General features: G+C 38.8%; 1 protein-coding gene and 2 long non-coding RNA genes across 9 annotated transcripts; 2 read left to right on the top strand and 1 right to left on the bottom strand.

Moving 5' to 3' along the window:
- Window positions 1-41,047: 41,047 nt before the first annotated feature.
- On the top strand, window positions 41,048-106,471 carry LOC107818350 (uncharacterized). 7 transcript variants are annotated; one of them, XM_016644352.2, is made up of 33 exons: window positions 41,048-41,243; window positions 41,324-41,407; window positions 43,137-43,224; window positions 44,699-44,807; window positions 45,160-45,258; window positions 45,748-45,790; window positions 48,684-48,755; window positions 48,900-48,995; window positions 49,152-49,397; window positions 68,522-68,705; window positions 76,663-76,774; window positions 76,852-76,938; window positions 77,068-77,206; window positions 80,113-80,209; window positions 80,295-80,357; window positions 80,546-80,655; window positions 85,090-85,194; window positions 85,779-85,852; window positions 87,199-87,274; window positions 87,914-88,132; window positions 91,093-91,164; window positions 92,041-92,112; window positions 93,317-93,381; window positions 93,490-93,592; window positions 93,665-93,796; window positions 94,563-94,706; window positions 104,495-104,602; window positions 104,704-104,754; window positions 104,858-104,935; window positions 105,019-105,129; window positions 105,355-105,551; window positions 105,761-105,804; window positions 105,926-106,471. In XM_016644352.2, the coding sequence occupies exons 2-32, from the start codon at window positions 41,324-41,326 to the stop codon at window positions 105,786-105,788; spliced, it is 3,264 nt and encodes a 1,087-aa protein (XP_016499838.1). In that variant the 5' UTR covers window positions 41,048-41,243; the 3' UTR covers window positions 105,789-105,804; window positions 105,926-106,471. The 7 variants fall into 7 exon arrangements, with proteins under 7 accessions (XP_016499838.1, XP_016499833.1, XP_016499837.1 ...); XM_016644347.2 differs by having other exon boundaries at window positions 105,735-105,804; XM_016644353.2 differs by having other exon boundaries at window positions 41,065-41,243; window positions 45,753-45,790; window positions 105,735-105,804.
- LOC142168746 (uncharacterized) lies at window positions 97,733-104,295 on the top strand. The gene is made up of 3 exons (XR_012698693.1): window positions 97,733-97,871; window positions 104,059-104,167; window positions 104,266-104,295. It is a non-coding gene; the product is annotated as an uncharacterized LOC142168746 (long non-coding RNA).
- Window positions 106,472-110,274: 3,803 nt separating the features above from the next.
- On the bottom strand, window positions 110,275-135,145 carry LOC142169146 (uncharacterized). The gene is made up of 4 exons (XR_012698886.1): window positions 134,975-135,145; window positions 118,138-118,201; window positions 111,392-111,455; window positions 110,275-110,740 (listed from the first exon to the last, which is right to left on the bottom strand). It is a non-coding gene; the product is annotated as an uncharacterized LOC142169146 (long non-coding RNA).
- Between the last annotated feature and the right edge of the window lie 9,034 nt (window positions 135,146-144,179).

Here is a 144,179-nt window from a genome sequence, read left to right as displayed (position 1 = left end):
TCCAGGTACCAGAAGAGACAGATGCAGCAAAGTCCACAGTGGAAGAGCTCAAGCAAGTTGCATTGTTTGAAAAGTTCTTGGAGAGGCAATTTCACTTGGGGACAATACTGCACCCCGAGCTCAAGTCTGGCTTTATTAAATTTCTTAAGTATAATGTCAATTGTTTTGCGTGGTCGCATGCGGATATGACAGGTATCCCAACGGAAGTGGCCGTACACAAGCTAAGCTTGGATCCCAACATCCCTCCGGTAAGATAAAAGAAACGCCCTATTGCGGAGGCTAGGAATAAGTTCGTCAAAGAAGAGGTAACTCGCCTACTTGATAACGGTTCGATCCGAGAGGTAAAGTATCCAGATTGGCTAGCTAATGTAGTAATAGTTCCTAAGAAGTATAATATATTTCACATGTGTGTAGATTATAAGGACTTGAATAAGGCGTGCCCAAAAGACTCATTCACATTGATGCAACGGTCGGGCACGAGTTAATGAGTTTCCTCATTGCTTATTCCGGGTAAAACCAAATTAAGATGAACTTGGAAGATCAGGAAAAGACTTTGTTAATTATAAATTTCAGCACATATTGCTATAATGTGATGTCCTTTGGGCTAAAGAACGCCAGAGCCACTTATCAACGGCTCGTAAACGAGATGTTTGAAAAACATATAGGGAACACCATGGAAATTTATATAGACGATATGCTTGTTAAGTCTTTGAACGCAGGTGATCATCTTAAGCATTTGCAAGAAACTTTTGACATCCTAAGGAAGCATAACATGAAGCTTAACCTCGAGAAGTGTGCGTTCGGGGTCAGCTCCGGCAAGTTCCTAGCATTTCTGGTATCACAAAGGGGGATTAAGGTAAACCCCGATAAGATCAAAGCCATCGAAGATATCCCAGACCAGCTATCAAGCATGAAAGAAGTTCAAAGACTCACAGGGAAATTAGCCGCGTTGAGCAGGTTTATTTCCCGGTTATCAGAGAAATGCCACGATTTCTCTGCGCTGCTCAAAAAGAAAAACAACTTCGAATGGACCCCGGAATGCTAGCAGGCTTTGAAAGATTTGAAAGGGTACTTGTCAAGCCCTTCGTTACTATTAAAACCGAAGGAAGGTGAAAAATAGTTAATCTACCTAGCAGTCTCGGAGGTAGAGGTAAGCACTGTTTTAGTCCGTGAGTATGAAGGTACGCAATCTCCTATTTATTACATTAGTAGATTTTTAACGGGAACAGAAACTTGCTACCTGCATTTGGAGAAGTTGGCCTTAGCTCTCGTAGCCGTTGCTCGGAAGCTGAGGCCTTACTTCCAATGTCACCTAATAGTTGTGGTGACCACCTTTTCCCTACGGAATATCCTTCACAAACCCGAATTCTTGGGTAGATTGGCCAAATGGTCCGTCAAAATGAGTTAATTCGACAAAGAATATAAACCTAGGACTGCGATTAAATCACAAGTTCTGGCCGACTTTGTGGCGGATTTCAGTCCGGGATTGCTTCCTTTAGCAACCAAAGAAGCAGTGATGGTTTCAAAATCAACATCGGGGGTTTGGACCTTATTTACGGATGGAGCTTCCAGCGTAAAAGGGTCCGGCCTTAGTATAGTATTAACCACACCTTCGGGAAAAACCTTAAGGCAGGCCATAAGAACGGTCCCTTTAACTAACAACAAAGGATAGTATGAAGCTTTGATTACAGGACTCGAACTGTCCTAGGGATTAGATTCTGAGGTCATAGAAATTAAATGCGACTCCCAGCTGGTGGTAAATCAGGTCTACGGGATCTTCGAAACCAAAGAAGAGTGCACGCAACAATACGTAGTGAAGGTCCAGGCTCTGCTAGCTCGATTCCACGAGTGGTCGATTACTCATATCCTAAGGGAAGAAAATGCAGAAGCAGATACATTAGCTAACCTCGGTTCTTCAACGCAAATGAAGGGATCAGATTCCGAGATGGTAGTATAGCTCATGCACTTGTTTCTGGACGTAGATAGCTACTATGAGGTAAATACGACTAACTTGGTCTAGGACAGGAGGAATGAGATCATCGATTATCTCGAGCACGGGAAATTGCCTGAAGACTCCAAGGCGTCTCTAGCACTGCGTGCCAAATCAGCATGATAGAGCTTCAAAGGAGGCCAACTGTACAAGAAATCATTCCAAGGCCCGATGACCCGATGCTTGGGAGCATGCGAAGCTAATTATGTTATGCGAGAAGTCCACGAAGGGATATGTGGAAATCATTCGGGCGCAAATTCCTTGGTACTAAAACTGGTAAGGGCAGGATATTATTGGCCGCGAATGGAACAAGATGCCAAAGCTTTCATGCAAAAATGCGATAAATGCCAATGTTACGCCCCATTAGTACATCAACCAGCAGAGCCGTTACATTTAGTTCTATCTCCATGGCCGTTCAAGAAGTGGGGAATGGATATCATCAGACCACTACCTCTGGCCCCTCGTAAGGTAAGATATTTTTTAATTTTAACCCAAGTCTGAAATCATCATACAAACCTATTGGACCCTTCAGTTGTGTGTTGTAATCGTTCTGCTGAGATGTGTTGAGTGAAAGGGGTCCTAGATGATGAAGTGTTCATTCTATTAGTGGTTCAGGAGTTATGATGGAATTCTTGTACTCTCGCGTAGCGACATGATAGGTGCAGTGAGCAGCATGGGAATTGGAAGTTGAGGATCAAGGTTGCGGTTCGGCGTTGATAAGAATGTCACGAGCTCGGAGGAGCGGGGGAGGATTTCAGATATTCAGAGTATGCTGGCATTATTTTCGGACAGCCTGAGGATGGTCTATTTTTTGGTATGAGTGTTGGGTATTGAAATGCGGATGCTTGGCTAGTATTATAGAAATAGCATGTTCGATGGCTATTAATGTTCAGATTTTACTACCTGGTGCGGAAGGTTGTGGGAGTAGATTCCACGGGAAAATTGTATAACTGCGACATATTGGTCACTGAATTGTTAAAGATTGAAACCAAGTATGGAGATTATGGTACTATCGCTAATGTGAGAGTTGTGCCTGGAAGGCGCTCTATTCCTTTGAATGTGGACTGTGGAAGTTTGTTCCGTATTGGACGGCTACTCGTGTGTGTCATGAATAGGGACATTGTGGATCCTTGAAAGGTTGTTGGCCCAGTATGGTATGATCAGAATTGGTTTGAGGTTCGTTGGTGGGTCTAATGTAAATGTGTGCTCTACATTAGGTCGGATGTGTTCATTTGTCATAGCATTACTTACGGAGGAGTCTTCGGGCATTGGATGTTATTCCCGTCATCCGTTATTCTATGTAATACTCTATTGTGCCAGGTGGGTTGTGAGACGGCTTGATTATTCACATATGTGTTGTGATCCCGTGTAGTTTTTGGTGTTATATGAGCAAGATGGCTCTCAAGATGCAGGTCATTTATTGCACCTTAGTTGTGCTTGGGTTTTGTAGCGTATGGCGCTATCTATCTCTCCAGGGATTGTGTTGTGCACTTGGCATGCTTGTGGTCGATTTTTGAGCATTTTGTAGGTATAAGCATTCAGGCTCGGCATATATTTCCTTATAGATTGTTATGTGTGGATCAGGTGGCACGCCGCCATGGGTATGTTGTTTGGATCGGGTTGCGAGCTGCAATGGTATCATATGTGGATCGGGTTGCACGCCGCAACAGTGATGTTTAGTACAGTTCCCTATATCTATTCTTGTGCATTTTGTTTCTCATTCTCTGAGAAGGGTTCATAGCGTATGTTCGACCATTTTATTCGTTACGCGGGCTGGATAGTTCTTTTCCAGAGTTCGTTCTTCCTTATGTGTCATATTCAAGTTGTAGCTTACTGGCGCATTGATGGCGTCATATGAGATTTTGGTCATGTTTGAGATGGATCATTGCCGGAGCAGCTTGTACTGGGTGAGATGAGGTTATTGGATCTGAAATCGGAGCGATCGGGTTTATGTAAGGTATATTAAAGAGGGACTGTCACTACTCAGTTCAGAATGAGGTAACGGTTCTTGCCTAATGGAGAAACTCCGTGAGTTATTGATTTGACAGGTGATTATGAGTTCATGAGCATCTCTTTCATCGTTGCAGTATTGTGAGGGTTGAGATCGGGTTTATATGTGTTATGAGGTATACTGCATGCATCGGGTCAGTGAATTTGCAGTTGTTGCGCTTGGAGGAGGTGATTATGAGCAGACGGCTTATGCGGTGTATGGTGTGATTTCATATTAGGTGCATGATCAGGTTTTGGTACAGTATGTAGGGATTGATGCGGTGTTCGTATGTTAGAATCGGGTCTCGTGGAGAATTCCGATTGTTGGAATTTGGTTCTAAGGCTTGTTAGCTATGGTTATACGGAGGATCTTCCGTCTGGCTCGAACTAATGAGCTCTCATGGGTTGTGGTGGCACAGGCAGGTGCACGAGGTGTTGAATAGTGAGGTGTTGATTCGGATGGAAAATTCTAATTTCGCAAGCTTTAAGTTGGAAGAAGTGACTAAGGTTTGACTTTTCAGTAAATGACCTCGGAATCGGGATTTGAAGGGTCCAATAGGTTTGTATGATGATTTCACACTTATCAACGGCTCATAAACAAAATGTTTGAAAAACAGATAGGGAACACCATGGAAGTTTATATAGATGATATGCTTGTTAAGTCTTTGAATGCAGGTGATCATCTTGAGCATTTGCGAGAAACTTTTGACATCCTAAGGAAGCTTAACCCCGAGAAGTACTCGTTCTGGGTCAGCTCCGGCAAGTTCCTAGAATTTTTGGTATCACAAAGGGGGATTGAGGTAAACCACGATAAGATCAAAGCCATCGAAGACATCCCGAACCAGCTATCAAGCGTGAAAGAAGTTCAAAGGCTCACAGAGAGATTGGCCGCGTTGAGCATGTTTATTTCCCAGCCATCAGAGAAATGCCACTATTTCTTCGCGCTGCTCAAAAAGAAAAACAACTTCGAATGGACCCCGGAATGCTAGCAGGCTTTGAGGGATTTGAAAGGGTACTTGTCAAGCCCTCTGTTACTATCAAAACAAAAAAAAGGTGAAACAATGTTAATCTACCTAGTAGTCTCGGAGCTAGCGTAAGCGCTATTTTAGTCCGTGAGGACGAAGGTATGCATTCTCCTATTTATTACGTTAGTAGAATTTAACGGGAGTAGAAACTTGCTACCCACATTTGGAGAAGCTGGCCTTAGCTCTCGTAGTCGCCGCTCGAAAATTGAGGCCTTACTTCCAATGTCACCCGATAGTTGTGGTGACCACCTTTCCCCTGCAAAATATCCTTCACAAACCCGAACTCTCGGGTAGATTGGCCAAATGGGCCATCGAAATGAGTGAATTCGATAAAGAATATAAACCTAGGACTGTGATTAAGTCACAAGCTTTGGCCGACTTTGTGGCCGATTTCTGTCCGGGATTGCTGCCTTTAGCAACCAAAGAAGCAGTGATGGTGTCAAAATTGACATCGGGGGTTTGGAACTTATTTACGGATGGAGCATCCAACGTAAAAGGGTCCGAGCTTGGTATAGTATTAACCACGCCTTCGGGAGAAACCCTAAGGCTGACCATAAGAATGGTCCCTTTAACTAACAACGTAGCAGAGTATGAAGCTTTGATTACAGGACTCGAACTGGCCCGGAGATTATATTCCGAGGTCATAGAAATCAAATACGACTCCCATCTGGTGGTAAATCAGGTCTACGGGATCTTCAAAACCAAAGAAGAGCGCATGCAACAATTCATAGTGAAGGTCCAGGCTCTGCTAGCTCAATTCCGTGACTGGTCGATTACTCATAACCCGAGGGAAGAAAATACAAAAGCAGATGCATTAGCTAACCTCGGTTCATCAACGGAAATGAAAGGATCAGATTTCGGACGGTAGTACACCTTATGCACTCGGTTCTGGATGTAGATAGCTACTATGAGGTAAATACGACTAACTTGGTCTAGGACTGGAGGAATGAGATCATCTATTATCTCGAGCATGGGAAGTTTCTTGAAGACTCCAAGGCATCCCGGGGCTGCGCACCAAAGCAGTACGATATAGCTTCAAAGGAGGCCAACTGTATTGTCACGACCCAAACCGATGGGCCGCGACGGGCACCCGGTACCTTACTTAGCCGAGTATCAATGTAACGTATCTTTTCGTATCATACTATCATAGATAACTGAAATGGAGAGGCTGCCGTGAGATAAGTAGAAAATAACATGAAATATTAACTTATGCATAAGACATACGGGCCTATAAGACCAAAATAACTACTCGTACACTGAACATAGGACGACAAGGCCATACAATCTTTTAAGTACATGACATTTATATGCAAGCCTCTAAGAGTACATAAATGTCATAAATGTTGGGACAGGGCCCCGCCATACTAATCAATACATGTCCTAATCATACTGACCAAATAAGCAACTCCGGAGCAAATAGAGCGCACCAACACCTTCCGCTGAGCTGATAGCCTACTTGGAGGGCTCTCATCCTGTCTATCGGGACCTGCGGGCATGAAATGCAACGTCCCCAGGCAAAAGGGACATCAGTACAAATAGTGTACCAAGTATGTAAGGAATGAAAATCAGTAAACAATAGACATGAGAGAAACATGGAGTAAAAGACACAACATGTATATTTGAATAGCTCTGTGAATCATTTAATATTATAATGTCATGCATATGCGTATAAACGGCATACCATGCATGGGTATATACGTTCATAACATCATCAAGCCTCTGAGAGCATCCCATCATATCATTTCGGCCACTGTGGGCAAATCATCAACGTATACCAGCTGATCAGGTAGTGGTGCGTATATAACGCCGTAACCTTTTTCCATATCCCATATACATATAATATACATATATATGCATATATAACGCCATCTGTTCATGGGTCAATGTACATGTATAAATGAATGCAATGCATGAGAAGTACGTCAATAAAATTTCTCGGAACGTCATAAGACTATTATACCTCTGATTAATATCATGAAACAAACTTTATCAACTTACGTATTTTCTGGGACCCATGAACAGATGATAGAATAATAAGACATATGGGAATTCAAGAACATAGGCATCTCTAATACTTCTATGAATAGAGTAATTTATGGAAGTTGTGCATTTGCTCGTTTCGTTCGTGTCATATAGATCATGCCAAAAAGAAAGAAGGGATAGCCTTAACATATCTGAGTCGATTCTCTTGACAATCCCCCTAACATACGTCAACTGCGACAACACGTACGGTAGATCGAAGTAGGGAAAAATTCATATGATATTCTTGAGAAAGATTGCATTGGGCTCCCTTAGAATTGCAAATCCCGTTGCTATTACATTACGTTGTCTCGTATGAATTTTGTGGCTTTCATCCGATAGCTTAGCAAATATAAGCACCTCACTTTCTTACTGATATGGGAAAATCCGTATGTTGGCTCTTAAGAGCATCTCACTTCATAAGAGCTTTTTGTAATCCATTGTATTCTAAATATATCATTTCCCTTTAATGACTTGGTGTCTTTATCAAAGAGAGTGGGCCCCACTTTAGGATGACTATTATTTGGCCTTAAGGCCCCTACATGCCACATATTTTATTGACTAAGAGTAATCTTGGGCTGCCACATTTTTTCGTGGGTTAAGTCCTCCAAAATCTTTGATTATCCAAAAAATTTAATTAATCTCCCACTAAAAATCATTAATTACCCAATTATCCACATAATTTCCTAATTAATTAGGTAATATCCCATTACCCAATAATTAAGAATTATCTCAACTTACTTAAAATACTACTCACTTTTAACATACCTTGTACACCTTCCTATCATGGCCATGTGGTACCTTGTATGGTACTAGTCCACAAATATCGGGTATTTTAGCTCGGGCCGTATTTTATCCTACACCAACAACCTTCAACGAAATTCATTTTCTTTGATTCGTTTACCTTCTCACTTTCACGAATTTACTCATCACTTGTTTGAAATAGCATAATGCTTATAATCCCAAAAAAAATCTCATTCCCGAACTTATGTCGATTAACTTACGAATGAAACTTTAACGTACAAAAATGCGGGATGTAACATCTCCTTTCCGAGCTTTCATCAATTTATTTATGGCGTACTTTCACGTATGAAAATATGTGGTGTAACATCATTAACCCCTTTGGAACATTCGTACTCGAATGTTGACTAGTGCACTTATCATTATCATAACCTATAGCTCTTACGAATACTTTAGTACTCTCCTTGCCATCTAGGCAGTTGTTCTGTGAATAAATGCAAAGGCCAGGGCATTCCCCCCTTTTGGCCTCTTTCTCACACCACGACTCGTGGTCGGAATCATTCCAATCTTGTAATTGTTGCTATCTTTTATCATGCAGCTTGTACGACTCCGACTTTGTAAGTGCGCCTATGCGACTCTTCTCTCCTTTTTCCTCCAGCTTCTAGCCAATCCCTAGGCCTCATTTTGTGAACATATACAGAGCTTAATAAGATGTCCCTCCTGGGCATCTATAAGTACAATGAGGTTCTTCGCTCGGTACTTTGTTGAACTTACGAATATTGCTATATCTTGTTTCATAGATTCATTTTTCCATCTGTATGACTTTACTGCACCAAGGTAGGTCATAATATACCGTAACTCTTACTTCGATTTATCGTTACTGAGGTCTGCTACCAAACTCCAGGTTACTCTTGTTGCTCATCCTATATGTATAAATCTAAGTCCTTATAATGCTTCCTCATTATTGTTCATCTTAAGAATGATGGCCTAATTTCATCTCATACTTTGTGACTTTTGTTCATCCATTGTTGATTCACCTCAATATTGATCTACAATCTACCACTGGTAACTTGAAATCTCTTACGTAATCACTAGGGCTCACGTTGCATCGTGGAACATTTGAAGTAATTTTCCTGACCCACCTGGGGGAGATACGATACTATACTTCCATAATCGTATTTCATAGCATCCTAATGTGATTTACCTAACGTGGGTATTTTAATCATGTACAATTCATGAAATCATTACTCAATCAAGGCCCAAACATCATCCTTTATCTATCACAATTACACCCTTATTCTACTACCAAGCATCATTCTATCTCTTCTAAATGCTATTAGTCTTAGATTCCTTTGAGTTCATTCAGGCTACACTGAACTTTCTATAACTTAGAGAAACCATTAGCTCTCTTGTTTACATGTGCTTAATCCCGAGGACTTATCCATTCTCGTCACCTTCCCACTCGCCCTTTCTCATCCTTATTCCTGTCATAAAACCTTGTCGCTTTACTATACTTTAGCTTGCGACCTATACGTATCTATTTATACTATTCGCAACCCTTCAACTTACTTGCACCATAGATTTCCTTATGTCATTCTGGAACATCAAGCGAGACATCATATCGTCTCCAACTCTTCTTTATTCTTTTAACTAGACCTCTTGATACATAGAAACCATAGGCAGGAAAATATGCCACTGACGATGCCGTTATCATTCCTGGATACTGAGTCCCAGCATTTTTGGCCTTCTATCTGAAGTATGGACTATTCACAACCTTTTGCATTTGAGTATCTCGTACGTTGTTCACCTTTTACTTACTTACCTTAAAATCTCACCTCACATCTTCTATCTCTTTTATGATCTCCCTTCCACATAGGTATAATTCACATCCACAACTTGAAGCTCTATTATAACACTTGCACCTCTGGTGCATACACAATCCGGTGGGAGCTTCATACTGACTTCTTATAAGGCTGGTGCTCTTCTAATTGGCTTCATCAAAGAGTCCTTATAGAATATAGTTGTTGTACTATCTCTCTTGTACCTCTGATATTAAGAGTGATTCTGCTATGTTCTCAATCATGATGTCTAAAATTTTCTGGGTCCAATAATCAGACTTTTGATTTGCTTTGTTGATGTAACTCTTTAGTTTCCTCTTCTTTCTGATTAGCCTTTGTATAGGCTTAAGCTATCTTCCGATCTGGGGCTCCTGGTATTAGTTATTACTTTAGTCTTTCATAGCCGCTATGGAATATCCGTGATACCATCATCTAACAATTCAATCCCTTGTCTATGACCTGGACTCAATTCTTTCTTTTAACTTATACCAGAGTCTTCTACAGTTGTATGATTGTCAACACATATGCTACATGGATAATACTCCAAAATCTAAAGTGCATTCATAACGTAACTCACTCTGGATCACTAATCGAATAATTCTTTTTGTTCCTTCTCAGCTTTCTTTAAATGTAAGTTATTACTTTTCCTCGTCTTTCTGCCTCCTTGTTGCATGCTAGATTTTTTATGCAACTCATATGATCTCGAATATTACTTTTGGTTTTACTCCCCGTTCATTATCCACAATAGGGGTCACTTTCTTATAGAGTGCTTACAATGTTGTTGTGAGACTATTGTTACAAGACCATTTCCTCTTTCGGTTACTGCGCTTAGGTTGAAGCCTTCTTCCTTATTTCCTCAGCTAGTTTTTCATTGTAGTACTTAGGGAGGATCCTCTGATTCTTGTAAAGCTATGAGCTTATTACATTGTATACTCGACGGACCTTTTGATGTCCTTTCCTTGCCTATAATTATCTGTAGTTACTTACCTCCACGTCCTTGTGCTTGTAGGGTTGCTTCTGAACTTGATATTTTACTGTCTTCCCAGTGGCACTCTCTTTTATTTCCGTAACACTCATATGGTACCTTTAACTACCCCAACTCCTATCTGGATATTTCTCAAGTATTACAATATCATAACTGCAAGACTGAATTTACTATATCGGGTTTTACTATGTTCATCTTGCATGATCTACTGATCTGTCTGTAACCTCCCGTCTAGCCATAACTAGGCTCTTCTTGAATCAACTACTAACTACTCGTTGGCCCATTCTCATATCAATATTCCGCGTAATCTATCTTGGGTTATTTCCTTTGTCTTAACTTACGTCTCGCACTGGCTCCTTATCTATTAATAACATCTCGGGCAGGGACCCTTACTTCCTTTCCTTGACATCGTGTTTGCATAATATTCTGGAATCGTAGCATATCTGTAGGCTTTGAATAAGTGCAATCTCATCCCTTTTTCATTTTTTAATCGCATTCTTCCCTTACCATTCCATAATTACTAGAACTACTTAATTCTGACTTAATACCACATCACTCCATATTTCCCCCTTTAGTGGAGCACTAAAAGTTGGAGCTACGACGACCTAACTATAGATGTTTTACCTCTTCATCTTTGGCTTCCTTTCATATCATCGATGACCCTTACTCGCCTTGCGGTAATCCTTATGTACCAAGGATAACAAAATTCCTTACTCGAGAGGGTGACACTTAGTATAACTGGCACATACAGTCCCTTAAGCTTTACTTTGCACACATTGCTTGTTTTAGGAAAGAGTCTTCCTGAATTACCTTTAAAAGTTATTCTTTTGTCGTCCATTCTATTATCGCCAGAATGCAATATGAAATTCTCATGATGTCGGCTATTATCAGATCACTCAGTCTCTAATTCATATTTAGTTTATCTTGTTCACTAGCCCATACTGATTTCTGTTACTCTGGGGTCTAATATTTCCTTTTGGTAATCGCGTTGGAGTCACAAACTTATTTCTCTAAATGAGGATATGACTTTATGGCCTATACTCTTTTGTTGTCTCAAGGCCTGTCACCTCTCGTCTTCCTTCATTTGACTATAGACTCTGTAATACTGTTAAATTTTATTTTGATCTACCGTTGTCATCCATGTCTCACATCTTACTCATATTGTTTCATTATCTCTCTTCTTATTTCCTTGCTAATATTTATGTCTATCACTTTATTCTGAAAACTTCAACAAAATATGCTTTCGCTTTTAGCTCCCCTTGCTCCATCTAGTGGCTCTTCGGGTTGCTTAACGTTCTCGCTCTGCTAGGGATGGAAGCCACTCTAAGGTAATATTTATCCCTTCCAGGATTTCAGTGCCTATCTTCTAAATTTTATGAACATGCTAGTATTCACATCTAATTGTAATATTCTAGAGTGCACCATTTGGGTGTCTCACAAGGAGAACCATAACCATGTTTGCTATCTTTCGAAAATGTCAGCTAACGCTAACAATCCATCGACTATTTTGGGTTACTCTAACCCCAGTTAGATCCTGATATCCTGTCCTTCTCTTAAACTATATATGTTAGCCCCCATAGGGCATAAATGAGATGGGTGTGGCCTATTGTACATACCTCTGTTATTGTTGAAGGTAACTCAAAAGGCTTATATTCCTCTGCCTGAATTGTAAATACTAATAATCTTTATTAATTGGGTGCCTCGTACCCTTCTTCACCTTGCTTCTTTTACTCGTTGAAACTTGTATCTATCTTCTGAATCTCTCATTGCTTTTTACCATATGGGTGAATAGATATTCTTGCCTTAAGGTTTCTTATCAAGAAGCTTACACGTCTTAGTACCCACATGTTCTAAAGGAGACCTTAAATACGCATCATAAGCATGATGTAAAATCGAGTTCCTCTTACTCAATTCTTCCACAGCCACATTCAATCCCTTACCAAACATCTTTCTAGATGTAGGCATCGTCGTATTATGAATAAGATAGAGTTTAGGAAATTGAGTTCTTACAACTGAGCTCTCCGACACGATCTAGAGTAAGAAGAAAGAGTGACAGTCCTAAATGCCTTGTAGCCTCCTGCTTATAAGTGCGGTACACGACACACCAATAAATAAGACTCTACTAGATACGGCTTGTAGACTCCCTAGGACAGAACTGCTCTGATACCACTTTTGTCACGACCCAAACTGATGGGCTGCGACGGGCACCCGGTACCTTACTCAACCGAGTACCAACATAACGTATATTTTCGTATCATACTATCATAGATAATTGAGCCGGAGAGGCTGCCGTGAGATAAGTAGAATATTACATGAAATATCAACTTATGCATAAGACATACGGGCCTATAAGACCAAAATAACCACTCGTACACTGAACATAGGCCGACAAGGCCATACAATCTTTTACGTACATGATATCTGTCTACAAGCCTCTAATAGTACATAAATGTCATAAAGGTAGGGACAGGGCCCCACCATACTAATCAATACATGTCCTAATCATACTGACCAAATAAGCAACTTCGGAGCAAATGGAGCGCACCAACACCTTCTGCTGAACTGATAGCCTACTTGGAGGGCTCTCATCCTGTCTATCGGGACCTGCGGGCATGAAATGCAGCATCCCCAGGAAAAAGGGACGTCAGTACAAATGGTGTACCAAGTATGTAAGGAATGAAAATCAGTAAACAATAGACATGAGAGAAACATGGAGTAAAAGACTCAACATGTATATCTGAATAGCTCTGTGAATCATTTAATATTATAATGTCATGCATATACATATAAACGTCATACCATGCATGGGTATATGCGTTCATAACATCATCAAGCCTCTGAGGGCATCCCATCATATCATTTTGGCCACCGTGGGCAAATCATCAATGTATACCAGTTGATCAGGTGGTGGTGCGTATACAATGCCGTAACCTTTTTCTATATCCCATATACATATAATATACATATATATGTGTATATAACGCCGTCTGGTCATGGGTCAATGTACATGTATAAATGAATGCAATGCATGAGAAGTACGTCAATAAAATCTCTCGGAATGTCATAAGACCATTATACCTCTGATTAATATCATGAAACAAACTTGATCAACTACCGTATTTTCTGAGACCCATGAACAGATGATAGAATAATAAGACATATGGGAATTCAAGAACATAGGCATCTCTAATACTTCTATGAATAGAGTAATTTATGGAAGTTGTGCATTTGCTCGTTTCGTTTGTGTCGTGTAGATCAACCAAAAAGAAAGAAGGGATAGCCTTAACATACCTGAGCCGATTCTCTTGACAATCCCCCTAACACACGCCAACTGCGACAACACGTAACGGCAGATCGAAGTAGAAAAAAATTCGTATGATATTCTTGAGAAAGATTGCATTGGGCCCCCTTAGAATTGCAAATCCCGTTGCTATTACATTACGTAGTCTCGTATGAATTTTGTGGCTTTCATCCGATAGCTTAGCAAACATAAGCACCTCACTTTCTTACTGATATGGGAAAATTCGTATGTTGGCTCTTAAGAGCATCTCACTTCATAAGAGTTTTTTGTAATCCATTGCATTCTAAATATATCATTTCCCTTTAATGACTTGGTGTCTTTATCAAAGAGAGTGGGGCCCACTTTAAGATGACTAATTTTTGGCCTTAAGGCCCCTACATGCCACATATTTTATTGACTAAGAGTAATCTTGGGTTGCCACGTTTTTGGGGGGATAGGTCCTCCAAAATCTTTGATTATCCACAGATTTTAATTAATCTCCCACTAAAAATTATTAATTACCCAATTATCCACATAATTCCCTAATTAATTAGGTAATATCCCATTACCCAATAATTAAGAATTATCTCAACTTACTTAAAATACTACTCACTTTTAACATACCTTGTACACCTTGCTATCATGGCCATGTGATACCTTGTATGGTACTAGTCCATAAATATCGGGTATTTTAGCTCGGGCTGTATTTTATCCCTCACCAACAACCTTCAACGAAACTCATTTTCTTTGATTTGTTTACCCTATCACTTTCACGAATTTACTCATCACTTGTTTGAAATAGCATAATGCTTGTAATCCCAAAAAAAATCTTATTCCCGAACTTACGTCGATTAACTTACGACGAAACTTTAACGTACAAAAATGCGGGATGTAACATCTTCTTTCCGAGCTTTCATTAATTTATTTATGGCGTACTTTCATGTATGAAAATATATGGTGTAACATATACAGGAAATCTTTCCAAGGCCTACTGGCCCGATGCTTGGGAGAATGCGAAGCTAATTATGTTATGTGAGAAGTCCACGAAGGGATATGTGGAAATCATTCGGGCACAGATTCCTTGGTACTAAAACTGGTAAGGGCAGGATATTATTGGCCGCGAATAGAACAAGACACAAAAGCTTTTGTGCAAAAATGCGATAAATTCCAATGCTACGCCCCATTGGTACATCAACCGACAGAGCCGTTACATTCAGTTCTATCTCCATGGACGTTCATGAAGTAGGGAATGGATATAATCGGATCACTGCCTCCGGCCCCTGGTAAGGTAATATTTCTTTTAATTCTAACTGACTATTTTTCTAAGTGGGTTGAAGCAGGTCCTTATCAGAAGATCGGCGAACGTGAAGTGGTGAATTTCTTGTGGGAGAACATAATTTGCAGATTTGGAATACCAAAAGAGATAGCATGTGATAACGAGCCACAATTTATAGGCGCAAAGATCACAAAATTCCTTGAAGAATTGAAAATCAAAAGAATCACATCTTCGACCTATCATCCGAGCTCAAATGGTCAAATGGAATCAACGAACAAAGAGATTATACAAAATCTCAAAGAAGAGGTTGGAAGCGACTAAATGAAGATGGCATGAGAAATTGCCTGGAGTGTTATGGGCGTACCGAACAATGACCAAATCAAGCACAGGAGAAACTCCTTTCTCCCTTGTGTACGGAGCAGAAGCCATAATCTCGGTGGAAGTAGGAGAGCCTACCTTGATATATTTCCAGGCAAGTGAAGAGACAAACAGCGAAGCGATGCTAGTAAGCTTAAAGCCACTCGATAAGTGCAGGGACTTGGTGTAATGACCCGACCGATCATTTTGATCTCTAGCACGTCGTTCGACAGTTTGAGGCCTTAAGTAGATTCACTTCATGTATTATGACTTGTACGCATGGTCGGAGTTGAATTTCAGGAAGTTCAGAGTTGATTCGATAGAAAATTCTAATTTCGGAAGCTTTAAGTTGGAAGAAGTGACTAAGATTTGACTTTTGAGTAAACGATCCCGGAATTATAATTTGAAGGGTCTAATAGGTTCGTATGATGATTTCGGTCTTAGGCATGTGTTCGGATTGAGTATCGGGTGGTCCGGGAGCATTTCAGCGCTTAATTTGAAAAGTTGGCATTTTGAAGGTTTTAGGATTTTATAAGTTTGGTTTGAAGTGGATTTTGATGTAATCAACGTCCGTTAGAGGTTTCGAGCCTTGGAATAGGTTTGTATTGTGATTTATGACCTGTACGTAAAGTTTGGAATTATTCCGGGATGTTTAAGTGAAATTCGGCCGCGTTCGGCGAAGTTTGAAGGTTGGAAAGTTGAAAGAAAGGTTTTGGCCATTGATTCGTAATTTTGATGTTGTTTGACATGATTTGAGGCTTCGACTAAGTCCGTATCATATTTTGGGATGTGTTGGCACATTTGGATGGGGTCCCGGGTTTGGATCGGGTTTGATAACGGGTTAGGATTCGGATTTGAGGAGATGATGTTGCTGCTGAAGACTGGTGTAATCGCACTTGCGGAAGGAGTGACCGCAGGTGCGTAGGGGTCATCGTAGCTGTGATTTTTGTGGAAGAGGTCTGGGGGCGTAGGTGCGAGGGAAATTACGCACCTACGAAGTCACAGATGTGGAGAAGAGATCGCAGAAGCGGAGGTTGGCCAAGAAGGCCTGGGCTGCAGGAGCGGAGTTGATCACGCAAGTGTGTGAACGCAGAAGCACTTATGGTCCACATAAGCGGAAGCACAGATACGCTGCTTGGGGCAAAGAAGCGATGGCTGCTGACTTGAGCTGGAGCCGCACCTGTGATGGATTTTCTGCAGGTGCGGAGCCGCAGAAGCGGCTAGTTGACTGCAGGTGCGAAGGTCACTGGGCAGTGGGGTACTTTTAATCCGAACACTTAGCCCATTTCACTCACATTTTCATTTGGTTGGGCGATTTTTAGAGCTCTTGGAGGGAAGATTTTCATCATCCATGTCAAGGTAAGTAATTCCCGCATATTGTGAGTTAAATACATGGTTTACATATGGATTTAAACATGGAAATTAGTAAAAATTTGGAATTTTGGTAGAAAACCTAGAATTTGGTATTTTTGAATTTTTACCATGAAATTGGACATGGAATTTGGGATAAATCATATATTTGAGTTCGTAACTTTACGGGTAATGTCAATCTTCAAGAATTTTTGGAATCCGGGCACGTGGGCCCGAGGGTTTGAATTTGTTGACTTTTCGAGCGGAGTTGAGAATCATTATAAATTGTTAAATTGTATGCATTGGAGTACATTTTGATGGAGTTGTTCATTCTTTGACTAGTTTCGGAACGTTTGGCTTTGAGTTGAGGTGTTAGAGAGGCGTTTGAGCCGGTTATGGAATTTCGGAGCGAGGTAAGTCTCCCTCTTATCTAACCTTGTGAGGGGGAAACTACCCCCTAGGCGATGTAATTGTTATATGCTACTAGATGTCGGAGCTACGTACACACGAGGTGATGAGAGTCCGTACGTAGCTAAAGCATGTTTATGTCCGGATAGACTTAGGACTTTATCATGTAATATTTGAATTATTTGAACTCATCTTTCTAGCTTAATTAATTGAAATTATTATTGAACTGATTTAGAAATATATGTATATATATTAGGCCGAGCCTTATCACCTTGAGTTGTTGGAAAGTTATTTTAGAAAGGGTAAAGGTTATACTCACTTTGTGTTTATATACTGTATCGTAAGCACATGTCTCGTAATTCGATAATTCCTTTCCTTTCATGTGGAGCGGGCCGAACGCCTTGGCAGGATTATGTACTGCACTCTTATGGGCGCTGGTCGTTCGCCTCGGCAATATAATATATGCATTTATGGTTCGTGCTGTTCGACCCTCGGCAGTGCACACATTATTATGGGATCGGTCGTTCGCCTCGGCAGCATCATATTTCTTATAGGATCGGGCCATATGACCTCGGCATAATCGTGTGTTATGTCATGGGCGGATTTCCAACCATGCCCCATGACCCCTTGGGCATGCCCCGTGGCGTCCTGGCCAGCCTCCCAACGCCCGTCGCCATGGTCGGCCCCGTGGTCTCGGCAGCTCCAAGTGACAAGCGCGCATGTGCCTCTGTCGCCCCACTGATAGCCATCGCCAACGCCCATCCACATGCAGATGCCAATAGCGCCGCGCGCGTAGACAATGCCGCGCGCGCAGACCCTGATGCTAAAGACAAAGTTGCTGCCAACGGACTTGTTGCTGCTTTGTAGAAGACTAAGTCCTTTTCATTGTAAATATAGAGTAGTTTTGCTGCATTTTCTTTAAGTGTGATTTTCCAGCTTTCATAGATCTAGTCATGTAACTTTGGTTTATTTTTTTAAGCATTATTAAGGGGGACCAAGCAATCAAAACTTTCAAGCAAGCAAACAATTCTCTGTACTGGTATCTCTCCCTCCCCTCTCCCCCCCGACACCGTCTTGTTTTCTGTAATAGCTTTCATTCAATGCAATCAAGCTTTCTTTCATTCTCAATTCTCTTTTCTGCTCTCTTTCAATTGCTCATGACATTGGTTTTCCTGTACGGCACTGACAATCTAGTCTAGCGTACGGAGGGGACCTCAGTTGGCGGACAGCAACCGTACTGACAACGGTTGCTTAGCCTTACGTCGCCCTTCCAAGGAACTTCAGGAAGGCGCCGCATAACAGTTGGTATCAGAGCCTAGGCTCGACATCGGACGAGGGATTACATTGCAATCACCACCATTTCTGACCATGGTGAATTATGGGGATCGCATCGCGACCCTTGAGGGAACGGTTGACGCATTACGGCCCATCATGGAAATGGTGCCCGATCTAAAGACCAGCCTAGTGCAAAGGTTGGACGACCTGGATCGCAGACTCATCCAGGCCGAAGTTGACATAGAAAACATCAGTCGCGACTCTGAAGGAGACCGGCAAACAGCATCCACAGAGGCAGCTGAAATTTTGGGTAAATTTGAGGTCCTCCAGCAGGAGCGTGCCGAGGATTTAGCCAACAGGGAACAAGAGGCAGATAGGGTGACTGCCATGCAACAAACTATAGACAACTTGACAAGCCAGCTCAATGTTGTCAATGCTACTTTACAAGGCCTATTTCGAGGAGGCTGAAACCAATTTGGGGGTGGTGTGAACCTCGCCCCTATGGTACAAAAGCTGAAAATTCCTGAGCCAAAGCCATACAGTGGAGCTTGGAATGCCAAAAAAGTGGAAAATTTCATTTTTGACATCGAGCAATACTTCGATGCCGGGGGAGGCCTAGAAGAAGCTAAGAAGGTAGCAACTGCTGCCATGTATCTTCAAGGTGATGCAAAACTCTGGTGGCGGGTGAAGTACGAAGCCATCAGGGCTGGTGAAGATGCCCTCGAGACATGGGCGGAACTGAAGGCAGCCATACGCCTACAGTTCTTCCCCGAAAATGTTGAGTACAATGCTAGGAGAAAGTTGCGGGAGCTCCGCCAGACCAAATCAGTGCGAGATTACGTGCGGGAATTCTCTGCGCTCCTGCTGAACATCCGTGACATGGGGGACAAAGAAAAACTCTTCACCTTCCTGGAAGGGTTAAAACCTTATGCCTGGATGGAGTTGCAGAGACAAAGGGTAGACACGTTGCCTAAGGCAATCCAAGCAGCAGAGTGCCTTGGGGATTACCAAGTGGAAGCCCGGAAGGATAGGCCTCAACAGCCTGTCCGAGGAGGATACAAAGGGGGCCAACCAAACACTGGTGGCCCTAGCATAAGTGGAGGAGACCGGAGTGCACCCAAATCCAAGGCTCCCTCTCCCGGCAGTACTAGTGCTGCATCTAACAACAATGATCGGGGGAGGAAGCCCCCTTCAGGATGTCGTCATTGCGGCGGACCACATTGGAATAATGAATGCCCACATGCACAGATGAACGCCCATCAAGCTTTTGAGGATGGGACGGATGACGACGCCGATGATGCGGACCAGACCGAGCCAGTAGGTGCATTCAATGCAATTGTTGGCTCCATTTCTGAGCCTTTAGTGGGAACCAATACCGGTATCCGCAAGAAGAAGGACCCCTGTCCAATTACCAGTAAAGGAAATAAGAAGGCGAATTTGAGGACTCCTCCTCATCAAGAGAGGACCTTAATGTTCGTTAACATGAAGGTAAATGGCAAGCCCATTCGGGCAATGATAGACACGGGTGCCACCCACAACTACTTAGCCTCGACTCAGGTGGAGCGTCTTGGACTAGTTGTAGGAAAGGGCAAAGGTCGTGTGAAGGCTATCAACTCACCACCTCAACCAGTGGGTGGAATAGCCAAAGAAGTACCAGTGAAGCTTGGCCCTTATGAAGGAAAGTTCAACCTGCGCGTAGTGATCATAGATGACTTTGAGTTAATAGTGGGGTTGGAATTCCTGAGACAGACCAATACCATGCGCGCACCGTATGCAGACATGCTACTGATGATGGGAGCAAATGGGGCCAAGCCCTGCATTATTCCATGCATTCCCATGAAGATGGCAGCCGAGAACATCTCGGACTTGCAGTTGAAGAAGGGGGTAAAAAGGCATGAACCCACGTTCCTGGCTACCCTCTGCATGGAAGATATAGAACGCTTCTCGGGTCCCATTCCTGCACCCGTGAAGGAGTTGCTTCTGGAATTTGAAGACATCATGGAGCTGCCGAGACCACGGGGACGACCGTGGCGATGGGCGTTGGGAGGCTGGCCAGGACGCCACGGGGTGCGTCCAAGGGGTCATGGGGCATGGTTGGAAAGCCGCCCATGACATTCTCCCCCACCTGAGTTGGCGACGTCCTCGGCGCCTTCCTTGCAAGGTAATCATCAATCAGGCTCTTGTAGGCTTTGAGGTTTGTTCCCCTCTCCCAAGTATTCTCCTCTGCATCACATCCCTACCATTTCACCAAGAACTCCTGGTGATCTTTTCTTGAGGCGTGAATCACTCGATCATCAAGAATAGCTTCAGCACGTCTTTTCCCGGTTGAATTGGGGCCTCGAATACTTGGTATTTTAAGTTGGCTTCGTGAAGGATCCTCCATATCTTCCCAAAAAGGCTTCAGGAGACTGACATGGAAAACAGGATGGATTTTCCACCAAGCTGGGGTATCCACCCGGTATGCAACTTTCCCAATGCGCCTTTCAATGGACAAGGGTCCAATATATTTTTGCAATAGGCGAGGGTCATGGACCCCTACAAACACGTACCGCTTTGGGATTTTGACCATCACTTTGTCTCCCACCTGGCATTCAACAAAGCGGCGATTCTGATCAGCATGCCTCTTCATCCGCTTTTGGGCTTTGATAAGACAGCTCCGCACTATCTCCAAATTTTGCTTCCATTCTTTTGAGAAGCTAGCAGCCCGAGGAGATTTTGACATGTTTGGTGCATTCACTGTGTGTGGAAGTAGCGGTTGCTGTCCAGTAACAATTTCAAAAGCGCTTTTGTTGGTACTTGAGCTCTTTTGTGAATTGAAACACAGTTGAGCAGCATCCAGAAGCTTCACCCAATTCTTCTGCGATCCGGTCACAAAGTGCCGGAGATATTCCTCTAGCATGCCATTGAATCGCTCCATCTGGCCATCAGATTGCAGATGAAAACTTGAGCTATGACTCAATTTTGACTCGAGGCACTTAAAGAGTTGGGTCCAAAAATTGCTAGTGAAGCGTGAGTCGCGATCACTAACAATGTCTTTAGGTAAGCCCCAATATTTGATGACATGAGAGAAGAATAGTCGAGCTGTATCTTCTGCTGATATATATTGTGGGGCTGCTATAAAGGTAGCATACTTGGAAAACCGATCCACCACAACCAAGATAGTTGTGAGATCTCCGACCTTAGGCAATCCGGTGATGAAGTCCAGGGAAACGCTTTCCCAAGGTCTTTTTGGGACAGCTAGTGGTTCCAAGAGCCCTGCCTGCGTCAAGCAGTCTGACTTGTCTTTCTGGCATACTAGACAAGTCTTCACATACTGAGCGACGTCATCAACCATTTGAGGCCAATAATATGCACGGCGAAGTAATGCCATGGTGCGTTCCTTGCCGGGATGACCGGCCCACAAAGTATCGTGGCATTCTGCAAGAAGAGCCCGTCGTAGATCTCCTCCTTTAGGAACATAAAGTCAGTTCCCTTTCACCTTCAGGAAACCATCTTCGGTGTAGAACTGGCGAGTCTTGCCCTGTCCTACCAAATCAACCAAATACTATGCAGCAGGATCCTTGATGAGTAGATCCTGTATCTGGTCTTTTATGGTGGTGGTTACTTCGCTTCCCTTTAGGGCGGCGAGTACACACATCGATGCTAGATCAGCTCTCCGACTGAGTGCATCGGCAACATGATTGGTCTTTCCACTTCGGTACTCCAGGTTGAAGTGAAATTCCGCTAGGAGTTCTTGCCACCTAGCTTGTCGACCGTTCAGCTTTAGCTGGGTCATGAAATGGCTAACGGCTGTGTTGTCTGCCTTAACCACGAATGGGGCTCCCAGTAGATAATGCCTCCAAAGGCATAAGCAATGAACGACAGCCAATAATTCTTTCTCATGGGCGGCATAGCGCTGCTCTGCATCCTTCAGTTTTCGGCTCTCGTACGCTACGGGATGCCCTTCTTGTAGCAATAATCCACCAAGTGCATAGTCGGAGGCATCCGTTTGCACTTCGAATGGCTAGGCCAAGTCAGGGAGGGCTAAGACTGGGCTACTAGACATAGCCATCTTCAATAGGTCGAAGGCCTCTGCCCGCTTGGGGCCCCAATCCCACGGGGTGGCCTTCTTGAGAAGTTCTGTCAGCGGCACTGCAATGAGGGAGTAACTTTTCACAAAATGCCGATAGAAGTTGCATAGACCAAGGAACGACCTCAAGGCATGTATATCCTTAGGAGGCGGCCATTCTGTAATGGCCTGAATCTTCTGCTGGTCCATCTTGATCCTCCCTTCCTCGATGACATGTCCGAGGAAGTCAATTTGTTTCTGAGCAAAGGAGCACTTGGATAGCTTCGCATATAATTCGTGCTCCCCTAATTGGGCTAGGACCTTACGCAAATGCTCCAGGTGTTCTTCCAGTGTCTAGCTATATACCACAATGTCATCCAAATAAACCACGACGAATTCATCAATGTATTCTCGGAAGACTTGGTTCATCAAGGTGCAAAATGTTGCTGGCGCGTTAGTCAAGCCAAAGGGCATAACCAGGAAGTCGTACGACCCATATCTTGTCACACAGGTCGTCTTGTGCTCATCACCATTTGCAATCCGAACTTGCCAATAACCTGTCCTCAGGTCTATTTTGGTGAATACCGTCGCACCACCCAGTCTATCAAACAAGTCTGCCATTAGCGGAATAGGGTACTTATTTTTCACGGTGATTTTGTTTAGAGCCCGGTAATCCACGCAGAGTCGTAAACTACCATCATGTTTCTTTTGGAATAGCACAGGGGACCCGTATGGGCACTTAGAGGGCACAATGATCCCTGTGTCTAGCATTTCCGTCAATTGTCTCCGAAGCTCGACGAGTTCGGGTTGTGACATTCTGTACGGCGCCCGGGCAGGTGGCTTCGCACCCGGCACCAACTCAATCTCATGGTCCACAGTTCGCCTAGGCGGAAGGCGCATTAGGAAAGTTGCATACCGGGTGGATACCCCAGCTTGGTGGAAAATCCATCCTGTTTTCCATGTCAGTCTCCTGAAACCTTTTCGGGAAGAAGGATCCTTCACGAAGCCAACTTACAATACCAAGTATTCGAGGCCCCAATTCAACCGGGAAAAGGCTTGCTGAAGCTATTCTTGATGATCGAGTGATTCACGCCTCAAGAAAAGATCATCAGGAGTTCTTGGTGAAATGGCAGGGATGTGATGCAGAGGAGAATACTTGGGAGAGGGGAACAAACCTCAAAGCCTACAAGAGCCTGATTGATGATTACCTTGCAAGGAAGGCGCCGAGGACGTCGCCAACTCAGGTGGGGGAGAATGTCATGGGCGGCTTTCCAACCATGCCCCATGACCCCTTGGACGGACCCCGTGGCGTCCTGGCCAGCCTCCCAACGCCCGTCGCCACGGTCGGCCCCGTGGTCTCGGCAGCTCCAAGTGACAAGCGCGCATGTGCCTCTGTCGCCCCACCGATAGCCATCGCCAGCGCCCATCCACATGCAGATGCCAATAGCGCCGCGTGCGTAGACAATGCCGCACACGCAGACCCTGATGTTAAAGACAAAGTTGCTGCCAACGGACTTGTTGCTGCTTTGTAGAAGACTAAGTCCTTTTCATTGTAAATATAGAGTAGTTTTGCTGCATTTTCTTTAAGTGTGATTTTCCAGCTTTCATAGATCTAGTCATGTAACTTTGGTTTATTTTTTTTAAGCATTATTAAGGGGGACCAAGCAATCAAAACTTTCAAGCAAGCAAACAATTCTCTGTACTGGTGTCTCTCCCCCCCGACACCGTCACCGTTTTGTTTTTCTGTAATAGCTTTCATTCAATGCAATCAAGCTTTCTTTCATTCTCAATTCTCTTTTTTGCTCTCTTTCAATTGCTCATGACATTGGTTTTCCCGTACGGCACTGACAATCTAGTCTAGCGTACGGAGGGGACCTCAGTTGGCGGACAGCAACCGTACTGACATCGGTTGCTTAGCCTTACGTCGCCCTTCCAAGGAACTTCAGGAAGGCGCTGCGTAACAATTATATCGCTAGTAGTCCGAATACTCACGAGATTTTTCTTCCACTGATGCCTTGCACTTTATATGGTATTTCTTATTCATTTGATATTGGCACTTGGAATTTTCCGAGCTACTGTGATAGGATACGAGATTGAGAAGTTTATATCGTTAAAGAAATTTTGAAAGATTATGCTGGTTATCGTTTTATACCACTATTACTGTTGTGCTTCATATCTGTTTAGGATTTAGCATACTGCATTTTTGGACCTCTAGTAAGTGTCGATGTCGACCCCTCGTCACTACTTCTCTGGGGTTAGACTAGATACTTACTGGGTACGCGTTGATTTACGTACTCATGCTACACTTCTACACTAAATGTGCAGAATCAGACATGTTCATTTGGTGGTCATCCGGGCGAGTAGGCACAGCTGCTGGGGAGACTTTATGGTGAGATACATTCAAGGCTATGTATCGCAGCCCACAGAGTCTCCATTGTACTATTTACTTTATCCTATCTTATTTACATTCCGGACAGATGTTGTATTATTATTGCACTTCTTAGTAAATGCACATGCACTTGTGACACCGGGTTTGGGGATATTCTAGGATTTGTTTATGGTCTGCTTAACATCGATACACTTTTACTTGTTTAATATTTAAATTATATTGACCTACGACTTTAACGCATTTATGTCTCCACCTAACAAGTTTCATGATTTAAAAAAAATGAATAACTAAGTTGTTAGTTCATCGTTGGCTTGCCTAACGGCGACGTTGGGCGCCATCACGACCTATAGTGGGTTTTGAGTTGTGACACTTGGCACATATAAGAATGGCAGCCTAAAAGCAGAGAATGGAAAGATATTATAGTCGAAGAGCCAACCTCCGTTATTTCAAAGTGGGAGACTTGGTTCTAAGGAAAGAAACTCAAAACACCCAGGAACTCAACGCAGGGAAGCTAGGTCCAACCTGGGAATGCCTCTAGAATTTCCCAGCAGCAGCAATAAGACATTTAATAACAAGGCACACAAGCGAAGAACCACTTCGGAGCGGTTATATAATCTTTGGCTCGATAGCAAAATTTCCACCGGGAAATTGGGTTTGCTATCAAGCAAAGGTTACCTGACTGTTCACAAGTGCAAACCACTAGAGGATTGTTAGATAGTCTTTGGCTCGATATCATAAATTCCTAAGGGGGAGCGAAGTTTGTTACCGAACTGAAGATTATCTAGCAATTCATTAGTGGGAACCTCGAAGGTGCAAAACCTCCAGTGTTCCAATTCACATTCTTCACATTCGAACACTGGGGGGAATGATATGAGGATACGGCAATAATGACTGCCACGTCGACCGGAATACGAAAACTAGAAATATAGTTATGTCATCGAGACCGAGGACTGTGCAGCCAGCCCTGTAGAAATAAGTTGTATAAGTTAGCCACAAGAAATGGCAATTTCTTTTTAGCATAACAAATACTTATGTACTTCTTGAAAATGGAAGGAATAAAATAAAATCCTTTTATTTATATCTTGTTTCTTGTCTGAACGATGAATTGATTTTATCATTTGAAAGTTAAACAAGTACTTCAAATGCTAGTGCTGTAATGAACAGGAGACGTCCTTTTCAAGAGCACCGTAAACATAAGAGGGTCCTCTCTTATAAAAACCCTCATGATAAAGGGTTGATTTCGGAAGAACTTATGCCCAAAATCTAAATGCTTTTGAGAGGAAATACACCCAAGGCCTTACATAATTAGACGCAAATAGTAAAACTTGCGCAAAACACTTAAGCAAGAAAGAATGCAAAGATTAAAACTTGCATAAATGTTCAGACAAAAGAACGCAGAAAGACTCATGTAATATTTGAAGCAAAAGATGTTTTTATTCACAATAAATGTGCCAAAAATGGCACAGGTACAAAAGTTGGGAAGAGAAAGGAAAAGCTAAATTGTTGCATCTCCGGAACCCGGAAGAAGAGAAGTGCATGTGCCCCCAAGGGAAGTGGGTAGATCCGCCGATGGCTCAACATCATGGCCCTTATCAGTTTGGCCTTCAACATCTCCACCTTCCAGTTCCTCTTCAGTTCCCAAAGTTTGGGAACTGGAACCAGAAGAACCGAAAGCATCAGGCCCTGCCGGGAGACCCCTTTTAGCGTCCGACTCTAGCTCACGTGCTTTAGCGATTTCGACATCAAAGTCAATGATACCCGCTTTAGCCTCTTCCAAGGTTTTTCTCCTCATGCTGTACATAACATAAGTTTTCTCAATAATGAGGGAAGCCGCTCGGTGCTTGAGTTCTTCTTTGAGTTGGTTAAGCTCGGTAGAAAGGTTTTCCCAGGCAGATCTAATGGACTTGAGGCTAACGTCAAGTTCGCCGACAGTATAGCTAAAAATTCTATTTTGCTCAATGGTCTTTTTATACTTCTCCTCCAATTGGGCATATTTCACCCTTGCAATAGTAAGCTCTTCAGTTTTGGAGTTCAAGGCTACCTCTAAGTTGGTCAATCTCTCAGTGGAGGCAGCCTCGCAATCGGATGCAGTAAGAATGGCACTATCGACTTCAGCCCATTTGGCCTTGGCCTCTTCAAATTGAACCCTTGGGGGGGCAATCTCCTGACTAAGAGTTTCCACTTCTTGCTCGCTTTGCTGCAAATGAGTCTCCAACATAATGGCCGCAGCAGCTTTGGCTTCCAATTCTGAGAGGCGAGCAGCAATTTAGTCTCGCTTGACCAAAAGTTAATCCCGTTCGGAGGTAAGTTCTTCTTTTTCCTGAATCAACCTTTGGAGGCCCTCGGAAGCAAGGAAATTGGCCAGGAAAATAAGGAAGGCAAACTCGGGATATTTATTCAGTCAAAAATAGGAGAAATGATAAAAGAAATGAAGAATGTACCTCTGTGGCATTGTGCATGTCGTTGTTCAACAAGCACTCTCCTGAGAGAGTATGTATATTTTCCCAATCTTTTTCTGAAGCCAAAGGCTTCAGATAGTTAGCAAGTTCCATCAGCCGGGATCGCAAGTTGCATCCGGTGGAGACTGAGAGAGTAACGCTCCTCCTTCTTTGCGGATCTTCTGAGGGGGCAGCATAATTTTGCCCCAAATTCCCATGAACTGGAGACTGGGAGAGAGGAACATCCTCTTCTCGGACAGATGCGGCCGATGGAGATGATGTAGCAGTTGCTGGTGGAAGAGTTGGTGAAGATGGAGACGAAGTTGATGGTGTTGAAGGGTGAGAAGCAGCTGCAGCAAACGCAGTGCTGGTTGTTGGTTGCTCATCAACCGGAGACGGTAGGAACCCGGTACTCAGTCCCACAGTATCGGGCGTAGTGATTGGGATCCAGAATTAGGAGTTGGCATTTTCCACCATTTCATACTCCTCTCAGAGCGTCGAGACATCGTCCTCGGTTGGTGTAACTAACTCAACAGATTGAGCAGTTTGTTTAGTTGAGGAAGGTCGTCGTCTTCTATGTAGAGAAGCTTCCTCCTCGCTAGCTTCTCCATCATCATCAATCATCACGGTATCTATGGTCGGACCAGGCGGAGGGCTCATCACCATGACTTCCAGAGATGACTTAGGGCACCATTCTTCGCCTTCTTTTTCTTTCCCCCGGTGGCGGAGGAACGCCTTCTTTTTGGTTGCTTGTTCTCCGACCGGGGACTCCGAGAAGAAGCACTTGCAACAGAAGCAAGCCCGGAGACGCTGGTCTGTGAAAAAGCTTCCTGCATCAACCTCGCCGCATCAGCATGATCAGTTAAAATGTCCTCCTTGGGGATGACAACTGAACCCTGGGTAGACCTATATTCAACAGGAGAGAAGAATCAAACAACTTTTTCATAAGAAAAGGAAAGGACAAGATGAGTTCGACTTACCATGAGTTTTAGCCTTCTACCCATATTTCAGGGACAACTCTTTCCACGAGCGGGTTTCGGGCGTAATAACGTCCAAAATTTTCTGAACCCATTGGTTCAAGCCCTCAACCCTAGGGGGAGTCCATCGAGTCGTTAAGGCAGGTAAAGGAAGCAAAGTTAATAATGATGAGGAAAGGATCTTTAACAAGAGTAGAATTATCATCATCCATGCTGGATAGCAGTCCAGGATGATGTCACTAGTGGCAACTGAAACAAACTGTTCTATCCTCCCACGATCGTTATCGTCATCCATGTTGGGTAGCAGTGCATGGTGGCCTCGCTTGCTAAAGTTAATCATCCCCCCACGGAAGATCTTGGGGAATAAACGTTCATCACGTGGGCTAGGGATAGCTCCTCCTACGTTTCTTAGCACAGGCGCCAAAGGCAAGCAATTGTCCTCCACACAGAGGGACTCACCCGGGCCAAACATACTTCGTAGCTGTCACGCCCCAACTTGGGGAGGCGTGGCTGGCACCCGGTGGCGTACTGGCCTGAGTGAACAACTCTGTAACTCATTTTTTTTATTCTTCTAACTATCATGGGCCAACATGGCCACAACTTGTAATGTATAACTATATAAGTGGGCAAGCGTTGTATCAATAAACCATCATTCTTAAAACATGAATATATATGGGCCGTCAAGGCCTCTAACATACTGTACAAAATGAACCTCTGTCTACAAAGCCTCTAAGATTATTCGACATCAAATGGGACAGGGTACCAGCCTACCCATAAGTTTGTAGCAAAACTCTGACACGATGACTTATAGACTCGGCTGCACTCCAAATGAGGTTGAGTCTTACCGATACTTCGCTGAATGCTGACCTCATCTACTATGAGGGCTTGTCAAACTGATTATCTATACCTACAGGCATGAATGCAGCATCCCCAATAAAAGGACGTCAGTACGAATAATGTACTGAGTATGTAAGGCAGAACTGAAATATAACAATAAGTCAACATTAATTAAAGACATATAAGAATCAACCTGAATCTCTGAAGTTCCACCGTATATGCATACTTATTATACTTATATATATAATGCTTCTCTTTGAGACTCTTATCCATATCGTATGATGCATGACTGCCCAAATGATTAGTGGTAACTACCCGATCGGTCATAGCACGGTGGTAAATGCATGACTGCCCGACCGACCGTAGCCTAATGGTAAATATGTAACTGTCTAATCGGTCGTAGCTCGGTGGTAAATGGATGACTGCCCGACATGCCATAGCCCGGTGGTAAATGAATATGCATGTCTACCCAACCGACCGTAGCACGATAGTAAATGAATATGCATGACTGCCCAACCGGCCGTAGAGACTTATGAACGTATTTAGACATACTTGAATATAACTTTGCAGGAATAAATAACATAGACATCCTTAACTGCTAAGAGTAGAACCATTTATCGAATAACATTATATTTACGTATCGTTACTTGGATCATGCCAAAAGAAAAGAAGTGATAGCCTTAACATACCTGAACTAATTCTTTTAGAATTTGTAATTCACGCTTTACAGAATCAACAACCAACGTTATCTATATTTGGTATGGAATTGTTTTGCTTTCTGAAGGACTCACGATCTTTACATAAGAGATTCAATTGGATTTGTAAGGAACACATGAATTCACATTTGCAGAAACATGAAGCAAACTTGATGGCATGTAACATCTTACTAATTTGTAGGAAACCCTTTAGTGGGTGTGGCCCACTTAATGGGTGACTAAGTCACCCTAATTCCTCAAAATATGCCATATATGCAAGACTTAAGAGTCACTTAAATGTGATAGGGGGTGCTGCCACGTTGGGGTTCTTTAACTTATCCAAAGATAAAAGATTGCTTCTTCATAAATAGAAGTCACGTTATATCTCCTCCAAAGATGGAAATATATGATTGCTCATATACTTTTGTTGTTGCTATTCATTGAGCTTAAGGGTATCTCTACTATACTTGTTGTATATATCCTTAGTGTTCTGCCTAGAAAGCCACTTAAATAAAGGATCCCCAACTAATATTTCTTGGTGGATCGTGGGGTTCACCCAACTTATAACTTCCATGCTTAGCAAGCATTCCTATCCCAAAATGTGACACAACCGTATCATTTACCCATATTAGTCACACTTTACTTTTATTTTCATGGTTCCACGTGGACAAAATAATTCATACACTTATCCACTTAAATCAATAATTAACCCATTACCAACATAATTAAGAATTATCTCAAATTGCTTAAAATACTACTCATTTTTAACATACTTTATACATCTTACTATCATGGTCATGTGGTACCTTGTAAAATCAATACATACACTATTATTTCATTAAAACATCCATGTAAAAATACATATATTTTTTCAACTTCTAATTTTCCTAATCTCATATAAAGAGTATAAATTTTCATACGTTTAATTCTAAAAATGGTAAAAGATAACCTTCTTTTCTTGTGAGAAAATAATTTCTATCTTTACAATAAAGAAAATCTCATAAACTTTCTCATATTATGTGCATAATTTAAAGCATGTTCGAAAGTAGTAATATTAATAACTATATAAAATCATATTTTTCAAACTTTTTTTGAAAAAATATTCCACTTAAAATACCATATCTAATGTATATAACGGTATTAAGGTTGTTAAACTTATGGGGTCTTACAATAACATAGTCATAAATCCTCTATAATCTCATAAATGGCCTTTATCCCTTCAAGCTAATATGGATTACTATGACTCATCCTAATATTAAAGTACATGATGTAACATCCTTCCCCCCTTTAGAAACATTCGTCCTCGAATGTTAACTCTTAGAGATTTACAAAATATTTGCTAGGGTCTCCTCTGTAAACTAATCTAAAACCCAACCTCTATCTGAAGTCTGGACTATTCACAACCTTTTGTACTTGAGTATCTCGTATCTTCTTCACCTTTACCTTACTTGCCTTTCAATATTGCAACGTATCTTCTGTCGCTTTCATAACCTCCCTTCCACACAGGTAGAAATTACATCTACGCCTTAAAGCTCTATTGTGATAGCAACTCTGGTGCATACAAAATTCGGTGGAAGCTTTATACTGAATTCTTACGACTTAGCTCTATGGCACGATCTGGAAACAAAAGAAGGGTAACATTTTCTAAATGCCCTAAAGCCTCTCAATTATAAATGTGGCATGCAACACACCCATAAGTGAGACTCTACTAGACACGGCTTTGTAGACTCCCTAAGACAGGACCCGCTCTAATACTACTTTGTCACGCCCCAACCTGGGGAGGCGTGGCTGGCACCCGATGCCGTACTGGCCAGCGAACCACTCTATAACTCATTTTTTTTATTCTTCTAACTATCATGGGCGAACATTGCCACAAACTTGTAATGTATAACTATATAAGTGGGCAAGCGTTGTATCAATAAACCATCGTTCTTAAAACATGAATACATATGGGCCGTCAAGGCCTCTGACATACTGTACAAAATGAACCTCTGTCTATAAAGCCTCTAAGATTATTCGACATCAAATGAGACAGGGTACAGGCCTACCTATAAGTCTGTAGCAAAACTCTGACACGATGACTTATAGACTCGGTTGCACTCCGAATGAGGTAGAGTCTTACCGATACATCGCTGAATGCTGACCTCGTCCACTATGAGGGCTTGTCAAACTGATTATCTATACCTGCATGTATGAATTCAACGTCCCCAACAAAAGGATGTCAGTACGAATAATGTGCTGAGTATGTAAGGCAGAACTGAAATATAACAATAAGTCAACATTAATTAAAGACATATAAGAATCAACCTGAATATCTGAAGTACCACCGTATATGCATACTTATTATACTTATATATATAATGCTTCTCTTTGAGACTCTTATCCATATCGTATGATGCATGACTGACCAACTGATCAGTGGCAACTGCCCGACCGGCCGTAGCGTGGTGGTAAATGCATGATTGCCCGATCGACCGTAGCCCGGTGGTAAATGTGTAATTGTCCAACTGGCCGTAGCTCGGTGGTAAATACATGACTGCCCGACCGGTCTTAGCCCGGTGGTAAATGAATATGCATGTCTGCCCAACCGGACGTAGTACGGTGGTAAATGAATATGCATAAAAGCCCAACCGGTCGTAGCATGGTGGTAAATGAATGAAGATGCATGTATCACTATATTATAAACATTAACATCTTTATCATATACCTCAATAGAGACTTATGAACGTATTTAGACATACTTAAATATAACTTTGCAAGAATAAATAACATAGACATCCTTAACTGCTAAGAGTAGAACCATTTATGGAATAACATTATGTTTACGTATCGTTACTTGGATCATGCCAAAAGAAAAGAAGTGATAGCCTTAACATACCTGAACCGATTCTTTTAGAATTTGCAATTCACGCTTTACAGAATCAACAACCAGCGTTATCTATATTTGGTATGGAATTATTTTGCTTTCCGAAGGACTCACGATCTTTACATAAGAGATTCAATTAGATTTGTAAGGCACACATGATTTCACATTTGCAGAAACGTGAAGCAAACTTGATGGCATGTAACATCTTACTAATTTGTAGGAAAGCCTTTAGTGAGTGTGGCCCACTTAGTTGATGACTAAGCCACCCTAATTCCTCAAAATATGCCATATATGCAAGACTTAAGAGTCACTTAAATGTGATAGGGGGTGCTGCCACGTTGGGGTTCTTTAACTTATCCAAAAATAAAAGATTGCTTCTTCATAAATAGAAGTCACGTTATATCTCCTCCAAAGATGGAAATATATGATTGTTCATATACTTTTGTTGTTGCTATTCATTGAGCTTAAGGGTATCTCTATTATACTTGTTGTATATATCCTTAGTGTTCTGCCTAGAAAGCCACTTAAATAAAGGATCCCCAACTAATATTTCTTGGTGGATCGTGGGGTTCACCCAACTTATAACTTCCATGCTTAGCAAACATTCCTATCCCAAAATGTGACACAACCGTATCATTTACCCATATTAGTCACACTTTACTTTTATTTTCATGGTTCCACGTGGACAAAACAATTCATACACTTATCCACTTAAATCAATAATTAACCCATTACCAACATAATTAAGAATTATCTCGAATTGCTTAAAATACTATTCATTTTTAACATACTTTATACATCTTACTATCATGGTCATGTGGTACCTTGTAAATTACATACACTATTATTTCATTAAAACATCCATGTAAAAATACATATATTTTTTCAACTTCTAATTTTCCTAATCTCATATAAAGAGTATAAATTTTCGTACGTTTAATTCTAAAAATGGTAAAAGATAACCTTCTTTTCTTGTGAGAAAATAATTTCTATCTTTACAATAAAGAAAATCTCATAAACTTTCTCATATTATGTGCATAATTTAAAGCATGTTCGAAAGTAGTAATATTAATAACTATATAAAATCATATTTTTCAAACTTTTTTTGAAAAAAATGTTCCATTCAAAATACCATATCTAATGTATATAACGGTATTAAGGTTGTTAAACTTACGGGGTCTTACAATAACATAGTCACAAATCCTCTATAATCTCATAAATGGCCTTAATCCTTTCAAGCTAATATGGATTACTATGACTCATCCTAATATTAAAGTACATGATGTAACATCCTTTCCCCCTTTAGAAACATTCGTCCTCTAATGTTAACTCTTAGAGATTTACAAAATATTTGCTAGGGTCTCCTCTGTAAACTAATCTAAAACCCAACCTCTATCTGAAGTCTGGACTATTCACAACCTTTTGTACTTGAGTATCTCGTATCTTCTTCACCTTTACCTTACTTGCCTTTCAATATTGCAACGTATCTTCTGTCGCTTTCATAACCTCCCTTCCACACAGGTAGAAATTACATCTACGCCTTAAAGCTCTATTGTGATAGCAACTCTGGTGCATACAAAATTCGGTGGAAGCTTTATACTGAATTCTTACGACTTAGCTCTATGGCACGATCTGGAAACAAAAGAAGGGTAACATTTTCTAAATGCCCTAAAGCCTCTCAATTATAAATGTGGCGCGCAACACACCCATAAGTGAGACTCTACTAGACACGGCTTTGTAGACTCCCTAAGACACGACCCGCTCTAATACTACTTTGTCATGCCCCAACCTGGGGAGGCGTGGCTGGCACCCGATGCCGTACTGGCCAGCAAACCACTCTGTAACTCATTTTTTTTTATTCTTCTAACTATCATGGGCGAACATTGCCACAAACTTGTAATGTATAACTATATAAGTGGGCAAGCGTTGTATCAATAAACCATCATTCTTAAAACATGAATACATATGGGCCGTCAAGGCCTCTGACATACTGTACAAAATAAACCTCTGTCTATAAAGTCTCTAAAATTATTCGACATTAAATGGGACAGGGTACAGGCCTACCTATAAGTCTGTAGCAAAACTCTGACACGATGACTTATAGACTCGATTGCACTCCGAATGAGGTAGAGTCTTACCGATACATCGCTGAATGCTGACCTCGTCCACTATGAGGGCTTGTCAAACTGATTATCTAGCATAAATTCAACGTCCCCAACAAAAGGACGTTAGTACGAATAATGTGCTGAGTATGTAAGGCAGAACTGAAATATAACAATAAGTCAACATTAATTAAAGACATATAAGAATCAACCTGAATCTCGGAAGTGCCACCGTATATGCATACTTATTATACTTATATATATAATGCTTCTCTTTGAGACTCTTATCTATATCGTATGATGCATGACTGACCAACTGATCAGTGGTAACTGCCCGACCGGCCGTAGCGCGGTGGTAAATGCATGATTGCCCGATCGACCGTAGCCCGGTGGTAAATGTGTAATTGTCCAACTGGCCGTAGCTTGGTGGTAAATGCATGACTGCCCGACTGGTCTTAGCCCGGTGGTAAATGAATATGCATGTCTGCCCAACCGGACGTAGTACGGTGGTAAATGAATATGCATAAAAGCCCAACCGGTCGTAGCATGGTGGTAAATGAATGAAGATGCATGTATCACTATATTATAAACATTAACATCTTTATCATATACCTCAATAGAGACTTATGAACGTATTTAGACATACTTAAATATAACTTTGCAAGAATAAATAACATAGACATCCTTAACTGCTAAGAGTAGAACCATTTATGGAATAACATTATGTTTACGTATCGTTACTTGGATCATGCCAAAAGAAAAGAAGTGATAGCCTTAACATACCTGAACCGATTCTTTTAGAATTTGCAATTCACGCTTTACAGAATCAACAACCAACGTTATCTATATTTGGTATGGAATTATTTTGCTTTCCGAAGGACTCACGATCTTTACATAAGAGATTCAATTAAATTTGTAAGGCACACATGAATTCACATTTGGAGAAACGTGAAGCAAACTTGATGGCATGTAACATCTTACTAATTTGTAGGAAAACCTTTAGTGAGTGTGGCCCACTTAGTGGATGACTAAGCCACCCTAATTCCTCAAAATATGCCATATATGCAAGACTTAAGAGTCACTTAAATGTGATAAGGGGGTGCTGCCACGTTGGGGTTCTTTAACTTATCCAAAGATAAAAGATTGCTTCTTCATAAATAGAAGTCACGTTATATCTCCTCCAAAGATGGAAATATATGATTGCTCATATACTTTTGTTGTTGCTATTCATTGAGCTTAAGGGTATCTCTATTATACTTGCTGTATATATCCTTAGTGTTTTGCCTAGAAAGCCACTTAAATAAAGGATCCCCAACAAATATTTCTTGGTGGATCGTGGGGTCCACCCAACTTATAACTTCCATGCTTAGCAAGCATTCCTATCCCAAAATGTGACACAACCGTATCATTTACCCATATTAGTCACACTTTACTTTTGTTTTCATGGTCCCACATGGACAAAACAATCCATACACTTATCCACTTAAATAAATAATTAACCAATTACCAACATAATTAAGAATTATCTCAAATTACTTAAAATACCACTCACTGTTAACATATTTTATACACCTTACCATCATGGTCATGTGGTACCTTGTAAAATCAATACATACACTATTATTTCATTAAAACATCCATGTAAAAATACATATATTTTTTCAACTTCTAATTTTCCTAATCCCATATAAAGAGTACACATTTTCGTACGCTTAATTCTAAAAATGGTAAAAGATAACCTTCTTTTCTTGTGAGAAAATAATTTCTATCTTTACAAGAAAGAAAATCTCATAAACTTTCTCATATTGTGTGTATAATTTAAAGCATGTTTTAAAGTAGTAATATTAATAACTATATAAAATCATATTTTTTAAAACTTTTTTGAAAAACTATTCTACTCAAAATATCATATCAAATGTATATAACGGTATTAAGGTTGTTAAACTTACAGGGTCTTACAATAACATAGTCACAAATCCTCTATAGTCTCATGAATGGCCTTAATCCCTTCAAGCTCATATGGATTACTACGACTCATCCTAATATTAAAGTACGGGATGTAACAGTAGCGGAGGCAAAACTCCGCAATAACAGAGTCAAGCTCTCCGCTCAGAGAAAATATCCCCGAAGTGAAGGGATACATATAGAAGTACGTAAAACCCTTCTTGGGTAAGGTTACCCGCTCCACTAGGTCAGGAGCAATAATGTCTAAATTCTGGCAACGACAATATTCCTTCACAGCAGTAATGCAGGAAGGACGGATGGAAGGAGGATATCTACTAACAGCCCATGTACGGGGGCTAACAGAAAGAAATTTCTCTTCGAAGTCTTTAGTTGTGACAAAACTTCTAGGGATGATGGTGCTCATTGTAGGAGGAGCGGCTTCATCGACTTTATTTTTGTTCTTCGAAGAACTGGTGTTTTTTGATGAAGAAGCCATTATATGTTATAAAAAAAGGAAAAACTTTTCTCGTATAATGAGAGTTAAAGAAAGGTTGAAGAACAAAGTACAAATTGAATGAAGAGAGTTTGAGAGAATTTGGAGAATTATGTGGTGTGAATAAAGAAGATTGATGCGTATAAGTAAAGATTTAGGCGACTAAATTCGTGGCCATAATTACCTCGATAGCCGACAAAAGTTATGTTAAATCGTGGGATGACGCGTGTTCGGGGCATTAAATGCGGAAGACGTGCGTCTAATCAACCGTCAGAAACTTTTCAGAGGGGGTCAGAAAAATTTCCGCCAAAAAGAATATTTCTACCAACTTCCCGGTAACACAAAGTTATGTCACCAGAAAGCAGGACTATTTGTATAGGGTAAAAATATGTTATGCTAAGTAATTGCATAAGAGAGTGACACGTGGAGCCGAAGGCAGAGGATAGCTAAAACTGAAGACAATTATTCCATTTGTTACCGAAAAGAATGACACTCATAAAGATGCAGTAAATGACAACTACCCGGTAGTATTTAATGGGGAATATTCTACAGAATTTAATACACTGCCTGTTACAAAGAATTTGTCATTTATGCTCACCGTTACACATTCTTCAATGGCCCTCATAATTGATATTAAAGAAGGGCATGATCATAGGACCTTGTTCCCAAGGTGCAGCTATAAATAGTGAGCTATATTATCATTGTAAAGGGACGAGTTTTCTGTCTAACTTACGTTATAATCAATTCAAGGCTCTATACAATTTTATCTTCTTACCTTTTGATTTCATTACTGTTGTGCCCGGAAGCTTCGCTCTCGGAATTAATGTTTCTACTATTCCATCCGCATTTCAAGGCTAATTAGTACATATTTCTTCAATTCTTTTATTATTTTAGGATCGAATTAATTCACTTGTCTATAAACCACGCATAAATTCAATTGTACCATTTTACGGTAAACAAATATGACCAATATTCTATTTTTAAGAACTTATATATTTTTAAAATTTAGTGCTATAACTCAATCACATAGTTTGATAATATTTGTATAATTTTAAAATTTTTATAGCGCATATAAAACTAGTATTTCTGAAATACATAAACAAAATTAATGGAGAGGAGAAAGAAATAAGAAGACAATAAATCTATATTATATTAAAAGCACGAAGGCCTTTAGCGAAATGGCGTTCGCCTTTTTTACCCTTTTAAAATATAGTTCACACTAGACAAAAAAGTCATTTAATTATTTTCCTAAAATTGAGTTGTTTAAAATCAACTAAAATTATGGCTATTAAATCTTTTCTTATTTGAATAATGTAGGAAATCCTAATATTTAGAAACTTAAAATTATTGAGTAAAATTATACTTATAAAAATACTTTCCTTAACAATAATTTTGCGAAGTAAACTATGTTAAAAGTTGAACTTTTAAGTTAATTATTTAAAACACATAATATTAACCATGTTTGAAGTTATATTAGGTAGGAAACTCTTTGCATTATACGAAACTTCTTAGATCAAACTAATATTGTTATTTGTGATTTTTTATACGTGAGTATTTTTTGATGAAGATTTAACACAAGATAGCCATCCACCTAATCTCTTCAATTAAAATAGCCCACAGATGTATAATATATGTATAATTCACATATAATAATATGTGCATAACTATATATAATAAATGTATAATTTATGTATCGACTAGAAAAAGTAAACAATAAATTTGAATGACTATTTGTGAAACAATACCTTTTTTTTATTATAAAGCCAAATGATATTTTAATCATTACTTACTTTATTATAAAGTGAAATGATATTTTAGTCATTACTTAGATAAGTTTAGAGTTCTCATCAACTATTTTATTGGAATTTTTTATTAGATGTGTCTAATATCAAATTATTTGGTATAATGTTGATTCATAATTAATAATTTTAGGCTTCATTTTTGTAGGAGTTGTAGGACCAACCTTCACTTTCAAATTTCTAAAAGAACAAAATTATCGATTTCTTTATTTTTATTGTTTGACAAATCTTTGAATATTTGCGATAAAAGTATGTCACACAAAATAATTTAACTAAATATAGTTTTTCAAAAAAACAAGTTCAAACAAAATGCGATAGTTTTGAATTCAGAATTAGATTACTTAAACAACAATAAATTTTTAAAGATATTTCAAAGATGTTCTTGCTGAAACTAAAAGGGAAGCATGATTACTTGTGAAGTTGAGCGGATAAAATTATAGAAGTGAAACTTAGTTTAAGTTGAATATAAGGAATGATGATTGAGGACTTATATATGGCAAAATTTCATAATTTATTGAGTTACCTATATAGGATCAATGTTCATTAATGTCAGAAGCTTAAATAATTATTTTATGAGTCAATCATATTTTTTAATAAAATATTTATGAAAAAATTTAAAAATTTATCCATCGAGATATGTACACGCGCGACGCGCGCACTTTAGAATTAGGAGTCTCTTCTACCTATAAAATAATAATTATTTCACAGATTTATTATCATGTCTTTGCTATAATACTATGCAAGTTCTAAGTCTTCTCTATCCATGGTGTCTTGATATATCTATATTAGACCAGGTCTGGCATTATATCTTACTACTTATAAAACTTAAGTGCATATTTATTTTTAATAATTGCATTGATATCAACATCATATATAGAGTTATTGTTCATGAGGATTGTTATAGTTTTAGAACTTCCAAGACACGTCGGACATGTGCATTTAAATAACTGAAGGAATTGAAATTTAAAGTCCACGCAAATTTCTTTTTTCTCTAGTTTAGTGGGTTTTTTCATCAAAATAATTGCAAAGACGAAAAAAAGGAAGAAACAAAAATTACAAAGAGAAAAAGGAAAGGAAAGACTAATTAAAAATGGAAAGTTTCATATCGATATCAAGCATTGGAAATTTACTTTCAAACACTTTGCACTTAGGAGTTCTTTTTGTTAATAAAATTTTGAGAGAGTAAATAAATATATTAGGTAAAAAAGCACTTTGAACTAATTTTAGTTTTATGATTCTTTATTCTCCAGCTTATGGGGTTTTCCACAGAAAAAAATTACGGGAGGTCATAACTATACAAGCTTAAAAATCATTAAAAATTCACACTAGGAAAGTTTCTAATATTTTGTATTCTTTTTAGGTTTAGAAGTCCTTTTTGTTAATAAATTTGTATTCATTGTTTGACTTCTTATAATTAGCTAATGAAATTCATCGTATACTTGTATGGTTACAATTGGAATAGATAACTTTTAATTAACAAAAACACTTCATTATTTTCTTATATGATGTCATAAGAAAAGCATTAAACCTCCTTCTAAGGTTTTTAAAAATGTATTCCAATTTTTGAAATTGGCATTCGATATGAGAAACATTTTAAACCACACATGTCCTTGTTTTTTAAAATCTTAATATCAATTTGTATAAGATGAATTTAATAAAAAATACGGGTTAAGTGACACTTCTGAATTGAAAGACTTAGAATATTAGGACAAAGGAGTACGCTAACAAAAATTAAAATTACTCTTAAATTTTAAGGTACATAATTATTATTATTTTATAAATTAGATGCAATTTAACTAATTAGTGATTGCACCATCTTCCGGTCCCTTGATGGACCTTCAACTATATCTAATACAAATGTGATATTTATTTTAGTATCAAGTGCTATATATCAATAATTTATTCTTCTTGTATTTAATTTTTATTAATAGACGCGAGGAGGTAGGAGAATTGCAATAAGAAACTCATCTTTTATATCACCCCTTTCCAAATAGTAGTATCCTTCATTTTGAATATCCTGGGGAAGAAGTGTTGTTGAAGCGAAGGCTTTGTGAAAACCAAAACCCTCTCCGCTAGAAGACTCGCGGACCTACTCACTGTTTCCGGCGATTACCCTATCACGGTACGCCCAAATTTCAGTATCTCTATGTTCTGCTTACACACACTCTCTCATCTCGATATCCGTTTGTTTGTTTGATTCAGATGCATCAGAATAGTGGAGCCGCCGATTTGGCTCAGCTTCAAGCCACCATGCAAGCAATCGAATTCGCTTGCACTTCTATTCAGGTCATTTTGTCAACTAGTTTTGTCATATCTGAAATCAATTCAACTGCTAAACCATATTTGCCATGTTCCGTTGCAATCAAGATGTATAGGTGCTGTAACTGTTGTTGGTTTGGTATGTACTGCTTTTAGCAGCCATGTTTTCTCGAGTAACTTCTCTTTACCAAACCAAATGATCTAAAGCACAACCTATGCGGTGAAATTAAGTGATGGCAAGTTCTAAGTGAGTGCTAAACATTTTGGTTTATGCCTTCTTTAGTTGAGAATTGTGAAATTAAGTTAGTCTAGTCGTATTTATCTGAAGAATTTATTCTTGTGGTATTGGATGTTGTATAATTCTAAAGGCCTTATAAAATTGAAATAGGTCCCCTTTCCATTCTTTTCCCTTTTGCTGCTGATGGGTTCCAGAGACGAGCTTCAGTGCCACACAATTTACTTGATGATTGTTCTCCATGATTTATTAATCCTCATAACCATATCCATACTACAAATTCTACAATCAAATCACAAATGTGGACATCTGGACTATGTTTGAGCATCGGCAAGTATTTGACCTTAATGAATTACAAGTTGAAAAAATTGATTTCATACTATCCATTGATGTAGCTCGCAAAGTTCATATTGCTGTTTCCTAATTATATTTTATAAGCTGGTATTCTTTATTGGAAAGTAAAGATGTGTAGAAAGTGGCGGAGTTAGCAGTTGAACTCTCTCATAAGGAAGCTTCTTAATGAACTGGTTTTTGTTACTTCTTACTCTATTGTTTTTCTAGGTTCGCTAGCACATTTCAACTTTTTTGCTACTGCGTGCTGTTAACTCTTTCCCAACCATTCTTCACGTGTTAGTGACTATTAGGAATTTTTTCATTTTTCTAGTAAGAAAGAGCATTGAGCTTATTCTCTATTATCTTGCATAAAGAAATGCGTTTCCTCCTTCCTTTAACATATATTCTTGTTCACGTTAATACCTTTAAGGACCTTAAAAATGAAGTGACACTCAACAGAAAAATTTCTTTACTCTCTTACTCATCATGAGTTGTTGAGCTTTTGTTCTGAAAAGTTTCCAGGGCAATTATGTAATTAATACTCTTTCTCCCAGTTTAGATGGCAGTCTTTCCATTTTCTGGGCGTCCAACACTGGTTTAATGATATATATATATATATATATATATATATATATATATATATATATATATAACTTTCACCACTTTCAAGAATACAGATTCAATTGACTATTCAGGTTTTAAACTGCAATATTGATGTGATATTTTCTCTATTTATTAGCTTTCAACTTTACTTAATAGTTTTTTCCACTACCATTAATTTGATGGATAAGTCAAGTTAATACCTTAAAGTAGTCAAGCAACAATTTGTAAAGTAGGACGAATGGGATAACTCTTTTTGTCCCCTTATTTAATCGTAGTGGTTTTTATTCCATATACTACATTACAGGTTTCCCTTTACATATGCACAAAATAGCCTTTAGCCTTCCATTGGAAGTGTTAATTATTAGGAATATTTAAGCGTGGACGATATAGGGAGTTTGGTTCCTCAAAATATTATAGACCTGTAGAGGTTATCTAGCTCATGAAAATTAACTAGAAAACTTGACTGTGCTAACGATTTTCCTTTGGATACATGCTTTTTACATTTTTTCTGTAACTTCTTTTAGTGCCATTTCTCTTGGATTGTAAGTTCTAAAGAACTTGTAGAACTCTCTTTTGTTTTAGCAGATGCATATGAATCCAGCAGCAGCTGAGGGAACCATTTTGTCACTAAGCCAGTCTCCTCGGCCATACCAGGCATGCAAATATATTCTGGGTAGGTCTTTATAATCACCCTCTTCATAGCTGTCTAAAAGTTTCAAAGTTCAGGCTCACTCTATCAACATTGCATTGCTTCAAGAAACAAGAAAAGGCAAGCATATGAAATGAAAATCATTTTTCTAGAGGAATAAAAGATGGCGATAATATCCTTTCTTTTAGAGTCGTGTTGTTGGATGAGGATGTTTGCTCTCGTTGTGTCTATCAGAAATAAATTTGCTAAATTAGATGAGCTTTCACTTCTATAGAGTTGGCTAGATGATTTCATAAGGTTAGTTACGTCTTAGTTGTAGTGTGGTTGAGTGACTTGTTTACTAGTTAATGGCTTGTTAATGATAATAGGGATGTCAAAAAATATTGTCATTTAAATGCATCTTGATGGGATGAGCAACAAACTTTTTGACTTAGTGAGTACAGTAAGTTTCCATAACTAACGATAGTATTAATGTCACATAGCGCTTCTTTGTCTAATGTGGAATCATGACGTGAGGCAAAACCACAGTGCTTTTGTTTCCTCCTAACAAGCCGTTGTGTTGCAATCACATGCAATGCTTTAAAGCCGCAAGGAAATTGTGAAATACGAATTCATTTCACTAAGAAATGAATGTTGATTGATTGAGTAAAATAGTACAATGTAAAAGTAGACATGTGGTGTAGGGGGATTGCCCTTGCAAAAGATTCTCTTTGCTTGATGACTTTGACTACTCATATGTCTTAGACAAAAAACCAAAGCTATAGTAGTAGACTAAAAGAATGTTACAAATACACAATAGGAAAATGAAGATATATACAACGAAAATGGCCCTAAGACCTATGCAAGTACTCCGAGTAACTTGTACGGGCAAGATAGAATTTCATTTGGTTAATTTGGTCTAGGCGGCTCTTGGTAGGGCTGCGCCCTTACTATGGGGCATCTAGACTACATCTGGCATTGGCTGCGGCCTACGCTGTTTGCGTGTGGGCATTATGGGCTCTGCCTGCGCACGACTGGTGGGCTGATGTTAGCACAAGGCACTAAGAGACTTCAGAAGACACGCCATGGGATGAGACCAACAGGTAATTGGGCACTGGTGGAAAGTAGTCCATGACATAAATCTTGACATCCAAGAAGGGAATGCGGAAGGAGAACATTAGGATATTTTTTATCCCGACAATGATTTGTTAAATATGTACAGTCCTCCATTCACGCCGTATGTTCTTTTTCTTTTATTTACCAGTATACGATGGTCTAAATGTTCAAAAATTTCAAAAATACCCCTTGCTCTTGTCTATTTTTATATTACTGTTTTGCTGTTGTAGGATCTGCAACTCCTCTAACCACACACGCTACTATACAATCTATTTTTCTTTCTTAAAGAAAGAAAGATTTCTAGATACATGATTTTCAGAAGTTGATTAGAAACTGCCTCGATAGCTAAAAATGCTGGTGCCGAGTTCTTCTATTTATCGATTAATCTGCTTTTATTTACCAGAAAATTCTCAGTTGGCAAATGCAAGGTTTCAGGCTGCTGGAGCAATTCGAGATGCAGCTTTAAGAGAATGGGTATCCCTTGAGATTGATGACAAGAGGGGGTTGATAAGGTATGCTGTTGTTTAAATGAATCGAGCATTGTAGCTGCTTTGGCTCTATATAAGTTCCATTTTTCTATTATTTTGAGATGTGTACAAATGAGAAACAATTTGAAATATTATCTCCTTAAATACAGAACTCTCGTGCTGATGAGCTTAGGCTTTCTGTTATTTCTGTAGACCTTTCTCATCAATGGTGTCTGCATCTGTACAATATAAAACTTACCCCATCCTTTTAAAGAATTGTTTTTTCCTCCCCCCCTACCCCCAACCAAAAAAAAAAAGGGAAAGGAAAAGGAAAGCAAAAGGATTCGACACATCCTTCTTTTCTGGCGGTGTTCTCAAATTTAGTCATTTACTGCAGCTTTTGCTTCCACTCTGCTATACAATATGCTAGTTCACCTGAGGGCTATGTTCAAGCAAAAGTTGCATCTGTAGCTGCCCAGTTGATAAAAAGGGGCTGGTAAGTGGCTCTATATTGGAAGTTTGCAGTCATGCACATCATAATTCACGCGTTATATATTTGCCCTGCTAATGCTAGCAGTTATGTGATCACAAAAGTAGCTCTTTTATGCGCTTGAACTTGCTCAATTCTGTATACACATATCCAACGGAGGGAATCTCTGTAAACTGGAGATTGTGCAAGATAAGTTAAAATTTACAAGGAAACCATGATTTCATATGAAGCTTTCATATTTAAGCGTGTAAAGGATATTTCTATTTCTTGAAAATGAATGAGTTTATTTTATGGCATCTTTGATCTTTTAATTTTAAGGTGCGCTTGAGTGCTATTATCATTTCCTTTGGTTAGTATTCATGTGCTTAGCCAACACAGATATTATCTTTGATATGTGCAGTTCCTCAATTTGGATTTTGTGTACATGATATCATAAATTTCCCAGCAATAGGGATTTAAAAGCTGTTCATGACTGGTGCTTGTGTCTCTGTGTAGGATAGAATTCAGTGCTGCTCAGAAGGAGACATTTTTCCTTGAGGTCTGTCTTTCAAGTTCATAATTTTGGCATTGTATGAATATCTCTTTCTTGTTTATACCCTGTTCCAGGTACATGCTTTTCTTAGATTATCCATCACTATTGTCTGAATACTTATTTTCTTCGATAATATATTAACACATGGATTGTTATTGTTTCCTTTAACTGAGAAGTCTAGATGGTTTCATGATTTGGGTATCATAAGTGATGTGCTTTCACGAAGTGAATTAACTAGACGGGACAGACTTATCATAGCACTCAAATTCCACCTAAACTCAGAAACTTGTCCTCCACTTGAAATATAAATTGACTCTACTAGAATCACCCACAAGGTATCGTAAAAGTGCTCTCTTATACCTCATCATAAAATGTGATTATGAAGCAATCCCTTGTTTCCACCACAGATTTCTTCTCAACTTGAGATGACAAGTGGTTAAGTTGTCAGTTGTGTGTTGATACTGTCATGTTATATGAACTGTCTCAGGGACACAGTACAAAAGCAGCTCATGAGCTGGTTGGACCAACTTGAGCTGCCTGACAACTCTCAGAAAGCTTGACTGATCTCAGACCTCCCTTGCCTTTTAGACAGGAGGGGCTGGAATCTTTCGTGGATCCTAACTCTTGGTGATTCTTTTATTGCAATAACTGGACCTCCCTCCCATGGACATGGTGTGAGGAAATGTCCATCATAATTAGCATTTCCTCTGAAATTTTGCAAATGAGAAAATGCTCGATCATCCTGACTTGGGTTTGATGTTCTCTGGAGTCTAGACATATGGGTTTAAGCTCCAATGATCAGCACACATTCCAGCAGCATAGGCCTTCTTGCTTTTAAAAGATACCAGAGAGAGCCTTATGCCTTGGGTTGCAGCTGAGGCATACATGGGCAATAGGGCCTTAAGGGTCATTTTTGACAGTTATGATTTTTGACATTTATGTGCAAGAAAACGAAAATCTCAGATTTATTTTGGGGGCACATAGAGCTCTCTTGAAATGGATTAAATAAAAGATACCTAAAAAAGGTTAAAATCTGGCTCTACCTTATCCAAATGAGCATAATGCCAGTTCTATAGAACGGTTATTAATCTAAAAATATTAGCATGTGAAAGTGAGTGTTGGACCTCTAAGGTCAAATACTCTTCAAGAGGAATGTTGTAGAAATGCATAGATGTACTTTCATACAAGAAAATACAATTTTGGAATCGATGTGAATTTAGGTAAAAAGTAAAAACAGAACATGATGGAATCAAAGGATTCCTACAGGCAAAACTAGCTAGCTGGATTAGGGCTTAGCTTTTAGTACACTTACATATGCTATGATACTTGCCAAGAGTCTTTTTATTCTGATTAGGGGCTTGTATGTCTATGTTGAGATAAGTGTGATACTCAGAGACCATTAGAGAACTCGTGTGTTGTCTTGAAAGACAAATTAATAATTATTGGAATGTAATAGGAGTTAATAGATAGGATTGAGTACAAATGATTCATATATCAGAATCCTAATAGTTTGAAATTGAGGCGTAGTTACTAGTTAATTGATCAATTGATATTGCATATATCATCATGTCATCGGCAGCCCAGTTATGAAAAATTGGGCTATTGGATATTTAATTAACGTTTTTAGCATGTACTTTTTTTTAAAATTTTAACAGTCCTATTTAAATTCGAAGCCAATTTATTGAAGTCTTTTCATAGTTGAGTATTAATTTAATGAGAAGCTTCAGCTTAGCTACCTGTGCCTGTCCTTTCTCTCTATGCTTGGGGAAGCTTTTGTTTCTTTAATATCCTTTATGTAGTTTTATGATAACTAATTATTTAATTCTTCCTTAAATATTGGAATTTTTACCCTCCATTATGGTAAGCCTCAAGCACTGCCGTTTTCTCTCAAAACACATTCAGGCGCAAAAAGGTACCAGTGTTGCAGAGCGACTCAAAATGCCAGCATATTTGATAGAGCATGACTCGTTTTACATATGCAAAATCAAGATGAAATGTCAGAGTTACTTGGGTCGTCACAGCTGTGGAATAAGAAAGGTTTAGGATTTCTTTCCAGCCTAGAGTCTCATTGGAGCACTCATGTTGGGAAAATGGATCTTGGACCTAACTCCACCATAAATCTAGCTCATGAGCTGAGTATTTTAGGGACCATATAAGAAACTACACCGCAATACCCTCAACTATTATGAGGCTTACAATTAGAAATACAAGCTTTAAAAATGGTAAGTCACCTAATCAGAAGACAGAAGACATTTGTTAGTCTCGGAAGGTAAAACATAGAATGCTAAGAGGCAGTTGATAGTGTTACATTTTCAAATAGAGGCTAGATGAGAATAACGTGATCCACTGTGCCATAAAAGTTCCAGCTACTAATTCCTAAGTATAAAAGCCACTTAACAGGGGAACAAGAAACTGCCAGCTGGCCACTGTTTCCCCCTTTCACACAGTCCCATGAAACAGAAGTTTCCTCTTAAGTCGTTTCTCTTTTAGTGAAAATTATGTAAACCATCAAAGATGGAAGCTTTCCCTAAAGATTATTTGTGTGTCATATCAGCATCAAAGTTCTCAATTTTTCCAGAAGTACATTAAGAAATATCTCCCAGAATGAGGCCTATAGCCTTATGCCATGAAGAGTATAGGATAGCCCCTCTTCCCCATTATTCTTGCACTCTTAGATATTTAGACTACTTTTAGTCACAGCTGTGTCTTTTGATGATACAGTAGATGCGACAGTAGAACAAGTGATAAAATTTTATTAAGTTGAATGTGCTAAATTTCTTTCTGCATTTTTGCAACAGTGACATACTCGATTATTATTTTTGAGAAGGATTAAAATGGCACACTCGATTACGGTTATCCTTTTTCAATGCATGCGATCTTTATTCTTGTGTTATGACAGGTGAGACAGGCGGTAGTTGGCAGCCATGGTCTTGATGTGCAGTTCATTGGATTGAACTTTCTGGAATCCTTGGTACATCACACATACAATATCTTGTAACTTTAACATGAAAGCCATTACCAACTGTTTTACATTTCCCGTCTTTCATGTGGGTAAAATCGAATCAGTATTTAGTCATAATATTTTCAGTTGAAATTTGTTCTGCGTCTTTTTCAGGTATCTGAATTCTCACCTTCTACTTCAACTGCTATGGCCCTTCCCAGTGAGTTTCATGAGCAGTGCCGAGTCTCTTTTGAGTTAGAATATCTAAAGGTTAGTCAGTTGCCATTGGCGCTGATATTTTTTCCTGACTTGGATACAGCTTCCATCAGGCCCCTCAGTTCAGTTTGCAGTTTCTTATTTTTCACTAAATTAATATGGTTCACATGGGTTCTTTTTTCCCCTTTTTGGTGTATTTCCAATGTGCAGATGTTTTACTGCTGGGCACAAGATGCTGCTGTTAGTATTTCCAATAAAATAATTGAATCTGATTCTGCAATTCCCGAAGTTAAAGTTTGTACAGCAGCATTGCGTCTGATGCTTCAGATCCTCAACTGGGACTTCAAATATGATGCAAACATGCCAGACAATGCAAAACGAGCCATTGATGTTTTCTCTGGTGGAGTAAGGGATGATGTAAGCTCTTCTAAGAGGACCGAATGTAACCTAGTGCAGGTAATAAACTAGTGATGCACCCGTGATCTCTTTTTTTAATCGGAAAAGGGTCAAAATTACCCTTATCTTTTGGTAAATAGTTTAAAATTACCCTCCGTCCACCTATAGGTCCAAAAATACCCCCACCGTGTTATTTCTATGGCAACTTGTTTCCCTTTAGCTTGTCTAGATGATCCTTCCCCTTGCTTACGCTTTTTGGGAGGCAGAGCAGTGGTGGAGGACTTCCCTACTCCCTTGCCCTTGTTTGCATTATCACGAGCCATAACAACCTACAACACAAATAAGCATGAATGTGAGAAAAAATCAAGAAATCCGCCTAAGGTTATCGTGAGAGTTATAGATGACCCCACACTTAAAACCGAATGCTCAATGTACTAGACTCACAATTGCGATTTAAAAATACTAGACTCACAATTTTGATTTAAAACGCACAAGTGTTGCACCACAAGTCAATGGGTACTCAAGACTTCCCCATGCTGCACAATTATAACTCACGAACTATGCCACACAAAACAAATGGTTGATAATGGAGAAGTGATTTAGCCTTAATGCAAGTAAGTGGCACATGATCTGTAACCTCTACAACCAGTACACGCATTAGCTAATTATACAAAGTGCTACAACATAATATAAGATACATGGTGTGGGCGACATGTGCACATTAAAACCAAGCTTCTAATTATGTAAAATCACCTCTACACACCCCACACTTAGCCCGATATAACATACAACTACACTCGGTTACTCAGACTTCACCAGTGCACAAAGTACTCATTCAAACATTTTATTAAACACATTGTGGGCATGAAGTGTGTGCAACTTAGTTTAGCAATGGTGGAACATGGTGGCCCTCCCAAATTTCAATGAAGTAGAGGGAATTCTAGTTTACTACTCCGTATACAATACAAAAATCAAGTGTTGTCAACCAATTTCATTCTCATTAGGCCCACCCACCATAGAAAAGAGTTCAAAAGAAGCACTAATGGGAACTTGGGAGGGGGAATGGGTTACTTACTTACTAAATAAGAAAAATAGTGGAGAAAAGGGAACATACCTGCTAAAAATACCCCTCGATTTAACGGCATGCAGGTCATAATTTTAATGTGTTGGCAGCGTTTTATTGGGCCATGTTACTCCTGGTTTTAGTCCATACGTATGGGTATCATAAACCTGGCGCTTTTTCTAACCCGCCCCATTTATTTTATAACCCGGTTGAAAAAAAAGGATGCCACCTTCTTCTTCCACCGCAACAATCGACAATCGACACCGACGACATTGGTAAAATAGGTAAATCAAAACAAGTATTTTCCCGCTTCTTTGCACTAAAATGAAATGATGAAGACCCTTTAACTTCAGCTTCGACTCCCCCTTGTACCTTACCTCCCAAAATTGCTGCTACCGTCACCTTTTCACCTGCAAAATGCCTTAGAACTTGCCAACTCACTTATCCTCAGAACAAACTTTCTTCTTCGTATGATGACTATCCCCAAAATCCAAACCTGCTTCTCTCTCTCGCTCTATCTTTCTCTCTCTCTCCCTCCCTCCTTTCTCTTTCTCATCTCTCGCCCTCCTTACACATTGTTTTGCCTTTTCTGCAATTTCTACTCTATCATCGGCGGTGACCATTGCTTCGTCTAGCCACCTTTCTTTTTGTCCACCAGAAAATGGCGAATGCTAAGAGTCTACTTTGGTTAACTGCAGATTTACGGGATCTCTTCGATTAAATTCTCTCTTATGAATGGGAAAGATATATAAGATGGTGAATGGAGTTTTAACCTAAGTTACTCGGACTCGGCAATTTGGGCACAGTACCCGTGTCGACACGACACTGACATGGGTAAGGGTGTGGGATCTGTGTCGGATCCGGTCAGACGAGATCGGGTGTGTTGACCAAACTTTTTAGGAAAATTTTGAGAATTGATTTCCCTAAATAAAGGCAAGTGGTACAAATCTCTTTATATTTGTTATTGTACTATCCCATGAAAAGTGGCGTACTGAACTTTCTTGTCAGAAAAATGGGGTACAGAGTGAGCTTTCTTGTCAAAAAGGTGGGGTAGTGAGCTTTCTTGTCAAATAGGTGGGGGGTGGGGTAGTGAACTTTCTTGTCTAAAAAGTGAGGTTGTGAACTTTCTTGTCTAAAAAGAGGGGTACAAAGTGAACTTTCTTGACAGCAAAATACATCCTTCCTATCTTTTCTCTACCTACTTTCCCTCCAAAAGGCCAAGAAAATGGACAAAGAAGCCATTCTCTGTCTCTCTTGCTTCATCTCGACTTTCTGTGACCAAAGCCAAAAAAATTCAAATTTTTTTCTTCATCCAATTTATAGCTATATTTTTAGATTTTTAATTTATTTTTTGCCGAATTCCCGTACCCGTACGATCCGTATCCTCGAATCCTAAAATTTAGATCATGAAGGATCCGACCTTTGATCCGTACCCGTGTCGGATACCCGTACCCGAGTCTGAGTAACTTAGGTTTTAACAAAGGAGCGAGTAAATGGACTGTGCAAGGGGGCGACAAAAATGGAGGAGTGATGGAGGAGATGGTAAAAAAAGGTGTGATCGATTGGGTAAAGGTTATTTTTAACCCGGGTAATAAAAGAATTGGGGTGTGTTCGGATAATGAGGCGGGTATTATACCCATATATATTGTCTGACCCAAAGAGCCACATGGCACAATAAAACACTGCCAACATATTAAAATTGTGGCCCACATCTGCTGCCATTAAATCGAGGGGTATTTTTAGCAATAGAAATAACGGGGTGGGGGTGGGGGGTGGGGGGGTGTTTTTGGACCAATAGGTGAACAGAGGGTAATCTTAGGCCATTTACCAAGCGATAGGGGTAATTTTGACCCTTTTGTTTTTTATTTAACGAAATAGAAAGAACAAATAATAATTTATTTTATTTTTTGTTTCCGATAGCCGAGGGTCTATTGAAAACAACCTTTCTACCTTAACAAGGTAGGGGTAAGGTGTGCGTAAACACTACCTTCCCCAGACCCACTTGTGGGATTACGCTGGGTTTGTTGTTGTTTCCACAAGCTACAAGTTTGTTGATGTTATATTTGAGAGTGAACAAACTCTTTCAGTAGCGTAAAAACAAAAGGACAATAGGCAAAGGAAAAAAAACGTGTACTGTGATGTAGGTAGTCAAGGGGTAGCCTGGTTAACTTGGATCCCTCCAAACCTTCACTTGTAAACCTTTGATCTTATACCTTGTTTGATTCTCAGCCTGCAAGAAGCTTCTATCCAGCACCTTCTATCTGCCAAGCAAAAGTTCCATTGAAATTAGTGTCTTTACTCTGTCCTTGTTACATGAGAGGCTTCCATTGAAAATAACAGATGTACTTGGTCCTAGTTACATGGGAGGCTTAGTACGACTACATTCTACAATTGAGAAGATGTTATGAATCCATGAATTTTGTATAGGAAGAAGTTAGAACGATGGAACTCACTTATTTGTTTCCTTGTTATCTTTTGTAAGAGTCTTGTGGCAGAGATGTTCAAAACTTTGAATTTTTGTGGAAACATTTTTAGCTCCCTCTTTGTTTGGTTAGTCTAGCCATAAATGATGCGGAAACCCAAGATCAAAACTTGAAACCCCCAAAAGGAGTATAATGAGTTCAAGAACACAAGAACAAGAATAAGAATCAAGAACTAGACCAAGGAGGCAATAAAGGGTAGGAATTGTACACAAATCGAAGTACATGAAACTTGGACCCTTCCCTAAACAAGAAAACATTGATTAGATCATGGGTTTGGAAAGAAACGAATAACTGGTTAGTCACACAGAATGGAGATTAAACCCTAAGTTTAGAATTAAGGATTCAAAACAATTAACTTTATCTAACTGTTAACAAATACAACAAGGAAAAAATGAATTTGGTTGGAACTTTGCAAGTTCCAAGAACTCGAGAAAATAGTCCTCTTAAAGAGAATAGCAATTTGAATGCTATTTACACCTAAGTAAGTGTATTTATACTAGAAAATGAACTCCAAGGTCTTTCCGAATCAGCCTTTGGTAACTGAGAAATCCGCGAGGGCCTATGATACACGGTCCGAAATTCAGTGGATAAATACGTAAAACTAGCATGGGCTGGCCAGTGTTCGGACTGTTAATTGAAAAATAACAGTGTTTCTCTAAGACTAGGTAAGCCTAACAAATTTGCGGAATAACATAATAATAAATTGAACTCCAATCTAAACACATGAAATAAATATAAAACTGCAAATCAATAATTACAACTCCCAAAACCCGGTGGAAATAAGTCACAAGCTTCTAAGAGCAAATACTAAGTGTCTCTATACATCAGAGTCTAAAGAGAATAAGGAAAACAACATAGTAAGGATAGAAGGGGACTTCGAGGTCTGCGGACGCTGGCAGATCTACCTTGAAGTCTCCACGTGCGGTCCAACTCACTGGTATCTGGTCTGGTGGGAAGAGCCTGGATCTGCACAAAAAGATGTGCAGAGTGTAGTATGAGTACGCCACAACGGTACCCAGTAAGTGCCAAGCCTAACCTCGGTAGAGTAGTGACGAGGTCAGTTCAGGGCCCTACTGGTTTAAAAGAAAAGTAAGGCAAAAGATATAATAATATTTTGAAATGACTCCAAATTTAAAATGAGAAGTTTCAGAAATTAACAGCTCAACAATTAGAGGTAACAACAGGGGCACTCCCGAGATACCGCCTCGTAGTCCCAAATGTAAATATACACGGCAGGGGGATCTCCCAAGGTACCGCCTCGTAGTCCCAAAGTAAATATACAGTACATGGGGATCTCCCGAGTAAACGCCTCGTAGTCCCAAAGTAAATATGCAGATAGGGGAATCTCCCGAGTGAACGCCTCGTAGTCCCAAAGTAAATATGCAGTACAAGGGAATCTCCCGAGTAAACGCCTCGTGGTCCCAAAGTAAATATGCAGCTGATAACCGAAGGAACAACGAATTTACAGCAAGGGATCTTACAGTTAAAGATTTAATTCAAATCAAGGGAAGCAGGTAATTCAACTAAGCATGTTGTACAAATTGCAAGTAAGAGTTAAGACACGTAGACATGCGATACTAGGCTAAACATGATCACTACATATGCTAAGGAAACTCAATTAAGGAATTTAAAAGAAAACAACTCAGCAAGAACCGATATTTCCACAATTAGCCCGTGTACGCACTCGTCACCTCGCGTACACGGCGCTCATATATCACACAGTGTTACCACAATACCAAATCCTAAGGGGATTTCCCTCACACAAAGTTAGACAAATCACTTACCTCAAACTCGCTCAAGCAATCGATAAGGATGCCTTTCCCTCGATTTTTCGACTCCGAATGGCCCAAATCTAGCCAAAAGCAATTACATATCATGAATACAACTACAAGAAACTAATTTAAATACTGAAACTACGACTTAAGCAAAGAATCGAAAAATCGCCCCAAAAAGTCGACCCGAGCCCATGTCTCGGAATCGGGTAAAAATCACAAAATACGAACACCCATTCGATATCGAGTTCACCCATACCAAGATTACCAAAATCCGACACCAAGTCGCCACTCAAATCCTCAAATTAAACTCTCCAAATCCCTAGCCTTAAACTCCCACATTCCACCTTAAACACACACAATCTAGGTGCGAAAATCAATGGGGAAACAAGGTTATTGATAAAAAATAAGCACAAGAGACTTACCTCAAGAAATCACTCGAAAATGCTCTCAAAAATCGCCCTAGACCGAGGTTGCAAAGTTCAAAATGAGAGAAATCACGAAACCCTTCGGTTTTAAGCATTGTCGGCCAATTCCACCGCACCTGCGGAATCGCTTTTGCGCTAAATTCCTCCGCTTCTGCGGAAATCACTTAAGACCCTCAAGGCCCGCACCTACGCTCCAGGTTCCGCACCTGCGGATGCGCTTCTGCGGCCCGAGATACGCTTCTGCGGAAATGGCTCCTGGCACAGATTCCGCTTCTGCGGTCCAAATCCCGCTTCTGCAGGTGCGCATCTGCGCAACCACGTCCGTTTTTGCGGACATGCCTTCCCACACTTGGTTCGCTTCCGCAGAAGCGACTCCGCTTCTGCGGCCTTCACACCGCACCTGCGACCACTGGCCATCCTCCTCGCCTCCGCATCTGCGACTCCCAACTCGCATATGCGAGACCGCACCTGCGGCCAACCCACAGCAGGTGCGATGACACCAGAACCAACCCAACACCAGAAATCTTGTAAGTCCAAAAATGATCCGTTAACCATCCGAAACTCACCCGACGCCCCCGGGATCTCAACCAAACATACCAACAAGTCCTCAAACATCATACGGACTTAGTCGAGCCTTTAAATTACATCTAACAACGCTAAAAACACGAATTGCACATCGATTCAAGCCTAATGAACTTTAAGACTTCAAACTTCTACATCCGACGCCGAAACCTATCAAATCAAGTCCGATTGACCTCAAATTTTGCACACAAGTCATAATTGACATTACGGACCTATTCCAACTTCCGGAATCGGAATCCGACCCCGATATAAAAAATTCCACTCTCGATCAAACTTCCCAAAAATCATCCCATTTCCAACTTTCGCCAATTGACGCTAAAATGACCTACGGACCTTCGATTCAACATCCGAACACGCTCCTAAGACCAAAATCACTCTACGGAGTTATAGGAATCGTCAAAACTCCATTTCGGAGTCGTCTTCACACAATTCAACCTACGATCAATTCCTACGACTTAAACTTCCAATTTTGGGACTGTGTCCCATTTCACTACGAAACCAAAAACAAATCCTCCCGGCAAGTCACGTAACCACAAAAATGAAATAGAGGGAGCAATAAATAGGGGTTCGGGGCTAATTCTCTCAAAACGACCTGCTGGCTCGTTACACATAAACAATCCAGCATAATATGTGTTTGAAACTTTTACAAGTGAATCTCCAGCATATCATGCTGGTGTAGAAAACTCTGCAATTGTGAAATTCCAGCACAATATGTTGGAGTTTAGAACTTTATAAGTGAAAATTTCACTATATTATACTGGATCCGAGTTTAAGAGAATTTTAAAAGAAATGCCAAAAATATTCCATTAAAAGCCCCCATCTGGTGTTAGTTAAAATAGGTCTTTGAAAGGCCAAGGTATCATTTGCAAGACTATAAGTTTATTACTAGAAATAATTTTGGTGCAACACTCGATGTCGAAGGTGTTTAAAGTTGCGTCTGACTTCGCCGGTGATGGTAGTGGCGATGATTGCTGATGAAGTTATCAAATTCATTATATGAAAAAGTTTATCTTTTAGTGGAGCAGCCTGACGAAATTATAATCGAAACATCGGGTAATGATTAAATTCTTTGTAAATGGATAGAATACGATCTTAACCCAGAAGTGTAAGATATTGCATCTTCACTAAATATTCATGCTGGACTCAAAAATAACATTAAATGGAGTGAAGTTAAGTTGTGTTGCTGGAGATATTTTCTCTCAGATCTGTGTGTAATCGGAGTCCAGTACAAGTACTCCTCTCATCTTCACCATTTCCTCTTCATTCTTTGTTCAACTCCAGGATATTGTTCCGGAGTTTTAAGTAGTATAAGTTGAACTCCAGGACAATATCACAGAGTTTTACTTGTAGAAATTATTAATTTCTAGTATGATATCTTGGAGTTTCAGACTTCTATAAGTGAAACTCCAGGATAATATCATGGAGTTTGAAAAAATGAAAAAGATGAGTCCACATCTCTGGGCTATTTTTGTTCAGATTTTATTTTTGTATTAAAAACGGCTATTTTTCAATACATTTGGATCAATGACTATTTTTCAAATACAGGTAAAAAAATAGTTATTTGTGATTTCCCACCTTAAATACCATGTCTAACCCATAATTAAGCTAATAAAGACCTCAAAAATATTTAATAAAGACTATATAACATGTGACAAGCATGGGCATGTATCACTTATTATGATAAGTTCATAGGGTTTAACTAATATAACTTGACTCAATTTAACTCAAGTCAGCAAGTGTTGGACATTTCTTGTGCACAAGCCTAAAGCAAATTGACCAATCGTAAGTCGTCTTCCAAAAGGAACTTTTTGACCTCTCCATTCATGGATTCTTATATAATTATAACAAAGAAATTTTTGGCTTCTTGATCTTCTTGGCTCTAGCTTCTAACTTTTGCCATAGAAGCAGAGTCATCATCGACTTCTACTGTTCTACACACCTAGAACGCACTTTAAAACCTAGAAAAACAATTCAATCCAAAGAAAATGAGCACTTTTTAAGATTCACATACAACTTTTCTACTTTGAGTGATTCCAAAAACATTTCTCAAATGTATCAAGTGCTGATCTTATGATTGGCTATACACAATTATATCATTGAACTAAACTAACACAAACTTGCTAATGAAAGCACGTAAAACATGGTTCATGAGCCACACCAAGGGTGTGACCTAGTGGTGAATGAAGTGAGTACAAACATTGAAGACTTGATTTCACATTCCGATAGAGACAAAAAATAATAGGTTATTTCTTCCCATTTGCTAAATCCTTGATAGGGTGAGGTTGAGTTATCCTATACCTGTGCTATTGGGAGATGGTGAGTATTTGGTGGAATAGTCGAAGTGTGCAACAAGTTTGCTTGGATACTACCGTTATTAAAAAAAATGGTACATAAGCTTCAGAGAGTTGCTTGTGGCGTTGGTATACTCGAAGAGCATGTCCATCTTCACATAAAAGACCAACTTTAATCCTAAAGGCGGTCTTCCATTCATCTCTATTTCTCATCCGGATTTTTCGGTATCCACTTTCCAAGACAATTTTGATAAAGAATTTTGACCCACTTAACTCATCTAACAAATCATCGAGTGGGGGATAAGTCGTCGATATTTTACCGCTATCTTGTTGACCGCATGACAATCAACACACATCCGTCATGATCCATTCCTTCTTGGGGCTAGTCTCATCGAATCAACAGATTTTCTCATACTTTCACGAACATGGCCATTCTTCCTTCCTAACATGAATCACACTAGATATTAAGTTTCCTTATAAAGATCAAAGAATCAGTTAGCAATATGAAGCTAATTAATTTGAATCTCAAGAGATATTTAGTATTTTTGATAGAGATCAAGTAAAAAAAAACAATAATATAAAATCGCAACGACAAGAGCAATTCAAGATTAAACCAAACTTTTTTTTCTTCTTTCTCGATGCTTCCTAGATTTTCCCCCCACGTTTTTGGCCTTTTCTTTAATCAAAAGGTGATACGGGAAGAACACACCAACCTTGCTCTGATACCAATAATGCTGAAACCTAAGGTCAAGTCTTGAAACCCCAAAATCAAGTAGAGTCGGTTCAAGAACACACGAATAAGGAAACAATTAAGGGTAGGAGTTGAACACACATCCAAGTATTTGAAACTTATTTGACCCTTTCCCAAATAAATAAAACACATTAAATCTAATGTTTGGAAAGAACGAAACAAGATGATAGCATTTTAGACCTCCAAGATGTTTGATAGAAACTTTAGTTTTACTCGTAGAATTAGGCCGACAGAGGTAAAGGATGCCATGAAAAATATGAAGATTCGAAAAGCTTGTGGCCCAGATAGTATCCTTATAGAGGTTTGGAAGTGTCTTGGAGAGGTTGGAGTAGTATAGCTCACCGAGTTATTTAATGCTATACTAGGAAGTGGTAGGATGCTTGAAGAGTGGAGGAAGAGCATCCTGATTCCAATCTATAAGAACATAGGATATATTCAAAGTTGTGCGAACTATCGTGGCATTAAACTCACGAATCATAGATCTACAGTTGAGGCTATATTCTTGCTAAGAAGTTTGGTCGAAATTTATCGCGAAAGGACGAAAGATCTACATATGATGTTCATTGACCTAGAGAAAGCATATGATAGAGTAACACAGAAGGTGGGTGATGGAGAAGAAAGGAATTCATATCAAATATATAAATGTCTATAAAAGTCCTATGTGATAAAAATGTGTCACAGAGACTTGTAAGTTCTATAGATCGGTTGTTAGACCAGCTATGCTGTACGGAGCAGAGTGTTGGCCAATTAAGAATTCACATGCTCAGAACATTAATGTAGCGAAAATGAGGATGCGTAGATGGATGTGTGGGCATACTAGGAGAGATAAGATCAGGAACGAAGATATACGGGGCAAGGTGGAAGTTGCCTCAGTGGTGGACAAAATGTGGGAAGCAAGGCTGTGATGGTTCGGGCTTGTGAAAAGAGGAGCACAAATGCTCCAGTGAGGAGGTGGGAGAGGTTGACACTGATAGACCGAAGGAGTGGTAAAGGTAGACCGAGGAGGAATTGGAGAGGTGATTAGGCATGACATAACCCATCTTCAGCTCACCAAGGACATGACTCTATATAGGAAAGCATGGAGACTGGGGATTAGGGTAGAGGCTTAGTAGGTAGTCGAGCGTTTATTCCTGCTTATTTACCCTAGTTATAAATGAGCTAACCAACGCACTACAAATAAGGTCCACTGGGTTATGCTATTTGCTAATGATATTGTGCTAATTAACGAAACTAGTGAGGGTGTCAACCAAAAGCTTGAGAGTTAGGGTTTTAGGATAAGCACTGCAAGTTTAGTTAGCATGAAAAGAGCGAAGTTTAGTTAGCATGAGAAGAGCATGGTTGAAATATCAAAGCTTAGTTATGTTTATATAGTAGTGTTGCAGAAATGCAGATGCTTGGATGGATGTGCGGTGACCCAAGATTAGATAAGATTAATATGAGAATGCACTGGAGAAAAATCTATTTTATAACAATGATACAATGAGCCCAATATATAATATATATTCTATTCCTACAACATATGGGACTAGAACATATTCTACTCCTACTACATATGGGATTAGGATTATTTACATATAACTATCTAACACTCCCCTTCAAGCCGGTGCCTATAAATCATATGTACCTAGCTTGTTACACATGTAACGAATACGAGGACCAGTGAGGGACTTGGTGAAAATATCTGCAAGCTTATCATTCGACTTCACCATGAGTCATGCCAAACTCTTGGATAACTTTGTTGAACTTACCATACCAGACTCGAGGAGACTGCTCTAGACCATAAAGTGACCGGCGTAAGCAACATACAAGGCCCCTGAGCAACAAAACCAGGTGGTTGATGATAAACAGAGGTTAAGTCACCGGAGACATTTGAAAATAGTGAGACTAAGTCGAATTTCACACTACAAAATACGTTCTAAAACACCACCAGAAAACATTAACTTTTTCGGAAATTACTGTTCACGCCGGAAAAAATAAAAGTTGTCAGAATTTGATGTAACTTATATGGGTAGGCTCGGAATCACTGGACAAGTAATTATCCTAAAGAAGTTTTGTCAAAAAGTGCTTGGAATGGCTCACACACGCCGGAAAAGCTACTATACGCCGGAAAATTCCAAAATTCCCGGAATCTGTAGGAAATTATACTGGTGTACTCGGAATCACCGGACGAAACAACTGTCCTAAACAATTTTTTGAAAATTTTGGTTGGAAAGTGCTCTACGCCAGTGTTGTCAAAGGCGCGCTTAAGCGCACAAGCGAGGTTCCAAATCAGTTCGCCGCTTAGCCACACCTCAAGCGAAGCCCAAATAGTGAAGCGCTTAAGCGCAGTTTCGGCAAAAGCGCAAGGCTCTTGAAGCGTGAACTTTTTCCAAGATTTTATAAACATTTGAAAATTGGTAACTTTTTAAGAATAGAGAATCAGAATTCTAATTTAAAAAGGAAACGAAATCAAAACCCAACCCAAAAAGATTAGAAATAGGAAGAGGAAACTCAGAATCTTAAAGAAAAAGGAAGAGAAATCAGAAATCAAAACCCAATCCCCGAATAAAAGGAAACACCAATGTCTTATAAATAGAAATGGAATCCACTAGAAAAAGATGCAAGAACTGAGAAGAATCTATATTCAAGTTTTACTGTTACGTTGCTTCTTCTCTTCTTCTTTCTGCTTCTTTCTTCTTCTTCCTCCTACTCTGTTTTTTCCTTTTCTTTTGGCAAATCAGAAAATCTTAGCTAAATTCAGAAACTTTGCTTGAAATATTTGTGCTCTATGTTTTTGTCTCTGTTTAAGAGATGAAGTACTCTTTATCTGAAGCATGTAATATTTTATTATTCTTTAAAGGGAAAAGGGCCAAATATACCCCTTCTACTTTGGTATATTGTTCATATCTACCCTCCGTTATACTATGAGGCCATATTTACCCTTACCGTTAGTCAAACTAATTAAAAATATCCCCCACCTAACGGAAAGCCACCAGATTAATAAAATAATCATTTTTAAAAAAATTTCATTAACCCAAACCCGTTAAACCCATTATTTAAAAATACGAAACCTAGATTTCTGAGACGTCTTAACATATTTTATTCAGTTAGAGAGAGATCAGGAATGATGGTGGAAGTAGGATTAGTAAGAACTTATATTTTTGGTTATTAGTTGTTCATGGTGGCATTAGGATGTCAGGTTATCACTTTCGGTTATTTTTTGTGTGGTTATAATATGGCATCCCTTTGTCTAATGTAATACACACTTGACAGTTAGTTTGTATGTTGGTAACAACTGATATATACTTTAATAATACTTGTGTTTGGTTAATACATTAAGTTAGTGTACTTAGGTTGTTAAGTTGCTTTCCAACTTGTTGGTATACTTTCTTTTATTCTTGATGAATTCCTCGGACTGTAGCTTGATATTAAATTGAATCTCCTCTAATTATTTTCTAATTTTTGTTCATTATAAGTTAAGTTGTTACTAAGAATTATGAGTATCCCATCCTATATCTTGGAATCTAACTTTGGTTCTTAATGGGTGATTTGGCGATAACTACTTATTGCCCAAATGCTTAAAGTAGAATAAGAAAATTATGGCGCGTGAATACTCATCAATAAAGGCTCACTGTTGGAGGAAGAAATACTTCGGTAGCTGCCTTAAGACTTCAGAACTGCCAACCTAATAAGATGCTATAAACATTCAAGTCATGGTGGAAAGAAAATCATGATGAATACTTGGTACAGTTCGACATGGTGGAAAAAAACAAAGAGAGAAGCTAGAAGAAAAAAAAGAAATTGGAAAAGGTAGAATATAATAAACATACAATAAGGATATTAAAAGAATTGGGACTCAATGTATAAATGAATATATGGTTGTCGGTATTTTTATGTCTTTCACTTCTTGAGTTCAACAAGTGACTACGAAGGAGATGACTAATATGTAAGGAAGAAGTGCAGTAAATAAAAGGGATTTAACGAGTTATTAATGGGTTTTTTTTAAAAAAAGGTATTTTTTTTAATTTGGTGGCTTTCCGTTAGGTGGAGAGCATTTTAAAAAAGTTTGGCTAACGGTAAGGGTAGATATGTCCCGATAGTATAACGGAGGGTAGATATGAACAATATACCAAAGTAAAGGAGTATATTTGACCCTTTCCCTTCTTTAAATAGATCAGTTTTGTTTTAATAGTATTGGCAAAGGTTTTGTAATGATCACATGGCCCACTTGTGCTTTTGTCATAATTGAATAATGTAGTGTATATGTCATCTTCTCTTTAAAATATTCAACTTAATGACTTAGTGCGAGGCAACATTGGAAAAATAAAAAGTTGTCAGAGAGTAATAAGTATACTTGACTACTTGCATGCCTATCTACTTTACTGCTTATTATCTTGAGTTACATTAAAGTTTCTTTTCCTTTTGCTTTAGGGATATACGAATAGTACATTAAAGAAAATTTTAAGGCAACATACATATTTAAAACAAAAATACAAAGTATAAATTATAGATTACAATTTACAGAATTATAGATTGAAACAACTGTTTACTATTTACATAGAAAATATAATTAGCATATTTCCAAAGCTGATTATGCTATAACAATTAACTTAACTTTATATCTTTGATTTATATTAGAAACAAAATGGCAGAGGATTTATCCCGTGGTAATCGAAAGGATCTCGGTTGGAAATATAATCACTTGATCGATCCCAATGATACCACGAGAATTACTTGTAATTTTTGCGGGAAAACAACTACAGGTAGAATAAATTGGGCAAAACAACATCTAGTTGGGAATTTCAGAAATACAACAAAGTGTACCAAATGTCCTCATGAAGTTCGAGAAGAATTGAAAGCTTACATGGAGGAAAAGAAAGTAAGGAAAGATATTTATGCTAGAGAGTATCCTGAACATATGAGTTTGATTATCAGGATGTTGGTGAAGAGGATGAAATTCAGGAAATCATTCCTAAAAGAAAAGGTTGGGGGGGGGGGGAAGCCTTCCTGGTGGCCTTAATAAGAAATTAGCTAAGGGTAAAGGAAAAGGCCCTATGGATGTATATTTGCAAAGTCAAGGGCAACTTAGGCACACTGGTATCAAAGATTCATATGACAAAGAAGCAAGAGCAATGGCTATTCAAAAAGTTGCTCGTTTCTTATACGATGCTGGCATACCATTCAATGTTGCTCGTTTGAAAAGCTTTAAGGAGGCAGTTGATGCTATTGAAAGGTATGGACTAAATTTGAAGCCTCCAAGTTATCATGAATTAAGGGTTCCATTACTAAATTAGGAGGTAGAGTTGACTAATGAACTTTTAAATAGACATAGAGAAGAATGGGTAAAGCATGGATGTTCCATTATGGCAGATGGATGGACAGATAGGAAGCAAAGAACATTAATAAACTTTTTGGTGAATTCTCCATGTGGTACAGTGTTTATGGAGTCCATTGATGCATCTTCATTTGTCAAAACTGGAGAGAAACTATGTGAGCTACTTGATAGATATGTGGAGCGTGTTGGAGAGCAAAACATAGTTCAAGTTGTAAGTGATAATGGCAATAACTTTATATTGGCGGGTAAAGTATTTACTTTAAGAATGCTCAAGTTTTGATCTCTCATAGATTATAGTATATAATACATTTAAGTATTTTCTTTTTATTTTAGACCAACTCCTACAAACAAAGAGAAAACACATATACTGGACGCCTTGTGCAGCTCATTGTATAGATCTTATTCTAGAAGACATAGGCAAGCTTCCAACTATTACGAGAACCCTCAAAAAAGCAATTGCAGTTGTTGGTTTCATCTATGGTCATACAAGAGTCATTAATATGATGAGAGACTTCACAAAAAAAAAAAATTGGTGAAATGTGGAATTACTCGATTTGCTATAAGTTTTCTAACTTTGCAGAGGTTGTATAATCAAAAGACTAACTTGCGAACCATGATTACATCTGAGCGTTGGTTGAATAGTGAAAAGTTACAACTCATACTATATTGATGCCTGCATTTTGGAATCAAGTTGTTTATATACTGAAGATAATGGGACCTCTTTTTAAAGTCTTACAATTAGTCGACAATGAGAAATAGCCTGTTATGGGATATATTTATGAAGTTATGGATAGAGCTAAAGAAGCCATCGCAAAATCATTTGAGGGGAAGTCTGCGAAGTACAAAGATGTTTTAGAGATCATTGATCAAAGATGGGAATGCCAATTGCATCAACCGTTACATGCCGCTGGACATTATTTGAATCTCGAGTATTTCTATCAAAATCCAGCTATTGAGAATTGTAGAGAAGTAACGAATGGACTATATTGGTTCCAAATATTGAAGTTCAAGATACAATCGAGTTACCATTAAATACAAGAGCTGAGGGACAATTTGGACTTCCCATGGCAAAAAGATCAAGAGCAACGAGATCTCCAGGTATATGAAAATTCAATGTTTACAATTAATACTTCAAGGCTTCACGTTCAATATTTACTTACCACTAAGTTATATCTTTTTCACCTGAATGGTGGAATCTATATGGAAATTCAGCCCCTCATCTCCAAAAATTAGCCATTAGAATCTTGAGCTTAACCGCTAGTTCAGCTGGTTGCAAGCGTAATTGGAGTGTGTTTGAACATGTGAGTTCTTATTAGACATTAGTTACATATAACTATTTGTTATTTTATTTTATTTTATTTGGTTAATTAATACAAACTTACAATGTTACTAACAATGAGATAAATTAATTCATGTGCAGATCCATAGCAAGAAGAGGAATAGATTAGAGCATAAAAGATTAAATGATATAGTGTATGTCAAGTATAATCGTGCTCTAAGAACTCGCTTTGACTTGCGGAATATCATTGATCCAATCTCATTAGATCATATTGATTATTGTAATGAGTGGTTGGTTGGAAAAATGGGGGTAAATTTTGAAGCAGAAAATGAATTGATGTTTGGGGGAGATGTGGCTAGAGCATCAGGAAGTGAAGATGCACAAACATACTCATACTCAATGAGACAAAGGAGACCATCAAAAACTTTGGCAACCGGTGCTTCAAGCTCTCAAGTTCGGCGTATTAATATAGATATAGATGATGATGTTGATTCTGAGGAATCAGAGGAAGAAGATATTGAAGGCTATAATTCTAGTGATACCAGTGAGAGTAATCCTATTGAAGAAGAAGATGACAATTTAGATGCATATGATAATGCTAGTGATTAGAATTTAGAAGTAGAATAGTTGGTTTTGTTTAGTTGATAGTTTATCATATTTTTCACCATAATTATGCTACATTGATAAAAATAATATTACATTGCTCTAATTTTGAATATATTTGTCACTTATGTTATTATTACGTGATCTGTAAATATATTTTACACTATTTGTTATATTGCGCTTTTTTGCACTAAAGCCCGCGCTTTGAGTGCGCTTTGCGCTTTAAGCCCCAACGGCCCTTGTTGCTTTTTTGTGCTTTTCGCCTTTGACAACACTGCTCTACGCGCCGGCTCGTGCGTCAAATGCGCTCGTCGGAACCCTAGTTTCGGTGGCGTGTGGAGGCGCGTCAGCGACTTTCTGCCAGAGCGATTGACTGGGGTTTTATTGTTTGACTTTTTCGAACAAGATGGTAGTGGCTGTTTTCACACAACACTTATCGATGAAGGGCAAGGGCAACCCGGTTCACTAAGCGCCCGCTATGCGCGGGGTCCGGGGAAGAGATAACACAAATCAATCTTGAGTCGTCAAACGGATAGACGCACAGTGACTGACTTTTCTGTTTCGATGCGACTAGGATTTCTGCAGTTTGGTCGCACAAGGGTTTTGGATCTGATGGTGGTACTGGTATATGCACAGTACCACTGTAGCAGTGATGTACCCCAGGAAAAAGACGAAGTTGTCGGAAAATTGCACGGCGACGAGATCTTTCTTCGCGGATGTCGCTGGAGTGACGCACATCAATATTTTTCTCATTGAAGCTCTGATAGCATGTGAGAATGCACTGGAGAAAAATCTATTTTATTAACAATGATACAATGAGCCCAATACATATGGGACTATATTCTATTCCTAATACATATGGGATTAGGACATATTCTACTCCTACTACATATGGGACTAGGATTATTTACACGTAACTATCTAACAATTAAAAATGACCACATTAGCCAGAAGGAGCAAGTAACATACATTGAAGATAAAATGAAAGAAGGTCGCTTAAGATGGTTTGGTCATATCCAGCGTTGACCTACAGATGTATCGATCAGTAAGTGTGAAACTATGGTCAGGGAAGGTGTTAAGAGGGTTCGGGGTAAATCTAAAATCGCATGGAAGAAAGTTGTCTCTAAAGACCTACAAATCCTCGGAATCATGCAGACTTAGTTAAAGATAAAGCACGATGAAAGAGAAAGATCCATATAGCTGATACCTACCGGTTGGGAATAGGTTTAGACTTGATAGAAAACTTCTATTATTATCATTATTAAATTATTACTATTTTATATATTTATATATATAATCGTACTTTTTTTATTTTTATTTTTAGTTTCATTTTTATTTTATATTGGTAATGATGATGATATGAGTTGAGCTTAAAACAGGGTTCATATCTCATACCCCGACTTGTTTGGGACTGAGGCTTAGCTGTTATTATTGTTTGGAAAGAACGAACTTAAATCTATCACAAACACAAAGATTAAACCCAAAGTTTGGAATCAAGGAATCAAAAAAAAAAAAAAAAACTTAACCTATCAAATAGCAAGCATGACAAGGAAACACACCTTGATGAATTCAGCTGCAAGTTCTAAGAAGAATTCCAGGAAAATAGTCATTCCTTATAGAGAATAGCAATCTATTGCTAATGATGATAAGCTAAAAGTTTTTTTTCTTTTCCTCACATAAGGAAGAGTAATTGTGCTAGAAAAGTAATTCTTAACGCCGTCCCATATTAGCCCACCCGCCCAGGCCCATTATTAAGCTAATAATAAAGACCTAAAGATCCACTTGTAAAGACTAGTTAATTAACACGTGGCAAGCATATCTCACTATTATTATAAGTTCCTAACTTCCTATGATTTTAACTAATAGAATGTATCCCGATTCAGCTCAGATCAGCAAGTGATGGGAGTGTTATGCTGACAAGACAAAGCGATTGACCAATCTTGATTCTTCTTACACATCTCCTTCCCTTGAAGCCCATATCTAGTCCAAGGAATTTCTTGACCAATGCATTCATGGCCTTTTGGATCTTCTTGGCTCTAGCTCTTGTAATTGGCCCACTTGGCACATGGATCTCTTTGCTTGCAACTTGATCTAGCTGGCTCATGTCAATCAAATAGTGGGGTTGTGGATGTACAGGCGATGGAAAGATCTTTGCAGAGGGCTTAGCTGGCTGAGCTATTGTGTCTTTGGTTAGGAGTGCAATGTGTTGCGAGATCAGTCTGCTTTAACACCATATGTGGGATGGAGGAGTTGGCCTATATATGCTGCAAATCCATTGAGCTACCTCATGATAGCTGCTAGACTGATCTTCACCACCACTGGAGAGCTCTATGTACTTAATTATTTTGTTTTCCTCTAGGATACCAGGTTTTCTTCTTCATAGTGATAAAATTTTCATTCTTTTAAAGTACGTACAAATTCTATTTTCCTGTCAGTTACTGGTGCTTGCTTGAACTATTAAAGAAATGGAATATGTTGCGATGTAGTTTCTTTTGTTGTAACAGTTAATAATTTTTTGCTCATACATTGTGCATTTACTATTGTTGGATTGTTTCTACTAGAGATTCTAGCTACTAATCTTTTTAGCAATTTATGTTTCTTGTCTTCATTGTTTATAGCCTGGATCCTCTTGGCGGGGTATACTTGTGTCAAGTGGTCACATTGGGTGGCTTTTGAGTTTTTATGGGGCACTGAGGCAGAAGTTTTCATGTGAAGAATACTGGCTTGATTGTCCTCTTGCAGTCTTTGCGCGAAAGCTTATAGTGCAATTCTGCTCCTTGTCCGGGACAATATTTCCATCTGGTACTCATACTAGTTCACCATCAAGTTTGTGGTTACTTTTTTTTTTTTGGCTACATTATTCCCGACTCCTGTGATAGATGTGGTACATCTCTTATTGAAGTTGAGGATATTTGCTCTTCATGATTGTCAAACTCATGTTCATTAATGAGAATCGAGATTAATCATATCGATAGTTTGAGAAATTAAGACAAGAAAGGAATAATCGAGTGAAAACTTAGCTTGATTATTCCCTCAAGATGTCGGATTTAAATAGTGAATGTACAAGATCTAAATTAGGAAAGAATCAATCTAATTAATTCGAACTAATTCTAGTTGATATACTATATCATGTACAATCTTCTTAACATCCCCCTCAAGCTAGCGCATACAAGTCGTACATATCAATCTTTTAACAAATGTAACTAAACGAGGACCAATAAGGAACTTGATAAAAATATCCATAAGTTGATCATTGGAATTCACAAACATCGTAACAATGTCTTCGGAGAATATCCTTTCTCAGAGAATATCGTATTCGGTACAATATGAAGAGCTACTTGATTATCGCACACAAGTTTCATCTCACTAATATTTCCAATTCCAATTCCGTGAGCAACTGTTTGATCCACACAAGCTCGCAAGTTGCCATAATAATTGCTCGATATTCTACTTTGGCACTAGATCGAGTAACCACATTTTGTTTCTTATTCTTCCAAGAGATCAAATTACCTCCTACCAAAACACAGTATCCAGGCGTAAACTGTCTATTAGAAGGTGATCCTTCCCAATCAATGTCTATGTATCCAACGATCTGCTAATGGCTTCGATCCCCAAAAAGTAGTCCTTTGAGTAGGGCTTTGATCCTCAAAAAGTAGTTCTTTTGACTGGGAGTAATTTTATATAACGAAGAATATCGTCCCCATGATTATTACATGTCAACAACAACAACAACAATATACCCGGTATTATCCCTCACCATGGGGTCCGGGGAGGGTAGTGTGTACGCAGACCTTACCCCTACCTTGTGAAAGTACCCATGACTATTACATGGAGTCTATAAACTGGATTACAACACTAAGTAATACAATGTCAGATTGAGTCATTGTGGGGTAGTTCAACTTATTGACTAGTTGCCTATATCTTGCAGGGTCATTAAGGGACTCCTCCCCCTGTCCTGACATAAGCTTAGCATTAGATTCACAGGGGAGCCATTAGGTCTAAACCTATGTGTGAGAAGTAGCACGCGAAATATTATTAATGATACTTAGAATTACATTGAGCGCTACTTATATAAAGACATTACATAACACTAATACCTATTGTCCAATGTGGGACACTAGTATATTACTATATACACTACTATCTAACACTCCCTCCTTGAGCCGGTGCATATAAATCATATGTACCGAGCTTGTTACAAATATAATTAATACGAGGATCCGTGATGGACTTGGTGGAAATATCGGCAAGCTGATCATTTGACTTCACGAACTTTGTAAGAACATCTCGTGAGAGTATCTTCTCTCTAACGAAGTGACAGTCAACCTCAATGTGTTTAGTCCTCTAATGGAACACCGGATTTGATGTGATATAAAGGGCAACTTAATTATCACACATAAGTTCCATCTAACTAATCTCTCCAAACTTCAGTAGCAACTGTTTGATCCAAAACAGCTAACACGTTGCCATAGCCATTGCTCGATATTCTGCTTCTGCACTAGAGCAAGCAATCACATTCTGTTTCTTGCTCTTCCAAGATGACCAAGTTACCTCCTACTAAAACAAAATATCCAGACGTAGAATGTCTATCAGAAGGTGATCCTGCCTAATCGGCATCTGTGTATCCAACAATCTGCTCATGTCCTCGATCCTCGAATATCAGTCCTTTGCTTGGGCTGATTTTATATATCGAAGAATTTGGACAATTGACTCACTACGCTCAAAAGAAAGAAAATGTCAGGTCTAATCACTCTGACGTAATCAACTTACCAACCATCCACCTATATCTTGCAGGATCGCTTAGAGGCTCTCCTTGTCCTGGTAGAAGTTTAGCATTCGGATCTATAGGAGTGTCAATGGGTCTACAACCCGTCTTTTCCTTCTCCTCACGAATGTCTAAGGCATACTTTTGCTGTGAAATAACAATACCCGAGTTAGTTTGAGCAACCTCAATACCTAGAAAATATTTCAGTCTCCCTAGATCCTTATTCTGGAAGTGCTGAAAGAGATTGCTTTAATATTGATACCATTCTGATAATTGCCGGTAAAAACAATATCTTCAACATAAACCACCAAATAAATATACCGATTTGGAGCAGAATACCTATAAAACACAAAGTGATCAGCTTCACTATGAGTCATGCCAAACTCCTGAATAACTGTGCTGAACTTACCAAACGAGGTTGAGAAAACTATTTCAGACCATAGAGTGACTAGCGCAACCAACATACGAGGCCACTAGACTCCTCTTGAGCAACAAAACCAGGTGGTTGCTCCATATAAACTTCATCCTCAAGGTCACTATGAAGAAAAAACATTCTTAATGTCCAACTGGAGGCCAATGGCACATTCATAGTAAAAGACGGACATATGCTATTTTAGCCACGCGAGAGAAAATGTCATTGTAATCAAGCCCAAATATCTGAGTATAGCAACGAAAGGACATTAAGCCGATCAATCTGGCCATTCAGACCAACTCTGACTGCATAAAACCAATGACAATCAACTGTAGATTTACTTGGAGGAAGAGGAACAAGCTCCCAAGTACCACTTGCATATAACGCAGATATCTCGTGAATCATAGCCTGTTGCCATCCTAGATGAGATTGTGCTTCACCGGTAGACTTCGGGATGGAAACAAAAGACAAAAATGATACAAAAGTGTATTGGGGTGATGACAGGTGGGGATAACTTAAACCGACATAATGGGGATTAGGATTAAGTGTGGATTGTATATCTTTTTGAAGTGCAATTGATGGACTAGGAGGAGACAAAAGAATAGTAGGTGCAATGTCCGGTCCGCAGTACCTTTCCGAAGTGCAATCAGTGAATCAGCTGGGCCTGATGCTGGATGCGGACGATGACCATAAGTCAAGAGTGGTGTTCATGTGGTAGGGGATGTAGGATGTGCAATATTAGACTCCTCAAAAGCCGACATAGGTAAGACTTTTGTGGTTGGGGATGTAGGAAGAGCAATTGTAGATTCCTCAAACGTCGGTATAGGTAAGACCTTAGATGCATCAAGATGGTCAGAAGAGGTAAAGTAAGACTGGGTCTCAAAAAATGTGACATCGGCCGACTTAAGATACCTACGAAGATATCAGGTGAGAAACAACGATATTTCTTTTGAATCTGAAAATAACCAAGGAAGACACACTTGAGAGCAGGAGGAGCTAACTTATCTTTTTGAGGGACTAAGTTATGAACGAAACATGTACTCTCAAAAACACGAGGGGGAATAGAGTATAAGGGTGATTTAGGAAAAGTTACTAAATGTGGAATCTGATTCTGGATGAAAGATGAAGGCATCCTATCAATCAAATAACAAGCTGTGAGAATTGCATCGCCCAAAAAATGCAGCGGAACATGGGACTCATTGGGACTGAATGAGAAGTGTTCGAGTAGTCTCAATTAGGTGTTTATTCTTTCTTTCTGATACTCCATGTTGCTGAGGAGTATACAAATAAGATGCTTGATGAATAATTCCTTGAGAAGTCATAAACTGCTCAAACTAAGAGGAACACGTAAGGCATTATCTCTATGAAAGTGCGGATAGAAACACCAAACTGATTTTTTTGTTTCAGCACAAAAACTCTGGAATATTAGAAAACATCTCAGAACGATATTTCATAAAGAAAAGCCAAGTACATCTTGATAATCATCAATGAGACTAACAAAATAAAGATATCCCAAGATTGAACTCTATATATCAGAATGAACTAAAGAAAAACTAGACTCTACATGACTCTCAGTGTTACTAGTAAAGTGGCTCGGGTATGTTTCCTAAGCTGACACGATCACAATATAATGTAGACAAACTAGATAAACTAGGCACCATCTTCTGAAGTTTGGATAAACTCATATGTCCCAAATATCTGTGAATGAAGTCCGGAGAATCTATAACTAGACATGTTGTGGAGGAATTAGGAGAGTTAAGGTAGTAAAGGCCTTGTGATTCATGCCCTATGCCAATCGTCTGTCCCGTACTGCAGTCCTGCATAGCAAAAGAATCATAAAGAAATAGTATACCACAATTGAGGGCACGAGTTAAACGACTAACAAATGCAAGACTTAAAGGACAACCAAGGACATAAAGAACAAACTCAAGAGTGATACAGGAAAAGGGGGGTTAGCTTGTCCAACTCTTTTTGCTAATGTTTGGAACCCATTGGCTAAAGTAATATAGGGAAGAGACCGTGAATAACAAAATTTGACAAAAGAGATTTATTACCAGAAATATGATCATAAGCACCTGAGTCCATGAGCCATGGTCCAAGAGTATTAGACTATGAAACATAAGCAAAAGAAGTACCAGCGACAGAGAGACTACTTGTAGAGATGTCTGCTTACTTTCTCGATACTAAAGGAACTCATTATATTCCTCTTCGGATAAAGAAAACCCTTGATTACCTGCAACATCGGTTTGAGCAACATGAGCATTTCTGGGTGGCAGACCATGCAAAGAGTAGCATACTTCACGAGTGTGTCCAAGCTTATTACAATGACTACACCTGGGTCGAGATCTTTTAAACTGACCTCTTCCTCGTCGATTCTCTATCTGAGATGTTCGATTTTCTATTTTCTGTGATGCGAGAACAAATGAGTCAACTGTTTATGATGAGATCATTGGGTGGTGCAACAAGGTGAAGTAATTGAGAGAATAATTCATCGACGGTAGGAATGGTAGGGCTAGCCAAAATCTTGTCACGAGTTGAATCTAAGGTCAGTAGGAAGTCCATCAAGTGTAAGAACTATAAACATCTTTAGTCGTTGCTACTGTTGTTTTTCAAAACTAGCATACTGGCATCAACTTCTCAAATTCCTCCGTCGTGGTCTTCCAAACTTTACCGAGAGTAATGACTGGCTGTACCTGTCCCAAATAAGTGGACATATCCAATTTTTATTTCTTTAAGTTTGTCATCCGAGATGTCACATCATAAAAACGAGATATGTCATTAGTTTATAAAGTGCGAGCCTTTACTAAACTAAATAACATATCTGGGATGGACGAAACAAGGGCTTCAACTTGGAATCAATAGATCGCCACAGAATACTACACAATTGAGCATCAACCTTCTCCCAATATTCTTTGGCCTTTTCATCTCCATCACTAGCCTTTTTGGATAAGTGATCTTGTGCTTGACCTTTGTACCACAACTCAACCGAGGAAGCCCCAGCTAAATAGTTTGAACTTCTCATTGAGGGTTCCAAAGTAATCATCAAACTTGAATTTTCAGACACCGTGTTTTTAGACTAAAAAATTAAATACCAAAGACATTGTTGGATTGAAGAGAGTTCTGCCAAAAAATTCCTCTAGAAGTAGTTAAGAACCCTAGTATATCTGGGAACTTACGCCTTACCACAGCGTTATTCTACCACTGAGTTTAAAGGGTCTTTTTTATTTAATTCTGGAATTATCCACTATGTGGATAAAATATCTATATGTACATATATTATAGAAATAAGTATATATGCATAAGTACGTGTAATACATATATTAGATTAGTATTAGTTAGTGATCCCGACTTAGTGAGTATGATGAATTGTTGGCACCAGTCTTACATTTTGTCTCTGTGGACCTAGGAGAAAAGGGGCTCGGCGGGAAGAGGAGTGTATCATGAGAGAAGTAAGGAAGTCAGCCTCATTCAAATATACAACATGGATTCTGACAATGTAGTTGGACTCTCACAGTAAAATTTGACTGAAACTGGCCTGAAATTTGACTGAAATTGGCTGGAAAGCTGAGTGGTATGCCGAAAATTGAGTCTGTTCATTCTTCTGGTCGCCAAAAATCTCGTCGAAATCTGGGCGGAAAACATAGCGAGTGGATCAGACGCGCTCGCCGGATCGCAAGTTCTATCGGAGCGTGAAGGCAAAAAGTTTTCTAGGGTTTTCTTGCCGGAGCTTCCCCAACCTTGTGGTGGTATCAGTTTTCACAGAAAACCCACAGAAGAAGAAGTGACGCAAACAGCCTGAAATAGTCAACGAAAGAAGGCGTAGTGATTATCCTGAACTCGTCCGTTACTTCACAACGAAGATTTCTCTCCGCTCTCATACCATATGAGAAATAACGAGAGAAATATTGTTAATGATACTAAAAGTTACACTAAGCGCTATTTATATATAGACATTACATAATACTAATACCTATTCTCCAATGTGAGACACTTGTATATTAACATATATGCTACTATCTAACATTGTTATTCCAGTTTGAGCATACTGCCATTGTGAAATAACAATACCTGACTTAGATTGCGCGACCTCAATATCCAGAAGAAACTTTCAACTTCCATCTGGCTAGATCCTTAGTCTGGAAATAATAAAAGAGATGCTACTTCAATTTGGTGATACCACTTGTATCGTTGCTAGTGACAACTATATCGTCAACATAAACCACCAAGTAAATGCACAGGTTTGGAGCAAAATGCTAGACGCAGAACGATCAACATCACTACGAGTCATCTTAAACTACCAGTCACATCTCAAACTCCTGAATAACCGTGTTGAACTTACCAAACTGGTCTCAAGGAGAATGTTTCAGACCATAGAGTGAACGATGGAATCGTCAAACAAGACCACTATACTCCCCCTGAGCAACAAATCCAGGTGGTTGATCCATATAAACTTCATCCTCGAGATCTCCATAGAGAAAAGCATTCTTAATGTCCTTTTGATAAAGAGGCCAACGGCGAACAACAACCATGGATAGAAATTAGTGGACATATGCTATTTAACCATGGAAGAGGAAGTATCACTATAACCTTTGGCAACAAGGTAGACCTAAGTCAATCAATCTGTCCATCCGGACCAACTTTGACCTTGTGTTATCAAAGACGCGCTTAACAAAGCGAGGATCAAAACATGTTGACCGCTTCACCTCGCTTAGCGGGCGCTTCAGTGTTGTCATCAAGGCTCTAAGGCATACTTTTCCTTGCCAATGAGCGTAGTACTGAAGAGGCGACGCTAAACATTGGTATTTCACTTTATCGTAAATTTTCTTCAATTTCTTTGTACATATATTTGATATTCATGCTTATAGATATTAGTCTTGGACTACACATACATATTTGTAGTTTTTCTCCATTTGCGTTTTTCTTCATTAAATCTCACGCTTTATTTGCGCTTTGCGCTTAAAGCCCCAACAAACCTTAAGAGATTTTTTGCGCTTTTCTCCTTTGATAACATTGCTTTGACCGCATAAATCCACCACCAACCAGCGGTAGATTTAGCTTGAAAACTTGTAACTTTATGCTTCTTTCTGTTCGATAGATAAAGCTCAACTTTATATAAGTTTTGCTTTGATAATCTCATAGCAAAAGTTGGAAACTTGTAATAATTTGCTGGAAGCTTTTTGAAACCCCAATCAAATTCTTTTCTTGTGTTAAAAAGACAAAACTCTCAAAGGTTTTGGTAAAAAGGTTAGAACTTTTAATCATGCTTATAGCTTTCTATCTCTTACTCCACCTCATATACTTATCACGAGGAAGGTAGTACCTCACTAGGTAATCAATCATGAACCTTTTCTTCTCTTTTGCTCCTCTTACTGTACTCTGATTTTGACTTCTGGAAAAGCGTGAGAACTTGCTATACGAACTTATGTAAGAAAATAATTCATCTTGCTGCTCTTACATTAACAGTAAGTTGCAGCTCTGTCCTGATTGTTACTTCAGTCCTTTTCTCATATATGCTAACTTTTCAAGTATTTTTTGTGGGATCATTGGGTGCTCACTGAGTATACCTCTTTACATGGATGCAGATGATGGGAATTCTCAAAAGCAGCATCTTCTGCATCTCTTATCTGGAATTATACCATGGATAGATCCCCCTGGTGCCGTTTCAAAATCAATGGAGAATGGAAAAAGTGAAAGGTTAGTATTAGCACCATGCCCGCCTATTGTCTATTAATGTGTAAGATGATGCCTGACCTATTTTTCAATTTGTCCAGTGAATTGCTTGACGGATGCCGAGTGCTACTATACATGGCTACTGTAACCACCCTGCTAGTATTTGATGAACTGCTGAAGTCTATAAGGTCATTTATATATCATTGTTACCATTAAGCCTCATGCTTTATTTTTGCAGTTTAGTGGTTAACCATCAGTTTTTCTCTGGTGAGAATATTTGATTATGTCAATCACATTTACTATACTTTAATGCTCAGGCCGTATGGCACTCTTAGTTTGTTGTCCGCGCTGATGTGTGAAGTCATTAAAGACCTTATGGTAAACCACACTGAAGAGGAGACGTGGAGCTGGGTTGCACGTGATATCTTGTTGGACACTTGGACTACACTTCTAATGGTATTTCTTTACACATCTTTCACTGATGTTACTGGAAAAATTATGGGCTTATGATGTTATTCAAGGTTAAGCACTGAAGTTATGTGCAGCATAGATTGGGTGCTTCGTCTCGCTTATTTAACGTTTCAGTGCTAGTACCAAAACACTAGAGTGTGTGTGCCCATGCGATCAGGGGCTCCCTCTTGAAGAGAGTGGCACTAAACATTAAATGTTGCTCGTGAAGCGGTATTTTAATCCATAAGATGTATAGATGAATATGTTAGTGATTAGACATAAAAATTTTAAATTAAGTATAAGAAACTAATTGCTAAAAGTAAAAGTTAGAGCTGCATCTTTACATTTTAATAAAAATTTTAAAATGGTGTTAAAATTTGAATCACATATCTCAGTTCATTGCAGTTTTTCCAATTATGTTGTCCATATAGTTGGTGTTTGTTTTGCTGATGTGTTTTCATATGTTACACATGTACCATCCCCCCCCCCCCCCCCACATCTTTTACTAAATACCTTCCTTTACCAAAGCTTGTGTAACACTATAAGCCCCAACAGACATGCCACTTTTCTAGGCTTTCTAAATTTCTCTGCTAGACTTATCCTAGTACACCTATTTGTTATAGTGGAAGAGGGAACATTATGCTGTGGCAAACAAGGACCTAAGAAGTCTGCATGGGGGCAATATATGTAAAGTATTTTTGAGCAGAGTTCTTTCTATTGGAGTCTGGCAATCAATATTGCTGTTTGAACTATCTAAAGGTTTGGAGAATTAGTTTCTTTGCTCCCAAATACCAATTTTCCAAGAACACCATTTGATCTTGGAGTGGCTGTCCGATTTCTTATTTTTGTTTTTTCCCAAACTCATGCTTTAGGAGCATTTTCTTGTTGGTCTTCTTTAAAGTAGCTGAAATGAGGGTGCTGAGAAGGATGTGCGGGCTACCAAGTTAGATAAGATTAGGAATGAAGTTATTCGGAAAAAGCTAGGAGTGACCCTTGTGGAGGATAAGATGCGGGAGGTGAGGTTGAGATGTTTCGGGCAACTGAAGAGGAGAAGCACATATGCCCCAGTTAGGAGGTGTGAGAGGATGACATTGGTGGGTATGAGGAGGGGTAGAGGTAGGCCAAAGAAGTATTGGGGAGAGGTGATTAGGAAGGACATGCCGCAACTAGAGCTTACCGAGGACGTGACCCTTGATAGGAGGGTGTGGAGGTCGAGAATTAGGGTGGAAGGTTCGTAGGCAGTCGAGCGTTTCCCTTTTTCTTTCTCAGATAGGTAACATTAGTGTTAGCATGGTATCTCTCTATTTTTGGGCTGCTGGTACTATTTACTGTTTGATTGCATTCTTTCGCTTCGGTTTTCTTAATATCTTCTTGTTGTTGTTACCACCTGTTGCCTCTTTAGTCAAGGGAACTTCTTCACCCTCCCAGGGTAGGGGTAAGGTCTGCGTACACACTACCCTCCCTAGACCCCACTTGTGGGAACTCACTGGATTTGTTGTTGTTGTTGTCGTTATTGTTGTATGCTTTAGGAGCATTTTCCATTTTAAGTACATGTCATGATGGAGAAGGATAAAGTTCTTTTATGCTGTCCCCATTGTTTGTGTTGAGTTATATTGTTGTTCCACATGGGTTGTGTAAAGACTTCAAAAGGGTTTTATGAAGGTAGTGGTCACCTCACCCATTGCCTTAAGGTTCGGATTGAACGCCAAGATTCTTTCGCGATTGAATTGCTAGGACAATTGCTTTTTGTTTCCCTTCTCAGCTAGAGAAACTTACATTAACAACAGGAGCTAGTACTGCCATGCATGTATGAAAACTTTAATGATACAAAAATGCGCAAGCCATGCTGAAGTCAACAGTGTTGTGCTTCTTGTAGATTTACAATACAAAAGAGAAAGGAAAAAAAAAGAAAACGAATTAACAAGAGAGGGATAGTAAGGGCCCTGGCCCTCCACCTCCAACCATGGGGATTGGGGTTTCAGTCACTAAGGTAACAAAGAGGGAAAAAACATGTTAGGCTCCTGCATAAGGTCCTTTTTTTGCAGAAATAAGGTTGCCATATTAAAATAAAAGGAAAAGTAAATTCCTGAGTCTTTAGAACATTTCAACAAGCACCTGATAAAGAAAAAACCAAGAAAGTGAAGTATTGACTTGTAAATTAACAATTCATAAATCCAATCCCATTGTGGATTGCATTTCATTTTGACAGTTACTGAAGTGGTTTAGTCTCTCTCTCTCTCTCTCTCTCTGTTTCTCCTTATTATTATTATTGTTATTATTTTTTTAATAAATATTTTGGAAGGGGTTGGAAGGAAAAGGGCTGTTTTAGCAGTTTTAGGTGTACAGAGATCTGGTTGTGTGCGGGTTTTACCTTCACAATTGATTTAGTTTCCTTGAGTTGCTGAATTTGATGAATCTGAAACCTTTAAAGGTATTGCTTCAGGCTTCACAGTGCCTGAGCCTGTTTTAGAATTTCTTTGCCACAGGATGCAAGTATGTTGGTGGTGCACTCTCTCTCTCTCTCTCTCTCTCTCTCTCACTGATTTCTCAGAGACTTTCTTATTTCCGGAGTATATAATTGTCTTTCTTTTTTAAAAAAGCCTCACTGTTTTCTAAACTTTAGAAGATTAAAAGTTTATAGTACTAATTATCGCATAGGACAATCATGGCCTAGTATGGTTATGTTGATGAAATTTCGTAGTCAATATGTAAAATGCAACTTTTCAGATGGAGAGCATGATATATACGTACATGCACTAGACATGCACATACAAATATATGCATGTATATAACGTACGTACAAGTGTATATGTGTGTGTGCATGTGGTGCATATATACACACACATGCACACGTATAGTCTTTCACATATCCGGACTCTTATGTTTATGTATATTATGTACAACATTTTCAGCCTTTGGATGGTTCTATTAGTCATGCGTTTATTCCTTCAGAAGGGATTAGTGCTGCATCTCATCTCTTTGCCCTGATAGTAGAGTCTGAGTTAAGAGGTAATTCTAGATCTAATACGAATATAAATTTTTGATTTAAAGTTTTTCTTGTCTTGGTCATTCTGTAACATGATCTCTTGTGTAGCTGCTTCTGCATCAGCTTTCAGTGATGAGAATGAGGCTGATTATCTTCAGGCTTCTGTTGCTGGTAGTTAAATATACTTTATTCATTAATTTATTTAAGACTCTTTCTTCTTTTCCTCTTTCTTGATGTCTATTTTGATGTTTCAGTTATGTCTTCTTACTTTGTTATCCTTCGTCGTTGTAGTTATTTCCTTTTTTCTTTTCTTCCATTTATAGCACTTATTTCTTGTTCTGTCTTATTGTTGTTTCTAGCCATGGATGAAAGATTAAGTTCTTATGCACTTATTGCTCGAGCAGCTATTAATGTTACCGTTCCCTTACTGACAAGACTCTTCTCTGAGAAATTGGCCCGTCTACATCAGGTACTGTCACCTTAAACCTTTTTTTTAGCCTGGGAGCTGTAAGGTCACTCAGGCTGTACATTCGCATAGCAACTTATTCCCTTTCAGAATCTATCTTTCAACTTATTACCTTTTTATATTTCTGAGAATCATCTAGTTCTCAGTATTTTAGTTATTAATTCAAATATTTGAGTTCCTAACAGAAAATTGGTATTTTTGAAATATCGTTACATGTGAAATTCAATTGACCTGCTGCCTTTTTCTATTTTTGGGAAGTGATATTATCATCTAGGAGTTTAATTGTTGTTCCACTAATATTGTCTAGAATTTCTGATCTCCAAGCTCCTCCCTTGGTGATCGCTACTCCTTTTCCCTTTTTCTGGGGTTTGGTGTTGTCTTTTCTCTTCTTCTTTACCTTCCTATGAAGTCCCTTTTTTTCATGTTAGAAGAGTCAATCTTGTTAAATCAAATGCATGTCCAGTAATCATAGCTTGCTTCCATTTACGATCTGCAAAAGCTTCCCCCCAATTTTGGGGAATAGACACAGAAGAAATAGACAAGGCAAAGGCTCTATAGGAGGGAGACAAAGAATTATAGGAGACAAAATTAGATAAAGGGTGTTTGGTGGTGCAAGATCTGACTCCTTTTCTGTGAGCAATAGGTTCATCTAACTCATTAGGAAATGTAGATAACTCACAAGTAGAAGAAGGTTCAGCTTCGGTAGATTTCATGATGGCTTCTTCTGCTCTATTTTTCCTTTGTGTAAGTTTTCAAATCAGGCCTATCCAAACGCCCAATAGTCTCCCCCTGAATTCTTTCTCCAATTTCACTTTCCCCCTGTGACAATGTCATCAAGAGGTCCAGTAATAGAAGTAGGTAGAATCAACTCTTCCTCCTTACTGCTCTCCCTTTGAAGAGGTGATGAGGTAATACTGAAATAGGGCTCAGATTCTCGAAAGGTAACATCCACGCTAACAAAAGATCTTCTAGAGGGAAGATGATAACATTTGTAACCTTTCTTTGTCGAAGAATACCCAATGAAAACACACTTTATAGCTCTAGGATCAAGTTTCCCAGAATTTCTAGTGTGGACAAAGCAAACACACCTAGACACCTTTGGAGGAACAACATATTCATTCTTACCCTTTAAAGTTTCCAGAGGACTTTGAAAATTGAGGGATTTAAGTGGCATTCTGTTGATAAGATAGGCAACCGCTAGAATAACATCCCCAGTAAGGTTTTGGTAGATGCATGATGAACATAAGAGATCTTGCTACTTCTAACAGATGCCTATTTTTTCTTTCAGCGACCCCATTTTGTGCACTAGTGTAAGGACAACTAGTCTGATGGACTATCCCATTGGACTCTAAATAAGCACCAAATCTTTTATCCATGTATTCACTGCCATTGTCAATTCTCAAGATTTTTATTTTGGCATCAAACTGAGCACAAATCATTTTATGAAATGACTGAAAACAAGAGAAAACTTCACTTTTGTCTTTTAACAAATATACCCAAGTCATTCTAGTGCAGCGATCAATGAAAGTAACAAACCATCGACTACCAGACAAAGAAGCAGTTTGGGTAGGGCCCAATACATTAGAATGAATAGTCATAAACATAGTTGTGCTTCTATCATCACTCACATGATAAGAGTTTCTAGTATGCTTGGCATATTCACACGCATCACAGAACAAAGATTCAAATCGAGTCCTTGAAAATAAATCGGGATATAGATTCTTCAAAACAAAGAATGATGGATGTCCTAACCGTCTATGCCGCTGTATTATTTCTTGGTTGACATCCTTACGCTGTATTATTTCTTGGTTGACATTCTTACTCCCATCTAATATATACAAGTCATCACGCAATCTACCACTGTCAATCTTTTTCCCTGTTTGAAGATCTTGAAAAATACAATGATCGGGAAAGAACTCGATTTTACAGTTTAGAGCTTTGGTGATGGCACTAACAGATAAAAGATTGACAGGGAACTCAGGGACATGGAGCACTGATGATAGTTTAATATTCGGAGCACAAATGACAGAACATGTTCTAGAGATATGTGTTAAAGAACCATTGGCTATTTTAACATTATCTCCTTTGGGACACGGAGAATAATTTTGAATGCCTTTAGAAGAGCCTGTCATGTGTCTATTTGCACCAGAATCGACAATCCAAGAATTAAGGTGAGCAGCAAAGGCAGTACCTGATTGCATATGATTGGATGTGGCAACATTAGCGGAGTCAAGTTTGGCTAGGAGGCGACGAACAATGTTTTAAAATGCGTTTTCGGGGTGAGCCCTGGGGCGAGGCGCACCAAAAATGCCCCGAGGCGATGGTGTGGGGCGAAAGTCTCAAGAGGCGTACGCCCAGCAATTCGGGGCGTACGCCCGGGCGTTTGAAGCGCGTTTTTGTAGTGAGGCGTAAGCCCCAGAGACTTTTTCAAATCAAAACAAAATTTGTTGAATAAGTCCTTCATATAATACCCAAATTCTCAAAAGTCAGCTTGTAATTACTCAAAAGTTTTAAAAAGGAACTGAAATGTATTAAATTTAAAAGTCAAAGGCATTTTTTATTGATTGAAGCCCTAATTTATGGTCTTTCCCAATTCTTTATCTTGTCCGCTAGTCTGCTAATACCTCCCAAAAGTAATGAATATTCAATTTTTTTTTACAAATACAAAGAGAACTTCATTCTCCTTCATAGCATCAAGTTCAAAGTTTAAATTGCAGGTTAGTTATCCTTTTTGTTCCTTCATGCAGAAAATTTTATTCTTTTTGACTCAAGTTACTTGTGCATGTAAGTAGCGTATAATAGATTATTTTGACTAGTTTTTTGTGGGGATGGAGCACATCTATATATATATATTTTTCACATATTTATAGTTTTCTTCAATTTTTATGCAATTTTACCCGTTTTTAAATATTTACTGTAATTATATTATTTTATAAAATATTAAAAATTAATATCCACGGGGCTTACGCCTCGTTGAGGCATATGTAAAACGCCTCGCCTTACGCCCACGCCTTTTAAAACACGCCGACGGAGAAGCTGAATTTCATCCGTAGACATGATTTCTCCAGAAACCGTCTCCTTGAATGTCTCCATATTTTAGCCCAATCAGAAGGAAATCAGAAGGAGTTTGTATTGTGGACGACCAACAAGAGAGAGAAAACTCATCCTCTTTGATAAAAATGGAACCCTAATGCTGCGAGGGAGATAACTCACCTCAAAAAGGCAGGGAATATTGTGGGTTATGCCAAGAAGAACACCTGAAGTTTTAACATGTTGGAACAGAGAAGGCAACCTATTCAATAATAAAGAGAGATGGGATATGCCAAGAAGAATACCTGAAATTTTAACATGTTGGAACAGAGAAGGCAACCTATCCAGTAATAAAGAGAGATGGAAGATTGTCCCATCTTGCATCTGGTGGACAATCTGGGAAGAAAGAAATCAAAGATGCTTTGAAGATAGATACGGTAACATTCAAAAGATGAAAATGAAATGTTTAGTTCTTTTTTACTTTTGGTGTAAAGGAGAATATTTAGAAGATCATGAATCTATTTTTGATGTTTTAGAATCCTTATGAGAAGACAAATGATTAGGAGTGTTTTTTCTTATTAGGCCTCCTTGTAATTATGGGTGACTTCACAGCTTTTGTGTAGTCTTATTTATATATAAATATGTTACCTTTTCAAAAAAAAAAGGCAGCAATGGCTCTGATACCATGTAGATTTTGAGAAGAAGAAAAGGCTTCTTGTATTTCTGTGTATGCTTACATCTCATGAGCAAGAGAATTTATACAAAGCTCCTAATGCTAATTAAGGAAATAAAAAAAATCTATACAATCAATAAAACTATCAAATAAAATCATAATAAAATCAGATCTCCTATATATAATCAAATCTCCTGAAATCATGATGGTTAATCAACACTCCTAAATCAAGTCTCCTTGAATCATGCTAATCAACAACTTGTCGGCAATATTTCCATAATTTATTGAGCACCTAATCAGCAATTTTCCCATTTCTTTCTGTAATCACTTGTTTTTCTACCATAGCGATCTTGAAATCCCTTCACTTGCAGTCTTACACTTCTGCTGATTATATGTACACGTGTATATGTTGCTGAGGCATAAGCAACATTCTCCCACCTCAAGGGAGGCCGTTGAGGTGGAACAGAGACTGAGTTACTGCCGCTTTTTACTTCTCTTTCATTACTTCAAACGTCCTCGTCTCTTTCTGTGGTGATTTATGTATGCCTCTAAGCCATAAGGCTAAGGTGATCTATTCTTCTATACGGAGGTGGATTTCTCATTCTTAATCTCTTCTTAGCAGTGTGTGACAATGCTAATCTATAACATTATGTTCATATTCAGCAGTCAACAATGGATTACAAGTTGACTGGTCTTTTCGGCTTTCTTTCTAACATTCTTCTTGCCATGTGTAGGGCAGAGGCTTTAGTGATCCAACTCAAACTTTGGAAGAGCTCTACTCACTTTTGTTAATAACCGGGCATGTTCTAGCTGATGAAGTACAGGGTGAAACACCTTTGGTAATGAAAATCCTTTTTTATGCTGGTGATCTTTTTTCCGAGAGATTTTTCTGCCGGACAATGTTGTTTCTGGAAATCCTTTTGAGACAGCATTACCAATTGCATTAGTGAAATACAGGATTAATAATTTACGTGCTTTATCATTCTTGTTCTCAATGTCATTGTGTGATCAGAAGTTTCTTAGATAGCTCTTAGTAGCTGTTTTTCTTGCTTCGATGTGTATTAGTGTGATAGCTTGTCTAAACTATTAGCTTGAATATAATGGACAATAATTTACCTTTGAAACCATTTGATGATTTTAAGATCTGGTCCTAGGCTTTAGAGTTTGGGATGGGCAGCAGAGGCTGATGCAGGATAAGACAAATAAAGGAATGGGATCATTGATTTGTTGTGCATTTAGTGGTTTATTTCTCTCTTTTTCGCTGCTCTATTGTACCCAGTCTGCGCAAGCCTGCATTATTGGTTTCTCTTGAGTTTTCTGGGCTGTCAACACAATCGTTGTAATACATTATTTTATTCTCTTCTGTGATTCCATTTCCTATGGTTCTATAAATTAGGTGAAGTTTTTTTTTATTTCTTGTCAGGTGCCTGATGCTATACAAACCCAATTTATGGATGTTACGGAGACTGACGAGCATCCAGTTGTCATACTTTGTGGGTAATTTTCCTACTTCCTTTCCGTTGAGAATTGTTCAAAAAGTAGGATATGTAACCATTCTCTTATCACTATTGACATGTAGTCAATAGTATGGCCTAGCTCCAACATTATAGGATGTATCACTTCAATTTGTCTGATGGTGTCAATCCCTTTCCATGGTCCTGTATGACAACAAAATCATGAAAAGAAAATAACAGAACAGTTTAAAGTACGATTCAAATGGCTGAGTGATATAAGATTAAATGGAGAATCAAATTTAAGGTTAAAGAAGGAAGTGAGGTGACTTGACCAATCCTAGTTTTCATGGTCTGTGGACCAAAACCAAACTTCTGACAGTGTTTTATCCAACAATCAAATGGGTGGGGGGGGGGTGAATTATAGTGTCTTGTAACATATTAGTGTGACCTGAAAGAGCTGATCTTTCATTACAAAATAACATTCTTATCCATTGAGCAGTAGTACTGTTTAGTCTTTATAGTCCAATAACAAGTACCACTGGATAGAACAGTTAGAAGTATAAAAAAATGTCAGCAAGCAACAACCTCCATCTACAATCTAATTAGATGTGTGCTAGCCATACTGCGGATTGATTTTTTTCTCCGATAGTGAATAATATAAATGGTATTCAGAGATGTGTTATTAGAATGCTAATATAGGACATGAATGAAATTGGTCTTGTAATATTTAATTGAATGTCGAATATCAATGTAAAATACCAAAATCAGAGTATTGTATCGTTTTTCTTTTGTGTATCATTTTTCTCTTACTTTAACCGTCCTATTTGGCCTCTTTCTTGCCTTCTGTCATTTGGAACAAAAGTATTCTCCAACACCAGAGTAAGATGGTTTTTGGTTCATACTTCAGTAAGCATTAACTACTCGATACCTCTTACAGAACAAGAGGGCTAGTAAAGTGATTCCTCCTAACTGGTTTTTGATTTATGAGGCAAATCGTCTTATTCTCATTTCCTGCATCTATAACTGGGGAGCACTGGTGGTAATTTCTTGGCATCAAGATGAATCTTCTGTTATTACATCATATTTTAAGTGAATTCTAGTACTCCGTATTTGTCTTGCAGCTTTAATATTAATAAGTGGGGCAAAGCTCTGTAAAAGTGTAATGCTAGTAGCTTTTTGTTGAATTTCATCAGAATTTAGAAATCTCAATTGCAGCATATGGATCCAAATGATTGAGCAGGAAATTTTACAGTTCGTCTTTACTTACTGAGTTTATCATCAGCACACAATGGGGACGCGGTTCTCCAATTTTCTACCTTCTCTTTATTTTTAAGATTGTCGTATTTTTGTATTTAACTTCCCACCCTTGTTTTCTTTGGGCTGGTGCAGATCAATCATAAAATTTGCTGAGCAGAGTTTAAATCCAGAGATGAGAGCATCGTTCTTTAGTCCAAGGCTAATGGAGGTAGTTTGTCAACATTTCTGCTATATTAAGATCTTCAAAATGAATAGTTATGCCTTGGGAGTGTTTGATCATGAAACCCATTTTCTTGGGGGTTGGGGGAGTTCTCTTGGGGCTGCTGCCAGCATCAGCACCGACATAAATATCCCACCCAGCTTTTGATCAAAACATTTTGTTTTATTTTAAATTATGATAGACTTAAGGACATAACAGTCAATGTGGTACGAGGGGAGTAAATCTTTACTAAATATCTGTTCCGAATCCTAGATGCTACACCAGATACCTTGCATACACGTTCAACTTTTGTTGATTTCTCTGCACAAGTTCTGTCAGTATTTAGCTCTTTAACTCTGCAGTATGCGCTGTCTGTAAAGTGGACTAGGAAATATCAGCTTAGATTCCTTCTGATGAGGTTCATATGTTAAAAGCTGTTTAGCTATGCTTTTCCAAGTATGATTATTCCTGATCTGTTGTTCTGATCTTCCAATACAGTGGCCCCTTGCAGGGGATATTTCCTTTTAATACTCACATTTCAGTTATCAAAATTTTAATATAATTCAGTAGTTATATAGTCCTCCATTGGTACTTGCTTATAGTTTTCATGTTATTCTCGGTGTTAACTCATATGCTCATTCTGTCCAGGCAGTTGTGTGGTTCCTTGCAAGATGGTCAGCAACTTATCTGATGCCACCTGATGAAAGTAAGGAGAATGCATCTTCAGATAATCACAAGGCAAAACATCATCAAAAAGTATTGCTTAATTTTTGTGGAGAGGACAATCAGGGGAAAGCTGTGCTTGACCTTATTATTCGCATTTTGATGGTAGCACTCATTTCATATCCTGGAGAGAGGGATTTGCAGGTATGCAGGCATAATTCAATAACCCCCATCATCCAAAATGTCCACATGTTCGCTTTGGCCAGTCCCCAAACAGTGCGCTTTCTTGAAAGGAATATACAATATGTTATCATTCTAAATATCAAACAAAACATTCACTTTAGCACTGGTATTTTGTTATTTTCATACTAGTACAGTGCGTTGTTCTTTTGGATGTCCCATTATTTCAGATATTTGTGCTCACTATATGATAGAAGCAGGTAAACAACTTGGTAGGAAGCTTCATTGGATTCATTCCCCGCAAGTGTCTGACTTGGCTTTTCTCCAGCTCATAATGTAGAAAATATGATTTTTTTTCCTTAATTTGGAAGTCTTTATGAACTCATGGAAAATAAATTGGATATAAAACTTTCTGCCTCATGGAAAATAAATTTGATATTAAACTTTCTTTTCTTATTTAAGATACATCAGCTTCACTGCTGTGTGCCAGAATCTAACGCAAGTCCAGGTTTTCGCATATTTTATCGGTATTAAGCCTTTTGCATATTTTGTTGGAGTTGTAGATCTTCCCGGGCACAACCTGCTACCTCAACGAAGTGTTAGGGTCTAGACACGAGAGTATAAGGGCAGATTATCGGCATCGTGTAGAATTAAAAAAGAACGTAGAAAATATGGAATGAAGGTTTTTGAATGTTCAGCCTGATCATTCCCTCAAGCTATTGGGGGTTTAAATAATTTGTAGACATTTTAAAATAAGAAGTGATACATATTTACAAGATTGAATATCCTATTGATTCTCTTAATTGATTTTAATTGATGTACATAATACTTCTTAATGTATGCCCTTAATTATAGAATATATACTCCTACATCACAAAATATAAATAATTCTCCCCCTCAAGGTGAAGCGTATATTTCCTTTGCTTGTGGCTTGCTGCAGATGTAAACCTTGAAATTATTTTGTGATTATATCTTCCAACTGGTCCGTGTGTATTAATATTTTTAAACCGTTTTTGAAAAGTATTACTCCTTCCGTTTCAATTTATATGACACACTTTTCTTATTAGCCCGTTCCAAAAAGAATGACACATTTTTATATTTGGTAACAATTTAACTTTAAACTTTCCATTTTATCTATTTTACCCTTAATGAGAAGCTTTTATAGCCACACAAATATTATGGCCCCACAAAGCTTTTACTCTTTATGGTTTAAAGGCTACAAGTTTCAAAGGTCTTTTTTTTTTCCTCTTAAACTCCATGCCGAGTCAAAGTGTGTCATATAAATTGAAACAGAGGGAATATTTGATTTTGTTTATTTTTCAAAAAGCAAAACAAACAATTCTTATTTGTTTTCAAACACAAAACTACTCATTTTGTGCCCGGAGGATGAACGATGTTGAGGTACGAGGATTAAATTGTCTAATTTTTTAAAATTAATTTTGTTATATTTGAAGAACAATTTACATATGCAAAAACTACATTAAAATTACTGCATATTGAAATTTTTAAAATTATTTTAGAAGTTCATAATAAGAAAAAAATGTTTGATTTCCCAAAAAAGTAATAGTATTATAAGATGGGACAGAGGGGCTGCTATCTTTTAAACGGGCACTCTTTATATTCCAATAGGGTCTCTTTCAAATGTATGCCTTTTTTTTTAATATATAAAAACTGGAGTTATAGCTAGAAAATATAAAAGCAAGACTAATGGGAGATAAAAAATATGGGTCCTAGGCCTAGCAGTTCTGAACAGTATATGTGAATTGTTAAGTTATCTTATGTAGATATTCCCATTCATTTTCTAATATTTTAACAACGGCTGTCCCTACTGTCCAAATTGTGTCGAATATGTCATGTAGGCTAGAAGAATTTTAAGGCTTTCAATGCTTAAAAAGAACAAGAAAAATTGGAAATCAATTTGAATTAGAGGAAAAACAGATGGCAAGCAATAAATACCAAATACCATGCACGAATTCCTAAGGTGCTCATGTGAGAGGTATTGGGTAGTACAAGACACTTTGTGTCAGTAATGAGTTAGGATTACCTTGAATTAAAAATATGAAAGAGGAGGTGAAAAATTACATCAAGAAAAGAAAAGCTTGAAGTTGACTTGTTAGCTCAGCCAATCGTTGCAATGTGTACATGACCAGTATGTCAATATCACCTTTGTCCAAAGCTTCGAAGGAAAAGCTAACAGCTGAAATCATCCTTAACTTTGACAAATCATCACTAAATTTGCAGACTTCGTTACTGGAGTGATTGCACCATTCTCGTTTAATATTATTTCAATTTGAAGTCATTCATCTTTTGGGTGACTATTTTATAATGCGATGTAAGGTTTTTTCTATCCAAGTTATTGCAAATAGGTCTGAAAACAACCTATTTTGAGATAATTTCGAGTTTATCATCAATCAATAAAATCATGAATAGGTTTGCTTCTCTTGGAAGTTGTGATCCAAGAACATCTTATTTTCATGGAATTCATGATCTGGTCAAAACAGCTTTTGGACTATAAAGTGGTAATTTCCTAATGCTTTATTATCCAAGAAGTTCCTTATTCTTCCTTTTATATACTACTTATTATCCAAATTATTTCTTCTCTCTCTGCAATCACGTCAAACTAAAATTTCAATATCTTAAATTTGGTGAATTTCTTAATTTTACATCAAGTGTAATTCAAAGCCAAGTAATTTTACAAACAATCAAGTATCACATTCAAAATGTTGATGAGGTGTTTTAGAATTAATGTATGGCAATTGTCTGTGAATTTGGGTATCGCTGCTCTAATATTAGAGCATCCCGTCCCAAACAGTAATAAGACTTTGTTAGTATGATAAAAAATATCAGCACATCAGTGTTATCTAAGGTACTTGCTACTATGATTGAACTTCTCTAGTGTTGTTTTGGGTGATCTGTTATTTTCTTGCTGTTTATTGAGGATGTTCATTGCAGCAGCTCTGATATACTTCTTTTCATTCTTATAGGCACTAACTTGCCATGAGTTGCTTCATGGACTTGTTAGGCGGAAGAATGTTTGCGCTCACCTTCTTGAATTGGTGAGTCCTAAGACGAGTAGTATTGCTTCCATTTTTTAACCCTTGATGGGGGGGGGGGCTCTGTTTCTCGTAGGGTGTAATTTTGCATGAAGGGTTCTGAATAAAACTGCATGGCAATTGGCATCTTCCGCAAACCAATTATGTTTTCTCTTGTTATTGCTTATGTTTCTGGCAGTCAATTGTGAAATAGGGATTTTAGTTCTTAGTCCTATCTCTGTAGTTGTTTATTATTGTTTAATCCTATCTCATCTGCAATAAATGGAGATGTTGATTAAGATAAAGGGTATTGATGTTGTTATTATGTATATTAGGTAGAATCAATTAGGGATATATTGTTTATATTTTATTATGTAACCTTGATTTCTTTCCTAGTTTAGATAGGTGCATGTACGGTTTAAACACCCAATAGCTTAGGAGGAGAAGGAAGCAATACATTTTCTCATTCTTTCTCCCGTGTATGTTTCATTTCTTTATATAGTATTAGAGCCAGACGCATCCCAATTCTTGGGTTACTCGATGTTGGGCTCCCATATTGTTGTTCACGCTTCAAATGTCCAGTCCTAGGTGTGCAGTGGTGTTAGAAGTCCCACATCAGTTGTGGAATGAGAAATTGGTCTCCTTATATAATCTTGGACAATACTCATCTCATGAGCTAGCTTTCGGGGTTGAGTCGGTGTTGAGTTAAGTCCAAGGTCCATTTGTTAACAGATATTCTGTATGATAATTTGTTGCACTCGAAATATTTAAATGGTTAGAGAGTGAATTTATGATCGGCTTAATTTCATTATACTGGAACAGTAAATTCACCTTGGATTTGTATTCAAGACTAAAGATTGGAATGTTTGTTTTATCCCAGTTTGATTATTTGTCCTGTAGGAGTCTTGGCGTGAGCTGGCAAATGCTTTTGCAAGTGAAAGAACTCTATTCTCGCTAAATGCTGCTCACCAGGTATCAAACCCATGCTTATGATTTTGTTTTGTGAAAATAAAAAGAAGCTTATTGACATGATTGACAATGTACAAGAAGTTCTCCTTACATAGGAGTCTTAGGATACTTATAATATGGAAGGTGATATTCCCTATATGAATAAGTTAAACATTCTATAATTGAATGCAGAATATCCTAAGATATTCTATAGAACATTCTATATGATTTTTGAAATTTAAATACAGTGAATCTTGACGTGTATGAATCTAGATACGTATTCTCTTAATATTCTAACTTGCCCCTTTATAAAAGCGGGGAGTTTGATTGTTTTGAAAACATGGAAAGTTTCACACCTAAATCTCGCTGGAATATTTCACAATCACCAAAAAGAAAATCTGTGCTAGAATTCTCTCCTCTGGAAAGTTGCTGGTAACAGCACAAAAAAAGAAAGCGGTTCTTGCGCTACATAGCGAAAGAAATCTATTCTCAATTGTAAATCTCTAGACTTTTATCAGCATAACTTGTATTAGCAGAACAATGACTGAGGATGTCGGTCTCATAAAAAGTAGTAAAGCCCCTTGCCGAAGAGATGAACGGTGCGTAATCTTAGAGAGAGGAGTGGCACCTTGAACAGTTGGTCTGGAGCTAAAAACACCGGTTCTAGGAGAGAGGATCGTCGTTGAGTGCCCAAAGGAAGAACAAAAGAAGAAATATTAGCCCAGGGGTGGCATACATTTGCTGATACCACCTCCCAGTAGCGGAAACTATTTGAGTTTCTACCATGATCGTAGAGACTCTGATACCATGTGAAAATGTACAAGAAGCTCATTGACTTGATTAACAACAATGTGCAAGAGGTGTTCCCTATGTAGGAGTCTTAGGCTACATTTGTGCATCATTCTTCTTGCTTCGTTTTTTATTTTTTGGCAGGGACAATATGTTCGGAAAAGTAAGCTGCTTACTTTAGCTTTTGCTATCTTTTTACATTGGAAGAGAAAGAAGGCCTTAAAGCCTTCTCCATTCTATGGAGCTTGGATTGAGGAGGGCTTTCTCTCTTCTATACTCTTTTTGTGTTGTTTTTCCTCTCAATACCGTGGGGGCAGGCATCTTATGTTTCTGTAGGTTCACATAGCTTCATGTACCAATATGCCATTACACCAGACATGGGTTCGCTTTAAATTGCTATTTCCAGCCAATTTAAACTGTTCTTTTTGTCTCATTACAGCGTTCACTTGCTCAAACCCTTGTTCTTTCAGCTTCTGGCATGAAAATTCCAGAGGCCTCTAGCCAGTAAGTATATATCTAGAGGTTTGTTCTTTTTTTTCTTTTCCATTTTTGTTTCTCTTAACTTGTTGAATTTATAAATATCGGATGGCTTGTCATTACAATTGTTCTTAGGTATGTGAGAAATCTGACAAACCATATGACAGCTTATCTGGTGGAACTCTCGAGCCGCAGTGATCTAAAACATGTAGCTGAACAGCCAGACATTATTTTATTTGTAAGAATAGTCCGGAAAATAATAATTTCTTTTAGACAATTATTTTCTTAGTAAATCTCTGATAATGTATAGGTCAGTTGCTTGTTAGAGCGGCTTCGCGGTGCTGCTAGTGCAACAGAACCTCGATCGCAGAGAGCTATTTATGAGATGGGTTATTCAGTACTCAATCCACTCTTGACATTTATGGAAGTTTACAAACACGAGGTATAAACTCTATGAGATAGTAACTGTTGATTTCAAACAGATGCTTTGGAAGCTTGGTTTTGAGCTTCCCCTAAAGCTGTTCATGTTGTCATTATACCAAGAAAGTTATGTGGTTGATATGGTTGCTTGAGTTGCCATGTTGCTAAACCTAATCAAGATATCCAGTGCTGCTTGATTGTCATCCTAAAATTGTATCCCCTTGGAATCGAGATAAAACCTTGAACAGTGCCTGTTATCATTTTACTGTTCAATATGCTCTTCAGCTGCTGATCCTTGGCAGCACATTGAAATCTTGTGTGGATTAAATGTTACATGTGGTCTTTCTTATACTTATCCAGCACCAACCTATATTTTGATTGGTATTCATCAATTTCAGACTTTCTGATGCTGGCAACTGCCAAGGCTAAAAACCAGGGAACGACACTTCAATTTCAGAAATGCTTGAAAATCAAATTTGCAGTTGGTTTGTAGGGTAAAAAAAGATGCCAAAGTCATTAGGACCACTATACTATATATTAATAACTCGGAGTTTATGGCCAAAGAAAGCTTATTTTTCCAATAAAGGTGAAAAAAGGGTTTGATATTTCACTCAACTTCTCGTTCTACCTAGGTGCTGGTTTTCGGTCCAATTAAGTGTTCCAACTTTAGTTGATGCTCGATGATGATTGGCCTAACATGTCAAAGATTTTAATCAATCACCACGCCATTCTTTGTATGAATTCTGATGCAATAAAATAAGCCTGTCTAATCTTCCAGTTTTCTTTAGTCCACAGTTGTGTATCTATTACTCAGATTTGTGGTTGATTGGGTGGATGGGCAAATCAGTTACCTAGAAGCTCGTGAAACGGCTACTGTTGTTGAATTCTGTATGCGCCTACTTCAGCTTTACTCTTCCCACAATATAGGCAAGGTAATTTTATCATTGCCTCTTTCTACGATTTAAACATGTTACCCGGTTCTTCTAGCAGAAGTTGGAAGAGGTATTTACCTGTAATAAGAAGTATAATTATTTCATAACCATGATTGTTACAATGTTACACCTCCAACATAAAGCCTAAAGTTTGTCACCAGACCAGAAACAAATGTTCTTTATTAATTAGGGTTTGGCTGCTTAAGTAAATCTAACTACAAATTCTTTTGCAAAGCTTACCATTCTAGTGAGTCTAACCAATCATCAGCTAAGTTGCTCGGGTCCTCCAAAAATGCCGCCGGGTGTGTGCCGACCCTCCAAAAATAAAGCATATTTTGACGGATCGTAACATGTGTGCGGAGGCGTTTTTGGTGTATTAGAAAAATATAGATCATATATATTATTCATCTGGTTTAGTGCTGAAGTTATTGCCTAAAGGAATTCCTTTTTTCTGATATATTTTTAGTTTGCTCTTTACTTTAATGTTAGTGTCTTTAGTATATCCTGTAGTAATTGGAACTAGATTCTTGGGCACACGCCAGAGTCTGAATATTGGAAATTATGTTAAAAGCGTCTGAAAAATAGATGTAAATTGGAGAAAAAACAAGAATATAACATACTGAGAATAGAAAGTGGAACAGTGGAATTAAAAGAGATAACTGCACATCTGATATATTTCACCTGTCAACCTCTATTTTCTTACAAGTCTTTTATGGAGAGGAAGGTTTTGAGAATTGTTACAAAATTGACTCATACTAAACCACCTTGTTGTCCTCAATTGGTAGAGTTGTTGGATGAAAACACAAAACTTCCTCACCTTTATTTAAAAATAACAATGTAGGATTATTTTTGTGACATAAGCTATGTACAATTGCAATTTCTTGAAGGGGAGCCTTGGTGTAACTGGTAAAGTTGCTGCCATGTGACCAGGAGGTTGTGGGTTCGAGCCGTGGAAACAGCCTCTTGCAGAAACGCAAGGTAAGGCTGCGTACAATAGACCCTTGTGGTCCGGCCCTTCTCTGGACCCCGCGCATAGCGGGAGCTTAGTACACCGGGCTGCCCTTTAATCTCTTGTTATTCTATTCACAAGTTTCTGTTTTTATAAGCATAGTCAACTCAAACATAATACACATAAGCTGTGCGCTATTTGTAGATGTTGTTCAGTAATTTGTTGTTTTTTCACTTTGGTATACTTTTAGTTTCAGAATTAAGATTAATTGTGATTATTACACACTGCTATCTTTTATGAATTCTAATTTCTCACCCTTATTTTATGAGTTCTAATATCTCGATTGTTTTAAGGCTATTATGGTACCTCACTGCTGGCATCAAGGTGGCATGGCATGTACCTCATAGCCTATAACTCTATCTTGAAGAGGGGACACTAAACAATAACACTGAGTGATATGTTAGTTGTTAACAGAACAGTATCAATGAATTTATTACGATTAATAATATGGAAGTATTGAATATGAAAACTAGTGAGTAAAGCTGAAGTAGAAGCTCAAAGCATTTTTGCATCTGAATAATCAGGATTATAAAAATGTTTTCTTAACTTAATTGACACGATATTTTTCTCATATAGTTCACCTTAGTGTAGGATTTTGAATTCCTTAGACCATATAATTGTTTGTTTTTATATTTATTTTTCTTGCATTGGTTATACATTTTTTTATTTGTGCCTTTCTCCAATAAAGTTCGCTCTTTTCCCTTGTAGCAACAATAAACCTTGGCGCTTTTCTGCGTTCTTCAATTTTGACACATAGAGGAAAGATCTTTTGAAACTTTTAAAATGAGACACCCAAGAAGCCGTTTTAGTCCCTACTTCTCCGTTTCTCCTCTCTACCTTGCCCTCTCAGGTCGCTCACTACACAGCTTCTTCCTTGTTTTTTAGGAGTCTTCCTTTGTAGTAGTTTGTTTTAAAATTTGCTTATTTCTTAAAAAGCTAAAAGAAGAGTTATTAGTGCAGTTTCTTATCCATATGCAGTTTACACATATTACAACAACAACAACAACAACTAACTAAGCAAAATTATACGGAAGTTTGTTTTTAAGAACTGGCAAAGCTATGCTCCCGCTTTTTCTGATAACAACAACAACAATAAACCTAGTGAATTCCCACAAGCGGGGTTTGGGGAGGGTAAGATGTACGCAGCCTTACCCCTACCCTGGAAGGGCAGAAAGGTTGTTTCCGATAAACCCTCGGCTAAAGAAAGGATGAAAAGAAGTAAAGTAGTAACAACAACAAGATAAAAAGAGAAGACCGAAGCCAAGATAACAAGTAACACTAGGTAGTACTAGAAATATAAGCCTGCTTTTTCTGATAAGTTCAAAAGAAATAAGGACAAATCTTGATCTTTGACGGCCATGTTTTCTTCTTTCTTATGTTCTACTTGTCTTTGACTTATCTCCATCTGGTGCCCCTTCGTTCATAATAGGTGAATAAAACGACAAAATAAGTACTTGATTATTAAGTGGAAATAATGTAAGGTAATACACTTTTACTTGTATCCCCAACCCCAGCCTAAATGTGCATATTTGTGCAGATAGATACGTTGTAGTTAAGTGCTCATGGTTATTTATTCCCCCGATTTTCCTTCTTTTTGTGGTAAAACTAAGCAAAAAAAACAATTAATATGCAAAAATATTCTACTTTCATTAACAAGCTTTACATTATATTGACATCAGAAATGCAATTATATTGCCACAATCCCTATGTTTAATTATCCTAAAGAAGATTGGCTCGAAATCTTTAATCAGATACACTTGCTTTTTGTGACTAAGTTTCTTCAGTCATCCTTAATATGCTCCCAGGCACGCGTTACGAGGCAACTCTTAAAGTCCCTTCTGGACTTTAGGATAGTTCCGGCGAACGTTCATCGGAGGGGAGTTTGCCTTTCTTTCTTTCTCAGTTACAAGCTACAACCTTTTTATATATCTCGTCCTTTTGTTTTTACATGGAGCATAAGATTTATTTCAGGTCAGGGGGGAAATATTTTGACATTCAAGCTTACAATGAAGGTGCTGAAAGTTGGTTTGAATGGGTGGAAAGTAATAAGTATGTCAAACGAAAGATGATGTTAAGCAGGAAACTATCTCTGTGGGTCTGTCAAATTCTCAAAGAAGCCTCAATGTGTAGGGGAAGGATCTTCAAAACATGGAAGAGTAGGGACCATATCACATACATTTATGACTCTCTTAAATATAATAAATTTGGCAGATTTATATGCTTAATTTCAGTACAGGGTCACAGAATAGCAGTTATTGTTCTACCAGAGAATGTTCCATATGCAGGGTGGTACGAAAATGCTAGGAATATTGAGAATCTCATTAATAGTACTCTATCGGCCACAAAGGTTCCTTACGGGAGGAATTTACAGAAACTAACTGGAGAAGAATCATACAAAGAGGCACTAGATAAGAGCAAATGGAGAACAGATGAAGAGTGTCTCCAATCAGCGACTTCTTCAAACAATCTGATCAGAATAAATGGTGGCAAATCTTCAGATGAATCTGAAATGCTGCAAAGATGCTTGGTGGGTAGTTTTGCTGGTCAGGCTGAGCCTCCGACAAGAAATGATGCTCGTAGATGGGCCGCTGAAACCTGGAAGGTTGCTCATGGTTTCAACGTATATGACATGAATGGAGTTCAATTCCTTTTTGAATTCCCCTCAAGGAAATTGGCGGAACACGTTCTGGTGGGTCGCTGGCAAAGGCAAAACAGTAAACTCAGGCTGGAGTGGTGGAGTCCACCGGCCGGGTGCTTTCCAACCACTAAAAAATTTGACTGGACTTGGATTAGAGTCTTGGGCCTTCCTCTACAACTATGGAACAAGAAGGTGATGAAAATAATCGGCGATAAATGCGGGGGGTGGTTGGAAACGGAGGAGGAGACTGATCTTAGAAACCATTTGAGATGGGCCCGGTTAAAGGTTAAAGGACCACCGGAATTAATTTCTGCTAAGGTTGAGATCGAATACGAAGGCTTGATTTTTACAATCCCGGTATGGAGTGAAACTCCGGTGTTCTTCCGGCAATCGGAGGAAGTGGTTAGTCTATACAGGGTAGGGGTGATTAGTAGGGTAGATGAGAAGGACAGTGATGGGATAGAAGTTGGTGAGGGAACAGTCGAGGCTGACACATCTTATAATCCAGCGGTTATAAGGGGTAGTGGTTCTCTAGGGGTAGTCAATGGTGTTAAGGGTGTTTTTAAACATGTTGGGCCGGGGTGGGCAAAAGGAAAAGGGATGGGGCTTTGTAAGTTTGTGGAGAATGGGCCCAATTCTGTTGCTAGTCCAGGAGTGGGTTTTCATAGGGAGCCTCACTCCAAGGGTGACAGAGGGGTGGTGAGCCAACTAAGTGAATCACATGAGAGGCATGTGGGAGTGAAGGATTTTGTTGGGCCAACTGAAGATGGGCCTAATGAGAATCAAATCAAGGAAGGAGAAAAGGGTTATTTTAAGCCCAATCCAATCATCACAAATCAAGACAACCCTAAATCTTTAAACTTAAATGCTGTGGGAGGAAGTCTCGAAAGTTTTCTTGCACAAATAAAAACTCTGGTGGCAGAAACAATCCCTGAAGAACAACAGAAAATGGAGGATCGCATCTCAACTCAGGAACAAACTCTTCTCTCTCTCAAACAATCTGCAAACCAGATCCTCAACACAACACCATCCACAGAGGGAGAGGAACATGAAGGACCAGTTGGGAAGAACCTAGACTCTCAGCTTCCTCTTGTTAATTTCATACAAGGTGACCTAGAGGATGAAGATGCACAGACAGTCTTTGTAGACTGTCTCTCTGAAGGCGAAGGCGTTACTGATGAATCAGACATGCAATTGGTCCAAAACCAACAGATCGATATAGCAGAACCAATTGAGGTGCACCCACATGTGATTTAGATATTCCTGCATGGATCAAAAGAAACATTGGAAAGATGAGCAAAACATACGGTGTGAGCTTTGAAGGATGCGAATGGGAAGCTATGACTCTATTCTTGAAGATAGACGGTAGGAAAAAGGAGATGAAAGCAATGATGCAAACAAAAAACAAAAGCACAGTGGTTTCACCAAAATTAGGAGTAGTTTATAAGAGGAAGAATCTGAAGGTTGGAGTGAAGTACAAAGATGGAATCCCAAGGAACAGAGGGAGGCAACTACTCATTAAAAGTTGATGAAGATACACATAATTTCCTGGAATGTAAAGGGTCTTAATTTTGGGGGGGGGGGGGGGAGGGGAGGAAGTTGATAAAGTCAGCTTTCAAAGAGTGGAGGGCAAACATTTACTGTCTGCAAGAAACGAAGATTGAGGGGGACTATGATGGTATTGCAAAACAACTGGGTAGCAGTAGGTGGATTGATCATATAAAGCTAGAAGCTAAAGGGACAAGGGGAGGCATCTTAATTATGTGGGATAAGAGAGAATAGAAGGGGGAACTAGTTGAAAAAGGTTGATATTTTATCACTTGTAACTTTAGCTCTGTGTTAGATAGTTTCTTATGGGCTTTGACTGGGGTGTATGCTCCATGCAAGAGGGGGGGCGAAAAGGAAGTTGATAAAATCAGCTTTCAAAGAGTGGAGGGCAAACATTTACTATCTGCAAGAAACGAAGATTGAGGGGGATTGTGATGGTATTGCGGAACAACTGGGTAGCAGTAGGTGGATTGATCATATAAAGCTAGAAGCTAAAGGGACAAGGGGAGGCATTTTAATTATGTGGGATAAGAGAGAATGGAAGGGGGAACTAGTTGAAAAGGGTAGATATTCTATCACTTGTAACTTTAGCTCTGTGTTAGATAGTTTCTTATGGGCTTTGACTGGGGTGTATGCTCCATGCAAAGTGGAAAGAAAAGATCTTTGGTTAGAGTTGGGTGCTATGAAAGGATTATGTAATAGAAATTAGGTGGTATGTGGTGATTTCAACACCACCAGATTTGCAAATGAAAGGAAAAATAGGAACTCATATAGTAGAGCAATGGCAGATTTTTCAGAAACTGTGGAAGAACTGGAATTGATTGATCCCCCACTTCTGGGGGGGCCAATTCACCTGGAGCCATGGAGCCATGTCACCTGAATGTGCTTCTAGAATAGAAAGATTTCTCTTCTCTATGGAGTGGGATGGGGAATTTAGTTTTATCAGACAGAGCCTTCTCCCAAAAGTAATATCTGATCATGCACCAATCTCTTTGAAATGTGGGAAATGGGAACTCAACAAATCTTATTTTAAATTTGAAAATTGGTGGTTAGATGTTGAAGAGTTTCCCTCAAAAGAGCAGACTTGGTGGAATTCCTTTGTGATTGTTGGTAGGCTAGATTTTGTGCTAGCTACCAAATTAAAGCTCCTCAAAACTAAGCTAAAAGAGTGGAATAAGGAGTATGGCAGTCTAGAGAATAGGAAGACAGTTCTCAGTGAAGGAGAATTATTGGAAAAGGCTGGCCTCATGTTAGAAATTCAGGAGTTAGCCAAGCATGAAGAGACAGCATGGAAGCAAAGGTCCGGAACCTTATGGCTGAAACAAGGTGACAAGAATACGAAGTTCTTCCACAAAATGGCTAATGCACATAGGAGATATAATCACATTGATAAGCTGGAGGTGCAAGGGCAGACTACCACAAACTCTGAAGAAATCAAGAAGGAAATCATAGACTTCTATCAGAAGTTGTATGCTGAACCTGAAATATGGAGGCCAAATTACAAAATTGCTAGGAGGAACTTTTTAACAGAGGAGGAAAGTATATGGTTACGAAGAGAGTTTGAAGAACAGGAAGTGGTGGAATGCCTCAAGTCCTGTGCTTCAGACAAAGCACTAGGACTTGATGGCTTCACCGTGGGTTTTTTCCAGAAATGTTGGCCAACAGTCGAGGAAGATGTCATGTTGACCCTGAAGAATTTTCACTCTAATGAATACTTTGAGAAGAGTTTAAATGCATCCTATGTGGCTCTTATCCCAAAGAAGAATGAGGCTAGAGAACTTAAAGATTTTAGGCCAATTAGCTTGATTGGAAGTGTTTACAAGATTATAGCCAAAGTCTTAATTGAGAGGCTGAAGACTGTAATTAACAAGCTCATTGGAGGTCATCAAATGGCCTTCATAAAAGGAAGACAAATCATGGATGCTTCTATTATTGCTAATGAGGTGGTTGAGACTCAAAAGCAAAATTCCAGGTGTTCTATGCAAGCTGGATATAGAGAAGGCCTACGACCATGTCAACTGGAAGTTCCTTATGAGACTAATGTCTGATATGGGCTTCAGAACTAAATGGATTAACTGGATCCGTTTCTGTCCTAGCACTGTAAAATTCTCTATCTTGATCAATGGCTCACCCCAAGGTTTTTTCTCTTCACAAAGGAGGTTAAGGCAAGGGGATCCTTTATCCCCCTTTTTGTTTCTGATGGCAATGGAAGGGCTGAATCAAATGATCAACATTGCAAAGTCAAATGGCTGGATCAAGGGGTTCAAGGTGTCTAATAGAGAAAATTGCAGCCTAGAGATTTCACATCTCCTATATGCAGATGACTCTATTATTTTCATGGGAACTCAACCAGAAGAGATGCTTCATCTCAGACTGATATTAACAACCTTTGAAGCTGTTGCAGGCTTACATGTTTACTGGGGAAAGAGTAAGCTATATCAGGTAAATGAAGTTCCAAACATACAGAATTTGGCTAATATCCTGGAATGTGGAATAGAGAACCTACCTACTAAATATCTAGGCCCTCCTTTGGGCTCCAAAAACAAGTCGCAAGAAATCTGGCAAGGGGTTATTGAAAGAAGTGAAAAACGACTTTCAAGATGGAAGAGTCAATACTTGTCACTTGGAGGCACGGTGACTCTGGTGAATAGTGTCTTAGATGCACTACCTTCTTATGTGATGTCCTTATTCCCAATACCAACTAAGATGAGGAAAAAGATTGATTCCCTAAGAAGAAATTTCATCAGGGAAGGAAATAGTGAGAAAAAGACTATTCACTTAGTCAAATGGGATACTCTTTTGTGTTCTAAGCAGGCAAGTGGTTTAGGTATCAGAAACCTAAAGGCGCAGAACAACAGTCTCCTTGCAAAATGGTTATAGAGGTATAATTTGGAGGAAACAACTTTATGGAGAAGGGTGATACAAGAGAAGTATGGCCATGGAGGACCTTGGTGCACCAAACCAGTATCATCCCCACATGGAGTTGGTGTATGGAAAACAATTAGGGGACAATGGAGGTTCATTGCTGATCACTCTAGTATCAAGGTTGGAAATGGAAGAGGAGTTCTCTTCTGGTGTGACACATGGTTTGGGCACACTCCTCTGAAAGATCAGTTTCCAGACTTATAGCTGCGAATCCAAGAATTTCAGTAGCAGAAGCAAAATCCACACATGAGTGGAATATTGTATTCAGAAGGAACTTAAATGACTGGGAGTTGCAAAGTGTGGCAGATTTCTGGGAGACCTTAGAAGCCTTCCAAGGTCTCACGGAAGCGGAAGATGCTTTAATGTGGAAGGGTCACAAATAAGGATCCTTTTCAGTGAAATCTGCTTATCATTTCATCAACAATACTCCTAACCATACTAAAGGAGCCATGGAAACAAATTTGGAGGTTCAGGGCGCCCACAAAAGTCTTATGCTTCACATGGTTAGTAGCAAGGGAAGCTGTTCTAACTCAGAATAATCTTATTAGGAGAGGAATCCAGCTACATGCTAGGTGTAGTCTATGTGGCAAAGATGGGGAGTCAGTTTCCCATCTCTTTATACCCATCTCTTTATACACTGTCCGGTCACTACTCAACTTTGGCATTACTATCTTAATTTGGCTGAAATCTCCTGGACAATGCCCAATAACACTGCATCTCTTCTCAGTAGCTGGAACAATGGAGGGGCAAATATTAAACAGAAGAAATTGTGGAAAGTAGTTCCTGCTTGCATCTGGTGGGTCATATGGAAGGAAAGGAATGCCAGAGTTTTTGAAGATAGGCCTAGCTCTTACCAGAAAATTAAACTTAACCGTTTTTTGTTATTTCATTTTTGGTGCAAAGAGAGCAATATGGAGGATGTACATTCTTTACTAGATTTGCTAGAAGAAATGTAATCGAACAGAATAGGCTACGCAGTCTCAGATCTTTTGGGGTCTGATTGTGGCTCACACAATCTCTTGTAAATATTTTACTCATTTATAAAACTTGTTACCATTATAAAAAAAAATTAAAAAAAAAAAAATCGGGTTTAAAATATGCGACCAAGATTCAGAAATTAGTCTGACCTCAAGGATAAACATAGATTCAGTTCCTGGATTATTAGAATCACTTAATTTGTCCGATGGTCCATGAATATCCCATTGACGAACTCCATCGTCTCCACCCTGTAGGAATTACGAGATCATCCAGTGGAACACATTAGCTTTCGCTCCACTTTGGCATCCAGTGGTCATGGACCAATTGGTCAATAAGTGGAACACATTAGCTGTTTGCTCTCAGGTTGGGCAGTTTGGAATCTGGTCTTTATGATTTCACAAACAAATAAAAGCTTTCCCTGTTTATTTTATTTTTCCAACCTAACTGCGCACCCTTCACAGCTCCCTCCACCTGTTCCCTTTTCCCAGCCCTGCTGTTGCATTTCCCAAACCATCAGTGCCATGGTCACCCCTTTGGCACCCCATCCCGGTATGTCAATCATCACGCCATCTTAGTGAAGCAGCAACAGAGTACAACATCCCTTTGTATAAATAACAATGTGTTTGCAATTATTTTCTGTTTTATGGAAAATGAGAACATGTTGTCCTGAATGATCCAATGTGCCTTCAGATATCTCTGAGCATTTCAAGCAGCTTACGGAGTGAAGCTGATACCGAACGATACAAGGATCTACGTGCTCTACTCCAATTACTTGCTAGTCTATGTTCGAAAGATCTGGTGTTTTCTACTCTCCTTTATCTTATCATGGTTATTTTTCATCTTTTTCTTTGGTGTATATTCCACGTGTAAGGTGACCTGGATATAACTTTTATTTGCAGGTTGACTTCTCATCAGAACCTATTGAGGCTCATGGGACAAATATATGTCAGGTGGTTTTCATGCAGTTTCTTCTGTTACTTTTTATTTTTCCTCCCAAGGTACACTGTCAACCTCATGATGCTATATAACAATCTCAAAGAAATTCCATTGCAGGTGATATATATGGGTCTTCACATAGTTACCCCTCTGATAAGTTTGGACCTGCTCAAGTACCCCAAGCTTTGTCTTGATGTAGGCTTTTCCCTTTTTTTCCTGCATTGATATTAACCGTATATAAACTGTTGTAAAATCAATAATTGATTTCATCCGTGTAGTACTTCTCACTGCTATCACATATGCTGGAGGTGTACCCTGAAATGGTTACACAGCTAAACAGAGAAGCTTTTGTTCATATCATTGCGAGTCTTGATTTTGGTCTGTGTCAGGTAACATTCCCACACAATAAGATGTCCATGGTACATGGTTTTAGATACTGTTTCATGCTGGGAAGTGCTTGAGAGAGTCTAGGCATCATTTCACGTTTAAGTTGGTCTAATTGTCCACCATGCTAGTTAAATGATTACAAGAAATAGTTCCATAGTTGTGTTATGCCTAATGTTACTACTAGAGCTAGAAGCGAAGATCACTGTTTTCTGTTGTTTATATTACAGGATGCAGAAGTCATTGATTTGTGTCTAAGAGCTGTAAAAGGACTTGCTTCTTTCCACTATAAGCAGAAATGTGCTGGAAAAGTGGGGCTAGGTCACCATGCTTCAGGTTACAAGGATCATACAGGAAACTTTCAGGAAGGGATTCTGAGCCAATTTCTTCGATCATTACTACAGTTTCTCCTCTTTCAGGATTACAGGTGAATTGGACAAAAAACATAAACATAGCCAGAAGGATTTAATGATTGCAGGATTAATATATAGTAATCGAAAATTAATGTATCTGATGTCATTGCCCACTAGTATTTCATTCAAAGATTTTTCTGACGTTACAATGCCCTTGTATTTTGTTCTCTCTTTATTTATTTATTTATAAATTTCAGCACTGATCTGGTTGGCTCAGCTGCAGATGCTCTTCTTCCATTAATCCTTTCTGAACAAAGTCTATACCAGGTATAATCCACATTTTTTATAGCAGTATACAATTAAATTCTTTTTTTATTAAAATGATTTTTTGTAGAAATTTTATTACTCAAAGTGATACCCCTATAAAACAAGTTCACATTTCGTGCAGAAGTTGGGAAGTGAACTAATAAAGAGCCAGTCTGACCCAGCTTTCAGAACAAGGTTGACAAATGCACTGCAATCACTCACAAACTCTAACAATCTCTCTTCCACACTTGATCGGCCAAATTACCAGAAGTTCAGAAAGAATCTGCATAACTTTCTTACTGAAGTTCGTGGATTCCTCCGGAAAATATAATGTGTTAGTTTTGTAAATCTGCTTTGTGGAGATGGCCTTCATTTCCAGGGCCATCCTGTTAGGTGTTCTCCTGTGTTGGTTTTCCTTTTCCCTAGTGTATGTTATCCCAAGTCGAAAGGAGTATCTCAACATTTCTGAAGGGATTTCAATCATTTCTAAGAGTATATATCCTCTGTATCCATCATTTGACTGAAAGAGTTTCTAGTGTACGCGTCCTTTTTTCGGCCAATCATTTCTAAGAGTGTATATCCTCTTTATCCATCATTTGACTGAGAGTTTCTAGTGTACGCGTCCTTTTTTCGGTGTACCTTACCCTACATTGAAAGGAAGATTTCAATATATCTTTTTAAAGAATCATTTAAGTGTATATATGCTCTGCATCCACTATTTGATTGGACCTGGTGTAGGTGTACGTTTCCTTATATTAGGTGATACACCTTATACCACTTGGAAGGAGGATTTCAATAGTCAGTTTATATACATTTCTGAGCGTGTTCTGTTCCCTTTATTTGGCTGAGAAGACTTCTTATAGGTGACTCCATGCCCAGGGTTCAAACCCGACCTTTGGTTAAGGATGGAGTTTTTACCACTTTACTATAACCCACGTAGCTAAAATTTCAATTACCATGGCAACAGCTTATGATGAAATTCAGATAAATATTCTGGCTCCTGCCAATATTTTGAAGTCATTTGATGCTCTGGTACCATTTAAACATTTTGATTGGTATTTATTGGTCAAACGTGTGGTACATTGTTGAAATATATAGCATAGGCAGATTGTAGTAAGGAGTTGGTCATTGATCTTTGTAATTAGCTGCTAGCTAGTTAGAGATTAGAAGTTAGTTACATTGTCTTGAAATACATGGTTTAGTTAGAATGAAAAGATCTTTTTCTCTCTCTACTTTTTTTCTCCAACTTCTCTCGAACCTCTTTTTCTCTCCGAGATTCCTAAGTCATCAATGGCTGCCACCGTGTTCACTTTAACATGGTAGCAAAGCTAGACTCACAACAATCTAAGAAAACCAATAGGAAGTTCGAATATCTTCTCACTTCTCAATTTCTCTTGATCCATTTCTTTGATTTTTTTTCAATTTCCTTGGTTGTTAGAATTCCAATTGTCTTGATTGTTTTGAGGTCGCCATTGTTGTTGGCTTGGGCCTTGGAAATTGTTTCGTTGCCTTGAAGGTTGTTCACATATTGCACCTCCTCTTCTTGCAAATGGTGATTGATACTCTTAAAAATAGAGTCAGAATTTCACATGCAAGCTTGCAACAACTTGATTGCAGTGGTCCCCTTTGTGTACATCCCTTCGATACATCAGGTATCGTGCTTGTGCCGCAATTGTTGAATGTAACTGAAAATTACTCGGAATTGACGGAACTTGTATTAGAAAGAATTACACAATTGACACTCTTTTTGGTTGCATCGATGGGAATTATGTAATGCGGTAGTACAATCGTGGATTTTGAGTTTAGTTGCACAGGAGCTTAGAAAAGGAATTGTACACTCATTGAATGCACAAAAGGTATCAGAAGCGTTTTAGGAACGTTTTGATCAGGTAAATGCAGCAAAGGTAATGGATAGGGAGATTAGCTGTTTGATGTGAGATGATTTGTAGGATGAATTTGAATTAATCATACCATTTCCTGTATGTGATGATGTGAAAACCAAGTTGTTTCGTGAATTTCTGCATCAATAAAAGTTGATGAAATTTTTGATGTGCCGAAATGATACATATGCACCTCAAAGGAGTCAAAATTTAATAACGAATTCAATACCTACACTTGATCAAGCTTATTCAATAATCATTCAGGATGAAAGCCAAATAATTTAATAAATAGAGATGACAGAAACCGAGTTCTGGGAAGTGCATCTGTGGAAGGTGGAAGCAGTGCCCTAATTACAGCTAATACTTCCAACATAAGACCTAAGAGAAATGCAAACTTGTATTGTGACTCTTGCCGCATGAATGGACATCAGAGGGAGTCATGCTACAAATTTGTTGGATGCCCTCTAGGGTTCAAATTCAATAATAAAATTAGAGGAGAATATGTTAATCAGGCAGTGACAGTGCACAATGTGAATGTGAATTATTAATAGGGATGAGGTGCAGTATGGTGAAATTAGAAATGCAATAGCTCAAACAGTTCCTGTTGATTCTGGAGTCACAAATCACATGGCTTCATCCTTGAATCAATTGTCCTGTCCAACACTTATATCTGACCTTAAACCTAATTCTGTCCAGCTGCCTAATGGAGATAATACCAATATCACACGCAGATGATCTTATTCTATTTCCTCTTTACAAACTCTACATAATGTTATACTATATGTTCCTCCGTTTCAATATAGTCTTCTTTCTGTTTCTAAATATACTAGAGAATTAAATTGATCAGTTACTTTCTACCCCGATTTCCATTTATTTTAGGACCTTTTAGTCGTACGGTGAAGGGAATTGGTAGACTCAAGAGTGGCTTATACATCCTTAGTCCTCCTACACCAATTGATGTAACCCTAATCTTGATTATGCTCCTGATATACCTTCTGATATTCCCTCTGTTTCATCCCCTATGTCTCCTAATTCACTTCCTACATATCACTCTTCCTGATTCTGTCCCTCTTAGAAGATTAAGCAGATGTACTGAACCTTCAATCTGGTTAACAAATTATATTCACCCTCTTTTACGTTCCACAACCAACTCCTCTTCTTATCCTTTTCAACATTTTGTGTCCTATTCTCACATGCCTACACACTTTTAGTCCTTTCTTGCTTTCTTTTCTTCTGATATTTAACCTTTTAATTTTTCACAAGATGAGTTAAGACAATGCAGCTAGAGATTCAGTCTCTAGATGACAACCATACTTGGGAGGTAGTAGTTCTACTTGCTGGCAAGGTCCCCATAGACTGCAAATAGATATATAAGATCAAGTATAATGCAGATGGTTCAGTAGAAACTAGACTACTTAGTAACGAATATACACAACATGAAGGTCTAGACTTCCATGATACTTTCTCACATGTAGCAAAGCTTACTACTGTTAGAGCTATTGCGGCTACTACAACCCTTAAGATTTGTGCATTTTTCAAATCAATGTGCACAATGTATTCCTAAATGAGGACCTTGATAAGAAGATATATATGAAAATGCCTCAGGGATTTAGTACCCGGGGGAAGAACAAAGTATGTAGGCTACCCAAATCTTTGTATGGTTTAAAACAAGCATCTAGATAGTGAAACTTATAACTGACTCGAGCCCTTCCAAAATTTGGTTTCCATCAAAGCAAGAATTATTATTCCATGTTTACCAAAATTGTCAATGACAAGTTTGTACTAGTGCTTGTGTATGTAGATAATTTACTTGTGACAGGTAATGACTTGGAGGAGATTCAACCAGCCAAAGCAGCTTTGCATTAGAATTTCAAACTAAAAGACTTAGGTGAACTAAGATATTTCATTGGGATAGAGTTTTCTAGGTCCAGTGAAAGGATATTGATCACATCCAACTATGTCTTATAAAAAGGTTTAAGCGGTCACCGCAAATATAATTCGATTGAAGAGTGCAGAGTCGAATCCCACAGAAAACTAACATATTTGCTACAACTTTCACTATTGCCAAGAATTCAAGTGAAACAACATTCTGAATTATCAAATAGTGTTGTTGAGTGTTTAAACTAAAAATGTTGCAAATACTATTATGCAATAAAAATTATCAACCAATTAGGAAATGGAAATCCAAGAATAAGGAGGCATAGAGTTATGACTTTTTCAATTGTCGGATTCCTTCTCGCTATGTTAACTATAATTTTAACAATTTATTCTTTACGGATCGTGGGCACTCAACTTGCCGCAATTATTTCTCGATCAATTACGATTGTTTATTAGATGTATTCTCTCGAGCTACTCTAGCTAGCAATTTCTCACAGCTCATTATGATCACATCAAAGCTTCGTTATTTCTAAACCTGCTTTGAACCTACAATATTGATCTCTCATATGCATCATAGTGACGTTGTTCAAAACAACCAAAATATGCATTCTTTCTGAAGCAACACATAATACATAGGCACCACCCTTCAATTAACTAATATAAACACGTAGTTGAACAAGTAGAGAAATTCAAAGGCTCAATTAATCAAAATGTATCAAAAATTCATCCTACAGAAGGTTCAGTCAAAAATCCTAGATGAAAAAAATTAGCTACTCATAGTCATGCTAACAATCATATCTATGTTTGAAAGCATAAAACTACAAACACTAGAAGAAGGGAAGAAAAACTCTATGATTCTGTGCTCCCTAAAGTGCTACATCAGCGTTTTTTTCTTCAAGAAAGGTCCAACCCTAGTCAAAACGAGTTTAGGGACATTTATATGGGTAGGAAAAGTCCCGGATGATATTAACCAAGTCCAAGCAAAAAAGAAAAAAATTCTCGTCGGACAAAGTCGGCAGGTGCGACGCACCTGTTTTGGCGCATGGACTCGGCTGTGGTTTGAGGTGCCTCGCGCCACTTCTCGTGCGTACGTTAATCGCGGTTTGAGGTGACTCGCTGCTGATCTCTTCTTCCGCTTCTGACTTCTTCATTTTGGTGCAAATTGGTGCAATTTCCATCCAATCTGCTTCCAAGTGCTCCTACACACATAAACAACACAATTAAGCTCCAAACTCATAATAATCATCAATATTATACTAAAATTTGAGGAGAATAACTTCATAATACATGTAGTTCTAGCCGAATATCACCACCTCACACTTAATCTTTGCTCTCCCTTGAATCAACCAACATCTACACTAACACAAATTCACCTCATGGAGTCACAAAGTTCAAAGACACACTATACATATAATCATGGTTGATAACAACAATTAAGCTTTACCATATGCATTCTCTACACACTTCCCCAACCTTTGTCACGACCCGAAATTTCACTAAAGGCCGTGATGGAGCCTAACCCGCTCGCTATGCAAGCCAATACTTAACAACATCAATAAAGTCCAATTATTAAGCAATTAACTGATTTAAGATAATAAAACAAGCGAAATAAGTTATAACTTCCAATATCAGATATGGATGAATCTGAGACAGGGTCTACATGACCACAACTATCTCACAACTCTATCCAAAAATCTGAGTGTCACAACTAGTCACAACATCTAATAAGAGTACAAGAATCTCAATTTGAATATAAAAGTTTGTCCGGAAATGGCAAATACAATACAGACGTAAAGAGTAGGGAAAGGAGGATTTCATGTGCTGTGGATCGAATCAAGTAAACAGCTCACCACAAAGTCTCCTGATAGCACTCCTACTCCGCTGGGTATATGCTACCAAAGCTAGCCTCAGAACCTGCACAAAATATACAAAAGTGTAGAATGAGTACAAGAAACATGGTACCTTGTAAGTATAAAGTCTAGCCTCGAAAATGTAGTGGAAAGAGGTCAATAGTAGGACCTACTATCAACTTAATAATCATAAGAGGCATGAACAATACATGAAATAAAACATGATATCATCAGTAAAGTCTACTCAAAACAATGCAATAACGCTGATATGTAAACATGCTTTTCAAATAGGAGATAGCACACAAAATCAGGTATCTCAAATCTTTCACAATAGAATATGAGGCAACAACAGTTAATGATCATAAGAGACGCTGCATGAGTCTAAGCTACCAATGCAAGTTCACATTCCAATACTAATTCTCTGCATGAATCCATATAACCGACACATATCGAGTGTCCAAATCAATACCAAATCTGAATATCTTGCGCTCACAGGGCCCAAGGTAGCTTGGGTAATCACTTGATTCCGAAGGGACGGTACCAAATTCAAGCATTGTTGCGGCGTGCAACCCGATCAACAAATATATAGTATAACGTTGGCGTGCAACTCGATCCACAAATATATAGTATAACATTGCGGCGTGCAACCCGATAATATTCCTGTGGTGGCATGCCACCCGATCCACACATGTACCCATGGCAGCATGTCACCCGATCCACACATACCTGTGGCGCTGTACCACCCGATCCACAACAATCACATCAATATTCAATATCCGCTCATAATATCCGTGGTGCCAAGACTCTATCTTTTCACAATATTCAACTCTCCAACTCTTAGATGTATGCATATGAGGCCACGTAATCAAAGATAGCAAATCATAATAATAGAAAGGCAAATAAAAGCACAAATGGCTAAATATGCCTATGGTAAGTCATGTAATTCAATTCATCTCAACGATATAACAAGCAATTTCATCGTTCAAGAGTTTTATTATAATATTTAACATGAAAGAAATAAGCCATTTAACCATGAAATCATGATTTAACAAGACAAATATATGACTACGGCTCGACAAAGAAGCTCAAGGTGGCAAAGTAATCATTTATGCCCAAATTACAAGTCATAACCCTATGCATGCTTCTAAGCCACAATTACAAGTCATCATCTAGTCATAGAATCTGTAAAACATAAATGAGAATTTTGCATAGTCAAAGCAAGGCATAATCTTACACCGAACATTTATTGGATATGACTAACCTAGCTACGCGTATACGCTCATCACCTCGCATATACATGGCTCCTAAATCGAGCAACAAGTATCAAATAGATCACCTATAGAGAGAATTCCCTCTTACAAGGATAGACAAGAGATTTACCTCCTCTTGGTAGTCTCAGACCTTCACAATAGCCTTCCCTTTCAAATCAACATCCAAACGAGTCGAATCTAGGCAAATACAGCTCAATAATGCCAAACAAAGCCATATGAATCATTTCCAAACAATAAATCTTTAATCTTTATCAAATCCCCAAAAGTAAACAAAAGTTAACCCGACCCACATAGTCAAAACCCGAGTCAAGGGGTAGATTCTGACTACCCATAATCTCAGAAGTCCAAATATGTAGTTAGATTCCAAAACCGTGTCCAAATCGACTCCCAATTCCCCAATTTACGCTCTCCAAAATTATAGTCAAAACCCCCAAATTTTTCTTTCAAATCTCATAATCTATGTGTAATAATCCATGTGGAAACAAGATATAACATCAAAATTAAGTAGAAATCACTTACCCTCTTGCCTTGTGTGAAAATACTCTCCAAAAATCGTCTCTCTCCAAGTCTAGGGTTTTAAATATGGGAGAATGGGATAAAATCCCAAAATATAACACTTAAAATGTTCTGCCCAGCAATAAAGCACAAAAAGTCACTGCCTCAAATAACCTTTGCGAATGCGACTTCACCCTCGCGAACGAGATGCACAGTCGCCCCAGGCCTATGCGAACGCGAGCCCCCTCCCGTAATCGCGAAGGCCAAGCACCTTCATATTCCCAACCTTTCTCACTGCTACGCAAACACAACCACCAAGGCATGAACGTGAAAGCCAATCTGCCACACCAATCGTGAACGTGACCCTACTATCGCGAACGCAAAGAATGATCTTCCCCACACTTCAAAATACACTATGCGATCATGATTCTCCCTCCGCGATTGCGTTGAAGAATCTGACACCAGCAAAAATCTACAATTTCAAAAATGCTCTGGGTCATCCGAAACTCACCCGAGCCATCCGGGACCCCGTCCAGTCACACCAACAAGTCTATAATACGACGCCGATCTATCCAAAGTCTCCAAAAACATAATATATCATCATATCTACAAATCGAAGGTCGAGCCACAAATTGAACTTCTATTAAGTTCAAGAACTTCCAAATCTCAAACCAAGAGTCACGATTCAAGCCTAACCAATTCGGATTATATCCGAACTTTGCACACAAGTCCCAAATGACAAATTGAACCTATTCCAAGTCCCGGAATCGCAATCCGACTGCGATTCCAATATCATCAAAGTTAACTCCTGGTCAAACCTACGAGCTCTCTAAACCTTCAAATTGCCAACTTTCGGCAAATAGAGCCAAAACATCCTAGGAACCTCCAAATCCAAATCCAAACATACACTTAAGTCCAAAATTATCATACAAACTTATAGGAAGCATCAAATTACCAATCTGAGGTCGTTTACACAAAAGTCAAACCTTGGTAAACTCTTATAACATAAGCTTCCAATAATGGAACTAAGCATCCAATTCACTCCAAAACCTTCCCGAAACCAAATCAACCATCCCGCAAGTCACAAAACAATCATCAAACATACGGGAAATATCAAATTGGGGAACGGGGCTCAAATACATAAAATGACGGGCTGGGTCGTTACGTTCTCCCCTTTTTAAACAAATATTCGTCCTAGAACGAGTTTAGAATTATACCTATAATGCCAAAAAGGTTGAGGATATATGCTCCGCATATCATGCTCGGTCTCTCAAGTCGCCTCCTTGACTGGTTGACCTCTCCACTATACCTTCACTGATGCAATCTTCTTAGACTTGAGCTTCCGGACCTGCCTATCCAAACTAGCCACCGGCTCCTCCTCATAAGCCAGATTAGCATCCAACTGCACTATACTGAAGTCCTAAACATGTGACTTCTCTTCATGATACTTCCGAAGCATAGAAACATGGAACACTGGATGAACTCCTGAAAGACTAGGAGGCAAAGCAAGCCTATAAGCAATCTCGCCGACTCTCTCCAACACCTCAAAAGGGACAACAAACCTCGGGCTCAACTTGACCTTATTCCCAAACCTCATTACACACTTCATAGGCAAAACTCTAAGAAGAAAATTCCCGCCCTCCATGAAAGCCACATCATGAACCTTCCGATCAGCATAACTCTTCTGCCTGGACTGGGCTGTGGGAAGCCTCTCTTAAATCAACTTCACCTTCTCCAAAGCATCACAAACCAAGTCTGTTCCCAATAACCTAGCCTCGCCGGGGTCGAACCAACCAACTTGAGAATGACACCGCCTCCCATATAAGGCTTCATATGGAGCCATTAGGATACTAGACTAGTAGCTGTTATTGTAGGAAAACTCCGCTAATGGTAGAAACATGTCCCACTTACCTCCGAAATCAATACTACATGCCCTAAGTATATCCTCAAATATGAATGGTATGCTCGGACTGCCCATCCATCTGAGGGTGAAATGCAATACTCAACTCCACCTGTGTGCCCCACTCACGCTGAAAAGCCCTTCAAAAGTGTGAGGTAAACTGAGTGCCCTGATCTGAGATGATAAACACAAGCACACCATGCAGGTGGACAATCTCTCTGATGTATATCCTAGCTAACTGCTCCGAAGTGTAGGAAGTCATGACCGGAATAAAATGTGCCGACTTGGTCAACCGATCAACAATGACCCAAATGACACCAACTTTCTCAAATTCCGCGACGATCCTACCACAAAGTCCATAGTAATGCGCTCCCACTTTCACTCCGGTATATCAATGTTCTGAAGCAAACCACCCAGTTTTTGATGCTTATACTTTGTCTCGTTGGCAATTCAAACACCTAGAAAAATGCCCAACAATGTCCTTCTTCATCCTCCTACACCAATAATGCTTCTTCAAGTCATGATACATCTTTGTAGCACCCTGATGAATAGAATACCATGAACTATGAGCCTTTTCAAGAATCAACTCCCTCAAGCCATAGACATTAGGAACACAAACTCGATCCTGAAGTCACAATACACCATCATCAACAATAGTCACCTCCTTAGAATCACCGTGCTGCACCGTGTCCCTAAGGACAAGCAAGTGAGGATCATCATACTGACGAGCCTTGATGCGCTAAAACAAGGATGACCGTGAAACAATACAAGCAAGGACTCTGTTTGCTCCAAAATATCCAGTGTCACTAATCTATTGGTCAATGCCTGAACATACATAGCTAAAGGACTTGCCACAACTAGAATGTATGCTAAAATCCCCATGCTCTCTACCATCCTACTCAAGGCATTTTCTACCAAATTAGCCTTCCCCAGATGATAGAGAATAGTGATATCATAATCCTTCAGTAGATCCAACCACCTATGCTGCCTCAAGTTCAAATCTTTCTATTTAAACAGAAGCTGAAGATTCTGATGATATGTATACACCTCACAAAACATGCCATATAAGTAATTCCTCCAAATTTTGAGCGCGTGTACAATAGCTGCTAGCTCCAAATCATGCACCAAATAGTTCTTCCCATGGGTCTGCAACTGACGCGAAACATAGAAAATCACCTTACCGTCCTACATCAACACATACCTAAGATTAATACGCGAAGCATCACAATAGACCATGTACCACCCCGATCTTGAAGGCAATACCAAAACTAGGGCTGTAGTCAAAGCAATCTTGAGCTTCTGAAAGCGCTCCTCACACTCGTCAGACCATCTGAATGGAGCACCCTTCTGAGTTAATTTAGTCAATGGAGCTGCAATAGATGAGAACCTTTCCACAAAATGATGATAATAACCAGCCAAACTTAGGAAACTCCGGATCTCTATAGCAGTAGAAGTTTGGGCCAATTTTGAACTGCCTCAATCTTCTTCGGATCTACCTTGAACCCTCACTAGACACTACGTGGCCCAAGAATTCCACTAAGTCCAACCAAAACTCACACTTGGAGAATTTAGCATAACTTCTTCTCCCTCAAAATCTGAAGCACAATCCTCAAATGCTGCTCGTGTTCCTCAGCACTAGGGGAATAGACCAATATATCATCAATGAACACAATGACAAAAGAATCCAAATAAGGCTAAAGCACACTGTTCATTAGATGTATGAAAGCTACTTCGGCATTAGTCAAACCAAAAGACATCACCAAAAACTCATAATTTTCATAACAAGTTCGGAGAGCCGTCTTAGGAATGTCGGAAGCCTTGATCATCAACTTGTGATATCCCGATCTCATGTCAATCTTTGAGAAAACCCTCACACCCTGAAGCTGATCAAATTAATCATCAATGTGTGGAATGGATACTTGTCGTTGATGGTAACCTTATTTAATTTCCTGTAATCAATACACAGTTGCAAAGAACCATCATTCTTCTTAACAAACAACACCGACGCACTCCAAGGTGAAACACTAGGCCTGATGAACCCTTTATTACACAACTCCAGACCTATTCCTTTAATTCCTTCAACTCAGCTGACGCCATAGGATACAATGGAATAGATATGGGCTGATGCCTGACACCAAATCAATACCAAAATCAATGTTCCTATCTGGTGCAGGAGGCTGCTCCGGAGTTTGAGTGATAGGTGTCTGAACTCCCCATCCATCCTGAGATGTGGCCGGAGCCACTAGAACTACTTCAGCCTGAGTCAAAGCATCAATAAAATTGACCATCTTGGCCATGTCCTCCTAGAATACCAGGACAGCAACAAAGCCCTCTGGGTGCTATATGAGAGTAAGGGCCTCAATCATATCGTCAACCAACTGATCTACTGACGGATCCACTGATATTGTCCGAACTCGCTCATGGGATCTAGCAGGTTCTCTGTCTCTAGCTTCCACTGTGCGACCCCTGGTGGGTGCTCTGTCTCAACCCTAACCCTACCCCTCGTGGCTGCAGCTAGAGGTATTGCCTCTCTATCATCGGCTATTGCTGAAGCACGTGTTTTGGCTTAGATAATAATCAACACACTTATGAGAATAAAGGAGAAGGGAAATTTTTCCTAAATCCCTATAGCTTCTCGCAGATAGATATTAACATCTTTGTATTGATCTACATGATTCTACTAGGCCTTCTTGTGATTTGTGAGACCCTTAAAACCTAGGGCTCTGATATCAACCTGTCACGAACCAAAATCCCACAAAAGGCTATGATGGAGCCTAACCCACTCGCTAGGCACCCCAACACTTAACAACATCAATAAAGTACAATTATTAAGAGAAATAAGTCATAACTTCCAATATCATATATGCATGAATCTCAGACGCGGTCTACATGACCACAACTATATCATAACTCTATCCCAAAACTCGGGTGTCACAACTAGTCACAAACATTTAAGATGAGTACAAGAATCTCAATCTGAATACAAAGTATGTCCAGAAATGGGAAATACAAAGAAAAATGTAAAGAGTAGGGGAGGGAGCACTCCATGTGCTACAGATCGAATCAAGTAAGAATCTAACCACAAAGTCTCTTGATAGCACTCCTACTCCTTTGGGTGTATTCCACCAAAGATAGCCTTAGAACCTGCACAAAATTTACAAAAGTGTAGTATGAGTACGAGAAACACGGTACCCAGTAAGTATCAAGTCTAGCTTCGGAGAAGTAGTGGTGAGATGTCAATAGTCGGACCTACTATCAATTCAATAATCATAAGAGTCATGAACAATACATGAAATAAAGCATGATATCATCAGTCAAGTCTACTCAAGACAACACAATAGCGCCCATATGTAGCCATGCTCTTCAAATAGGAGATACACAATATCAGGTATCTCAAATCTTTCACAGTAGGATATAAGGCAACAACAATCTATGATCATAAGAGACATTGCATGAGTCTACGCTACCAATGCAAGCTCACATTCCAATGCCGATTCTCTGCATGAATCCATACAACTAACATAGATCGAGTGTCCAAATCAATATCAATCTGAATATCTTGCACTCACAGGGCCCAAGGTAACATGGGTAATCACCTGACTCTGAAGGGACGATACCAAATCCAAGCATCATTATGGCGTGCAACCTGATCCACAAATATATAGTATAACTTTGTGGCATGCAATCCAATCCATAAATATTCCCGTGGCGGTGTGCCACTCGATCCAACATATACCTGTGGTGGTTTGTCACCCGATCCACACACATACCTGTGGCGGCATGCCACCCGATCTACAACAATCTCATCAATATTCAATATCCGCTCATAATATCTGTGGTGCCAAAACTCTATCTTTTCAAAATATTCAGCTCTCCAACTCATAGATAATATGCATATGAGGCCGCATAATCAAAGGCATCGAATCATAATAATAGAAAGGCTGATAAAAGCACAAATGGGTAAAGATGGCTTCGGCAAATCATGTAATTCAATTCATCTCAACGATATAACACGCAATTTCATCGTTCAAGAGTTTTACCATAATATTTAACATGAATGAATAAGCCATTTAACTATAAGGTCATGAATTAACAAGACAAATATATGATTACGGTTGAATAAAGAAGCCCGAGGTGGCAAAACAATCATTTATGCCCAAATCACAAGTCATAACCCTAGGCATGCTTCTAAGCCACAATTACAAGTCATCATGTAGTCATAGAATTAGTAAAACATAAATGAGAATTTCGCATAATCAAAACAAGGCATAATCTTACGCCGAATATTTACCGGATATGTCAAAACTAGCTACACATATACCCTCGTCACCGCACATATACGTGGCTCCTAAATCGAGCAACAAGTGGCAAATAGATTACATATCGAGAGAATTTTCTCTTACAAGGATAGACAAGAGACATATCTCCACCCGACAGTCTTCAACCTTCCAAAATAGCCTTCCCTTTCAAATCAACCTCCAAACGAGTCGAATCTAGTCAAATACAACTCAATAACATCAAACAAAGCCATAGGAATCAATTCCAAATAATAAAGCTTCAATCTTTAATAAAATACTGAGTCCAAATATGTGTTTAGATTCTAAAACCGAGCAAAAATCGACTCCAAAATTCCCAATTTACACTCTCCAAAATTGTAGTCAAAACCTCCAAATTTCTCTTTCAAATCCCGTAGTCTATGTGTAATAATCCATGGGGAAGTAAGATATAATATCAAAATCAAGTAGAAATCACTTACCCACTTTCCTTGTGTGAAAAACCCTCTTCAAAAATCGCCCCTCTCCACGTGTAGGGTTCAAAATATGAGAGAATGGGGTAAAATCCCGAAATATAACACTTAAGTGTTCTGCTCAGCGATTCCCTTCGTGAATACGGTCATTGCATCTTGTTTGCGAAGTACAAAAAGTCACTGCCTCAAATAACCTTTCACGAACATGGCTTCACCCTCGCGGATACGATGCACAGTCTCCCCAGGTCTACTTGAATTCGAGCCCCCTCCCGAGATCACGAAGGACAAGCACCTGCCAATTCCCTGTCTTCCTCACTGCTACGCGAACGTGACCATCAAGGCCCGAACGTGAAACCCAATCTGCCGCACTAATCGCGAATGCGACCCCACTATTGCAAACGTGAAGAAGAATCTCCCCCCAGCTTCATAATACACTCCGCGATCGCGATTCTCCCGTTGCGATCGCGATGAAGAACCTGACTCGAACAAAAATCTGCAATTCTAACAATGCTCCAGGTAGTTTGAAACTTGTGCCGTCCCCTGTCCAATCACACCAACAAGTCCATAAATATTACCCAGACCTATCCAAAGTCTCCAAACACATACACTATCATCACAGCTACAAATCAAATGTCAAACCACAAATTGAAGTTCTCTTAAGTTCAAGAATTTCCAAACTTCAAACTAAGCGTCCAATTCAAGCCCAACCAATCCGGATTACATCCAAACTTTGCAAACAAGTTCAAATGATAAAATGAACCTATTCCAAGTATCGTAACCACATTTCGATTCAGATATTATCAAAGTCAACTCCCGGTCAAACCATTAAACTCTCTAAACCTTCAAATTGCCAACTTTCGTCAAATAGAGCCAAAACATCCTAGTAACCTCCAAATCCAAATCAGAACATACGCCTAAGTCCAAAATCCCAATTCGATCCTACATAAACTATCAAATCACCACTCTGAGGTCGTTTACATAACAATCAAACCTTGGTTGACTCTTATGACTTAAGCTTCCAACAATGGAACTAAGTGTTCCAATTTATTCCAAAACCTTCTCGGAACCAAACTAACCATACCCGCATGTCACAAAACAACCATCAAACATACGGGAAACATCAAATAGGGGAATAAGGCTCAAATACACAAAATGATCGGCCGGGTCATTACAATTTTATCATGCCTAAAATATTTCAAATAATTCAAGCTATACAGACAACAAGCTCATAACATCCTAGCCTCAAAATTTAACTCATTACCATAAAGTATTCACAGGCTTGAACACTTACTCCAACAGAAAAGTCTAATAATGTCACCTATCTGTAGTGAAATCATGTGGCCTCACAACAAATCAAAGAAAGTAAATAGTCCACACATTCAAACTAAGAGTTTAAATATAATTTAAGGACTCACTCATATGAAGGAATTCACTCACTCTCACATAGAAAGTCATATGCATACAAAGGTACCATAGGATTATCCATTATGTAAACCTATACTAATTTAGGCCCTTTCAATTAGGATTTATTATGGTTATAATGTGTGCTAAGGGACAGAAATAGGATATATTTAGAAAATAGTGACTATCGCTTCTAATCACTTTAACACATCATAATATTTAACTTTAAGCGCACTTTTTCATAACCCAGATTCAAATACCATTACGCAAGATCACCCCATAACACTCCCATTTCTATAAGAACATCACATATTAATAACTCATCAAGGACAAGATATAATTGTTTTTCACGATAAGTATTTTTTACAACACCTTTTCTGTATTTTGCGCTCTCAGCTATTGGTTCTTTTTCTTTCTTACACATATGTACCTTTCTTCTTTTCCTTCATTTCACTCAAAAGCTACGTATGTTCCCTCCTTACTTTTTTCTAGCACTTATTCTTATGATTTAAGTGCTTTTAGTGGTAAAAGGTTCAAAAAGAATCAATTAAAAACAAAAAAAGGTATAGTCTTGTAATATGGGTGCCAAACAAAATATTTATAGGCTAAAAAGGCTAACTAAGAATAATTTCAACAATGGTAGGCCACAAGGCTCAAACGGGTCAAGCAAGGCCTAACAGCATTTCTCAAATTGAGGAACACCTAGGATTTCGTTTCAACTCATATGTTGGGAATGTTTTAGACTCAAATGCAAAGCATGAACTACACAAAGACTCACCTCACACATGGCACATGATCCCCTAAGCACGATTCCATTCCGACTCTTAAATCAAAATAAGTTTCTACAGAGTCCAGAATTATTAAGCATACAACTGTAAATACGAGTCAAGAAAATGAGCATATGCGGCACAAAGCATGTTATCTAGTTTTTCAAGGCATCAAAAATTCTAAAATCCACAGGGAAGGTAATGCACATGCCAAGGCTGTTACACACAATGTTTTCGTATGCAAAAGTATGTCGTAAGTAAATTGACATACGCTCGAAAGTGAGATCCTCTTTGGACAAATAAAAATGAGCTGCTTGCTTACCCGACGTGCCTGCTCAGCCAAATTATTTTCCGTCCTACTTGCTTGAGCTACTTAACACGTGTCGTGATTATTAAATGAGGACAAGACATGTATCTAAATTAATTAGGGAATCATGTGACACACCCTAATTAAAGAAGTAGGTGACAAGTAGGTGTGTCACCTACTGCCCAAATTAAAGGGTTGTTTGTGGCCCAAATTAAAGGTTAAAGAGAGGCCCATTGGGGCAGTAGTTTGGTCGACCATAAGGTATTATTAAAGTCAACATCTGGCCATTTTCACCCATTTTCATCCAAAATAAAGTTCAGCAACATCCTCTCTTTCTCTCCCAAGCCAAACAACCACCCTTCTTTCTACTAGGGTTCTAAGTGAAAAAGGCTTCAAGTTTCAATCCTCCCCCATGGTGTGAGATGATTTTAATGTGTTTTATCTTCTCTCCTAAGATATCAAAATTTTCTATAACAAAAATCCCAAGGCAGCCCCTCTCCTCCAAGGTTAAGCCACCTACTCTTTATTAAAAATATTGTAGAAGTGGTGGAGATCACATGTTTGATGTTGTTGCTAAGTTGTGAGCATTCTTAAGTTAAAGGAAAATTTTTCTAGGATTTCTTCTTGCTGCATAAGGTAAAGAATCTTCTCTTCTTCATGTGTTTGAGCTTATTGGAGTCTTAGCTATGTTGTGACAATACGAACTTGTGAAGAAATGGCCTAAAATGAGTTCTAAGTTACTGCAATTTGCTGGACTGTTATGAGGTTATTTTTATAGTGTATTGTGGCTGAAAATTACTAGGAACAACCTGAGTACTGTTTTGATTTTCACTGTTGAAGAGTATTCAAGTTCTAGCTAAGTTTTATGGATGAAAAGGGCAAGTTAGCACTTGATTATTGGGTGAGATGGTGTGGACTATTTTGGTGATGTATTATAATGGATATAAGGTTAGATATTGATGTATATATGTTTGTTGACATTCTATACATGTTGGTCTTGTTGTTTGATATGAGGAAAGTGAAAAGAATAAGGGAAGGTGCTGTACAAATTTTTGTAGATGAGCTAGTCGCTCATTTGTGTTGAATTCTAGCTTCCGTAAGCTTAACAATGGTCTCTTATTGTTTGTTGTATATTGAAGTACTAACGGGCTGAATTGATATCGTGTTGTTAATTAAATGACAAAGGTATGTTAAGGCATTTCCTTCTTTCCTTTGGCATGATCTAAAGTGAAATGAATGCAAACAATACACCATTTCATAATGGATCTACTCCTAGAAACTAAGGATATCCATGTTGTTCTTTCCTTATAAAGTTATTCTAAGCATGTATGTATGATCCTTGAATCCTATTGAGGTTCATATTGATAGTATGGATGTCCATAACTTTAATCGAAGAGGCAACAACCTTACGTCACTCCGAAAGGTTGAGAATGTGATTCCATGAGTCTAGCATTAATTATATATATGTACCTATTTTACTCTACTGAGCCGCGCTATAGTTGACCAGGTAAGACACCTATTGTGCAACCACTGATCAGTTGGGTTTCACCGAGCTCCACCTGGTCGGGTATGATTCTACCTAGCCTTATTATGGTCGGGTATGTTTTTACTGAGCCTATTACAGTCGGGTATGATATGATGATGATGATGATTCCCACAGAGGTGTATATTTTTAAACGATTATGTATATATATATGTATCATGCATTTCATGTCAGTAGCCCTCAGAGGCACTCAAATGTTAAAGATTGTATCTTCTCTATATCTCTTTGCATTACAGTTCTTATTATATTTTCTGTCTTACATACTCGATACTTTATTCGTACTGACATCCCTTTTGCCTGGGGATGCTGCATTTCATGCATGCAAGTCCCGATAGATAGGTTGGCAGTCCTCCTAGTAGGCTATCAGCACAGCGGAAGGTGTTGGTGCACTCCTCTTACTCCTGATTGCCTATTTGGTCAGTATGCTTTGGACATGTATTGATTGGTATGGCATGGCCATGTCCTGACCTTTATTATGTTTATGTACTCTTAGAGGCTTGTAGATAGATGTCATGTATATGGATGCTTGTATGGCCTGGTCGGCCTATGTTTTGAGTGTACAAATGATCATATCAACCTTATAGGCCCGTATGTCACATGTATAAGTTTGTATATCATGTTGGGTCATCCTATGTCGAGTATTTCCTTATGTTTTATTCTGATTATCTTATGACGGTCTTTCCGGCTCATTTAGCCATGATAGTATGATAATAAAGATACGTTATATTGGTACTCGGATGAGTAAGGCACCAGGTTCCCATCACGGCACTTTGGTTTGGGTCGTGACAAACTTGGAATCAAAGAAGTTCTAACCTAGTGAGTTTACAAGTCATGTCTAGTAAAGCCATGTTTATAAATGTGTTTTGCACCAAATTATATAAACAGGAAGCTACAAGGCATTTAGGAGTCTTCTACTTTTCTTTCAAATCCAAATCGTGCTATAGAGATGAGTCATAAGAGTTTGAGTCGGTACTTATGTTTGCTAATGATACAAAGATGTTTGCAATTAGAAATATTACGGCTAGCCAGAGGGCTAATACAACAACGGTTAAGGGCACTAATAGAAAGAGAGTTCATGACGGCGTAGCCTAGTTTGAGCCCCTATTAGATCGTGCATACCAGATGTGCAAATTTCCAGCTTAAGACCCTAAGATGGGAATATCTAGCATAGCGGGAATATCTAGCATACCCCGCGAATAATAGGCCATGGGAGTATCAGAAGGTAAAAGTATTAAGTGTCGACAAGTAACAAAAATTAGGTTAAGAAGGGTACGAGATACCCAGTTAATGTAGATTATCAGTATTTCCAATTCAGGTAGAGAAATATAAGCATTCTAAGTTACCTTCAACAATAACAAAGGTATGTAAAATTGGCCAAACCCATCTTAGTTATGCCCTATGGGAGCTAACAGATACAGTTTAAGGGAAGGATGGGATATAAGGATCCAGCTGGGGTTAGAGTAATCCAAAATGGTGGATGGATTGTTAGCGTTAGCTAAAATTTTTGAAGGATATTGCAAACATGGTAATAGTTCTCTTTGTGAGACACCCAGATGGTGCAATCTAGAATAGTACAATCAGATATGAATACTAGAATGTTCAAAAATTTAGAAGATAAGCACCGAAATCCTAGAAGGGATAAATATTTACCTTAGCATGGCTCCCGTCCCTAGTAAAGAGAGAATGTTAGGCGACCCGAAGAGCCAGTGGATGGAGCAAGGGGAGCTAAAATCGAAAGAATATTTTGTTGAAATTTTTAGAATAATGTGATAGATAGAAATATTAGTAGGAGAATAAGAAGAGAGTAAATTAAGCGTTATGAGTAAGATGTGATAAATGGGTGATAACAGTAATCAAAATATGACAAGATCACAGAGTCTATAGTCAAGTGAAGGAAAAGACAAAAGGAGACAAGCCTTGAGACAATAAAAGAGTATAAGCCATAAAATCATATCCTCATTTCGAGAAATGAGTTGGTGACCCGAACGTGGTTATCAGAAGGCTAAGTTAGACCCCCCCCCCCCGGAGTAATAGAAATTATAATGGGCTAGTAAACAAGAAAAAAAAATCAAACATGAATTAAGGTCCAAAGTATTTGATAATAGTCGACATCATGAGAATTTTAGAGATCGCTTTCCGGCAATAATAGAATGGACAATAGAAGAATAACCTTTAAAGGTCATTTAGGAAGATACTTCCCTAAAGCAAGCACTGTGAGTAGACTTAAGCTTAAGGGACTAAGTGTGCCAGTTGCACTAGGTGTCACCCTCGTGCGTAATTAATTCAGTTATCCTTGGTATAGAAGGGTTACTGCAAAGCGAGTAAAAGTCAATAAAGACGAGAAAAGACGGCAAAGATGAAGAGGTAAAACATTTATAGGTAAATCTTCATAGCATTAAATGTCAGTACTCCTCTAAAGGGGGAATATGGTGTGATATGGTATTAAGTCAGAGTTATGTGGTTATGTGGTTCAGGTAACTATGGAATAGTGAAGGAAGAATGCAGTAAAAAGGCAAAAGGAATGAGATTGCATTTATTCAGATCCTACAGATATGTTACGACTCCAAAACATTATGCAAGTACGATGCCGGGGATAGGTAGTAAGGGTTCTCGCCCAGGATGTTACTGATAAATAAGTGTGAATGAATACTTGATACATAAAGAGCCAGTTCAAGAGGTAAGTTAAGACAAATAAAATAACCCAAGAGAGATTACGCGGAATATAGAAATGAGAATGGACCAACGAGTAGTTAATAGTTGATTCAGGAAGAGTCTAGTTATGGCTAGACAAGAGGATACATATAAATTAGCAGATCGTGCAAGATAAATGTAATGAACCCAAATATAGGAAATTAAGTCCCACAGATATGACATAGTAATTATTGAGAAATATTCAGATAGGAGTTGGGGTAGTTAAAGGTACCGTATAAGTGTTATGAAAATAAAAGAGAGTGCCACTGGGGAGACAATAAAAATTTCATTTCAGAAGAACCCTTACGAGCACAAGGGCGGGGAGGTAAGTAACTAAGGATAATTATAGGTGAGTAAGAACATCAAAAATTATGTCGGGTATACGATGTAATAAGCTCGCAGCTTTACAAGAGTCAGAGGGTCTCCCCTAAGTACTATAACAAAAGACTGGATGAGGAAATAAGGAAGAAGGCTTCGACCTAAGCATAGTGACCTGAAGAAGAAATTATCTTGTAACAACAGTCTCACTACAACATTATATGCACTCCATAAGAAAGTGGCACCTATCGTGACTAATGAACGGGAAATAAAATCAAAAGTAATATTCGAGATCATATGAGTTACACAAAATTCCAATATGTGTGGGCATTAAGATAAGTCAAGTATTTATGCAACAAGTGGCAGAACGACCAGAAAAAGTAATTGCTTACATTTAAAGACAACTGAGAAGGCACAAAAGGAATTACTTGCTCTATGACCCAGAGTTAGTTACGTTATGACCGCACTTAAGATTTCAGAGTATTATCCATACAACATATATGTTGACATTCTTACAGTTATAGGAGACTCTGGTATAAGATAAAAGAAAGAATTGTCCATGTTACAGACAAAGGCTTGAATTGTTAGAAGATTATAACATGGATGTTCCACAACACCCATGAAAGGCTAAAGTAATAACTAATACCATGAGCCACAGATTGGAAGACAGTTTAAGCCTACATGAAGGCTGAGAGAGAAGAGGAAGCCTGAGAGTTACAATAGCTAAGTAAATCAGGAGTTTGATTATTAGACACAGATAATTATAGAAATCGTGATTCAGAATAATGCAGAATCACTCTTAATATCATAGGTACAAGAGAGATAGTACAACGACCATATTCTGTAATGGTTCTACGATAAAGCCAGTTAGAAGAGTACCAGCCTCATAAGAAGTTAGTATGAAGCTCCCATCAGATTATGTATGCACCAGAGGTGCAAGTATTATAGTAGAGCTTTAATGTGTGGAAGTGAATTCCACCTATGTGGAAGGGAGGTTATGAAAGAGACAGAAGATACGATGCGAGATTTAAAGGTAAGTAAGGTAAAGGTAAATAAGGTATGAGATACTCAAGTCCAGAAGGTTGTAAATAGTCCAGACATCAGATAGAGGGCTAGAAGCACCGTGATTCAGTATCCATAAATGATAGTGGTGTCATCAGTAGCATATCTTTCAGCCTATGGTTTCTAGGTACCGAGAGGTCGAGTTAGGAGAGTAAAGAAGATTTAAAGACAACATGATGTCTCGCTTAAGTTGTTAGAATAACATAAGGAAATATATGGTTCTATCAAGTTAAAGGAAGGTTGCGAGTATTATAAATAGATATGTCTAGGTCGCAAGCTAAAGTATGGTTGAGTGACAAGGTTTTAGGTAGACGGGAGTAAGGATAAGGAAAGGTGAGTGAGAATGTGACAAGAATAGGTAAGACCTTGAGATTAAGCCCATCAAACAAGAGAGCTGATGGTTTTCATAAGTTATAGAAAGCTCAGTATAGCCTGAATGAACTCGGAGGAGTCTAAGACTAGGATCATTTAGAAGAGATGGAACGTTGCCCTGGTAGTAGAATAAGGGTGTAATTGTGATAGATATGAGGATGACGTTTAGGCCTTTGATTGAGTAATGATTCAAAGAAAAGGGATTTCATGAATTGCACAGGATTAAAATACCCCCATAAGATGAATCGTGTTGGGGTGCTATGAAATGTTATTAAAGTGTAGCATCGTCCCTAGGTGGATCAGGCAAATCACTTTCGATGTTCCCCGATGAGAAGTGAGCCCTAGTGACGATATATTACATAAGAGGTTTCAAGTTATCAGTGGTAGATTATAGATCAACATTAAGATGAATCAACAATTGATGGATAAGAGTTCCAAAGTATGAGAGGAGATTAGGATGTTATTTTTTATATGAACAGTAATGAGGAAGCATTAAAGGACTTAGATTTATACATATAGGATAAGCAACCTGGAGTTGGGTAGCAGACCTCGGTAATAATAAACCAAAGTAAAAGTTATGGTATAGTATGAACTACCTAGATGTAGTAAAGCCATAAGGATAGATAATTGAGGCTATGAAATAAGATATAGCAATAGTTATAAGTTCAACAAAGTATCTAGCGAAGAACATCAGTACACCTATAGATGCCCAGAGGGACACCTTGTCATAGTTCTGTATATGTTCACAAAGTGAGACCTAGGGATTGGCTAAAAGTTAGAGGAAAAAGGAGAGAAAAGTCGCATAGGTGCACATACAAGGACAGAGTCATACAGGCTGCATGACAGAAGGTAGCAACAGTTACGAGATTGGAGCAATTCCGACCACAAGTCGTGGCGTGAGAAAGAGGTCTAAAGGGGGGAATGCCTTGGCCTTTGGATTTATTCACAGAACAATTGCCTAGATAGCATGGACAATATTAAAGTATTTTTAAGGTTGTAGGTTATGAGACTGATAAGCTCATCAGTCAACATTCGAGGACAAATATTCCAAAGGGGGGAATGATGTTACACCCCATATTTTTGTACGCAAAAGTACGACATAAGCCAATTGATGTAAGCTCGAAAATGAGATCCTCTTTGAAAGTATATAAAGTAATTTAATGATGTTATATCCCGTATTTCTGTTCAGCATATACACGACTAAGTTGAGGTTGAAGAATTCACTTAAACGCGAGAAAGGAGATTTTGGACAAATAAAAATGAGCTGCTTGCTTACCCGACGTGCCTGCTTCACCAACTTACTTTCCGTCCTACTTGCTTGAGCTACTTAACACGTGTCGTGATTATTAAACGAGGACGAGACACATACTTAAATTAATTAGGGCATCATGTGACACACCCTAATGGAAGAAGTAGGTGACAAGTAGGTGTGTCACCTACTTGCTAAAATGAGAGGCCCAATTAAAGGGTTGTTTGTGGCTCAAATTAAAGGTTAAAGAGAGGCCCATTGGGGTAGTAGTTTGGTCGACCATAAGGGATTATTAAAGCCAACATCTGGCCATTTTCACTCATGTTCATCCAAAATAAAGTTCAGCAACATCCTCTCTTTCTCGCCCAAGCCAAACAACCACCCTTCTTTCTACTAGGGTTCTAAGTGGAAAGGGCTTCAAGTTTCATTCCTCCCCCATGGTGTGAGATGATTTTAATGTGTTTTATCTTCTCTCCTAATATCTCAAACTTTTCTATACCAAACAGCCCAAGGCAGCCCCTCTTCTCCAAGATTAAACCACCTACTCTTTATTAAAAGTGTTGTAGGAGTGGTGGAGATCACTTGTTTCATGTTGTTGCTAAGTTGTGAGCATTCTCTAGTTAAAGGAGACTTTTCTAGGCTTTATTCTTGATGAATAAGGTAAGTAATCTTCTCTTCTTCATGTGTTTGCGCTTATTTGAGTCTTATCTATGTTTTGACAATACGAGCTTGTGAAGAAATCCCCTAAAATAAGTTCTAAGTTACTGCAATTTGCTGGACTGTTATGAGGTTATTTTTATAGTGTATTTTGGCTGGAAATTAGTAGGAATAACCTGTGTATGTTGTGATTGTCACTATTGAAGTGAATTCAAGTTCTAGCTAAGTTGTATGGATAGAAAAGTGCAAATTAGCACTTTGTTATTGGGTGAGACGGTGTGGACTATTTTGGTAATGTATTGTAATGGATATAAGGTTAGATATTGATATATATATATATGTTTGTTTACATTATGTACCTGTTGGTCTTGTTTGATTTGAGGAAATTGAAATGAATAAAGAGAGGTGTTGTCCAAACTTTTGTAGACGAGCTTGTCGCTCATTTGTGTTGAATTCTTGCTTCCGTAAGCTTAACAATGGCCCCTTATTGTTTGTTATATATTGAACTACTAACGGGCTGAACCGACATCGTGTTGTTAAGTAAATGACAAAGTTATGTTAAGGCATTTCTTTATTTCATTTGGGATGATCTAAAGTGAAATGAACGCAAACGATACGCTATTTCATAACAGATCTACTCCTAGCAACTAAGGCTGTGCATGTTATTCTTTCCATATAAAGTTATTCTAAGCACATATGTATGATCCTTGAATATTATTGAGGTTCATATTGATGTATGGATGTCCATAACTTTAATCGAAGAGGCAACGACCTTACGCCACTCAGAAAGGTTGAGAATGTGATTTCATGAGTATGCCGGGTACAACACCTATTGTGCAACCACTGATTAGTTGGATTTTACCGAGCTCCACGTGGCCGGGTATGATTCTACCGAGACTTATGATGGTCGGGTACGTTTTTACCGAGCCTATTACGGCCTGGTACGATATGATAATGATGCCCACAGAGGCATATGTTTTTAAAAGTTTATGTGTGTGTATATATATATATATATATATATATATATATATATATATATATATATATATATATATATATATATATATATATATATATATATATATATATATATATATATATATATATATATATATATATATATATATATATATATATATATATATATATATATATATATATATATATATATATCTCTTTACATTACGGTTCTTATTTATGTTTTCTACCTTACATACTCGGTACTTTATTTGTACTGACGTCCCTTTGCCTAGGGACACTATGTTTTATGCTCGCGGGTCCTCCTAATAGGCTATCAACTTAATGGAAGGTAGTGGTGCATTCCACTTGCGACGGAGTTGCCTCTTTGGTCAGTATGCTTTGGACATGTATTGATTGGTATAGCGGGGCCCTATCCTGACCTTTATTACGTTTATGTACTCTTAGAGTCTCTTAGACAAATGTCATATATATGGATGCTTATATGGCCTGGTCGGACTATGTTTTGAGTGTACAAATGATCATATCGGCCTTATAGGCCCGTATATCACAAGTATATGTTTGTATATCATGTTGGGTCATCCTATTTCGAGTATTCCCTTATGTTTAATTCTGGTTATCTCATGACGGACTTTCCGGATCATTTACCCATGATAGTAGATAAGAAAGATACGTTACGTTGGTACTCGGTTGAGTAAGGCACCAGGAGCCCATCGCGGCCCTTCTGTTTGGGTCGTGACAAAGGCCTTGATATGCTGGTATCAAACAAGTCAAAAGGCCCCTAGGAATCAAATCAATCTTCCTTCCCCTAGGAATCAAATCAATCTTCCTTCTTTTATTTATTACATCCTAAACTACTCTCAGAAAGAAAAAGCCACCCAGTTCAAGTTACATCCCCTGGAAAAGAATCGATGCACAAAAATATCAGGGGGAATTATTGCCTATCTAAGCACTTAATACTACCTAAAAACAAGAATAAAAAGAACATATTTTTTTATTTTCCAATTTTCAAATTTTTTATGTTTTTCTTTAGATCTTAATCCCTCAAGAAAACTGTCTAGGAGATCCATCATTGGGAAAAGTCTAATCTTCTTTCATTTTCTCTTCTTTCTTATTTCAAATGAATTAACTACTAAATTAATACTACAAAACTACCAAACTAATATTACTACAACTATTAACTAACCGAGAGAATTCTACCATCCCACACTTATAGAGTGCAATGTCCCCAACATACAATAAAAGCAAAAATAGCGAGGGCAGAGAAAGGAACTCCTTGTCACTCCGAACTATACGAGAAGAACGGTTTATCCTAATCATATTAGTAGCCTCATAATTATCATTAGTGGCATCATCTGCCCCATCCTCAGCGGTATCCTCGTGAATAAATGGCTCAGTGGTGTTCACATATTCCTCTAGGTGCATGACCTGGGCAAAACCAATCCCAACCAACTGCTTAGTTTAACGGTTGAGTGGACAATGCTCAAGTAACTAGCCTCTCTCATGCTACATAGCTGGATGATCTCCAATTTTGGAGTTGAATATCCAACATCCCATAGAGATGAGCCATGAAGCTATCTCGAGCCTCACGCTCAGCAGTAGTCAATGTGATCGCTCCTTCCTCATCTGGACCACGTACACCAGATATCAGTAGCTCGAGACACTACCACAATAATGGTGTCACAATTCAGAATCTCTGTAACTCACTCAGAGCACAAGTACTGGGTAAGTACATTGCCATAGAACATTTTGGACAACTTGCCAGCTCTAGTCTGCTCGATTTTCTCTCGCATCAAGTGATCCACATTCACAAGATGCCCAGCCATCAAGAAATAAACTAGTTACACTCGCTCCCTCATAATATGCATATCGTGCTCACAAGTCAGAATCCTCAAGTTTACCAACTTCAACTAACTTTTGTCGGCTTCAGAAACTTCACCTTGGGCATGGTGCCATGTGTCACTTTCTTATTACACATCCACATAATATTTGAATTGACACAAAGGGCATCTAGAGCCTTGCATAATGCTCTAGACAAAAATTCAATCAACGTCCCTCTAATAGGCACCAAATTATCTATGTAACGAACATCCCAATTGGCATAAAACTCTCTAATCAAGCTCACATTTTCCTCTCCTAGGTTTTAGAACACAAACCCCAACCCACGTTATGCATGGTTGCCCATATATGATTGTAACTCGCCTTCAAATTATTATCATCATTAGCCGTCTCAAGGGTATACATGGGTGGGAAGAATTTCTTGTACCATGATTTTCCATAAGGAATAACATGTTTGATATAAATAGAGGCTTTTTCTTTCTTGCGACTCAGCTTGAGCTGAACTAGTAGAAGCTGCTTGCTTCCTTTTTGCTTGCTACTAGATGTAGACTCAGTGCAATTCCTCTTTTTAGGTGGTGTGGAAATGGAGATCTTGGGCTGAGCCGGATCTTTGGCCTTAGTTGCAACTACTTTTGTCCGAACCACTTTTTAAAGTACCTGCAAACGACATACTCAAATAGTCTAGAGATCCAAGAAAGAAACCATAAACTGTTTCTTTCTTTTTCCTTTATTTGAGGTTACCGAGTAGAAAGAAAGGTTAAGATTTCTGTGCAAAATTTCTGTTAGATTTGGGTGTGCCGACATTTCAACTTTGCTTAGGAAGAACGATGAAATTGGCACCATTGATTGCTATTTTCAACACGCAGTGCTATGTCCTCAGTTAGTCTCTATTATTGTACTTCATTTAAGCTGACATAATTGACTTCGTTCTAAGTTCTGTACTTTTATCTCGGACAAGCCAAAGTCAAATGAGATTCAGCTCTAACGAAACATGAAAATCGCCAAAATGGTAACCTTGACGTGGAACAACTTGTGAGGACAATCCTGTAGTCAAAACATCGCACGACAAATATAACAGTTGTATCAACTAACAAATCTGAGGCATTAGCACCGAGTTTTGAAACGCAAAGAACACGAGAAAGTTACAAGAGAACAATTTTCTTTTCTCAGTTAATTGTCGGTAGACTGAAATTAAACTAATTCGCAGACGAATTTAGATGGGAGACAAGAATGAATGACTACGATCTTCTACGAAGGAATTTGTGTCCCGGACTTCGCGTGTTCATTTGATGTTCACAGTAACAAGAAGTGTGCAGCTTAATCAGAAAAAAACCAAAACTTGTCAAAAGACAGTGCTCCACTTCAATAGAATTAAACATTTGAAGGGTAAAAAGATGCTGAATCATGACCTACTGCTCGTTTAAGTTCAAAATATCAGTACATAACATGGACATTTCGACAAATACTTTTCTTTAATTACATCCATACCATAGACTACCCCTACTTAACTCGATGACCATAGCCTTCATACAACAAGAGAAACACTAGCTTTGTGCACAAAGTTTCTAGCAACTACCCCAGCTCTATTGAGCCACCCAACACTTAATTCTCATGATTATCATCCTCGCATAATTTAATTACTTCAATCCCAGAGACTCAGGCTCCAATTGGGACTTGAATTGCCTTTAAGGCAATTCATCGAACACTTTGAATACACAATTTGTGTGTGAGTGTATTCGCGAGTTAGGGACTGCCTCACCCTCCCAAATTAGCTTGGGAATTGAGTGTTAAACACTCATATCAGCAACAAATAGAATAAGTGTGGGGTAAATGGGTTTGGAATTCAATGTCACTAGTTCCACCATTGTTGCACAACTACTACTAAGAAAGAGAAAAGAGGCATATGACATTCATATTGCCATAGATGAGTGAGTGAGAGAGAGAGAGAGAGAGATTGATCTAAAAGAATAGATGAAAGAAACTTACCTGGCCTTGAAGCGTGTTCAGCCAAGGGGGATGGCAGTGATGTTTGTGCGTTGTGTTTGGTTGAAAGGGAATAATGGGTTAGAGGAAGGAAGAGGACTTAAGTTTATATTTTTAAGGGATGAAAGGGAGAAAAGGGGCTTGGTTCGGGTGTTAATGTATAAAGAAAAGGGGTCGAATGTAAGGCCCCGTAAAAGATTGTCAAGGATTTAAGGTTTTATAGTGCCAAAGTCAAGCTAATGTGTTCGGAAGGTTTTAGGTAGTTTCCTCGATGAGCTTGCTTGCCGTGCTACGGAATTGTCGACTGTGCAATGCACCGTGAAGTAGGTAGATGAATTTGTAGAATATGGCGATTCTGCAGTCAACTATGTGGACCGCAAATCGGTTTCGCTGATCGCAGAACCATCACAGATAGAGTCAAAAGCAACTTAATTTTGAGGGTCATTTCACGATGGTTACGCGGACCGATAGCCATTCCGCAGACCACATATCCATCGCATAATCAGCATGTGAATTTTCATAAGAAGACTTTGCGGTCCAATGTGTTGACCGCAGAATTGTTCTGCTAATTGCGGATCCTTCACGGACCTAACCAGACCCAACCCTGATTTAGAGTCCTATTTCGCGGACCGCATAGCATTATTGTTGTGCATTCCGCGATCGTTGATATCAGTGGTTATTTTTGAGAATTTTTTAACCCGACTCTATTTTGATATAAGGCCTTACGAGGTTATTTTTAGAAGGGAATCAGATTATTTTAAAAAGAGGGGACAAATTTAGAGAGACGGGGAGAAGATCCAAGCCTACAACTCTTCAATTCCTTGCTCAATATTAGAGATTCAAGGATGATACTCACAAGGTCTTCAACTAACTGGGTAATATTTCTCCCCTAAGCTTTCATGCAATGTTTTTGTAATGGGTTTAAGTAAGATTTTATTATTTTGTGGCTTATGGTATGATGATCGAAAGCCATAAGCCCTCAATCTCAAACTTGGGTGTATGTGAAGAATGGGAGACGTAATTCTTGAGTTTGGAGTAGACGGTTGGCTATGCATGTGCCTACGGAGGTGGTTAGGTGTCCTAGAACTATGATGGCTGAATTGTTGACTGGAAAATTAGTTGGGGGTGAAGAAGTCCCATTGTAGGGAGTCTTAGTCAAGTATGCACACTATGTGTTTGACGAAATTCCTATATGACCTAGGCTATGAATGTGTTACACCCCATATTTTCGTATGTAAAAGTGCGTTGTAAGCAAACTAATGTAAGACCAAAAATGAGATCATCTTTGGAAGTATATAAAGTAAGTTATCATGTTATCTCAGAGGTTACAAATATTGAAGATCATGAACAACAAGTATAAAGAGGGTTGGAAGGTTCAGAAGCTAAGGATTTGAAGAAAATAATATTTCATCGAAAGTCGACAAGTTAGGAATGTTATGACCTGTACCTTTGGGGTGAGACTAGGGTTCTTAACATAATAAGAAGGTTATGTTATGAGTTATGTTAGTTGTATGATAGTCGTGTGTTATGTTTTGAGGTCAAGCGAGTTGTGGAACAAAAGTTGATGGAAGTCATCACAAGTTACGTTCATAAGTTTTACTGAAATTTGGGGTCCAATATAACTGCGATTTTCTCCCAATATTCTTAGATTTATAGGGTTTTCCACCTATCAAATTGATGATATATGAGTCTATTTTCTAACACATTAAATCGTATTTCAATACGACATTGGAGTAGAGAGATATATACATTTTTGCGAGACTCCGCAGACTGCTAGGTGACAAGTAGATGTGTCAACTACTTGCTTAAATGAGAGGATTATATATGTCTGAAAATGGGCCAGTTTGGGTCGTCAAAAGAGATATTTTAAAGGCCTATTTCCTTCATATATTACACTGATAATAGGGCATAATAACAATACATAAGCTCCTGCAAAAAAAAAATCCTCCCAAAAATTGCACACAACCCCTAATTGATTTTCTCTCCTTTTCAAGTTCTAGTTTGAGGTAAAACCTAGAGTTTGAAGAACCAAGATAGGAGCTGAGTTTTTCAACAAATGTGGATAAACACCACATAAATTCAGGGTGGTGGGCTGGTCATTCATCGTAACATTTTTGGGTTGTTTGACACTACTACGATATTCGTTTTGTGTATGAAGAGATTGTGGTGTGTTGGGCTGTTTTGTAGTATTTTGTGGTATATATACGGTTGGAAAATAATGTATATATGTTGATATTGTTGTGATCTTGTGTTGTTTATATATATATATATATATATATGTTGTTATTGTTGTGTTCTTGTGTTTTTGGTGTTATCTTGAATTTGGAGGGAGTAAGGATTATAGGGGAGATGCTGCCCGTTTTAATACAAAATAAGCATTGTGCGATAGTTCTACCTTTCGTAACTTAATAATAGTATTATTATCGTTGTTGTAGATTAAGGTACGAAGAGGCGAATTCAACTTGGTGATTGGAAAGATTGTGATGAGGTATGTTAAGTCTAAACCTTTCCTTCATTTTGGCATGATCCCGTAACTACATGAGTTTGATAATGAGACATAAAGAGAAGTTCGTATTCCTGAACTTATGTATATTATCCTAGTCTCATAAGTTACTTTATTCTCCCTTATCAGGACTTTATATTCAATTAAGTATTGTTTTCTTCCAGTCAAGAGAGCATAGGGTATATATATACAGTATTACAGTACTTTCACCACCATCGAGCTATAATCGATGGGCAGGCCCCTATTGGGTAACCTCTGATCAGATGGTAAGTTATATACCGAGCCTACTGTGGCCAAGAGCCTATGAGCAAGCCCAAAATGGCCAAGATACAGAGCCTAGTATGGCGAGTGCCTATTAGCGAGCCTACTACGGAGTTACACGTTCCGAGCCTTATTGGGCCAGACAACTATTTTACTTACTATATTGAGAGAGTTGAGTTAGTATCAGCAGGTAAGTATATCTCTAGATCATCTTTGACTCCCAGTTACTTTCAGTTATTATATTATCAGTTTAGTTTCAGCTTTCAGTTATTCTATTGCCTTACATACTCGGTACATTATTTCGTACTGACGTCCTATTCCTGGGGACGCTGCATTTCATGCATGCAGGTTCGGATAGACTGCCTGGTAGACCTCCTCTGTAGGTTTTGTCCATGATCAGCTTAATCGGTAAGCTCCACATCCTTCAGAGTTGCTGGGTCTAGGGTTTTGAGTACATATTGTGTATATATGTATATATATTATGGGTAGGTCAGGGCCCTGTTCCGACCACAGTACATCTATTAGTAGAGGCTTGTAGACATATCCTGTCAGTTTGTGCAGTATGTTGGGCTTGTAGGCTTTGTATGTATATTTTGTTGGTTTGGCAGCTGTAGTAGTTATGACGGCCTTGTCGGCCCAGCTTTATATTGATGTTTAGTCAAAGCTAGTTTCCGATCAGTTTTATATTTTGTTTCGCAAATTGTCTTGCAACGTGGCACCATGGCCAAAGTATTACATTATATGTTCAGAGTCCCTCAATCGCAAGTTGGTACGCTAGGTTAAGTGAGGCACCAGGTGCCGGTCTCGCCCCTCCCCCCTCCCCCCAGGTTCGGGGCGTGACAAACTTGGTATCAGAGCAGTCATATCCTAGGGAGTCTACAATCTGTGTCTAGTAGGTCTTGTTTATAGATGTGTTGTGCACCACATTATATAAGCAGGGAACTATAGGGCATTTAGAAGTTGGTTACCCTTCTTTCAAATCTAAATCATGCTATAGAACTGAGTTATGGATATTTGAGTTAAACTTACATGTTAGTGTTTGCATACACAGATGACGGCGAGTAGTAAGACTACGGTTAGCCAGAAGAGAGATATAGCAGCAGGTGAGAGGACCACCAGGGTACCCCCGGTAGCTGGGGCCCAGTCTGAGGCACTGGGCGAGACCCATACTCAGCCATTACCGGCTACTCCACCACCTGAAGAGATTCCTAGGGATACCGTACCTCCAGTTCTTCCCCCTCCACTTCCATCAGATCAGGACTTGAGGAGTGCAGTGCATTTGTTGACACAGTTGGTAGCTAACCAACAATATGCTAGGGCATCAGCTAGTGCAGGACCTTCTGAGGGGTTTGGGAGTTCAAGGGTCCGAGAGTTTATTGCTTTGAGTCCCCCAGATTTCACGGGGACAGATCAGAGGGAGGACCCGCAGGATTTCATAGCTCAGCTTCACAGGATCTTTTGGGTTATGCATGCCACAGAGAAAGAGGCAGTTGAGCTGGCAGCTTTTTGACTCCGAGATATAGCCGTCCTTTGGTATGAGGGATGTGAGAGGTCCAGGGGACATGATGCACCTCCAGCTATTTAGGAGAATTTTTCAGATGCCTTACTTGAGCAGTACTTACCGCGGGAGATCCGACAGGCTCGAGTCGATCAGTTTCTAGCCCTCAAGCAGGGCAATATGAGCGTTCGAGAGTATAGTCTCCATTTTGACTCATTGGCTAGATATGCTCCATCCATAGTTGCTACTATGCAGGATAGAATCCACAGGTTTATAGCAGGGTTGGCCACAGAGTTGACAGAGGCATGTGCCACTACTGCATTGCAGGATAGTATAGATATCTCCCGGATTCAGGCATTTTCCCAGAATATAGAAAGGGGTAGGCATCGGCGGCAGGGTACAAAGAGGATTGAGCAAGGGCAGCGTAAGAGGATGAGATTTGCCAGGTCTCAAGAGCAGTCTTAGGGTAGTTATAGGCCCCAGTACTTCGGACGGCCACCTAGTCCTCCACCGCCTCAGTTACAGGGTTACAGGTATGACCGCTATACTCAGTCAGGACCAAGTGAGAGCTCACGGACATCGGGTTTGCAGCGACAGCGAGGTGCAGGGCAGACATGGTCATTTCTGCCATGCTGTGATATTTATGGTAGAGGAAACTTGGGCCAATGCCGAGCAGGTTCTGACGCTTGTTATACATATGGGCGTCCGGGGCATATGATGCGAGATTGCCCAAATAAAGATTCTAGGGGTATGGCACAACCAACAAGTTCAATAGCAGGATCATCTATGTCTGTGCATCCTTCAGGGCACGAGTTTCAGTCTTCGGCTAGTAGAGGTCGAGGCAGACGTAAAGGTTCCAGTTCAGGTGGTAATCAAAACCGTATCTATGCTTTAGCAAGTCGACAGGACCAGGAGTCTTCACCAGACATTGTGACAGGTATATTGACCATTTACTCTCACGATGCTTATGCCTTGATAGATCCAGGATCTAATTTATCGTATATTACCCCATTTGTCGCGGGGAAGTTTGGTATAATGCTTGAACTACTAAGTGATCCTTTTGCGGTATCTACACTAATCGGAGAACCAATTATTGCTAGACGGGTTTACCGAGGTTGTACGGTGACAGTTTGTAGTCGTCATACCTCAGCCGACTTAGCTGAGCTAGAGATCATGGATTTTGATGCTATTATGGGCATGGACTGGTTGGCAGCTTGCTATGCCACAGTTGATTGCCGAGCAAAGGTAGCCAGATTTCATTTTCCAGATGATCCAGTACTTGAATAGGTAGGTAATATAGCAACACCCAGAGGTAGGTTTATTTCCTATTTGAAGGCGAGGAAAATGATCGCAAAAGGGTGCATTTATCATGTTGTGCAAGTTAGAGATGTAGATGCTGAGATACCTACACTTCAGTCTATTGCAATAGTCAGAGGGTACGCAGATATGTTTCCAAATGAGCTTCCAGGTATTCCTCCAAAGTGAGAGATTGATTTTAGCATTAATTTGCTTTTGGGAACTCAGCCAATATCCACCCCTCTGTATAGAATGGCACCTGCCGATTTAAAGGAGTAGTTAAACGATTTGATGGAGAAAGGTTTCATCAGGCCCAGTACCTCACCTTGGGGTGCACTAGTACTTTTTGTGCGGAAGAAATATGGCTCGCTGAGGATGTGTATCGATTATAGGCAACTGAACAAGGAAACTATTAAGAATAAGTATCCACTTCCAAGGATCGATGACTTGTTTGATCAGTTGCAGGGGGCTAGATGCATTTCAAATATAGATTTGAGGTCGGGGTACCACCAGGTCAGAGTTCGGGAGAAAGATATTTTGAAGACAACCTTTAGGACCTGATATGGCCACTTCGAGTTCCTTGTCATGTCCTTCGGGTTGACAAATGCACCCGCCGTATTTATGGACTTGATGAATAGCCTATTCCGTCCATTTTAGATCTGTTCGTGATAGTATTTATTGATGATATTCTGGTTTATTCACGCTCAGAGGAGGAGCATGCGGACCACCTACGAGCGGTACTTCAATCCCTCAGTGATCGTAAGTTGTATGCTAACTTTTCTAAATGTGAGTTCTGGTTGAATTCTGTAGCATTCTTGGGGCATATTGTATCCGATAAAGGTATAAAGGTAGATATTCAGAAGATTGAGACCGTGAAATCTTGGCCTAGACCTACCACTCCGGCAGAGGTTTGTATCTTTCTAGTCTTAGCAGGATACTACCGGAGGTTCGTAGAGGGTTTTTCTTCCCTTTCAGCACCATTGATGAAGTTGACGCAGCAAGCAACTAAGTTACACTGGACTGAGTCTTGCGAGCGGAGTTTCCAAGAGCTTAAGAACAGGTTGACCTCAACGCCAGTTCTAACACTTCCAGAGGGTCCAAAGGGTTATGCCATGTATTGTGAGGCCTCAGGTGTCGGGTTAGAATGAGTCCTGATGCAACATGGGAAGGTAATTGCATATGCTTCAAGGCAGTTGAGGAAGCACAAGAGGAATTATCCGACCCACGACCTCGAGTTAGCTGCGGTTGTCCATGCACTTACGATATGATGGCATTATTTATCTGGTGTTTATGTTGATGTATTTATAAATCATAAAAGCCTGCAATATATCTTCAAGCAAAAAGAGTTACATTTGCGACAGAGGTGATGGCTAGAATTATTGAAAGATTACGACGTTAACATTCTCTACCGTCCAAGGAAAGCTAATGTTGTAGCAGATGCCTTAAATTGCCGATCTATGGGTAGCTTAGCACATGTAGAGGCTGAGAAAATAGAATTAGCTAGAGAGATTCATCAATTGGCTTGTTTGGCGGTTCGGTTAGTAGATTCTGACGATGGTGGAGTTGTACTCCAAAACACTGCAAAATCATCTCTCATAGCTGAAGTCAAGGAAATGTAGTACGAGGACCCAGAGCTTGGTCGAGTTGAGAGAGCGAGTTACGCAGCAGAAGAAGTCGTTGTTAGATCTCAAGGAAGATGGGGTTCTTAGATACAGGGGTCATTTGTGTGTCCCAGATGTAGCAGGGCTACGAGACAGGATTATGTCAGAGGCACATTATTAGTGGTATTCCATTCATCATGGGTCGACGAAGATGTATCATGACATTAAGGATGTGCACTGGTGATATGATATGAAGAAGAACATTGCTGTGTTTTTTGCCCAGTGTCCTAGTTGCCGGCAGGTGAAGGTAGAGCACCAGAAGCCCGGAGGGCTAATGCAGACTATAGAGATCCCGACATGGAAATGGGAGGTGATAAACATGGATTTTGTCACGGTTTTGCCTCGTTCTCATCATAAGTTCAATTCTATATGGGTGATAGTCGATAGGCTCACAAAATCAGCCTTTTTCCTACCAGTCAGATCTACATATATAGCCAAAGATTATGCGAAGTGATATATTAAGGAGATAGTGCGGTTACACGGAGTACCAGTATCTAATATATCGGACTGTGGGGCCCAGTTTACAGCACATTTTTGGAGGTCATTTCAGAGAGCTTAGGGACTCAGGTGAATCTCAGCACAACTTTTCATCCACAGACTGATGGACAAGCCGAGCGCACAATTCAGACGCTCGAGGATATGTTACGAGCATGTGTGTTGGATTTGAAAAGAAGTTGGGATGAACATCTACCTCTTATCCAGTTTGCATATAATAACAGTAACCACTCCAGTATCCAGATGGCTCCGTACGAGGCTTTGTATGTGCGTAAGTGTAGATCTTCTATAGGGTGGTTTGATGTTGGATAATCTGGGTTACATGGGCCAGACCTGGTTCAGCAGGCCGTAGAGAACGTAAAGCTTATCCAGGAGCGACTGTTGACAGCTCAGAGTCATTAGAAGTCATATTCTGACGTGCGGAGATGAGACTTAGAGTTTGGGGTTAATGACTGGGTATCCTTAAAGGTGTTGCCTATGAAGTGCGTGATGAGGTTTGGCAAGAAAGGAAAGCTTAGCCCACGGTATATTGGGCTTTATAGGATTATTCGAAGAGTGGGCCAAATAGCTTATGAGTTAGATTTTCCCTCGAAATGGGACCCTGTCCATCTAGTTTTTCACGTATTTATGTTACGGAAGTGCATTGGGGATCCTACCCGAGTGGTTCCCACTGATGATGTACAGATCACGGAGGACTTATCATACGAGGAAGTTCCGATTGCCATCCTAGACCGACAAATCCGCAAACTACGAAATAAGGAGGTTGCCTCCGTGAAAGTTTTATGAAGAAGCAAAAACATGGAAGAGATGACGTGGGAAGCGGAGGATGAAATGAAGTCTAAATATCCCCACCTATTTCAAACTGAAGATATGGCTCGAGATGGGATACTTTAGCACAGCTCTATTCAGGCCAGTAGTTCATCAGGAAGCTCTTATTTTTTACTTTTAGTATTTATAATTGACGGCTATGTGAGGCCAAGTGTTGCTATTTATAGACATTGGCCATGTGTGGCATGTATAGTATGTTTCCTACTGCGTGCAGGTTGGTTTTAGTCTATAGTACGGAGGGGACTCTGGCAAAAGTTTCCCAAGTTTCTAAGAGTAGACATTTGAGGATGAATGTTCCTAAGGGAGGAATGATATTACACCTCATATTTTCGTATATAAAAATGCGCTGTAAGCAAACTAATGTAAGACAAAAATTAAGATCATCTTTGGAAGTATATAAAGTAAGTTATCATGTTATCTCAGAGGTTACAAATATTGAAGATCATGAACAACAAGTATAAAGAGGGTTGGAAGGTTCAGAAGCTAAGGAGTTGAAGAAAATAATATTTCGTCAAAAGTGGACAAGTTAGGAATGTTATAACCCGTACCTTTGGGGTGAGACTAGGGTTCTTAACATAATAAGAAGGTTATGTTATGAGTTATGTTAGTTTTATGATAGTCGTGTGTTATGTTTTGAGGTCAAGAGAGTTGTGGAACAAAAGTCGA

Source organism: Nicotiana tabacum, chromosome 14, assembly GCF_000715075.1.
Source record: "Nicotiana tabacum cultivar K326 chromosome 14, ASM71507v2, whole genome shotgun sequence".
In the NCBI taxonomy this organism is placed as follows: Eukaryota; Viridiplantae; Streptophyta; class Magnoliopsida; order Solanales; family Solanaceae; genus Nicotiana; species Nicotiana tabacum.
This window is presented reverse-complemented; position numbering and strand designations above follow the sequence as displayed.

Coding starts and splice junctions, on each gene's coding strand:
- LOC107818350 (XM_016644347.2), top strand. CDS start 41,324: ATGCATCAGAATAGTGGAGCCGCCGATTTGGCTCAGCTTCAAGCCACC. Junction 44,808..45,159: donor GACAAGAGGGGGTTGATAAG/GTATGCTGTTGT, acceptor CATTTACTGCAG/CTTTTGCTTCCACTCTGCTA. Junction 105,805..105,925: donor CTGAACAAAGTCTATACCAG/GTATAATCCACA, acceptor CATTTCGTGCAG/AAGTTGGGAAGTGAACTAAT.